The sequence below is a fragment of the Meriones unguiculatus genome, chromosome 1, assembly GCF_030254825.1.
Source record: "Meriones unguiculatus strain TT.TT164.6M chromosome 1, Bangor_MerUng_6.1, whole genome shotgun sequence".
In the NCBI taxonomy this organism is placed as follows: domain Eukaryota; kingdom Metazoa; phylum Chordata; class Mammalia; order Rodentia; family Muridae; genus Meriones; species Meriones unguiculatus.
This window is the reverse complement of record NC_083349.1, coordinates 14,801,379-14,945,557: the sequence shown is the minus strand read 5'-3', so window position 1 is coordinate 14,945,557 and position 144,179 is coordinate 14,801,379. Positions and strand designations below refer to the sequence as shown.

General features: G+C 44.6%; 2 protein-coding genes, 1 non-coding gene and 1 pseudogene across 8 annotated transcripts; 1 reads left to right on the top strand and 3 right to left on the bottom strand.

The window, feature by feature from the left end:
• Window positions 1-48,498: 48,498 nt before the first annotated feature.
• Window positions 48,499-78,793, bottom strand: Glrx3 (glutaredoxin 3). 5 transcript variants are annotated; one of them, XM_060381583.1, is made up of 12 exons: window positions 78,605-78,620; window positions 71,590-71,698; window positions 65,153-65,241; window positions 64,924-64,998; window positions 64,074-64,180; window positions 58,848-59,020; window positions 58,591-58,652; window positions 56,674-56,731; window positions 54,304-54,356; window positions 53,054-53,093; window positions 52,871-52,963; window positions 48,499-48,751 (listed from the first exon to the last, which is right to left on the bottom strand). In XM_060381583.1, exons 3-12 carry the CDS (start codon window positions 65,161-65,163, stop codon window positions 48,701-48,703), a joined length of 723 nt encoding a protein of 240 aa, XP_060237566.1. In that variant the 5' UTR covers window positions 65,164-65,241; window positions 71,590-71,698; window positions 78,605-78,620; the 3' UTR covers window positions 48,499-48,700. The 5 variants fall into 5 exon arrangements, with proteins under 5 accessions (XP_060237566.1, XP_021490757.1, XP_060237584.1 ...); XM_021635082.2 differs by lacking the exon at window positions 65,153-65,241 and having other exon boundaries at window positions 64,074-64,275; window positions 78,605-78,793; XM_060381601.1 differs by lacking the exons at window positions 65,153-65,241; window positions 78,605-78,620 and adding an exon at window positions 78,256-78,312 and having other exon boundaries at window positions 64,074-64,275.
• A 16,468-nt stretch (window positions 78,794-95,261) lies between these two features.
• C1H10orf143 (chromosome 1 C10orf143 homolog) lies at window positions 95,262-126,442 on the top strand. Of its 2 annotated transcripts, XR_009591334.1 has the most exons (5): window positions 95,262-95,611; window positions 116,755-116,916; window positions 117,008-117,070; window positions 124,014-124,138; window positions 125,987-126,442. XR_009591334.1 is itself a non-coding variant. In XM_060381569.1 (4 exons), exons 1-4 carry the CDS (start codon window positions 95,543-95,545, stop codon window positions 126,014-126,016), a joined length of 324 nt encoding a protein of 107 aa, XP_060237552.1. In that variant the 5' UTR covers window positions 95,273-95,542; the 3' UTR covers window positions 126,017-126,442. The 2 variants fall into 2 exon arrangements, 1 of the variants encoding a protein (XP_060237552.1); XM_060381569.1 differs by lacking the exon at window positions 124,014-124,138 and having other exon boundaries at window positions 95,273-95,611.
• LOC132652082 (U6 spliceosomal RNA) lies at window positions 110,942-111,047 on the bottom strand. The gene has a single exon (XR_009589573.1). It is a non-coding gene; the product is annotated as a U6 spliceosomal RNA (small nuclear RNA).
• A 2,890-nt stretch (window positions 126,443-129,332) lies between the features above and the next one.
• On the bottom strand, window positions 129,333-131,304 carry LOC110547491 (nucleolin-like; annotated as a pseudogene).
• Between the last annotated feature and the right edge of the window lie 12,875 nt (window positions 131,305-144,179).

The following is a 144,179-nucleotide window of genomic DNA, read 5'->3' as shown; positions in this document are numbered from 1 at the left end:
CAGCACCCCTCCACGGCCTCTGCATCAGCTCCTGCCTCCAGGTTTCTGCCCTGTTTGAGTTCGGTACTAACTTTCTTCAGTGATGAAAAGTGACATGGAAGTAAGTGTAAGCCACAGAAACCCTTTCCTCCTCAAGTTGCTTTGGTCATGATTGTTTCATCATACCAATAGTAACCCTAACCTAGACACAGAGGAACAGAGGTTACTGATCAAATTGCCCCCAAGATGTCTGGGTAAAAAAAGCCACTACAGGAACTTAAAGACACAGGAGAAGAGGGTTGAAAATAAAGAAAACAGAAGTTCAAGAAGAATTCAGTCCCTCCACAGGGGTCTTTTCTGAGACTGATACTCCAACCAAGGGCCATTCATGGAGATAACCTAGAACCCCTGCACAGATGTAGCCCATGGCAGCTCAGTGTCCAAGTGGGTTCCCTAGTAATGGGAACAGGGACTGTCTCTGACATGAACTGATTGGCCTGCTCTTTGATCACCTCCCCCTGAGGGGGCTGCAGCCTTACCAGGCCACAGAGGAAGACAAGGCAGCCACTCCTGATGAGACCTGATAGACTAGGATCAGAGCCCTCCATCAGTGGACTTGGGGAAGGGTGGAGAAGGGGGAAGGATGGTGGGATTGGGAGGGAACAAGGGAGGAGGCTACAGCTGGGATACAAAATGAATAAAATGAATAAATGAATACAAAATGAATAAACTGTAATTAATAAAAATTAAAATTAAAAAAAGAATACAGTTCCTCATGACAGGCACAGAAAGAACAAGAAAGAAACAAAGACTGGCAGCATCCAATGAGCTTGAAAGAGTGCAATAAATTCCAGGGGGCCAGCAGCCCTGGACAGGCCCTTCATTTCAGCCAAAGAGACCCTGGGCATACCTTGCTGCTAGCTTCTATACAGAAACTAGGGCCATTAGAGTATATTTCCCCAATTGCAGAAGCTGTGGTGACCTGATGAAACATGTTAAGAACACTACTGTCCTTGCACTTGGACACTTCTACTTGTGGGGTCTCACCAAGTTGGAAGACACAGTGCAGTGGTCCGCACCAGCTAGGCAAGCTGAAAGCAAAGCTCTTCTGTAAATGCTGAGATTCGCGCATGATTTGACCTTTTTAGAAGGTGGAATGTGTGACTAAACGGTTGCTCAGGCAGGGGACGGCCACAGCTTCATGGCCAGCTCCACTGCTGCCTAGGAATAGGTGTTGTTGATCAAGAGGCAGGGATGGTGGTACAGACACAAGCCTGGACCTGCCTCTTCTGGCATCCTACAGAAGCAGTGTTCTGTCCGATGCAGCCAGTCACTAGTTCTCTCTCTCTTCCTCTCCCTCTCTCTCTCCCTGTCCCTCCTCTATCTGTATCGGTGCCTTTGTCTCTAGCTCTAGCTCTAGCTCTATCATCTCTACCTCTACCTCTACCTCTATCTCTAACACACACACACTATGGCTCACTCAGTCTACTTGTCTCACCAGCTGTTAGATAACACACATCAGCAGGGTCTGGACCCATGCTGTGTACTCTGAATATTAATCCATACAAACCTACTGGCAGTGGAAACCAGACTCATTTATTCTGTGGCTCGATGGCCTCGCTATGTCAGCCCTTGGGGACCCATCAAAGCAGATGAGATATTAAGTATACAGGAAGCTAACTACTTGTCAGCCAGGTGAGGGAAAGGAGATAGCCAGGACTCTGGATGTCCTGCTTCCCAGCTGAGGACACTCATCATTGCCCTTCACTGTCCTTATTCTCTAAGACCCCACTTCCCAATTTTCCAGGTGCATGCTGTCATGGAAAACCTATAGTATGTATGTGAAGTGTGGAAATCCACTCACTTGTGATCCCCACTCAGAGCTAAGCCCATCTTCAGTGTTGATTCAAGCACTCCAGAATTACATGCTGCAGGCTGACCTCTGTTTTCAAATTGTGCCCTCTGGATCTGCTTTTCTACTCAACATGGCTTTAACTCAGATACCATCCTTTCCCTAACCATATCTCCTTTCTCAAGCACATTTTCTTGCTTCCCAGCAAGGTGCTAGGAAGACCCTAGACTCTCCTTGGTGAGCCCCCTGCTCTACAGAGAACTCAACCCTACAGAGCAACCACTAAACCTAAGATGCAACATCTAGGCTTAGGGAAATCTCCCCTGGCCAATGCTGAAAGTAGATGGGCTCTGTCTGAGGTCACCTTGGGGTGAGACAGAAATGAGCATGACACTCAAAGGAAGAGGTCTTCACCACAGTCCAGCACAAAGATCCCCACCGGAGTTTACCCCCAGAGTCTGATCCGATCCACACACCTGCCCCCCCCCCAAAAAAAAGCATGGCTGTAGCACTCCTATCCTTCTGAGTGGGGTCATGGGATTATTCCCTTTTCAGGATGATCCCATGAGACATTTCACCCTGAGCACGGCTGCATGTGATCCAGGAACCGCTCTCCCAGGAAAGCACACATTCGTACACAACACGCTGTTTCTTCACACTTGATTCCCACGTATCTCAAATGACCTGCAACAAAATGAAATCATTTACCCTTGTGGTGCTTGGGCAGCTATGAATACCCACAAACCTTGTTATCTGAACCCTGTAGCAGGTGCTCAGAGGAAATGCTCATAAAAACAAATGGCACACCATCGGCAGTTATGTGGACTTGGGGTTAAAAGAGGACATCCAGTGACACAGAGAGTGCTTTCCTGAAGTCTGAGTCTTCACACGCTCTGTCTGCAGAGCCTGAAGTTCTCGGGGCTGATGAAGGTTGTCCCTCTTGTCCCTGACCTTGCCCCTTGGCTTTCCCAAAGTCTTGTCACCACACGTGAGCCTTCTGTACAAATCTCCAAACTTCCTGGATAACATCTTTGGCTGTGCTATTTGGCATCCTCCCTTCTGGGTCCTCCTGCCTGGTCCACCTGCTAGCCTTATCTTTTCTCCTCTGTACTCCTAAGAAGCAAGCTCTGCCCAGCCATGTTTCATGGGGATAAGCCTTGTCCCATGAGATCTCATCAAGAACCAACATGGAAAGCATAAGGACTGTTACTGAGCATAGAGACACTCACCAGACATCCTGATTACTGCTGATCTCACTGCTTCAAGCCCAGCCAGCCCTCAGCTGGACTTACCAGAACCGCTACCAGCTTTCCCACCCTGTCTTTCCATGGCTCCATGCTCCCTCCCCAACCCCACCACCAAGCTGTCACTCAGAAGGCCGCTAGCCTGCCTCTGCCTCTCCCTGCAAGGCTCTCGCCATGCTCTAAGACCTGAATCCTAAAACCAACACCTCCACTCTCCCACTGGCTCAGGTTGAAAAGTGAGGCTAGTTTTGAGCAGCCACAGGGAGGTATTTAAAAGACTCCCCAAACCCAGCTGGAGCTGGAGCCAAGGCATTTATTTGCACAGGCTGTACTCTTGGAGAAATTTTTACAACAAACTCAAGTCTCAGATGTCCTGTTAATTTTAAAAGCTCTTCTGTTTATATTTTGGAAGCATGCTGGCTTAGGGAACAGGTTCTTGCTCCAAAGCAAGGTGTTGCAAATGGGGAGGGCGGTGAGACACTAGAAAAAGAAACATGATCATCAAATAAGAGATTTGCTGACACTTTAGATGCAGAACAAAACAGTAAGGGAAAAGGATGGTTTATGTAGAAAAACTAATTCATATCAACCTCGTATTTATAAGGCCCCAAAATGTGTTGGAACCCAAGTGGAATAAGCACAGCCTTCCCTCGCTCCCTGGCTCCACGGCCTGGCCACATTCCCCACATATACAGCAAGAAGGAATAAAAGGTTGTGATAATGAGGGAGTTTTCCACAGCCTCTGATTCCCAGACCCCTCTGCCTCTCTTTCCTCCAATGTCAGTGACTGCCCAGAGCAGAAGAAGCAAAGAAGGGCATGGCCTCAAATACGTGTCTGTGCACTGTGATTGACAGCCTGTGGGCCTCAGGAGCAATCAGCTCCAGATTAACTGAGCAGAGGACCTTAATTAGCAGCTGTGTTTCCCACTCGGTAGAGTTACAGAGCCTGACACTATTCAGGTTGCGGCGTGGATGTACAAGAACTAGGTGGTGGGACTAGAGTCAGTTGATGGGACTAGAGAGATGACTCAGTTGTTAAGAGCACTGGCTGCTCTTGCAGAGGACACAGGCACAAGTCCCAGCACCTACCTGGTGGCTCAGAACTATCTATAACCCCAGTGTCAGGGGATCTGACACCATCTTTTGATCTCCTAGAGCGCTGCATGCATGTAGTTCACAAACATATGGGCAGGTAAAATAGTCATTCTAAATAATAAAAATACTTTACTATTTAAAATAATAAAAATGAGGTTTAATTTTTTAATATTGGTTAAAAAAAAAAAAGAAGAATTAGATGTTGAGAGGGTGGACAGGTATCACAGATCAGCCCCAGGGAAGCCCTCAGCACATTCCCTGCCACAGGACCTTTTACACATCAGTATACCACCAGGTGACACAGGCCAGGGCAGGGCCATCTGTGGTGACCTCCCTGTCCCCTCCCTGCCCTTACCCAGTGCCCGGACTTCAAGTATTTAATTTAAACTCCAGGAAGAAAAAGAGCTGGAAAGAAACTGCAGATTACCCATTCTTCAACAATTCAGAACAGCAAGAGCAGAGAGAGATCAGTGCAAGGGGCTTGCTCCATACGAAATCCACAAAAGCCACAGACAACCAGACATCATAGTTTCGAAAAGCGTTGGGTCATATTTTATCAGATTCACCTCCTCTAGAGTTCTGCAGCCACCATGATTGCACACATAATCGGAGATAGAGACAAAAACATCCAGGGCCAGAGCTTCTGCAAAAAACTGACAGCTGGCCCCATGTCCACCTAAAACAGTGGTTCTCAATCTTCCTAATGCTATGACCCTTTAATACAGTTCCTCATGTTGTGGTGACTCCAATTGTAAATTACTTCTGTTGCTACTTCATAACTGTAATTTTGCTACTGTTATGAATCGTAATGTAAGTATCTGACATACAATCCTTGAAAAGGGTTGTTTGACTCCCAAGGGGGACTCGACCCACAGGTTGAGAACCATTGGTCTAAGACCCCTTCTAAGAAAGGAGTCCATTGGCAGACAGGCCTCCCAAAACATGCTCTGGATCTTTCCCTGAAACACAGATCTGGCAACATATGGCATCAACACATGAACTCAGCACCTAGAGCCCCAGTCCTAGCGATGCTGCTGGTATCTAGCTAAGGGGCTGCCTGTGTGGAGATGCATACAAGTCCAAGGCAGACACGGGATCCAGTCAATGTGGCTGCTACTACACTCACAGTAGAAGGTGGCCACCATCATGGTCTAGGTCCACAGTGCACTTAAGGAGGCCAGGCCTACAGAAGGGCTCAGTTTCAGAGTCCCTAAGAAGGCAAGGTTTAAAGCAGTCCTCCAGTGGGAGGCTGGAGAAGGAAAACCCAGGTAGAGCCAGAGAATTGGGAATGGAGGCAAAAGTCTGTATCCATGATGGGTGGTTCACAGCAGAATGAAACATTTGGATCAGAAGCCCCATGCAGGAGGCTTGGCAGCTGTGACTGGGGAAAAGATCTTCTTGGAGGGCTAGGTGAAGCCAGTAGCATTGCTGAAAGGGAGGCAGATGGAGGGTAGAATTAGGAGAGAAGTGGGGACAAAGGTAGGAGAGAGGCAGCTCTCAAGCCAGTATGGCACATGGAAGGTTCCTAAAGGGAATGCTTGCCCCAGCCTCCAGTGTCAGCACAGCCTGCTCACCTACATGGGCTTCTGATATGATGAAAGAAGGCTGTGGCCTTTGCTCTCAAGGCTTGATGCCTCGACCTCTGTTGCAGCAAGAGGCCAGCATAGTGAATGGCTCTGTCCTTGGCTACTGTAAACTCTTGGCCTTGAAAGGAAGGCTGAGCTTCTCCATGCCCTCAGCAAGGACACAGAGGACATTATCTTCTGTCACCAGGGACGTCTGCTTCTGTCCACGCTTGCAACTTAGCAGAAGGATGTGGTTGAGATTCCAAGGGAAAGGTCTCCCAGGGAAGGCAGTTTCCCAAGGATGGTGACTCAAGACCAAAAGAGACTATAGCCCTGGAGAGGGCTGTCTCCCAGGGAGAAAAGTGAAGGGTTCCTATGGAAGTGATGACCATGTCTCACTTTAGAATGGAGTCACGAGGAGAGCTACCCTCCACAGAGGGATCCCATGCTAGGATTTGACAGTGAACAAATCCTTGTAAGATTCCAAGGGAAAGGATGGCCTCCAGAATTTCCAGGCTTGCCTCAGTCTGCCAAACAGCTGGCTGATTCAAGAACCAGATTTAATTTGGCTAGGTGGCATGCCTCTGTAATCCCCACAGTCCAAAAGTAGAGAACTTGAGTTCAAGACCCAACCTCAAAAAGTTTAACTTAGAGAAACAAAGTACTCTGGCATGGCCTGTGTGTTAGAGCCCTGAGCATTTTTGGTTGTTTCTCTGTATAGAATGCACAGAAAGAAAAAAAAAAGTGCTAGCCTTTAGACTTGTTATCACAGCCTTCAAGAGCTGGGATGTCCAACAGTAATTTGCTTTAGAGGTTTCTGTCAAAACAAGGAGAATGAAATTACTTTCCAAGTGGGAAGTATTAGATGGGCATCAGACAAATGAAAAATCACCATCGGCCTCCAAATAAATGCTTTCAACCCACAGCTGCCTTCCTGGATGGGCCTAAATAAATAACGTTATTTATTTCAGGACATTAATAGAAAACACGGCTACTTGCCTTAAAGAATGGAATTTCAAACACTATAAAACTGTTGATGCTGTTTCAGGCTTTGACGAGAGAATGAGAAGTTTAAACCAAATTGTATTTTCAATATGTTAATTAAACCAATAAACAGTAACTGTATTTGAGTTTCCTGATCTAATAATAAAAAAAGATGTGTTGGCTGACTGTTTGAAGTGCTTGATGGAATATTTTATATGCTGTATTTGCATAATGAATAACTGCAAGACTAACATTTGGGGTTTTAGCTAACTGCTCGGATGGAGGATTTCGCACGGGGGCAAGCACCCTCCCCTGCAATTAACTTCTGTTGTTTAGAAAACCAAAGCCATAAAAGTCCATTTAATCAAACTTCCCTCCACGTGCTTCCTTTAAAATTGCACTTTAGACATCCATATACTGAGAGCCTAGTTCCAACTGTATGTCTGAGATCATCTGACTGATTTCTATTTAAAAAAAAAAAAAATCACACATTGTGAAAACAGTTATCACAAATGAATCTGAAACTCACAGAAACATATTATAGACCATTAGGTTTGATTAACAAGCCTTACTTTTGACAAGTCTGACACTTGAAAACTTGGGCTAGGGCTGGCTCATGCTCCACGGGGTCAATAAACTGACTGAGAATGAAGAGTATCAACCACATGCAGCCACCCTTATATCATGTTCTCCGTGACCCGGGCTAATCACACTTGAATATCACATGCCATGAAACTCGTTTCAGTCTCTGGAGCTTGGAGAAAACAGGGTTCTGCCACTGCACATGGATTCATCTTCAGCATGGGGGGTCGCTACAAACAATGGTGAGGTTTCTTCCAATCAAGGAACGCTGGCTCCCTGTTGGCCCTATCTTGCATCTCTCTTCCAGGATCTCCTTCCTTACCTATCAGGAAGGTGAAGCAAGCTGAGTGGCTGAACCCTCTCCATCCAAACATAACAAAAAGATATGTCTGACTCACCTTTTCAAGTACTTGACTTTTCTGAGGACAGGTCTGCTCACATAGTCCTGGGATCTTCTTCCCAAGTTCTCATGTTCTCTTTCTCTCTCTCTCTCTCTCTCTCTCTCTCTCTCTCTCTCTCTCTCTCTCTCTCCCCCTCCCTCCCTCCCTCCCTCCCTCCCCCCCTCCCTCCCTCCTCACAATCCCATGCTGGAGTTCTCAGGGGCCAGTTTTCTATCAGAACTGGCTCTTCTGCTCTTGAAGGCACTTCCCCTGGAAGCACGATCCTTTCCAGACTTCAATGGGAACAAGACCCACCTCTAAAAGGGAGAATCTAAATTATATTTTAAGGAGGGGCCTAAGCCATTGTGTGGGGACACAGGTTACCTGAAAACTGTAGTCCTTGCTGAGAGCAAACTGCCCACCCCAAGCTCCACTGTGCTTCTGTCCTTCAGATGCCTCCCTATATCATCCAGCTCCTCCAATGCTCTGGGCTCTTCATGAGTGTTGGGAGCTCAGCTATGGCCCACTTATGTTCCTAAATCCTAATGCCCTGTACCTCAGATGTGACTGCATTTGAGGACAGGTCTGTAAAGAAGTGATTCATATCCAAAAAGATAGATCATCATGGATGAGCTGAGTTACTCCTGTCCTTATGACATTAGAGGATTAATACACAGCTACATACAGACAAACAGATGAGGATACAGGCAGAAGACAGCCTGCAAATCACAGGAAGAGACTTCGCCAGAAACCTACCCCAGCAGAACCTTGGTCTTGGGCATTTGCCTCCAGAACAGTGAGAAAAGGAGCTTGTTCAAGCTACCCAATGAATTGTGGCAGTCCACCATCTTAACACACCATCTCAGTTAGGGTTTCTATTGCTGTGAAGAAGCAACATGGCCATTTCAACTCTTATAAACAAAAACATTTAATTAGGGCTGGCTTACAGCTCAGAGGCTTAGTCCATTATCGTCAGAGCACGAAACATGGTGGCATGCAGGCAGACATAGTGCTAAGGAGGTAGCTGAGAGTTCTACGTCTGAATGCATAGGCAGAAGGAAGAGAGGGTGAGCCATTGGGCCAAGCTTGAGCTTCTGTAACCTCGAAGCCAGCCCCCAGTGGCACACTTCCTCTGACAAGGTCACACTTTCTCCGACAAGGCCACACCTCCTAGTAGTGCCACTACCTATGAGCCTATGGAGGCTATTCATTCAAACCTCCACACACACCAAGCTACACTCTTCTGCCTGTAATCTTTAGTCATGAGAGCAGACACTTCCCTTTGCCAGAATCTTGGAGCCATTTCTTCACAACTCCCATCAGAAGTGATGTGTGTACTGAGTGGATCTGTGAATGATGGAGGATGAGTGAAGGTATCCAGGACCTTCTAGGCAAAGAGGATATTCCAGATGAGTAAGAAGGAGGCCAAAAAATACCAATACCACTGGAATAGAGGTAGACACAGCAGTATGGACCCATGATTGGTCTGTTGCTCAGCTAGACAGACCTGAAGAGGGTAGATGGGCAGCAGCAGCACCTTAATAATTCAAAAGCCAGAAAAAAAAATAAAAATAAAAGGTGAGCATGAAGTACCTTAAAGTACCAAGAAGTAACACAGTGTTCAAAACCCCAAGAGATCAGGACACAGTAGGGGACACAGGAAGCCACCGGTAAACATATCCAACTGCTAATACTGGAAGAACTTGAGTGACACAGGGCCCTAGATGACAACACAAAATATAAACTAAATGTGCTTGAGCCTCTAGTGATAGTGATGAGTGCTTGAATAAAAGAGTAAGAGATGAAGAAATAAGATTTATTTTGTTGCAAACGGCATTTTTATCTCTAGTCACTGAGTGAGACTGCTTCCTTGACAAGAAGGAAAGAGACCTGAGCCAGGTTACCTGGCCAAGACTGCCTTAAATGAGTCAGGTTCCCAGGTAAGGTGTGATGAGGCCACCCCCCTCTGCAGTCTTCTCCCTAAAGTTCATCGTGCCAGCATAACAAGAAGCTGAGCAAGATGCGACAAGCACATAACCAGTAATGAGATGCCGGTGAATTCAAGGAAAACAACTCTAAAAAAGGAAAGTCTGAGAAATGATGTGTCAGAGGAGACCAAGGAGACAGAACAATGTCAGGTATTGAATTAAATTCTGGAAGAGGAAGGCACCTGGTGACATGCTGATAAAATCTGGAGTACAGGTGGCAATGGACACAGACAACCACAGAAAGGTTGATGCCAATACAGGGAGAACTAAGAAAGGAGTATTCAGAGACCTCTTACACCATCTTAGCAACTTTCTTCCAAGTCCAAAACTAGTCTAAAGTGGGAGAGCAAGAAGGACAAATCTCCAAGGCCTTGGGTGTCTCCACAGTGGCCCTGTTAAGATCCAATCCTTTCTCTAAAGACCACAGAAGGACTGAGACCGATGCCCACTCCAGCCCTGCCCTCCATGCCCTCTACCTGCAGACGGTTCTCTATGAGCATCACCTTTGTCACTGGCCTTTCATTAAACATTCAGGTTAAGAGGGCTGGCTGGGGTTTTTGTCCAAACTGTGCCAACTGGTGCAAATGGTAGGCTCTGACAATGCACGGTAGTACCCATCTTCTGCATCCTTGTAAGCAGCCAGCCAAGGTGCTGAACCCCAGGGAAACTGAACAGCCGCCTCATGATGCTCAGTGCCTTGTTATAGCACAATGAGAACTTGGCGATTTTGCAGTCACCATGGGATATGAGACCCAGGGGATAGGTAGCACTGGAGCAAAATGGAGACGACTATATAATGGGAGTCTAGTGTGTTTTTAGAAACATAAAGAACAAATTGAAAACCACACTTTAACTACTGACGAAATGTGTGACTTGGAATGAGTCCCTAACTGAACACTGCTTCCCAGGCTATGAAGAAAGGACATGAGCTCTGAGGAAACAGACATAGTGTTTAGTTTAGGGACTGGCCAGGGACAATCCTGCTTGAAGCAGAGAATCCCTAGTTAGTATTGTATTATTATTGTATTTGTGACCCTTTTATTACTAAACGTAGATGTCAGCCAGAGAAAGGCACAGCCTGCCAGAGGCCAACCACCCCAGAAAATGTCTCTAAACACTTGTGCTCTGGTGTGTGTCTTATTAGGGTTTCTTTTACTGTGGCGCAATACCATGACAGTGGCAACTCTTATAAAGGAAAAAATTTAATTGGGGATGGCTTACAATTTCAGAGGTTTAGTCCATTATCATCATGGCGGGAAGCATGGCAGCTTGCAGGCAGACATGGTGCTGGAAAAGGAGCTGAGAGTTCAACGTCTCGACCTGCAGGCATCAGAAGGAAGACTGAGATATGGTGGCTAGACTTGAGCTTATGTGAAACCTCAAAGCCTGCATCCACAGTGACACAACTTCTGCCAACAAGGCCGCATCTACTCCAACACAAGCCACACCTCCTAATAGTGCTACTCCCTCCGGGCCTATGGGGGACATTTTTATTCAAAATACGGCAGTATGTTGGTTACTTTTTCTCACTGCTGTGACGCAATGCCACTTATTTTGGTTCACAGTTTGAGGGTGCAATCTAACTTGGCTGAGAAAGCATGGCAGCAGAAGTAAAAGGCGCTGGTCATATTGTGTTAACAGTGAGGAAGCAGAGAGATGCATACCAGTGCACAGCTCATCTCCTCTTTTTTATTCGGTCCATGACCTCAGAGCACAGAATGATGCCACCCACATTTAGAGTGGATTTTTTCTTCTCAGTTAAGTATGCCGAGAAAATCCCTCATACACATGCCCAGAGATTTGTCTTTTAGGTCATTCTGGATCCTGTCAAGCTGAGATCAGTACTGTTCACTGCATACAATTTTAGCAATCAGCCTGAGCAAACCACTTGAATGGCAGGCAAAGCCAACACAGCCTCCCCTTGAACTTGGCTGTGTGAGCCCTGTCCTGATGTTCATTCCATGTGTGCGCCATAAGGAAGCAGCACAAACATCAAGGACACATCTGTGTGACTGTGTCTCAGGGTGGCCTGAGTCTGGTGAATGGCAGCAAAGTGGGAGCCACAGAGATACACACTTCACCTCAGGAAATGAGGATCCACGGAGCAGCCATCACCACCAATCAGCAATGGAGAACCAATGGCCAAGGGAAGGATGAAGTTGTGGACCAAGGAAATGTAGGTGTGGGGAATGCACCAGCAAGAGGTAGCAAGGAAAAAGCTTCCCTCAACTCTCACTTTTTCCCCTGCTCACTCTCACCCCAAGTGCTGCTGACTCCTTATGGGATAAGGGACTAAAACTATCCATTAAGATGGACAACCCAGACCATGTCATATGTGGTGGTATAAATGAAAATGTCCCCCATAGGCTCATAAGGAGTGGCACTATTAGGAGATGTGACCTTGTTGGAGTAGGTATGACCTTGTTGGAGAAGGTGTTTCCCTGAGGGTGGGCTTTGAAATTTCAGAAGTTCAAGCCAGGCCCAATGTCATTCTCCCTTCCTGCTGCCTATGCATCCGGATGTCAAACTCTCAACTGCATCTTGAGGACCATGTCTGCCTATGCACCACCATGCTGTCCGCCCCGATGATAATGGACTATACCTCTAAACTGTAAGCCAGCCCAAAAGAGAGTTGCCATGGTCATAGTGTCTCCTCACAGCAATTGACACTGTAACTAAGACATTATAGAAGGATATTGGTATGCTGGGCATAATAAAGGGCATCATGAAGGACAAAGTCAGCAGGGGCCTGGAGAACAGAGGTGCAGCATTTCATGTGGAGGGCTGGAAGTCACAGTGCCAATGACGTCTGTCCTAGCCAGGGTCACTATCTCTACAATAAAACACCATGACCAGCTCAACTTGGGGAGGAGGAGGTTTATTCAGCTTCTGCTTTCACGTCACTATTCATTATCGACCAAAGTCAGGACAAGAACTCAGACAGGTCAGAGACCGGAAGCAGAAGCTGATGCAGAGGTCGTGGAGGAATGTGGCTTACTGCCTTGCTCTTCAGTTGTTGCTCAGCTGGCTTTCATGTAGAATCTCAGACCACCAGCCCAGGACTGGGACCACCTACCATGGGCTGAGTCCTCATCAATCACTGATTAAGAAAATACCTTGCAGAGCTGGATCTTGTGGAGGCATTTTCTCAACTGAGGTTCCCTCCTTTTAGATGATTCTGGCATGTGTCAAGCTGACATAAAACTTGTCAGTGCAACTTCAGAGTTAATGTCCTCAGAGGACATAACCACAGGAAAATGTAACACACACTGAGCCGTCAGAAGGGGTCCCAGCAGTGTGTCACAGCTCTGAACTCCTTATTCACTTCCTTCAATTCTTCTCTAGTTTCCAACTCCTGATAAGAATTTTGACATATTATATTCAGACAAAATAAAACTTTTTCTAGAATTTTGTGCACCCACATTTACCCAGATTGGCCCAGGTGAATTCCCATTTTGTAGGTTAGTATGGTTGGATGTTTGTTCAGTTTAACACCCTCACACACATCCCACCCATCAGTATACACTCATAGATATTCATTCTCTCTCTCTCTCTCTCTCTCACACACACACACACACACACACACACACACACACACACCCTAAGCATCTCAAGGTCAAAGAGGCTATGGATTGGCTGGACTCTGTGACTGCACAATCTCCTGACCCTTGACCCTGGCAGTACATTATAGGCATGCACTCCACACACCACCTGCATTTACATTTCTGTACCTGTGATGACTCGTGAAATGAAAGAAAGCCATTACCCTCCTCTGAGGCAGGAATGTATTCTGTGACTGTCATGACCGACCATGGTTCAGAGGTCATGTTTACTTAAGTGTGTACAATGCTCATGGCTGTCTTCCCCACTGGCCATAGCAGGCTCTGGGATAGACACACCTGGGGACACACACACACACACACACACACACACACCCCTAGTGTCTTACTATATGTTCAGGTTGGCCAGGCTAGAGTCACTGGAAATGCCCCGTTATTAAAAAGAGATGGTGAGTCCACAGCAGAGCCATAATTTTGTGGGGAGTTGATACAAGGATACTTTCTATGTGCTAAACAAATGTCTCTCCAGTCACATACTGCCAAAGAGCCAAGTCTTTCTACCTGAAGATCCATGCTTGCTTCAGAAAGTTCTCTACAGAGGAGATGGATGGCGGCCCCTGTCAGACCCAGAGAAAATAAATGTCCCCTAAATCATACCTCCTGCTTGGCCTGCTCTGTATCTCATTTAAAAGACAGACTCACAGAAGCGTTTAGTTCTCCTCCTTGTCTATGATGCCCGCTAATCCTCTTATGCCCAGAAACCCTCTCCCTCTCACCACAGCCAGCTTTGTACCCACAGGCACAGAATCCAAGCCTGAAGCTTGCTCACCCTGTGCTGAAATCCCAAATGTGGACAGGTGGCCTTGTGTCTCAGACCATGGGCCAGTAGCAGTCATAATTCTTTCAGAAAGATGCCTGTCTGTGACCGCTTTTATTTACAAGAGTCCATTCTATAGTTCATGCTAAGTATCATTGTGGTGCTTGCTTCCTCTCCCACATACTTTGTGCAGGGTGAACCCTTGAGAAGCCCCAAGACTGACCTGAGGGCTGCATTTCAAGTGTATTACCTCAAAAACTGGAGCCCATTGTCCCCAACATTGTCCAGCAAAGTGACACTGAATAAGACACCATCCCCCTGAGACTCAGTGTCCCCACCTGTACTGAGCAGTCAGTGCACCAAGCCAGGAACCATGTTTATAGGCTGTCATGAGGCTTAGCAGACATGAAACTTGAAAATGGTCCATCCATACAAAGGAATAGTATTCATTTTTCAAAGGGAAGAGAATTCTAACACATGTTACAATATGGACAGACCTCAAGGGCATCATGCTAAGCGAAACAGCACAAACACAAATGCTTTGTGACTCCATTTACATGAGGTCACTAGAGTTGCCAAGTCACAGAGACAGAAAGTAGGAATGTGGGTGCCAGGGGCTGGGAGGGGGGAATGGGAAGCAGTGTTTTATGGGGACAGTGTCAGAGTGTGAAGATGAAACACTCCAGAGATAGGTAGTTATGATGGCTGCACAACTATGTGAACTTAGAGGAGGGCCAAGCTGTATATTTTATGTTATAGGTATTTTCCACAATAAAAAAAGACAATACAGGAGAGAAGACAGGTGAGAAGGCAGAGGACCAGAGAAGAGAGAGGAGGCAGAATCAGATGGGAATACCAAGTAGTGAAAGTGAGACTCCAGGAAGCCAGGGTCAGGGGACTCCAGGAGCAGACAGTAGACTACAGACCTACAAAGAGAGACTGATGTCAGGTACAACTAGACCTGCCCACCAAGAACTGCTTCTCTCTTCCACAGCTCAAATCAGCAGCCAGTGAGAGCTCCCGCAGAGCACTCATCCAAAGCCTGCCCACTCCTCCTACCTGGGAAGCATCTACAGAGAAAGGGTCCACAAGAGCTCCCAGAGCCAGCATCACCATTCCAATCACATGGACTCCAGAGAACAGCAGCAGCCCATCAGCTGCGTGCAACCGTGGCAAATGCCTGATAAGCATGGAATCAGTGTTTGTTTTATTTATTGCTTATTATAATTATTTGTAAGTTCAGGTTCAGAGGTTTCGGTCTACAAACATTCGATGCTCCACAGCTCTGTTGTTTCGAAGCCCACAGGGAGGCAGGAACTGCTTGCTATCAGGAGGTGTGGGAGAGGAAAGCTGCCCTTTTCATGGTGGCCAGAATGTGGGGAAAGAAAGAGACAGTAGAGAAGTACAGGCAAGCCAGGGATCCGACACCTTTTCAGGGAACACCTCCTCCCGTGATCTACTTTCTCCAAGGCTCCACCAATGTCACCCCCAGCTGGGACCACACCTTAACATTCGAGCACTGGAGAAACATTCCAGATTCCACCCACACACTGTACTGTCTGTTGCTAAGTGTGAATAGAAACGGATGTAACTAGCAACCCTCACCACCCCAGCAATGATCCTCCAGCACGTACTGACACATAAAACACTTTCAGATTTGGACACGCTCCAGACACATCCGAAAGACACACATTCCTGCGCTTACCTCCTGGTAGCTCCAAAAGTGCTAGTTTTTCTCCTTTTATCTTGAACCAAAATGAGGTTTACTGGACCCTCTTTTTTGATGCCTTCTGGAATTTCATCTAAGTTTTTCCCAGATGATGGGATCTTTGTAATTTGTCTCTCTTTTTGATTTTTGGTTTTTGGGTTTGGGTTTGGTTATTTTGTTGTTGTTGTTGTTGTTGTTGTTTTATTTTGGGGGTGATGTTATTTTGAGGTGGGGTCTCACTATGTAATTCTTGGATGCCCTAAAACTTGCTATGTAGACCAGACCCACTTCAAACTCACAGAGATGCACCTTCCTCTGTTCCTGAGTGCTAGGGTTAAAAGTGTGTACCAAACAACAGCAATGTTTTTTTGTTTGTTGTTTGTTTGTTGCTGTGAATCATTTTTAAGGTGTGTGTGTGTGTGTGTAGGGGTGTGTGTGTGTGTGTGGTGTTTCATGTGGTGCAGTGTGTATGCTTGTGTAAATGCATGTTCTACACATGTGAGAACATATATGTGCAAGCGTGCATGCATGTGTGTGTGTGCATATGGAGGCCCAGGGTTGACATTGGGTTTCTTCCTCTTTCGCTATCCACCTTGTATGCTGAAACAGCGTCTGTCACTAGCACCCACAGCACATCACCTGGACTAATGTCTCTTGCCAGCTTGCTCTAAGGATCCACTGTCTCCTCTCCTGAGTACTAAGATCATGACGCATACTGCCATACCTGCCCAACTTTTACATGAGTTCTGGGGATCCGAACTCCAACCCTCACACTTGCATAAGAAGCACTTTTACTCAATAGGCTGTTCCCCAGCCCCTGAATGCTGAACCTTAATGACGGCGGGTCATTGTATGTCTCTGTAGTATTTCATTTGTGCTTACTCATCTCGGAGGATGCTCAGGCTGTTTGCTGGCTTCTAACGAGATGAGCCCAGTGGGGATGTGCAACTTCATAGAGGAACATTGAGGGTGTGCATAAGAAACTCCCAGATAAGAAATTCTGAGCTCAAAGGGTGGTGTCCTCCTCAGCAGATTTTACTAATATACTCCCCCGAAAAGCTAGTCGGGCTCCACTCACCAATAATGTGTGACAGTGCCTGGGAAATCAGCTTCGACTCAATTAAATTTGCTAAACAAACACTTAGCAGACAGGAGCACAGAATGAAGGCAGTACAGATAGAATGTGACAACTCCAAATCTTCAGGATTCCCAGCCTTGTCTGTCTAGAAGCTGTTGGAGTCTGCTGTAAGTATGGCTGACATTTAGTGTCAAGGTGTAGCGGTAGAAGCAATATCTTGAGAGGAGTCTCTACCCCACAAAAATCCCCCTTACTTCACAACCCCAGCCACACCAGGCCAGAAGAACATACCCAGGGTGGCCTAAGCAGTTCTGATGCCCATCTCCTGTGCCCTTCCAGCCCACCGAGGAAGCCAACATTGGTTTGCACGAGCCACCAGAGTGGAGAAGACCACATGATCCTGGCCCATCGGGATACACGGAAGGCCCCACCTCCAGGCTGCTCCCATTGGCATTGATGGCATTGATTTCGTGTTAGAAGTTAGTGGTCTGTTTTAATTGAAGGTCTTGCAGCTGCCCCCTGGGCTGCATCATTAACAAGTGTAAGAGCCTTGCAGAGCTCTGAGCAGGACTAGAAGCCTGGCAGGATCCAGGAAGTGACAATCTCCTACAGCAGTGATCACTGCAGGGCCTGAGTCAGTGCCAGGCCAAAGGCGTTTGATACTATGCCACCTACACCAAAAGGGTGAGTCAGAGGCTAGGTTTGCATGTGAGGAAAACACAGAGCATCTCTGCATAGACATGACTGCCGCCTCCTGGTCTCAGATCCCAGGCCTCACTTTTCATGAGGCCTCACTTTTCTACCACGTGGCCTCTGGGGAGTCAGAACGTGTATCTCTGACAGTCCTGAAATGAACTGAGTAGCCTGAGCTGGGGTTCAAGTACTGGCCACTGTAATTCCTACACCAGGACTGCTCAGCTGTCACTTACCTCTTTTCTAAATTTTTTTAAGTCTAACGGGATAAAACAGAGCCAAGAACTTTAAAACAGTAGAGGGCCAGTAATCATAAGATTGTTAACTGCACATATTCCAGGCCCTCCTCATCTCTCTTAAAACACAGGAGATGGCAGAGCTTAAAAATGAGCATTAGGGTGCTAGAGAGATGGCTCAGGGGTTAAGAGCACTGGTTTTTCTTCCAAAGGTCCTGAGTTCAATATCCAGCAACCACATGGTAGCTCACAACAATCTATAATGAGATCTGGTGCCCTCTTCTGGCGTACTGGCTCACATGCAGGCCGAATACTGTATAAATAATAAATTAATAAAAGTTTTTTTTTAAAGAAATGAGCATTATGAACTATTCAAGGTGATGCATTAGGAGACTGGAGAGTTGGGTGGGTATGAAACTGACAAGGAATAATTAAAAGAAAGTCTTTTAGAAAGATAAAATCCTTCACATGCATGGTGTCACACACTGGTAACCCGGTACTTGTAAAGTAGAGGCAGGAGAATCAAGAATCCAAGCTGGTTTTGGCTATATAATGCGTTCAAAGCCATATCAGGCTATGTTAGAACCTGTCTCAAAAAAAAAAATAGAAAAGAAAAGAAAAAAAAGGAGAAATGAGCTGGTAAGATGGCTCAGCAGGAAAAGGTACTTACCATCAAGCTTAACCACCCGAGTTTTAACCCCAGGACCCACTGGTGGAAAGAGAGAATGGACTTCCACACACTCACCATGGCATGTATGCACCTGTACACTATACACACACACACACCACATTTAATTAATTGATTAAAATTAATAATTAATTAATTAATTAGGCAATAAAGCTCTTCTGGAGATGCTGAGGCTCAGTTGAGTGGGGAAGGACAGAGGATGTGGCATGTGGGATACAGAAGTCAGTCATCCCCAGCATGCCTCAACTCTTTCCTGTTGAAGTCTCACCTGCCACTCGCTGCAACCCAGCCCTCGTTGGAGCCCAGCCTTGGTCAATTTGTCACTGTACAGACAGCTCTGAAACATGACACATTGTCTCAGAAGAGCCAGTGGTCTGCAGTCGAGTGCCTGCCCTGTGGAGGGCTCCTTCCATAGCCACTCTTCCATACCACTCTTGATGCTATACCAGCCCCAACTTTCTCAAACCCCTGGAGAAGGGCTGAAGAACATGGGGGATACTGGCAGGGCAGCCCCAGATTCTGTCCTGAAGGTGTTACTCCGGATTTGTCTTCCTCACTTAGCATAGTTAAGCCAAGGGAAGACTCTACCCAGAAGAAGTGGGGATGCCCTTGTGGCACAGCTGTCACTGGAAGGACCAGAAACAAGTTTTGTTCAGCACTGCAGAACCCAAAAGGATGCTCCTGACAGGCAAGAGAGAATAATTCCTGCAAATGCATAGAGTGTAACCAGAGCAGACATGGCTAAAATGTCCTCTGTGTTTGGTTTTGTTATTATTAGAATTCCTCTGAGATTCCTTTCGGTTAGAGTCAATATGAACTCCTCCAAGGAAACATGGATTTATAGACAGGAAGACCCAGGAGCTACTGTAATCTCACCAGCCGCTCTGGGCAGTTGTGCAGACCCACAGGCACAAAGGCCTACTTATGTAATGTAGTTCTGCATACTGCAGAGGTGCCTTTGCCCCACCCCCCAACACACACACAGACCTCTCCCTCATCCCGCGTGGTAAGGAAGCATTCATGAGAGAGATCACAAAAATAATGAGATGTCTTAGCTAGCTTTCTTGTTATGACAGAAAATCTGTCATGGTTTCTCTTGGTCATGGTGAGCTGGGCATGGTGGCGTTGCTCACATCACGTGGACCACAGAAGTGACCTCAGAGGCCACCACACTAACTGGCTTTCTTCCTTTTCCCCACTCATTTCACTCACTCTCCAACCTTTAGGACAGCGCTGCCCACATTCAGGCTGAGTCTTGCCCACTTGCCTCTCTGGAAAGGCTCACATCATGCCAGATGGAAAGCAGAGAGAAAGCCTGTGGTCCTGGGCTCTCCCTTCACCCTTTGATTTCATCGAAGCCCCATTCAGAGAATGTCTTCCAAGTGTTTTCTCATTGCTGTAACAAAAATGCCAGACAAAAAGCAACTTACAGAGGGATGCGTTTATTCTGGCTCCCCGTTTGAGGGGCTAGGAGGTATGTGGCACTCGCTTGTCACAGCTGGTCACCCTATATCCAATCAGGAACCAGGGGGAGATGAACGCTGGTGCTGAGGCAGTCTGAGATCCCAGGTCACAGAATGGTGCTGCTCACAGTCAGAGTGGATCCTCCCTCTTCTGTTAAGCAATTCTGGAAATGGTCACTTGGGCACAACCAGGTGTTCATTTCCACGGTGATCCCAAGCTAGCCAAGTTGACAGTGATGCTTCCCCATCACAATCTCTCGGATCACCCTCCCTGGAAGCATCCTCACAGTGCACATGCTGTACTGACCTAGGTGTTTCTCTGTCCAGTGGAGTTGATAATGGAGTTGAATCATCGCAACCCAAGCTCACAGAAAAGAACTTTGCTCACACTGCTATGCAGCAGTCAAGACCCCTGGGCACTCAGCAGCCTTCCCTCTGCTGTCCTCATTAGGATGTCATAGGATGAGATCTTGTCTTCAATATGATCTGCCTGGAATGAGCCAGTAATGGGGCCTCAATGTAGTTTCAGCTCCTTCTCCCCTCTTCTCCCACCCTCTCCTCTTTCCAGTTAACCCAAGTCTCACTAACTTTCCCCCAAACACTCAGTCCCACAAGCTTCAAAGTATCTGAGGCCAGGAAACAGGTACCCATGAAGGTGAGGCCTCCTCCCACTTCAGGGCCCTCGTTCTGATAGAAATAGCTGCACCAGATGTCCCAGTAGGCTCCTCCTATCAATCTATTAGTGAATATTTACTGTAAGTTCTTAAGCGCGGGTCCTTAATTTTACCAATTAAGTTCCCAACCGCTATGCTAATAGGCAGTGTAAAATTCCTCAAGTAATAAAAGTCATTAGATTTACAACTGTGTGGAAGCCCCAGACCAGAAAGCTGCAGCACCAGGGTCGGAGTCACCATTTTTCAATGCTCAGACTGGCTACCTCAGTGTCCAGCCTGTGCAGGGCACTGCAGGAGGTGCTGGGTCCCACAGGAACATTTCAATCATCTCCCTAACAGCAACGAGAAACCCAGTTTCTGTGTTCTATTTGTGTTTATCAACATGAACATAAATATATCTTTGTAATTGTTTTAATGAAAAAAAGTTCCAGTTCCCTGGGGAATAGCCAAGAGCAGGAAAGGGTGCCCTTAGACAGCACAAACCTCACACAGTAGAGATGACCCTCAGAGGTGGGTGTACCTTAAAAATGTCCCCTCAGAGGCCAGGGGTAACCTCCCAGGTGGGAAGTACAGCATGAGAGGACATGAGACCACCAGGGCCTGAAGGGCCAAAGGAAGGAACAGTCACAAGCAGCCCCAAAAAGAGGGTGTGTGGCTGATTCTGGACCTGAGAGGCCAACTCTCCCCCAAAACCCACTACAGAGCCCTCTCCCTCAGTACTACATTGCAGGAATCAAGGCTCTTCTGCCAGCAGGCCTCTTGTGTCACCACTTGTAAACCTCATGCCATTCTTCCAGACCCCATATTGGTTCAGTGGTCATGGGGGAAAGGCAGCTTTCTACCTGAGCCAACATCTCTGCAGAAAGGGCCTTACCCAACCCAGTTCAGCCCCTGCAAGCCCGAGGCTGAAGTCAAGGGAATAGAAACACTCCCACAGAGACCTTTGAGGGTAGTCACCTAAATTCAACTTAGCCCCACTGTGGGGGAAAGTCCTGTGGGGAGAAGTCTCTCCAATTGAATCTGACCAAGGGGCAGGGGTAACATGAGTCATAGCCTCGGGACAGGGGCCTCTGATTCCACCACTAATGCTTCCTCGATTGCCCGTGGCTTACAGAGTATCATCCTCCTGTCCAGCATTGGCATTTACTTGCTCAGACACAGTGCTCTTCCAGCTCAGTAGAGCTGGTCAGTTGTCTTCATTCCACTATTACTACTCACAGCTCCCAACTTGGATGTTCACTAGCACCTACAATGTCACAGGCATCTTAGTAGATGTTGAATGGTGCCCTCCCTCAAAAATAAGCCTAGGGTCTATCCCCCCAAACTGGAAATATGACCTCATGTGAAAACAGGGTCTTTGCAGGTTGTCTTAGTTAAGGTTTCTATTGCTGGGAAGAAGGGGCATCATGACCATGGCAACTCTTACACAAGAAAGCACTGACTGGCTTGCAGTTCACATGTTTAGCTCATTGCCGTCATAGCAGGAATCATGGTGGCATGTAGAGAGGTAGCCGAGAGTTCTACATCTGGATCAGTAGCTGGCCAGAAGAGAGAGTGACACTGGGCCTGGCTTGAGCTTCTGAAACCTCAAACCCCACCCCCAGTGACACACTTCTTACAACAAGGTCACACCTCCTCCAACAAGGCCACATCTCCAATAATGTCACTTCCTATTTAGAGTGGGGGGGGGCATTTTCATTCAAACCACTACATAGTATGGTTATTATATATGATTACAGATCTTAAGAGATGTCTTTCTATATTGTCTGGGTGGGCCCTGCCCTGATGTGCTTGTAAGAGGTGAGGTAAGAGAAGATGCAGATAGATGGAGATTGTAGATATCCTGCCAGAACCAAGAGATAGCAGCTACCAACAGAGACAAGGACAGACCCTCCTCTGGACCTCCAGAGGGAGCTGGGCCTGCCTTTTCCTTGACTTTGAACTTCTGGGTTTTAGGACCAGGAAAGAATAGTTTCTGTAACTTCAAACTACCCAACTTCTGGAAAGCTTTTAAGCCAGCTCCACGGAGCTAACAAGTGCATCATCAGCGGAGAACTGGGTACTTGTGTCTACTCCTGCTTCAGGAGGCACATGGTGAGGAGTGGAGGGAACACAAAGGAAGGACATGAAAAAACTGTTCCCTCAGAGCCATGGAGAGATACTAGCAATCCCCCACTAACACAGAGGTAGATACAAAGAAGGAAGTCCGGAATGTGAGAGCTGCAGCATCTGTAATCCCACTGACCACCAGGGCTGATTCAGCTGATCTGGCTGGCTAGGTGGGTATCTCTTTCCTCCCTCACCACTCCATGTGTGTCCCTCCAGAAGCTGCTGGGATAGAGGAGGACCAGTCTTCAGTCATGTGAGTATATGAACGACTGCACTCTCCAACGAGAACCTCCAAACAAGCTCAAGACATATGTCCGGGTAAGAGAAAGGAGTTCAAGAATTTGGGATCTTGGTGGTAATACTCCACAGCCTCCCAGTGATAAGGTTCACAGGCTCTTACAAACAAACTCCTGCCTATGCCCTCTATTACAAAGAAAAAAATTTAAACTCACTGGGATAAAGAGAGAGAGAGACATGAATGTAGAAGGGAAACTATTTGATAAGAGGAAAAGAATGAATATGACTAGGATGGGGATAAGAGTGAATGGGTAAGGGTAAATATGATCAAACTACATTATAGACACATAAGAAAATGTCATAATAAGGCACATTATTGTGTATAGTTGATGTATAACAATAAAAAGCATTTTACAAAACTCTAGTACCTCCTTCCGCAGCCCCAACACTGGACATTCAGAATTGCTTGTCCCAGTAAGGACCTTTCTGTCACTGTGATAGTATTTTGGTTATAGCTGCAGATCTGCAGAGCAAGAAACAAGCTAAGAGACACTGGCCTGGTCTCAGATTCCAGAAGCTTCCAGGAAAAGACCACCAGTATATACCATCTCCAACTGTGTCAGAGAGTTGCTCCTGGGTGGCCTCTGAGCCCTTCCGGTGCACACAGCCCTGTGTGCAAAGTCCACAGGGGAAGCCTGTTGGTTTCACACTGTGTTACTTTTGTTGTTGTTTTTTTCCCCCAGCAACATATTTCTTTTTTCTAATGTGAATAATTCCCAACAAAGCAGTAATGAAATATACATGAACAAGGCTATGCACAGCTTTTAGCTGGAAAAATATCCTCATAGCCAGAAGAGCTGTTTCCAAGGTTGTGTCGCTGGCAGCCATTTGATTAGACTACAATACAAAGAGAAACAACATTTACAGAAAACACAAATCCAATAACCACACAGAACAGGAAATAGCATTGTATTAATCAACTGGGCACAAGGAAACTGGGCCCTTGGCACCTAATGGGAACCACAGCAGTGTCCACACGGGGGAATCAGAGTCACTGTATGAAAACCACTGAGCTCCAAGCCTGGTTGGAGTTAGCTGTCCTGCCCAGGGCCAAATATGTTCCCTGCCTCTCTGGGGGTGAAGGAGTGTTCAACAACTTGGACCTGTGCGGAGAACAGAAACTTAGTGGCCCTTTTAAGAAGGGGTGCTCCCTGGTTCCACGGTTGCCCCCAAGACTTTGCAATGTTCCAATGTTGCTAATGGCCAGCAAGCTAAACCAATGAGGGGGAAAGGGAGGCATGCTAGAAAAGGAAGAGCCCCTTGATGGGGTGGACCTCCACTTCCGGAGCCCTTCCCATAATCCCAATGGGAGCCGTTTGTCCCTTCACACAAGGCTGATTTCTCCCTGTGCCCTTGTTCTCTCTCATCTGTCATCTGCTTCTGAATTCCTCCCACAAGTGACCTGCCTCTCTTCCTCCATCACTTTTGCTTTTGCTGCATGAGTCTTCTTCCCAGGACATGAAGTTCTTTGTTAGTCCCACAGAACGAACTCAGCAGTGCTCCCAGAAACTCACCTATCATCCAAGACCCGTAACATGGACAACTCTGAGCTCCCTGTGGGCTCACCCACTACCCTCATTTTAGCCATACACCTTTCACCTCCTCCCCATGCCTAACTAGTGTGGCATCTCAGTGGTCCTCAGGAAAGATCCTGAGATCTTGACTAGGAGTGGGTTCCTGGCCCTCACTCGGGCCTGAGTAAGCAGTCCCCATCTTAGGAGTCCTGTTCCCACCAAGGCTATTAGGAAAGAAGCCTGAGGTTGAAGCTGCCCTCAGACATGGCATCATATTCCCAGGTGTGTAGTCTCCTGGTGACTTGTAGACTGAATCTCTTCTGGGGAGTTGCCATTTTTGTTTGAAACTCTATGTGGTCGTTGTTTCTCCCCTTCACAGACTTGACTTTGAAATGTTCTTAGTCTGGCCAGGAAGCCTAGGTGATAAAGAACAGTTCCTCCAGGAGGTGTACAGGGCTCCAAAGCCTTGCCATCTGGTCTCAATGCCTTGCACTCATTGATCAATGCCAAGGGCCTCACCCTGCCCTGACCTGGATTTTGTCTCTATCTGAACATGGTTGTGTCCTCTTTGTTTTCAAATGACTTCCTCACAGAAGACAGTGTTAAATACTCCCTCACCCATTTCCCAAGTTTAGGTCCCATTCCAACCTTCACCAGGTCACATTTCAGGTTTCAAAGTCCACCCACCTGTGTAACCAAAGATTCCCTTAATTATGCCCGTACTGGAAGACTTTATGTTATGCAGGGAGACATGAAGAACCCTCTATTCAGCCCAGATAGAGCACCAATGAGAGACCAAAGAGACCATTCTACCAAAGTTCAACTTGATGAGTCAATGAGATGATTGCGGTTTCTCACAGGAATGTGGGTGAGGGGCTACTTGCAAAAGCAGAGACAACTCAAAAACAGCTGCCTCACCAAAAAAGCCCACCAAGCATGGCTGACAGCTCAGGAAAGCTGCAACCCCAGAGTTCTCCGAGGGACTTACAAATAGCTTGACAGGTTAGAGAGTCTCCTTTCTCACTGGGAGTCCTTCCTGCTAATACAACCTTGGGGAGAGAGGAGCCCTGCAAATCTTCTAAGTTTCAGTGACTTCCTGAGACTTGTGAGATATTTGCATACTGAGTCTCAAGGAGCCTGTCTAGGATAGAATATTTCAAGTTGGAAACATCTATGTCCTTTTTAAATCTTTTAAAAGAATTTTTTATACCTGAGTACTGTGTTTACATCATTTATACTCTTCCCTCTCCTCTGCTAACTCCACTCACTTTATATGTTCCCACCTCAAATCAAATCATCGACCTCTTCTTTTCATTATTATTGTTACACACACACACACAACCTGCTAAGTCCATTTAGTGTTGCTCATATGTACATGTTTCAGGGCTGACAACTTGGGACTGAGTAACCTATTAGGTGACTGGTCCATGGAGAAGACTGATTGTCCCTTTCTCAGTAGCCATTGATTACCTGTAACTCTCCATCTAGGGTTGGGACCTTGTGAGATTTTCCCGTCCACACTGGCATGTCAACTGCTGCTGTCATCATTTTATGTCTTCTTTGGGCAACCCTATTGTTGAGATTCCATGGGTGGAGCCTCCCTGTCATAAAGGGAAAACACAGTCTCACAGCAGACAGATGCACATATCAGCCTGTAGACACACAGATACCTGGAAAGGCTGGGAAGGCTTTTTGGTTTCCCTCTGTGAGATGGAGAGAGGCAAGGCTGAGCATGAACAGGCTTGTGGTCTGTTTTATGCATGATCACTTCTGTGTGACTGGAGTAGTGAGTTTGTGTGAGTTTTGTAAGGGCAGAAGCAGCTGTGTATATTAGGGCTGAGGGGGATAGCTCAGTGACTGGGTGGCTGTCTAACATGCACAAATAGGTAGCTTCAATCCCCATGACCAGGAAGGAAAAAAAGAGAAACACACACAGAAAACACCACATACACACACACACACACACACACACACACACACATACACACACACCAGTACATTTCCCATAGCTGTAACTAGCTACCTTCTAAGAAGCAGCTGAAGGGAAGAACTGATTTTAGCTCATACATCACTGGAAGAAGGCATGGCTCTTGGCTGCGGCAGCAGGGTGTGAGGCTGCTTGGTAGCTCACATCCGAGTGGATTAGAAAAGTACAAAGAGAACAGGAAGTCCACCCTGCCAGGTTTTCCTGCAGCCAGGACCCACCTCCCTAAATGTTCCACAGCTTGAGCCCTGACGCTACCTACACGTGGGCCCAGAGGGACATTCACATTCTACCCATGACACCCTGCTCTCCTAGGTAGCACACAGGGTAATGAGAGTTCCGAGCCCAGAGCCTATGCTGTGTTGTCCTGGGCTCTCAGCATTCCCTGAACCTCCAGCAGTTTATGCACTGGACTGCCACTACACCTCCTCAACCCAGAAGAGAAAGGTACGGAGATGCCAAGTAGTTCAGCCAAACCACACACAGGAAAAGGGGTGAGTTGGAGCTAGCATCCAGGGGCTCTAGTGGGGCCCAGACTCCGCTCTATACATCCCAGGGATCCCAACCCATGAGGACCTCTTCAGTCTGGACACAGGGAGCTTTCCACTGAGTACAAAAGACTATCATAGGTCCAGCCAGCTACCCTGCCGTGAGGCCACTTCAGCCCTGCTCCCATGTGCCCTTTGATTGTGGAAGGGCTCTCCACACTCACACTTACTTGCAGTCTCCAGCACGGCACCTGCCGGCAGAAGAGTCTCCATAACTTCATATGTCTGAAGTAAATCCCATACTGGCACAATGAGTTAAGTCTGGTGTTTGTGATTCCTGCTGCTCTCCAGCCGGGACTTATGATTCCTGTGGCTTTGGTCAAGAGTCTAATTCCCTTGCCATCTGTGTTTTCTGCTCCGCTGTGCACGGCTGATTACCCCACCCCAAGAATGTCCTGAAGTCTGATTCCCTAAAGGAATCAGGAAAAGAAAGACCCAGAATACCAGCACCTATGTTTCCAATTGTGAGGGCTTGTAGTTGTTGTTATAATCACACCGATGGCCAGGGAAGCTATGGTGGTGCTCGGAGGCACTGTCGTTTAGAGAAGATACGAAGCTGTAGCTCACTTCCCCAGTGTAGCACCCAGGACAGGCTTCTGGGACTGAGAACGCCCTGAACATCTGCGCATGGCAAGCCATCAGAACTCCAGACCAAGAGACCTGGAGCCATCTAGAAGCGTCTTCCTACCACCAAACTGTTTCCAAATAAATGCCAGCCTCGGAAAGGATGCTCCTGTGGGCAGACTGAGGAACCCTGAGCTCTTCCTGGAGGAAGGAAGGGTCTAGGGCATGATAGCCCTGGATCCGCTCCTTTCTCAGCTGTCCCTCCTACACATCCCAGCCCAGGTGCCTTCCTAGGTAGATGGGAATGCCCTGAACAGAACACTCCCATGCTTTTATAAATGCCACATTTGCCTTGAGTTAATTAACAGAATAAAAATGGTAAATAATAATAATAATTAAATGAGCTAATATCAATCACCATAGCAGCAACAAGCAGAAAATAAAACTATTCCAGCTTCTGAGGAGGAGTGAACCCATTTACTGATGTCTAATTAAATACCCCCATTTTATCAGAAAATAAATTTCCATAATTCTTCCCTCAATTAGACCAATAAAGTGCTACTCAAGCGTTTGTTTTTTGTTTTTTGTGTTTTTTTTTTTTTTCTTAAAAGTTTTCCTGATTCCTCACTGTCAGATCTAGAAACCAAATGCTCTGAGCCACTTGGGGAGGCAAACAAAGGCTATCAGTACCATCCATCTGTGTGTCTTCCATGCCTTCCATCTCCTCTCCATCCTTCCTGGCCCTTGTCTCTCCCCCACTGGCACAGGGGTAAGTGTATCTGCACCTTGAAGTTTGAAGTGGCCTGGAGAAAGGCCTGAGTGCCAGGCACTGTCTCTCCACTGACAACTGACACTGCAAAGCCTGATCCTTGCAGGAAAACAGTACAGTGTGCCCTGGGTCCTCTGAGAGGACCCAGAGGCATGGAATGCCTAAAAATGCCTAGAATATTTTGCAACCTAAGCCTGTCTTACAAGCACCCAAGTTGTTCTTGGATCAGGTACTCCATATCTTGTACCTCCACTCATCACCCTGAACCGAGATGTCTGGGCACTAAAGGAAAATAGTTGACACTTTGGCTCAGATCCCACATACCTGTGCTCTCAGAATCATTACTTCCTTCTGTATGTCTGCAAGGCTAACAAACCCATGTACTGATAGTTTAACACCTGGGTCACCCAATCCCTGAAACAGCCCTGTGACTGCCTCTACCTTTAAATACATGAGCTGGCAACCTCCGTTCTCACAGAGAAGGAGAGCCAGCAGGCAGGCTGGTCTCCTGAAGCCTCTCCCCGTCAACTGCCAGCCACGAAAGACCTAGGAACCCATATTGATGCAGATCCTTTAATTGCCAACTTTGATGCATCTTTCCAATATTCTAAAACCCTAATGAAGATGTGTGCAAGATTAACAGAAGCAATTAGAAAGAAAGGCCTTTTGTTTCATTCTGTGCAGAATCTGCTTCTTATTGCACTTATTTATAATACCTTCACATTCTCAAAGTCGGGAAACATGGAGAAGGAACACAGCACACTCAAGCACATCCCAAGTAATTATCTTTGCAGGAAAATGAGGACAAGCTTGCAGGATAAATCTCAGTGCCCATGAATGATGTAAAACCACAAGGAACAGAAAATTGCCTCTGGGTTTGTCTTCACAGCCACTACTCTTCACGTTGGCTTCATGAACCCTTTGTGACCCTCAGGAAGGGGTTGTGTCTCCTGACCAGCATTTCTGAAATGAAAGAGCGGTGTTTGCAGACAGATACCAGATTCTCAGGATGTTTCCACAGCCTTGCTGTCCAGGTCAGAAGATGGGGGCACACAGAAGACGAGCACCGGGCACCTGCATCAATGAAGAGGATGGGCATGAATGATGTAAAACCACAAGAAACAGAAAAATGCCTCTGGGTTTGTCCTCACAGCCACCGTCCTTTGGGTTCTTTCTCCCAGGAATTATAATAAGCAGCCCATACTGGGCTTGGGTGCTGGCCACCTAGAGCAACTGTGATGACTCCCTCCAGCCAGAACCTCAGGACTGGTCGATAAACTACGTCCCTCAAACTCACTCAGCCTTGTGGAAGAGGCTTTTGTCCCCTGTGCTGCCCACTCTGAACAGAAGCACTGGGGGAGGAGGTACTGTTCCCTGAACATGGATGAGGCAACAGTCCAAAGACTCATAGAAAGACAAAGAATACTAGACTTCAGGTCCCTGTAACTAGTCAAGGATTGGGTAGATAACTACCATTCCTGACAAACCTAAAGGTACAGAACACAGCCTTATCCCTCCCAAGGAGGACATTCCAGGACCAAGGATCACTAACTGAACAAACCCAGAGGTGACCCTGACCTGGGTACAGGTAGACAACTGGGCACCTACCACCCTGATGCACAGATCACAGAGGGTAGTTGGTGGTCATACGCTGTTCAGAGAACTGGGCATGAGACAAGCATGTTGGCAAGTGCTGCCATGTTACCAGCCTGCAGCCTACAAGGCCCCAAGGCCTGAGCCATTAGAGAAGGAGGAGCTGCATGAAGGGAAGAAGGAGAGGCAGAAAGAGGAAAAGTGGAACAGAAGGAGGGAAGGAAGGACAGATGGCTACAGAGAGAAAAGGAGGAAGAGGCAAGAAGAAGGAAAGAGGAAAGATCAAGAGACAGAGGGAATACAGGAGGAAAAGGGAGGGAAGGACAGAAGGAGAGATGGGGAGAAAATGAAAGGAAAGGGGAAGGAGAGACGGAGGCAGGCAAACCCATGATCTGTCTTTGAAACAGCTAGGCAAAAAGAAAATCAGCATGAAGCATGGGGTCTCTGCCAAGACTGAGGGGAAAACCTTAAAAAGCCCTGGCAGCTCATCTGCTTCCCCAGGCTGCCCAGGTAGACAAACCAAAGGCTCACCCACATCACCCAAGAAAGCAGGTTACCACCAGGGAATAGGGACATTTACCACCCCCTGCTGGCTGTGGGCTGGGGGCAGGAGGACAGCAACCCTCCTGTCTGAAAGCTCCCTGCAATCTTTGAGTGCGGATGCTGTCATCCAGAGGCTCATAAAGACCATGAACTCCTGCAGATCAGCAGCTGCCAGAGTCCTGGCCCTCCACCCACCAGCTCCAGGCCTCTAGTTCCTCATTTTGGAAGCAGAAAGACAAGTAGGCCTAAGTTCTGTGATGTGTAATGAGACAACACAGAAAATGCCTAGCTAAGCAACCAAGGTTGGTGAAGCCTAGCGGCATGTTGGAGCCGAAAACAAACGTGCCAGCTCTGCAGACCAAATCTTCTAGAAAAATCTTCCAATGGGATGTACGGGAAATGCAGAGTGGGGTATGAAAACGATCCCTAAATATGCATCTGCATTCACAAGAAATTAACAGACATATGAAGAGGCAAAAACAGAAGGGCGCCGAATCTGAAATGGGCACTGACTGGTGACTTGAAGATCCACATCTCTGTGGCGATAAGCGAGCTGTCACAACCTCAGTGCACCTTATGGCTGCTCAGCACAGGGTATGAGGTGGGAAATCCTACAGGTGGGAAATGCTCCCAACCTAGGCTGTAGACAAGGGAAGTGTTCCCTGTAGATACTCAGAACTCTGGCCCCACAGTGGGTCTGGGACTCAAATGAAGACTCCGTGGAGTCTGGAAAAACTCCCTCAGAAAGCTGACTAGAGTTGCCCCATGTAGGAGCAGACCTCCCTGAAAAGCCAATTTCCAATCAAAAACTCTTACCAATAAAGCCGCCAAAAAGCATGAGGAAACAAGCCACAGTGAGCAAGGGTTCAAACTGTGGAGTCTGTCGCCCAGAAATTCAAATGGTGGCGATTGTCAATACAGAGGTAAAAATCACTACGGGGAAGATGGTCAAACCAGTAAGAGATATGCTGGAGGAAGGGCTTGGGCAGCAGGCCAGCTGGCACCACAGGAAGGGGCAGCAGATGGTTTATGTCCTCTTGGCCCCCAGAGCCTCATCCTCGTGGGGTCAGGAGAGAGCTGGCTCTCTTGCTCTCCTCCTGGTCCCCAGGTCTGTGGTGACAATACTTATTGGCAGCCCAGCCTGAGAAGAGTCATGTAGCCCCTACATGAAAGTTCAAATTCCAACCTATGCTGTGAGTTCATCTACCTTGTTTGAAAAGTGTACAGATAAAGTAACCCTGAAGCTTACAGGAAAACAAGAACATTCGAATAGTGAATATTCTTTGTGTAAATCATGTAGCAAGAACATTGAACAGAACCTGAGGGAACTCCTTAGACTTTCAAGAATCCCTCTTAAAAGGCTGCTGAGTGGGAACTACCCCACGGGAGGTTAACAGTAGGAGTTTCTTGTATATTAAGAACCTATGAAGGATTGGGAATGAGCGGTGGGTCTCAGTTCTCAGCTGCAAAGAGGTTAATTGGGGAATTGGGAGAAGGTCAGGCTTGTTTTGTGCTGAGGCCCTCGGCATGTCAAAGGGCACTGGTGGCTAGTCATGAGAAACGGAGGTTTCAGGGAGCTCTTGAAGGAGCTCACAAGACAAAACAGTATGAGTGCAGGTAACACTAAAATTAGTGAGTTCAATACTGTCTGTATTTTATCAAATATTAAAGATTCATTTTTAAAATAGTTAGGTTTGGGCAGCGGCCAAGCCGAGCCTCCTCACTACCACCTCCCAGCACCACCTCAAGCCAAGCCTCCACTTCAGATCTGCCCACCCCTCCTCAGATTCACCCTTCTCAGATCAACCAGCTTCCTCATATCACCCTCTCTGCTTAGATCCATTCTTCCTCTTCGAATTACCCTCCTCTCCTCAGCTCTCCACTCTTCCAAATCTGCCTTCCCTCCTCAGATCCATTCTCCTGCTCAGAGCCACCTTTTCTCCTCAGATCTCTCCTCCCCTCCTCAGATTCACGCTCTTCTGATCTGTCTTTATTTCATCACATTCACTTCCTTCCCCCACCCACAGCTTTCCGTTTGTCCCAGTTTACTCATGACTCTCCTAGCACTAAAAGTCCTAGGAGCTCCCCTAATCCTCAGAAAACGTAGGTTCCTCTCTTTCAAAAATGGGGCTTCTTTCTTCAAAACCACCCATCCTCAGGTTCCAATTCCTATCAACCCCCCAACTATACACCCCCAAGTCCCTGGGGCACACACTTCCTGTTGTGGTCCATATCTTAGCCACTGCCCATGTGTTCAAGTTTGGGCTCTGTGACAGTTGCTTTAATTGTCAATTTTCACAAAATCTAGAGTCTCAGTGAGGGACTGTCTAGATTAGGATGACCTGCAAGCATTCTGTAGAGGATTATCTTGATTACATTAATTGAGATAGGAAGAGCTGCTGGCTGTGTGAAGTATCACTTTCTTTTTTTTCTTTTTTTTTTTTTTTAGCTTTTATTAGTTACACTTTATTCACTTTGTATCCCCCCATAAACCCCTCCCTCCTCCCCTCCTAATCCTACCTTCCCTCCCCCTTCTTCACGCATCCCCCTCCCCAAGTCCACTGATAGGGGGAGGTCCCCCTCTCCTTCCTTCTGATCTTAGAGGTATCATTTTCTAGAAAGGGAATTCTGACCTGTGTAAGAGTGGAGAAGGCAAACTGGCAAACTGAACATGAGCATACCTGAATTTATTCATTGCTCTATGCTCTTGGCTAGATATAATGTGACCAGCATCTTCAAGTTTCCCCTGCCTTGACTTTCTGGGAATGATGGACTATAACCTAGAATTGTGATTCAAATAAACCCTTTCTCCCTTAGGTAGCTTTTATCAGGGAATTTGATCACAGCAACAGGAAATGAAAACAAGGCTTCTCTCAAGTGCAATAACAGTGCCTTTACCTTCTCAAGTCTTTGTGTTCCTGGCTAAAAAGAAGGGGAATCTGTTCGCCTGAGTATGAAGCCTTGTCCTCCTTCTCTAAGACTCTGGATGTGCTGCTTAGTGACAGAGCCAGCTCACAGGGTACTGGAGCTGCACTAACCTTCACGGGCTGCTCTGCAAATACACCAGCTCATTTAGGAGGCTGCCTGAGATCACATCTGCTTTCCAGGTCCCTTCTCCACTCTGAGTCCAGAATGAGACAGGCTTGGGAGGTGGGGAGTAATCACCCCATTATCCAGAAAAAGAGAGGCTAATCCTGGTCAAGGCTCAACTAGGATGGCCTGAGAAAGAGCAGCATTTGCCTGTGCTGACCACTCTATACACATCCACATTTGTAAGGAGAAAGGGGTATGGAGAAGCAGCTTCCAGTCCCAACCCCCAGCATGGGGCGGTCTCAGCACACAGCATGGAGGACCACACACATCATTGCCAAACTTTTCCCTCATAGCTTTGTGGGCTCTGAGGCATGGTGGATTTGAAATGTCCCTCTCACATGAAGCCAGGTTGGAGGAGGAAGCCAGGTTGGAGGAGTCCCTTGGCATCAGAGTACCCACTTCAAGCATCCCCACCCTGCACCATAGAAGTCTTTGTGACTAGCGTCCAACAGCTGTGGTCTCCCTCTACCCACAGAGCTGGCCTCCCTTTTCGGTCCTTCCATAATCTCTGAAGATCCCACTGGGAAAAGCATTCCTGGGGTTCTTCTCTCCATTCCTCTCTTCCTCCTCCATGCCACTTATCCTCCTGAGGGCCCTAACCCCAAAGATCAGGACCACAGATCAAGGTGGCCCTCCTGTATTAAGTTTCAAACCTGGCTGAGGTGCCCATTTAACATATCAAAGTAGACCTGACCTCTGGGTTCTCCCAGCATCCCTCAGTGCCTTCTTGTTACAGCGTATAGGTATGGCTGGCATACCCTGCTCTGTGCCCTGAACACTCCAATGCAGGGATTGGGCCACCTTTCCCCCAGAGGCTCTTCCCTCTATAATGCAGACATTTTGGCTACCTGCATCTTTTGTACCTTTGACCTTCCGACTGCTGCATCTGGTTCCCTTCTCTCCCCTCTCCCTTTCTCTCCTACCTATCCTAGAAACATGGTCTTGAGGCAGTCCCACTTCATCAGAACCAGGGCTTTAGGAACTGGTGACTAAATACGAAAGGGTGTTGCAGGAGCATTAAGATTTTTATATTTGTGTTTATGAAAACGCATTCTAGAAGGTCCCACAGTAAAAGAGTGTTTCCATTAGCCCACTTGGGGCCTCTGGGTTCCACCTATATCTGTAATGCACCGGAAACTTAAAGGTAATGAAACCAAATTACCTCCTCAACATTCTACAAATCCAACTTTTCACTGAGAACCGGTGAGCTTTTTATTGGAGCCTTCTCTTCCCAGACACCTCTTTAAAGGCTGCTCCAATAAATCCAGTGTTCCATGAACCCTCTAAACGTAACAGCCCTTTCCTATTGCCTGGGGTTGTCAGCACCCCACAGAAAGCACAAAGGCTGCTGGAGAATTGCACACAATTCTGAGACTCTGTGTCTTTCCCACAGTTTCTATTTTGAGCTGTATCTGAAATCAATGGCTCAGATTTTTGCAAGGTAACCGAAGATGTACCAAGCTCAATTTTCAATGAGCAGTTGGCCCTACTCACTGTTGACTCTGGTGCCTGGGTGAGGGATATTCCACCAGACTTGATTTTAAAAGACAGCCAAGGATGGGTGTGGTTGCAGTGGCATTTGCCTGCTATCATAGTGCTTGGGATGTGGCCAGAAGGACTGAGAGAGAGAGATTGAGGCCAGCCTGAATTACCAAAAAGCAACAAAAAAGAAGAAAAAAAAAAACAAAACAACCCTGCCCCCCCAAAAAAAAAACCAAACAAACAAAAACAGTCCTAGAATCTTTACTAAGTGATGCTATTCTACAAGATAGCATGGTTCCCTAACACCATACCCCACAGAATCCCTGGTGCCATCTCAGAAGAGGAATGTCAGGGAATAGGATGCAGATTCAAGGGGCAGCCACTGTCCCTTGGACTGTGGCCTCTGTTCAGTGATATGGGAGTGTTCAGAAAGAAGGAAGAGAGGGAGCTGAAATACAGGATGGACATGGAGAAAGAAAGACAGGGATAAAGATAGATGCTGGGGGATTAAAAAGACAAAAAGGAAGCGAGGCAGAGAAAGACAAAGACAGTTAGATGCTTATGAGCTAAGGGGCAAGAATGTGAGGGGAAAGAGGAGGAAGGAGTGGGCCATGCAGAAGCAGGCCAGAGGGCTAGCAATGACTCAGAGCCACATTTGCCACTATCATGAACAGTCCTGTGGATGGAGCCTGAGAGGGGCAAGGAGGGTAGGGGAAATAGGTCCTGACCTGTGGAGTTGAGGAGAGGCTTCAGTGCCAAGGGCCAAAGCTAGGAGCTTGTGGAAACAGGCTGCTCTGTAACTGACTGTGAAGGCAGAGGAATGAGCTACACACTCAGTCCACACATCCAGAACTAAACATTATACACAACAAATGACGGTACAGAGAACTGCCAAGTTTGAGTGAGGTTTGTAAGTCCCATCTAAGTGGGTGTCATGGCTATGTTGCTGTGTTATGGAGTTTTCATTTGCAGGGCTGGGAGTCAAGTCCAGGGCCTTTGTATTGCCAAGCAAATGCTCTACCACTGAGCTATACCTTCAATTTTGCAAGATGCTTCTTCTGGGGGAAACTTACTGAAAGTCACCATTTCTTTCTGTTCTCTGGGGACCAACAACCATCTCAGAATGTAACTCATGCTAGAGTGCTTTTCTGGCATGCATAAAGCTGTGGGTTTAATTTCCAGCGTAAGGGGATTGGGTTCAAAAGTTCCCCCAAGTCCCCTTAGCTGGCACATGGAGTGTACATGCCTTTCTGTTGCTGCTGGGATAAACCTCATGACCCAAAGCAACTTGGGGAGAAAAGGGCTTATTACATCTTATAGTCCTTCATCGTGGGCAGCCAGGGTAGGAGCTCAAGACAGGAACTGAGGTGGAGACCACAGAGGAATACTGCTTACTGGCTTGCTTACCCTACCTTACTCAGCCTGAGTAGTTTTAGTTGCACAGAGCAGGCCCACCTGGCTAGAGCTAGCACCACTCACAGTGGGCGGGGCCCTTCCACATCAATTAGGAATCAAGAAAATACCTCTTGTAAGTGAGTATATGCCACATGTATCTTTCTGTTTCTGGGATACCTCACTCAAGATGATCTTTTCTAGATCCCACCATTTGCCCGAAAATTTCATGATTTCCTTGTTTTTAATTGCTGAGTAGTATTCCATTTTGTAAACGTATCACAATTTCTGTTGACACACATGGTATATACTCACTTATAAGTGGATATTAGACATATAATAGAGGCTAATCACACTAGAATCTGTACACCTAAAGAAGCTAAACAAGAAGGAGGGCCCTGGGTAAGATAATCAATCCTCATTCAGAAAGGCAAATGGGATAGACATCAGAAGAGGGTAAAAACAAGGAACAAGACAGGAGCCTACCACGGACGGCCTCTGAAAGACTCTACCCAATAGAGTATTAAAGCAAATGCTGAGACTCATAGGCAAACTTTGGGCAGAGTGAAGGGAACCTTATGAAAGAAGGGGGAGATAGAAAGACCTGGAGGGGACAGGAGCTACTCAAGGAGAAAAACAGAACAAAAAATCTGGGCCCAGGGGTCTTTTCTGAGACTGTATCTCCAACCAAGGCCCATGCATGGAGATAACCTAAAACCCTTGCACAGATGTAGCCCATGGCAGCTTAATCTCCAAATGGGCTCCATAGTAAAGGGAACAGGGACTATCTCTGACATGAACTCAATGGCTGGCTCTTTGATCACTTCCCCCTGAGGGGGGGGAGGGAGCAGCCTTTCCAGGCCACAGAGGAAGACAGTGCAGCCAGTCCTTATGAGACCTGATAGGCTAAGGTCAGAAGGAAGGGGAAGAAGACTTCCCTTATCAGTGGAGGGGAAGAGGCATGGTAAGAGAAGAAGGAGGGAGGTCAGGATTGAGAGGGGATGAAGGAGGGAGTTACAGCTTGGATACAAAGTGAATAAATTGTAATAAATAAATAAATAAATTTTAAAAATAAAAAAAGAAAGATTATAAGAAGAAAGAAAGAAAATACCTCACAGGCATACTCACAAGCCAATCTGGCAGAGGCAATTCCTCTGTTGAGATTCCCTCTTGCCAGGTATGTGGAGATTTGTGTCAAACTGACAAAAAGTACCCAGCACATGCAGAAAGCACAAAGCAGCTGAGAGCAGCTGTGTGTGACAGGCTGGGCGAGGGTGAAAAGGACAACTGTCTGGAGAAGGGGTCAAGGCAAGCTCAGGACCTATCGGCAGCCTGGGAGGGGGAGTGAAGTAGAGATGGACCTAGCTTTGTGGGATTCCACAGGGGAGGAGAGAAATGAGAAGAGCTGGTCCCAGGACTCTATCTCCCGCAGACTCTATGGTAAATTCCCTGCCCCACCCCAAACAGTGAGGCTTATGTGAAATTAACCAAACTTATAACATTGACAGGTCATTTGAGTTTAGGAGCAAAGCTAGTTTGTCAAAGTGATTCTTTTCTCTTTAATTAAAATCCTTTGTTAACTGCCAAGCTAACACCTTCCTCCAAGACAGACAAGATTAGTTTACATCCATAACCCCAGGCAGATGGCCATCCAAGAGAGAGCTCCCAACAAGGACGCTCACTGGCACCATGGGCACGGCTCCAAGCACCTGGCAGATCAGAAGAAAAGGTCTCTACAGGACACCCAGCAGCCCCTGTCCATGTGAGTGCCACTGGGGCCAGTGAAAGCCATTGATAGTACAACCAGTGTGGACATCACCCAGGAAGGCAAAGCTGGTGTCTTAGCCTGAGTCAGCTGAGCAAGGGCACTGGCTATGGCTGAGAGGGGATGCCGACAAGAACCACACCTGTATCCCAGGAACTCTTGACATGACCACAGCCAGTAGAACAGAGAGCAGAGTCAGGTCCAGGGACAGATAAAGCCAGAGCAGCCTCACCACCCAGACCTTACTGCAGTGGCCAGTCTATGGTGAGTGACCATCCCCAGCTTGTTTGGGCCACAGTATACATCCTAAACTTGCCTTGGTTTTACCTCATCTGAAACCTTCCATTTCAAACAGACAAGAACCACAAACAGATGCTCCTGTGCCTACCACCAGCCACCCACCCCTTCCTCTCTCCTGTGACCACACCCCTCCTTCCCTCCAGCACTGTCGCTAGACTTTTCCTAGGGAGATGTGAACAAACATGGCACTCCAGAAAGGGCATCGACAACAGACCAAAAACCTGATGCCACCAAAGTCTACTTGACTAATCCTTACATTTAATTGGAGTTACATATGGGGACATGGGCAGCTTACAAGGCAGCAACACCTCTGAAGAGGGGTACCTCCTACCTGTTAATCAATTAAATCCCGCTCACAAGCACAGCCTCCTGAGCTGGGTCTTATCAGCCCCAGCTGCCTTGAGGGAATGTTAGTGGCCAAGGGTCTCGTGCAGATAATTGCAGCTGCTAATGATTTTGAGGTGGCAATGGTCATGTCATGGCCAGAGAACAGAACTCCACAACCAGTAAAAAATCCCAGTAAACACTCTGTGAGGTGAACAAACGGCCAGACAAATGAATAAGCAGGAGAAAGAGACAAATATCCAACAATTCCAAACAGAATCCCAGGTAAGATGCATGCCCCTCGGGTGTGAAGTGTCTCTATGACTTTTAAACAATACAGCGTGGAAAGGGGTCGTGTCACCTTGGAGACACCTGACAGACGTCTTTAGGCCGTGACAGATCAGAGGGACAGTAGTTCTGGTCTCATGATGCAATGAAACAGTGACACCTTTACTCTGTGGTGCATCCTCTGTGAGGTGGAGCCGGGGTATGGGAGTCGGGTGTTCCAGGGGTACTCCTGAAAGCCTAGGCTAGACTTACGGCTACCCAGCACGTAGGCGACACTCCACAGGGCTGATGCTGGCACCCGCAGCAGACACAGTCAGCAGCGCCATCTAGAGGTCTTCCAAGGACCAGGAGATGGAGGTCACAGGGCTCAGCTCTCATTCTCTAAGCTGTTACAGGGCAACAGCCACACAAGTCTATGAATTCTGCTTCCCAGCTAGTCATCTGCAGTCTTCCACATGCTGTATCTGTAAAGGGAAAAGGGAAGTAGAGTTTCGGACAGGCGGCTCTAACGTACCGGCAGAGAGGATGGCGGGGGGCGGGGTGGGGGAGACACACGACAGCGCCGCACTTGTCAGTGTGGCTCTTGCCTTAGTCATCGCGCGCCCCCTGGTGCTCAAAAGCCGCCCCTGCAGACATAGCGGCTGTGAGGCCTGCGGTGCGCAGCGCCCTCTCGTGGACACGCAGAAAGTCACAAGAGGCCTCAGCTGGACCTTGGAGGCAGAGAGGCTGAATTAGCACAAGAAACTCATTATCACCTACCGTTGTCTGTCTTGGGGTTGGGGAGTGACCCTCTCCCACAAGCCATGACTGGACACTGAGGGCCTCCAGCAGTCAAGAACAGGGGTCGTAGCCAGCCAGGCCAGAGTTCAGTCTTGTCCTGACGCTGACATCTCAGAACTGGGCTAGAACTAGAGCTGGGCAGCCACACAGGGAGCCAGGAGCCAGCCCTGGACCATCAGGGATCCAACAGTCCAGGGAGGACCCCTCCAGAGAGGTAGCATTCCCCAACTTAATTGCTCCAGGAGCAAAAAGTTGTTAAGGAGGCCTACACTCTTCTCCAAAGACCTCCAAAGCCACAGACAATTCTGGATTCTTCAGGCTGTACATCCACCCCTGTGCACACCAAGGCCCTTGAAAAAGAGGACAGTAAGGTGTACAAGGAGGTGGCAATCTGTCCTGGGGCAGACTAGCACCCAAAGGCTTTGGTAGCTGTTTCTCAGGGTGACCACACAGGGAACATCTGTTTTGCTCCTGTGTTTGGGAACTCGAGCCTGCTCCCTGGCTGCTCCCCGCCCTCTGTAGACAGAGCTTCATCTTTGGCTTCTCTTACTACAGTGAAGAGGATCCCGCCCCTCTCATCCTCTACCGTCCATTGGCCCTGACCCTTGAGGACTGCAACTGTCTTCCCTCCCAAGCTACACACCTGGACCCCACGTCCTTCTGGGGATAAGAGCACAATTGGTGGCATGGCTTGAGACCTGGGGTCAAGTCCCAGCTACACCAAGTACTATGACCTTGAGCAATTTGCTTACCCCGCTTCCTCCTCTCAGTGACTTCTGCTGCATTTGCGTCACTGCCTGACAACACCATGTGAGGGTTGGCTGTTGTATGGCAGCCGTAAGTGTAACGTGTGCTCTGGCAGGAATGATCCCTGAACAAGGCTTCCCCTCATGGCAAGTGGCACTATGACAGTCAAGCACGGACTCCTCCTGATCAAACTTAGGGAGAAGAGTACAGTTAGAAGAGCCGTGCAGGCTGGACCATCCTCCAGCAGGACACATGATGGAAAGAAGCAGGACTACATCTTTGCCTATGGCCTGGACAGCCTCAGGCTGTGTACTCAGAGGGTTCTGCAAGCTCGTGAACAGAACTTCCCTGACGGCAGCAGACACACATCCCAGCACAGAATCCTAGTGGATCATGATGGGTTTGGCACAGAAGCTCAAATCCAGAAGACCCACAGAACATGGTATCGCTGGGATTTGGCCCTGGGTCCCCTAGCTCAAAATGCCCTCTCAACCACCCTATCTCCCCACCCCTACGATGTGAGGAGACCACTTGTATCTTGGGAGAGAGTACAGCTGCAGTTCTTCAGGGTCAGGGCCAATGGTGGTCAAAGGATGTGAGAGGACAGCATGCCACACACCTGTGATGAAGAGAGGTGTCAGCCTAGCAACCACACCTCCGTATCAAGTCATAGTGAAACTGCACAGAAGAAGAACAACCTGAACACAGCAGCCCAGAAGCTTATGACATCAGTGGGATGCATACCTTGTCTGGACCAACCTTCCCCCTTCACATAGAAGCCAGAAGCAACCCACCCACTTGTAGTCCGTGTTCTATTCATCCCATACCAAAGAAGGAGTGTGAAGGGAGCATGAAGAGCAAGTGAAAACCCACTCTGCACTATGCGAGACAAATGTGCCACACACAAGTGAAACATTCTTGTGCTGTCTTTAAAACTGACTGTGTACTACAGAAGGAAAGAAAACACCTATGCTAGGGTTTTTTTTTTCCTTGTTCATGACACTATACAGCAGATCAAAACCTTCAACCCACAGATTGCCCCGCCTGTGGAGTATGCTGGGATCAGAGCCTAGCAGACTTGGCATCAAAGAGACCAGAGAGACTTCTTCATCCAGCAACTGATGGGAGCAGATGCAGAGTCCTACAACCAAACATTAGGTGGAGCTGTGGGGGCCCTGCTGAGGAGGGGAAAGGAAGGATTGGAGGAACCAGAAGGGTCAGGGATGTACCATGAGAACATCACCCACAGAACCCACTGACAGCAACTCATGAGAACTTGAGAGATCAGAGGACCTGTGGGGATCTGACCTAGGTCCTCTACATACATGTTATGACTAGTAGCCTGGTGTTCTTGTGAAAATCCTAACAGTGGGAATGGGGAGGGGGGCCCTGTTCCTGACTCTTTTGGCTGCTTTGGGGACTCCTTTCCCCCTACTGGATTGCCTTGTCCTGCCTTGATCTGACGGTGTGTGCCGGGTCTTATTCTATATCTCGTTATACCGTATTTGGTTGATGTCCCTGGGAGCCCTGCTCTGGTTAGAAGGGAGGTGGGGGAGGGGTGGATCTGGGGGGGATGGGCAGCTGGGGGCAGGGAGAAAAGCTGGTGGAGGGGAGGGAGAGGAAACTGTAGTTGGGATGTAATATATGAGAGAATTTTTATTTTAAATCCAGAAGTGAAGAGTTTTGCCAGGAGAAAACTTTATTTCCATTCTACCTCTGGAGACATTTCCTTCCTTTTCTGAACAAGAGAGCACAGCGCACACAGCGGACACTGCATGCAGACCCCACAGGAATCAGAGGCTCCTTCCCAGGAAGTGGACAAGAACAGCCCGAAAGAGTAACTCCAGGGAACTCCAGGCATTAGTTTTCTGCTGGAAGTACCAGGAGGGGATATACCTTCCATCACTCCCTAGAGAGTCATTCAGGGTCCTCTTCCTCATGTGCATTCTTAAGTCCAAGAGCATTTACTGCCTGTGCCGTGGAGTACACACTGGGACACAACACTGGTGCAAGGCTGCTCTGGAAACTGTGGCCACCACCTCCAAGTTCAGGCTTTCATCTGGGACCAGCCTGGACCTCACTGTCCTCGGCTGTGTGGTGTACAGCTTGTGTACCAGGAGCTCATGATTCCTGGACAAGACCCTTCTGACATGACTAGCAGGCATGGCTACAGAGGGAGACACGCCTCAATAAAACAAACAAAAAAAAAAAAAGAAAGAAAGAAAGAAAGAAAAGAAAATTTTAAACTGGGGGTGGGGTTCTGAAGACATCCAAATTCCCTGTAGTTTGTTCAGAAAGCTATGCTGTGGCCATTGCTTTGGGGGAGGAAACTTGGCCTGGTATCATAAAAACTAGTTTAATGCCCACAATTACCAACCCTCTCTTCTTCCCAGGCAAGCATCTCCCACACCCAGGTCAGGAGCCTGGACCTTGGCTCCATGGCCGTCATCCAGGCAAACTCCCCCTCTAGTGTTTATGTGGGAAAACTGCAACTTCTTCAGAAGAAGTATAATGTTTTAGGGAACTATTAACTGTATTTAATAATTAATTGCTGGTAGCCATTTAGATGAAAGTGGGGCAGCACAGAAGATGACAGTTACAGTCAGAATATGCCATGTCATGGAGCTTTAGAAAAGCTACCCTACTCATAACGCAAGGGGCACACACACACACACACACATACACACACACAAACACACACCACTCAGAAACCAGAGGCTTTCCCATGTCCACTAGATGGCACAGCTCTCCTGCAGAATGCACACAGTGCTTCAAGCATAGCCCAGAGATGGACACCATGTGCCTGGCTTGAATGGCAGCTCCTGCCAGACCTGATGGCACACACAGAGGGCAGAGGCAGAAGAAAGCCACCAGTCAGGCTATCCCGCCCCAGCCTGGGATCCCTGTATTAAAAAAACACAATAAATAGTGTGGTGGGGAGATGGCTCTGCAGCGAAGAATGCTTGTTGCTCTTGCAGAAGCCATGAGTTTGGTTCCAGGGAATCTGACACACTCTTCTGACCTCCACAGGCACCAAGCACACACGTGGTACCCAGATGTATATAGGCAGACAAAACACACATGCACATACAGTAAACAAATCTAAATGCAAAAAAAAAAAAAAAAAGTCACAGCTCTCACAGCAGAGGAACTTTGCACAACAGTATTCCTCCTGCAGTTACCAGGCTTGGGACAAGGGTGCATGATGTCCTGGTCTATGTCTAGCCCTTTATAAAGTCCCCAAACCAGAACTCTTCAAATCTGACCATTGTGACTATGCAACAGAGCTGTGTACGCAGGGATAACAGCCCGTTGTGGAGACACACAGCGGCAAATGAAGCCTCCCTGAGCCACTTCAGCTGGAGCCTTTCCTACAACTTAACCTCAGAGATGGGTCACAAGAGGGGCACTATATTTGCAAAGAATGAAGTTGTTTTTATTCAGAAATGTTTGAATTTGGTAACAAGTCCCAGTGGTCATTTTTAAGAAGAAGAATTTTAAAATTCAATCAGAAAATGAAATCTACATTGTTGTAATCTTAAGCATATTTGTTTTCGCTATTTTAGAATTTCATTTTCAGTTTTGTGCGTATGTCTGTCTGGGCGTAGGTATGTGCACGTGTTTATGTATAGTTCTGTGCAACTGCCCTCAGAGGATAGACATGCAGTTGTGAGACACCTGGCATGGGTCCTGGGAATCAAACCAGGGTCCTCTACAAGAGCATTGTGTGCTGTTAAGCCCTCCTCCCAGCCTTTGCTTGGTGCCTTTTGGGACAGTCTCATGTATCTCAAGCTAATTCCTCCATCCCCCTCCTGATCCTCCTGCCTACACCCAGACTGCACGTGTGTCAACAAGCCCAGCCAATCTTAAGCTTTAAGTTTCAATTGTCTACATGGGTGTTCTGTGTGAACCTCTGCATAAACCACGAACTTTGAACATGTTCCGCTATTTCGGAGATGACTTCTGAGAATATCATTTCATGTTTGACATTGTTCTTGCATATAAGTCATTCCCTTCCTCCTCCCAATCCTTCTTCCCATCTAGCCCCGACACTCTAGACTGTAGTATCTTTTAGTCAGTTCCTAGTAATTTCACTCCCTCTTCTGGAATGTTCCCTGGGCCTTTAGAGAGGTGACAGATGTCACCTTTGGGGCCACGTACTGGGCAGTCACTTATATAACTTAGTTATTAAAATGAATATATACATATGTTTGCCGTTAAAAAAAAAAAAAGAAAAATCTAAACTTCAAAGTGCTCGGTAGGATTAAATAAGCACTTTTGTCAAGACTGAATATGCCAGTTGAGTCTGGCCTCTGGAGAAGCCAAAGCTGTGGGACTTGGTGAGGAAGACAGTGGATGGTGAGGGGCTGTAGCCTGGAGCTCAGGGGCAGTTCTGAAGGTCCACTGTACCACACAGCTCAGATCCTCCAGGTTGGCACCTCCAGTTATTTCAGCAGGGGGCCTACGGGGTTCATCTCATCAGCTTAACTGGATTTCCAATAGCCTAAGAGATACAACTCTGAGTGCATCTGTAAAAGTGTTTCCAGCTTTAGCCCTGAATGTGGACACCATGCTTTGGGCTGAGCTCTCAAACTGTTACAAACAGGAGAATCCTGACCAGGTGGGTAGCGGCATGCGTCTCTCCCTGCTTCCTAGCTGCAGATGCCCTGCCTTTCCCACCCTGGTGGAAGCACCTGTCAGGTGCACAGTCACAGTTGCACTGTTACAGCCACTGTCCACAGTCAACTATAGGCAGAACAAGATTGAGTCAACCCTGACTTTAGGAGTTCACTATTAAGTCCTAAGAGCCACTTGGTTGTGTGCAACAAATGTCTCTGAAGGCTGGGAAAGCAACAAGGGCAAGAACCTTGATGGCCATGAGTAACTTAACACACATCTCTGCCAGAGAGTATGCTTCAAGTTTGTGAGTCACACGCATGGGAAGTTGAACCCTATCCATAAGGCTGTACACTGCAGCAGATTAGTGTCTCCCAATGTCCCAACTACAAAGGAAAATCTCACCCACTGCCTTGACCCCTCCCACCTGAGCTCCACCCTCCACTTACTACAAAAAGCAGTTTGAGGAGGAAAGCCCATTCCTACAGGCTTATCTCCCAAAGCAAAGAGCAATCCTTAAGATGCCTTCTGTCAGTAAGTTATTCTAAGACATAAACATGCTAACAAACCAGTAGTGTGAGCCCTACAAGTCCTACCTAGCCAATAGTCCCTTCTAGGAGAATCCTGCTTGTAGGAGAACTGGTTTCCCTGGTGACAGGTAAATTAAGGCACAGTAGCTTAAGTCTCTGTTGTGTCACACTAGTGCTGGCAGTCCTCAAGCCTTACCTCTCAACCCCTGGAGGCTGCAGGAGCCATTCATACCAGATCCACCTAGGAACACCCCCGAGGGACCTTCCTGTCTACAAAAACATGTCCAAACTTGCCCAGATCCACACAGCACACACTTTGAAGTCTCCTCCAACAGGCACCCAGTAAAACACCCAAACAACACTGCAGCCTTTCCTCAGAAAGTGATGTCGCAGATGCTGGAAACGGAGCCTCTAGAACCTAAGTGGACTTCAACTTTGACAAAAGGTTTCTACAAAAGTAGGCTTGTCTACAACCCATTCACAAAACTCTCTTCTGTTAGAAAGTCTGACAATGAAAATTGAACTGGACCCCAGATTCTTCCATATCTAATAACAATCAGTCAAGATCTCTTGGCCACCCCAATGTCTCCCTGTCTGTTATCCCCACTTACCTTAGGTCAAGAGAGCAAATAAGAGACTAAAAGAATAAGTTAGGGAAGTAGGAAAGGAGGGAGGGAGGGAGGGAGGGAGGGAGGGAGGGAGGGAGGGAGGGAGGGAGGGAGGGAGGAAGGAAGGAAGGAAGGAAGGAAGGAAGGAAGGAAGGAAGGAAGGAAGGAAGGAAGGAAGGAAGGAAGGAAGGAAGGAAATAATAGGACACAAAGGGACTAGGAAGGATAGGTGATCCTGGGAGGAGCTGGGGAGAAGAGTAGAGGGCAAACATTGTCAGAATCTGTTCTAGGAATTTTGCAAATAAAAATATATTTAAGGTGGAAGTGGCTACTTGTGTTAAAAGTTACACATCTTATTTCAATGTGGGCAAACACTGCTTTATAAATCTGTAGTCACAAAGGTATGTGTTGGTTAGTCTTGTCAACTTAACATAACCTATAACCACCTAAAAATCTCAATGAAGGACTTTCCAGACCAGGTTGGCCTGTGAGCATGTCTGTGAGAGAGGATCTTAATTAGGGTCACTGAGGTGGAAAGAGCACCATGGGTGGCACCTTCCCATAAACTGGGCCCTGAACTGTAAAGAGCCACTAGGTATGCATGCATTCATTCTCACCCTGTTCTTGCCAAATAAGCCAAATAAGCCATTTCTTTTCCAAGTTACTTTTGTCTGGTGTTCTATCACAACAACAGAAATGAAACTAGGTCATTTAGCATAAGGTGAGGATGAATGTTGTACTGGAATAAAACGGGAGGCACTGGTAGATTTAAAAACAATCACAAAGGCCATGTACAAGTAACTGCAGTTTGGGAGACTAAGAAAACCAGTCTTCTGCAGATGGTTTGAGTTGATAGTACTGTTAGGGAGGTTCCTAATCTGAGGGAATCAGGTCTGGGGATCAGAGTTTAAGGCTTGCACCATGTAAGTCCTTCTCTCTGCTTCATGCTTAAGGTTCAAGTTGTGAGTGCTCAGCCTCTGCACAAGACACCACATCTACAGCTTACTACCGTGTATCTCCCTGACCAAATAAATCCTTTCTTCTAGAAACTACCTTGGTCACATTGTTTTATCTCAGCAACAGGAAAGTACTCAATACAGCCATGAGGCACACAGGAAGGCAAACCTTGACTAAGTACTCAACATATTTACATCTGCATTTAAAAGTTTTACTTACACAATGATTTTCATCTCAGTGGGAATGAAGAGTCTTGTTTTCCATAAAATCCCGCATAGGCATCTTAAGCCTAGAAAACCAGGACCCAAACACCTCTAACCCCTGTGCTGCTTTGATCCTTCCACCTTGCGCATCACAGCACAAGGGGACCCAGGTTAAGAGGCAGCCTTGCAGGATGCTGGAGAGCCTGGGTCCTCGCTCCCTGCTTGGCTGCCTTTATCCCACTGACTGGCACACCCTTTCTTTTCTGCTACACAGTGCCTCAGACCAGCCGGCCATGATCATTTAAGACCAACATCCCACAGGCAGCAAGTACCCAGACCCACAGCTGTGAAGTTAGAAATGCTATGTAACGTTTATGCAGGAAGCTTAATGGGACAGTGTTTCTCACATATTCAAAAGTCAGGGTAGAAAAATACATTAAAATTTTTCATGGCTCTGTCTATCAGAAGGCAAAATTAGCACATTCACTGCAATGGTCAAAATAATTTACAATCTTTTAAGACTGCATGGTGCTGCCTCAGTCTTGGTCACTACTGCTCCCTCTTCTGGATGTTAGGGCAGGGTGTCCAGCTTCTCTGCAGTTAGTGTGGACAAACAGCATCCAGTGCAGAACTCATCACCGCCAGCAGGATAAGCTTTTTGGTTGCATTTTCCAAGGCTGTGAAGAGCTCTTTGGCCAGTGAGGGGAGCCATTGGACTGGCACAAGAGTTCTCTAAGCTCTAAAGAACACTGATTTGAGAGACCTTCACTTCCTGACAGTCTTTCCTAATTGCTACAAAAGGCCCATGTGTTAAAGAAAGGGATTTAAAGGAATTAGTGACAGTGACCAGTTAGAGACATTCTACACCCAAACATCACTACAAAGACACATTAAACACACAATCATTTTTAGCTGAATCTGAAGTTTATTGCCTTCTATGTTTCATGTTAAATGTAACGTATGTTTCTTCAGCACAACTTTGTGAAGCACACAGAGCAAAGCTGAGTGAGTCCCATTTCTACTCCTAGTCCACTTTTCAGGAATCATCAACTGTTCCACTATAATTAAATACTTCTTGCAGTCCTTGGACACCATGCGTAACATTTACTAATTTTCTCCTTTCAGTATAGGCAGCAATTCGCCGTTGTCTTTCAGTTCCTAAAAATTAAAAAAAAAAAGCATATATGCATATGAGTATATAGTCATACAAAAAAAAAAATCTAAACAACAAGATTTACCGGTATCTGACACTAAAAGGACACCTACTGAGCTTACCCTACAAGCTTTCAACATGCCAACATTCTTGCACCATAAAATAGAATACAAGTCTCAACAATAGAACAGTGGTCTTACATGCAAAAGCCCTGGATTCAAGTCTTCTCCTCCCCTCCTCTCTCTATGTAAGTAAAACTGAATACAAACTATAAGTTAGAATTTATTTTAAAGCTAAAAAGAGTCATCTTTTTGTATTCATGGAGACTGACTGTGGGCTCACTCCTTATAGAAAATAGCATGTAGAAGACACAGCCAGCTGGGCATGGTAATATACACCTTTAATGCCAGCACTTAGGAAACAGAGGCAACCAGATCTCCATGAGTTCGAGGCCAACCTGTTCTACAAAGCAAGTTCCAGGACAGCCAAGGATATTACATAGAGAAACCTTGTCTTGAAAAGCAAAACAAAACAACAAAGACACAGCCCACACCACTCCCATACTGAACTTGGTCTTCAAGTTATGATGTAAATGTCACTGTGCTGTGTTGCTTGAGAAATAATGACATGGAAAACACTGATACATTGTTGGGAGCATGAAGGTCCTTGCACATACAGATCTCCAGGGAAACTGGGAATGTTAAGCATGCAAGACTCTTTTCAAAGGAAAATACGTAAAATCTGTTCTTCCATCTGGAAACTAGGAGCTAGATGCTATTAATAGTCCAGTGATCTGCAATATTTGTTGAGCCGGGCCATGTCAAGCCTCTACAAGACTGAAGACACCTAATAGTTTAAATGACCCTTGCATTATCTATATAGTCAGAGGCTCCCCAGGCTCCCCCAACCAGGACCAGAGGTGTCTAATAGACCAAATAACTGTTCTACATTATCTATATGAATGAGACCAAGACAGATCCTTCCTTAGGCTCTATCTTCTTGGAAGTAATGACAAGTACTTTGAGTTCTTTCAATGTAATTATGCTTTCTTGTGTACTGGGAACTATACTGTACCAGGAAACCTTTTTCCATATTATCCTAGGTTTAAATTTGTTGTCAATAAACTGCCTGGCATCAGACTCTCCAAAGTTTGATCCAGATTAAAAAAGATCACACTGAAAAGAAAGTTTTCATTCTCCCTCTTCATGGTTTGTTTCTCTTCCTGAAATGACACCTGAAAGGACCCCTCAGTACATGCTCACTACAGACTTCAAAAAAAAAAAAAAAAAAAATTGAGTCAGAGTTTCATTATGTAGCTCTGGCTGTTCCAGAACTCACTAAGTAGCCAACTAACAGAAATCTGCCTTCCTTTGCAAGTCAAGTGCTGGGATTAAAGGCATGTACACACCACGAGGTATGACCTCTACAGGTTAAATTAAAAATAAAAATATAAAAATAAATAAATAAACCTCTTATCTTAAGTGGTTGAATCTGTACATGTTGAACTCACAAGATGGGAGGCTGGCAAACAATCTCAGATTATAAAGTTAAAAGGGTATCCTAGACCAACAGATTAGTGAGCACAAAGCCACTGAGCCAAGGTAGCCACAGGTCAGACAGAACAGATCAGGTAGTCTTCAGTAGTATCTGGTCTTCTCACACAAACTAACACCCTGCTACATCAGTCCATTTTTCTGATTTTCAGGTTTGTATCTAAGCTATGGTGGAAAGTGGATGAACTCTACATAATAGGAAGAATCTTTCCTTCCAAGCCTGCACAGGAGAGCTTCTCTCTCCTGAGAAGAGGCAGCTCACACATCTTTGCTAGGCATTTTAAGTCATTCAACCAAGGGTCCAAGTTCAAGCACTCCACAGTTTGTCTAGTGCCTGTTAGTAGCTAGCTGCCTCTTTCAGGACACCAGACTGAACAAGTCACTTGAGTTACTGACTCAGTCCACAAAAAGTACCAATGCTCTAACAGAGGCTAATCAAAATTACCATATGGAATGTGATTAATGAACAGATAACAACTTTACTCTTCAGGAAACACAAAGTTATAGCTCCACAAACTTTCAAGAAAAAAATAGCATCAGAAGCATCAACTTGTAAGTGTTCTAAACAGAGATCATAAAGTCATACAGTATTCAAAAGGTTTAATCTACTTCCTAGTCTCCCAATACCTCTTGCCTAAGGCATGGGCGGTGAGACATTCAGACAAGAATAGGCTCAAAAACATCTGAGATCTAAAGACAGTTTGTGTCTTATTAAAATATCTACTTACAAAAAAACAAAAAACAAAAAAAACATCTACTTACATATGATGTGTGTGCACCTAGATATTAAAGTAACAAATGCATACTTGCCTTGTTGTTTCATGGCTAGTAAAAGCTAGTTTTCTTTTCCTCCACATTTACTATAAAAACTGCATCTCTACCTTATTTTTTTTCCTACCTTATTTTCACATCAAACTCTGCACTTGGTAGAAAACAAAGCCTGCCCTATAAGAGCAAGACAAAACGGCCCTGCAGCTTCCTCCAGTCCTGATGTCATAGATATGTTGGCTGCTCCAGATACTGAGTTTCTCCACATTATAAAAGCCTGTTTTAAAAGTTTTTACTTCATAATGCTAACTACTTTTACATAATTGTTTTCCACTTACAACTCTGAGAAACTTTCCTGAACAATCAGAAGGCCTAAGGGCAGTCTCTAGGCCTGGAGAAGGAGCTAAGCTGTCCCACAATTAGCTAGTTCACACCCTCAACACACTGACCAAGGTGGATGGCAGTGGGATAGAGTGGGGCTATCAAAGCTGCCTTTATAAGTTTGCATTAACAAACAGACCTAGTAAGTACAGTTACTAGTAGATAAGAAATCCCATTGCTGGGTGGTGGTAGCACATGCCTTTAATCTCAGCACTTAGGAAGAAGTAGGCAATCTCTGAGTTTGAGGTCAGCATGGTCTACACAGTGGGTTCCAGGACATCTAAGGGCTGCACAGACCAACAATGTCTCAGAGTGAGTTCCAGGATATCTAGGGCTGTACAGAGCAACAACAAAACAAAGGAATATAAGGACAGGTGTAGTGGCTCACACCTGTAATCTCAGCACTAGGAGGGCTGAGACAGACAGACTCCTATGAGCCCAACGTAATCTACAAAAGGAACTCAAAGCCAGCCCAGACTACAGAATAAGACCTTGTCTCAACAGAAAAATAAGAAGTGTGTAATATGCAGTACCCACTTTAAACATGATTATACTATAACAGCTAACAGAGTCCTAGCACTTGGCAGAGGTGACCTATAGCCACTATGGCATGGGGGCCAAGAAACTCTGGCCCATGATCTCCTAGTCTTCATCATCACTCCTGCACCTGAGCACCATCAAGAGAAAAGGAAAATGGCCCAGAGAAACATTTATGATTAAAAAGAAGAAAAAAAGAAAAGAGAGGGAGAGGGAGAGGGGGAGGGGGAGGGGGAGGGGGAGGGGGAGGGGAGGGGGAGAGGGGGAGGGGGAGGGGGAGGGGGAGGGGGGAGGGGGGAGGGGGAGGGGGAGGGGGAGGGGGAGGGGGAGGGGGAGGGGGAGGGGGAGGGGGAGGGGGAGGGGGAGGGGGAGGGGGAGAGGGAGAGGGAGAGGGAGAGGGAGAGGGAGAGGGAGAGGGAGAGGGAGAGGGAGAGGGAGAGGGAGAGGGAGAGGAGAGAAAAGAAAAAAGAATTTTGGAGCAGAGAGCTGTTTTTGGCAGGAAAAATGCACACATTTACAAAGAAGTTGAGCCCTGAAAGATAAAGATTTAATCATGGATGACACAAGAAAACCTAAAGTTAAGGGAACCAGGTAAAGATGAACTGATAGGCAAAAAAATAGGGAAGGAAGCTATGTTGCAATTAGCATAGCAGGGTCCTCTGAGTTCATTTGGACACTCAGCTACAAAGTTTAACTCTCACTGGCAGCTAGCATTTGAAGGATGTGAAGAAAGCTCAGAGCAGGAGAAAGCATGAGACACTAAGACACATACACAGAGGATGCTAGAGTGAAGATAAAGAAAAGAGGACCCAGACATTACTAAAGTTGGATGTTTAATCATGTCAAATACTTCAGTTCTTGAGAATGGCAATGAAAAGCTCTCACCTTGACAATATCCAGTCCTCCAACAAGATCCCCTTTCACATACAGCTGCGGGTAGGTTGGCCAATTTGAGAAGGTTTTTAATCCCTGACGCACCTAAAGAAACAACAGCGATAATGAAGCCTTCCCACCAGACCCTGTAAGCAAAACTAAAACACGGGATGAAACAGAAAACCCAGAACTTACTTCTTCATCTTCCAGTATATCAAAAGTTTCATATTCAACCCTGCAAAAGAAGGCATTAACAGTGTTCATTTTAAACAAACAAAATAAAATAAAACCTATGTAGTGTTTTTAATACAGTCGAAGAGATCCACTGCTAACAAAACTCAATCTATAGAGAAAGCCTACTATGAAGCAATGGGAATGACTTTTATTGTTGGGCTTCATTCTAAGACAAAATTACTAGATTTTGGGGGGGACACTAGCTACAGCATGACCTGACAAAATTCTTATGAGAATTTATGGTATATATGTTAGTATAATATATACATATATATAATTACATATTATATACAACTTATATATATTATGTGTAATACATAAATACACATAACATTACCCATAATATATAAACTATATATATTAGAAGGCTAAGGCATCTGTGTAGCAATCACAGGACAACTTGTAGAAAGAGTCAGTTCTCTCACTCTACTATGTGGGTTCCAGGGATCAAACTCAGGGCATCAGTCTTGGGAACTGATTTACCCTCTATGGCATCTTGATGGCCCCAACATTTCTTTAAAAAAGAAGAGCCATTTTTTAAAAGTCATATTTAGACTGTGCTGCTGAACTGCCTTACATCCTGCTCCAGTTCTACAACTTCAGAGAACAGGCTATCTATTCAAAGTATGATCAGAACACATATTGTAATTTGAAAGCAGCAACCATGAAACGAGAGAAATAAAACATTTGAAAATCCAAAAGAACATGTGTTAACATCTCCACATTGATGAATTTAGTTTTAACCACAAAAATCAACCAAGGAGTCCCCAGCTGACAGCTCCATCCCAGCAGCTCCACCACAGGAAGAGACTACAACAGCTCACCTTACTCTAGGCAAAGTACACCAGAGGCCTCATATCCCCTAGGACCTGAGTTATAGGCAGCTGAGAGATACCAGCTGTGGGTGCTGGGAACCCAATTCTCATCTTTTTAAAGAGCAGTGCACACTCAATCAGTGAGCCATCTTTCCAGCTCTGAAAGCACAAGCTTCTAAATAACACTTAGAATTTATGATAGAATCCACTTATTTCTTTATGCATGATGAGAACAAAGGCCAGAAAATTCCATTTTGGTGTCAGTTAAAGCACTCAAAAAAATATTATAAAAATTGGACAACGTATGTCAATAAATAAATATTACACAAATAGGCTTAAACATTAAAACTGTGAAAGTATTAGTGGTAGAACTGAACACAAGAAAGATTTACATACCCGGTACTATTCAGTATTTCCAGAATTTGTTTGCTGAATCCACATTTTGCTTCCTAAATTATTAAAAAAAAAAAAAAAAAAAAGTACAGTGTACATTTTTTTTTTCTCACAGACCTAGTGTGTGTCCACTGACAATGATCAAGTCAGCACCCCAGCCACTCTGCTGACCCAGCTCCTACGTTTCCTCCATCCCCTCTGAAGTACTGGTTTGGGCTGGCATTATCCCAAACAATCTACAAACGGACTCTGGCTTTAACCTCTTAAGTTAAGGGACATGTAGCAGCTTAAAATCCTTGTGGTAAGAAGTTCCTCTAAATCAAACCCAGATCACCTACACAGAATTACTTTTCTCTTGCTCTATGCAACATAGTGATAGACCATAGTTAAGGCAGATAATTGTTCTCCCATGCCCATGGACCTTTAGTCACTTTTAAATTTATCTTTGTCCTGTGGTATCAGCTATTTGAAATGACTGAAATCCTATGCTTTACTTCAGGCCACACATTCCCCAAGCCCCAGCTACCTTGGGAAAGAAGCCTGACAATAGACAACTTAAAAGCTCCCAGGACACCATTTTCTAGACACACAAATTCTTCCTAGACAGCCATAAGAAATGTGCAGAACGAAAGTCTGTGTTGAACAGTCAAGGAGCAAAGGACTGTTAGTTCATCATTACTACAAGTTTTTAATATGTTTATTTTTAATATGTATATTGTCCCAGTCACAGAGTCTGCGTTTTAACAGTGTAACCAATGTGCTAAAATTATTATATTATTGTCATCCTTATTACTTCCAACTAGTTAGTTGTTTTAACTAATGGGATTCACTATGTTGGTACCACGGCAACCCTTATGACAATCTGATGTTGAAACAGTCCTATGGTATCATTAGATCCATTCACAAAAAGGCAAAGGGAGATAAGGGCTTCTGTGGTATCATCTGCCCAAGGTGGCTTGTCCAGAGCCTGAGCAGCTTCCTCCCACACCTCCTCACCTTTCTGAGCTTTCATCTCCTTATCCTGAGAGGAAAGCAAACAGCACAGCTTTACCTGCCTGAAGCTGAACAGCTGAAACTCAACAGCTAACTGCTTTTCGAAATTACCAATCTAACCCCAATCCAGAGAAGAGCCGCTTTCACCAATTAATGAGTGCAAGGGGACCTATCGAACTAATTCAGTATGTACTTTCATCAAACTACAAGAACCATCATATTTCATGATTTACTTGTTTTTAATTGCTGAGTATTCCATTGTGTAAATATACCACAATTTCTGCATCCATTCCTCAGTTGAGGGACATCTAGGTTGTTTCCAGATTCTGGCTATTATGAATAAAGCTATGAACATAGTTGAGTAAATGTCCTTGTTGTATGGTTAAACATCTTTCAGATATATGCCCAGGGATGGTATAGCCGGATCTTGACGTAGCACTATTCCTAATTTTCTGAGAAAGAACCAGATTGACTTGCAAAGTGGCTGCACAAGTTTACATTCCCACCAGCAGTGGAGGAGGGTTCCCCTTTCTCCACATCATCTCCAGCATATGTTGTCACTTGAGTTTTTGATCTTAGCCATTCTGAGTATAAGGTGGAATCTCAGGGTTGTTTTGATTTGCATTTCCCTGATGACTTTAAGCATTTCTTTAAGTGTTTCTCTACCACAGTCTCTGGTATGAACTTGGTTTCCTGCTCTTTAATCACCTTCCCCTGGTGAGGTGGCCTTACTAGGCCACAGAGAAAGAGGATCCAGACAGCCCTGATGAGACCTGATCGCCTAGGGTCACATAGTAGGGGAGGAGGAGCTCTCTATCAGTGGACTAAGGGAAGGGCATGGGACCAGGAGGAGATGAGGAAGGGGGCTATAGCCGGGATACAAAGTGAATAAATTGTAATTAATAATAATAGAACCATTATATTACGAATGAGAATTGTGGTAGTTTTACTCTCTCATAAACCAGGTATCACAGAGCACAAGGGCCACTGATTATCAGTGTTTATTTTCTACTCTGTGGACCTAAAGACAAGAACCTCAGGACTAACAGTGTTGTACATTTGCCCACAGTCCACACCCTCAAACAAAGGGTATGGGACAGCAATTCAGATAATCAGCTAAGTGCTAGCAGTGTTGACCACTTCAGCTGACAAAGTTTGGCAGCAGAAAGAAATGCACCCTGCTGAGACGCTGATGATAAAGTCAAGCAAAATGGAGATTACTTTGTTTGATCTCCATAAGCACCAATTAAGGCCTGGATAACTTCCTGATACCACTACAGCTTCATTAGCTAAACCAGAAAAAAAAGACTTAACTGTCCCCTTGCTGCAGATGTTAACATCAAAAGAAATTACAAATAAAACCATTTCTGAGTTCTTTACCTGTTTGTTTCCTTTCATAAAGAGCATCACAGAAGCTTTATTGGTCAGCACTTTGAGCCTGAAGAGAGAAAATTGATATAAAATGGCTCAGCTCAATTATTAAACACCACTTCTGCTCTGCTTCAAGAGTAGCAGGCATATTTGAGGGATAGCAGGATGGCGGCTCACAGCTTTGAGTGGCACTAAACAAGCAAAAGCACTGACACTTTCCTTTATTTCATTCTCTCCCTAAGCCACTGTAAAACATAATATGGCTTTTTAAGGCAACGAATGTTCCTTCAAGTTGCAATTTAAGCCCATCAACTTGTAGTACTAAAAAAATAATAATAACCAATTCAGTAAGGAATTATTCGATGGGGGGCCTATGTATCCAGCCATCTAAAGTTCTCAAAATGAATCAGTGAGAGTTTTCCCATCACGAAGCTGTATAATGCTCTTCACACCAGAGCAGGGTCGACAGGGTAAGAAGGCAAAATCTTAGCCCTCTAACCACTAACAGCTAAAAATCAACAGTTCTCATTTTAAGTTGATACTTCATATTTTATATGCTACCTTTCAAAAAGCACAATATAACCTGCTGTCAGGAATGTTAATCACCCAAATTTGAAACAAAGTTTAGTTACAAATCTTTAAGAAAATCAGTGTAGAGACAATGAGTCACATCATTTTCTCTTCAGTCTTCTAATATTGCGGAAGCAGCATGGGTCCAAATCTTGCAGAATAAAGCTGATGCCAGTCAATTACACAGATCACCCAGGCCATGACACTTATACTTGTGGCTCCTCAACAGACATAAACCTAACCCAGCCCACTCACCAGATGATCTAACCACCTAGATCCATGCACAACAGCTCACTCTACTGTCTAGATAGGACCCTTTTAAATTACTACCCACAAATATGCCAAATACTGCTTTCTCTACGGCTCTAGCCAGTATCTGTGCAAGCCTACAGCACAGGAGAGCTACAGGCAGCACTTTAGGAAAGATGTGATGAAGACAAGGCAACAGTAGCAAGAACAATCTACAGAGGAAAGCACAGTGCCCAGCCAATCCCGGGATATGAAATGCAGAGCCACTCTCTGGGAGCAGCACAGCCTTAGGGAGCAAGGACATCAAAGGGCCACAATAAAGACCACAAAGGGACCTCATGTAGTATCCATAAACACCACTATCTTCTTATCACAGAGCAGTGGCATTGGGCCAGCATGGCATACTTATAATACTGTTCCTACAGACGAATGTCTTTTATTAAATATTTGTAGAAATTCTCAAAATATAAGATAGCAAGAAAATTACAAACTCAAGCCCCAACTAACAGTTGATGGGCTCTGTTGAATTTCAAGATAAATTCTTTTCAACTGTTAATATAAAAATGTGAATTAATAAATTCACATTTATTATAACAGAGTCCTCTTCACAGGTCCCTCCATACCAAAACCCAACAATTCTATAAGACTTCTGAAGCAGGCTGTGATCCCTCATAAAAAGAAAGATGGTTTCACAGCTCCAGAGTCAGCCTGAGTTTTGTGACTGGCTTAGAGGAGACACTCAAAACCTTAGCTTTTCCCACTAAACTCTTACCACACTTAGGGACTAAACATGGCACTTTAGCGGCCCATGAAAACACAGGGGTGCTATGCTCACACGGAAGAGCAGGAACCAAATAGGGCCCTAGATCCAATGAAAGTGACATTTCTGCAGTAGCAAGCATACTCTTCATATTAGCTAAACCAAGCTAAAACATCTCCAGTCCAAATGAGAACAACCCGAGTCTGCAAGACTAGGTGCTAAGAAACACCACCAAGTTATGACCCCAACAAGGCAAACTCTGAATGCTGGGTCTCTACTCAAAAAGAACAATGCGACAACAGAATTTATAGACTAAGATATGCAAAGCATATGCTGCCAGCACTTACCTTTCCTCTAATTTGGGAGCTTTGGGACAAATTGTATCTAGCTCTTCTGATGCTTCTAGCTCCTGAAAGAAGCACATTATTACAACGTTAAACCACCTTGACCACCCCCAATGTGGAACACCAACAAACGCCTATCAGAAAACTGAATTCTCATTAGTAAATCTTGTGGTGCAATAAGAAGTAAGTCTTATGGTGCTTTCAATTTATTACACTTTAGAAAAGTGTGCTCTAAACAAAATGTCTACAAAGAATCTAACCTTAATTATGTCAAGTCCTCCGATGAGCTCTCCAGAAACATAGAGCTGAGGATAGGTGGGCCAATTAGAATATGTTTTGAGCCCCTGCCGAACTTCCTCATCTGAGAAGATATCAAAACTGCTGAACTGAATATTGTGTTTGTGAAGGATTTCCACCATCTGCTTGCTGAAACCTACAACAGAACAAGGAAATAGAGAATTCAGCATCTCTCACATACCACAGTGTCCAAGGGACAAAAATGCCCACCTTGCCTACACAATGACTGAATCAGCATAACTGGATAATAGAAGAGAAAAATAAATGCTAAAATGTATTTGGCCTAGAGTCTCACACAGCTAGAATTAACATATATTAGCATAGTAACAGTGAAGAGTGGGGTGTGTACTTATTAAAACTGATCTTTAACTGAAGACACAGCACTGGTCAAAGAGCAGAACCATGAAAGCCTGGCACAGGCTCCACCCTGACATGGGACAGAGCTAGCTATAGCCGCTCTCTCTCCTTCAAGGACTGACCAGGTCACCTACAACAGTTATTTTAACCACTGCTTGACCACAAAGAGACCCAAGTACAGTCTTCACTACCACTCTTGTGAGACTGTACACACACTTGTGCAGGTGCTTCTCATCGTCACCTCTGAGCAGGAAGAACGGAATCAAAATCAGAAATGTTCTCTTTGGGTCTGAAGTGGAAACAGCACAATAAATGTTAAAGCCATCACCGTTGTTCTCAACTTATTTTATAAGTTGATAGATTCTTTCCTAAAACTATTTACATTCCTTATAGTGTGTAGTATAATGATTTTTTTTAAACTACACTATACTGACAAATTTATGTCCCAGGAATTTATTAGACTTTGGTGAAGCCATCTTCTTATAGTGTTTATCATGAAAAAAGGTGTGAGCATCAGTCTCATGGAACCTATCAGTCCAGGCTGAAAAGAGGTCACTTTTCTTCCCAGATGCTAATTCTCACCAATTAGATCTCCAAATCTGAGCTTCCTTCTTTCTCATATCACCATTCTTTGAAACATTCTTAATTCACTGAAATATAACCTATTCTTCCAACTAAAAATTCCTTTAGGATTTCCCCATATCAAATTAAAAAAAAAAATCATGAAATCAGCATAAGATTAACTGCAGTGGTTTTACCTGACATCACCTAAACGTGCATTTACTATTTAAAACATGGCTCTGAAGCTGAGCTTCAAGCGTTTCCCAGATCTGCAGTTTGTTGAGATGAAGAACCAGGATGAGTGAGTAGCACATAAGCTGCTTCTCCTACAACTGAAGTGTGGCGTTCATGCACAGCCTCAAGTCAAACACTGTTTCTGAATGTTTTCACTCATCTGGGAGTTCATTAGTAAACAGCTAACGGCTGACTGCTGATGGTTATTCTGTTCCCAATATATTAGCTCGTTTCTACTGTAACTGGCTGAGAAAAGGCTTTATTTTGGCTTTAGGCAATTACATGCAGACTAGAAAGATTGATTGGTAGGGTTTCATTTTTAAGGGTTAAAGTGGCAGACTGGAAATGTTATGCTTAAGGATAAAGTAGTAATAAGGCTTTATTCTAATAACAAAATATTTATACACTCCTGAAGAAAAATGCATGCATGCAACAGAAGCACTTAAAAGTTAAAAAAAAAAAATCACATTTACCACAAAAATCACCATTTCTATTTGCAGTCATTTCCACTTGTGACATGAGTAATAAGCCTAACTGCCACATTTAATAACTACCTAAAACAGACCCTTAAGAGTATTTCTGCACTTGTGCTTTGTTTGCATCTGACTCTCACTGCTGGAGCTCCCACAGCCAGACACCTAGCAGCTTTAACTGCAATAGCTACAGGAGTCCCCTCATCACCTCATTACCCTGCTGAAGGACCTTGGTGCTTTAGAAAACTTCCCCGAAGGTAAGCGAGTTCTCCTCCTATCCTGACGAGCAGCCAGGAGAGAGGCAACTCAGGTCTGTAGACTGAGACTCTCTCAACACCAGCTTGTAAGTCACCGTAAATTCTGCAGATGGAGCCTAGCAGTAAAGCAGAAGGTGGAGCTGTGGCTGTCCTGGTCCTAGGACAGCCAGGTTCTGGAAACAGCTTTCCCACCTTCCTGGATATGAAGCATAAGTATTATTCAAGTTTTTCTGGGTAACACAAAGCAAGGTCAGGGCCACTGGTTCAAATACAAGTTCAACTCCACAACAGATGCTGAACCAGGAGCAAAGCAATGATGGCATTGCATTAATGGGAGATTGCTCTCAAAAGCAACTCTGCTACATGAGAGAAACCTCTTTAGTTCACAGAGATGACCTCAAGACGCTAGCCTATACTCTTCACTGGACTATCAACATGGAGCACAAACAGTTCTAGAGTAGGCAGGCTCAGAAAGCAAGAAGAGAAGTGAAGCTACTGTTTCCCAAAGACAGGAGATGAAAGATGAAAAGAGTGCACACCATTATGCACAAAAAACAGAAAAGGAGGTAGCCAGGCCGTCCCCATGTAAAAGCTTTCCAGCTAACCCAACGTGGACACTTTATTAAATACTCTCCAATAATCTGCTTGCTGTACGTGGGCATAAAAGAAACCAAAATATCAGAAAGAGAGGCCTACTAGAACTGTTAGAAAAGTTATGAAGATGGCATCCAAACAGAAGACAGTTAAACTTTTATGCATCTAACAATCTCTTTACCTTTTTTCTTTCATTATCTAAATGCCTATAAATCTTGTTTTCAGATTAATCTAAAATGTTAAATTTTCTCTTTCTTCTACTTGTAGTCTGAATGTCACAACATTAAAAAAAAAACCTCAATAAAATACAACATAAATTCAGTTTAGTGAAATAGAAAGGACTATTTCTAGATAAGCCAAATTCAGAAAGACAAATAATATATTTCCCCTTGTATACAGAACTAAATTTAAAATTGTGTTGTGTACCTTTGTATCAGTATACATGGACCTATGTGTTTGTGTGTGTGCACGCCCGCATGTGTGCGTGTATGCGTGTGTGTGTGTGTGTGTGTGTGTGTGTGTGTGTGTGCGTGCGTGCGTACACATGTGTGCATAGATGGGAGATGTCACAATACTGGAAAGAAAAGGAGGGAAAGAGATGGTAGCTCTAGCAGACAAGTGAAATGCATGCAACAAGAGAACAGCGGGGAACTAACAAAGGAAGGAAGAGAACCAGCTGGAACTGGAAGGGGTTTGAGATTGTATGGGGTGGGGGCAAGATGGTATCACAGTCTAACGTATGCTAACCTAAAAGTTAATTTTTTTAAAATTACTATTTTTATGTTTGCCACTAATATGCTTGAAAAATCTGAGAGCCCCTACACTGACAGACCTTCAGACAAGCCCCACCCTAATCACCCTCCAGTGTAGCTGAAAGACAAAGTGGTATCTGACTTGTACCCAGTTCCTGAGCAGGGCCAACTTCAGTGGCAAGACTGAAGCACAGCAAGTGACATACAACCCACGTCTGCTGCCTGGAAACACTTTCCCAGTTAATTTTCCTCCTGCCAACTTCACTAGATTATAAGAAAAGATTCAGAGAGTGCTACTGTTAGGTTTCAAAACAAGAGCAAATTGGATAAACGGTTTGCTATGTAAAACCTGCTACAGAGGTTTGCCCACATTTTACAGGCCTTCCTACTGTAAGTCCTTAACTAGAGGACATGAAGCATCAGAGAGAGCAACAGTTTAAACCCTATTAAAAATAAAGTAACAAGAAAGCACTGTGAAGACTCCTTGTTCCGTGTAGAGGGCAGACCCAGGAAGCTTTGCAATTCTGACTCAAAAAGACACTGCAAGGGAAACCTTTCAGGCAGAACTAAGAGAAAGGAATCACTTCATCTTTCTAAAAGAACATACAGTGATGCTTTACTGGTAGAGAAGTAGACTGCTTCCTGACCACAGAGGAACAGTCTAGAATGGAACACACTCAGAATGGCAGCATGGCTCTTTCCAGTCACACTGGACACATAGTAATCCTATCAACAGCATACCCAACTTTACTGCCACCTATCTTAATAAATCCCCTCCAGCGCAGTTAAAACAAATACCCTTAGAGTCTCAACAGACTCTAAGGCATCATCAAAAGGCATTAAAAACTCAATTATGCAGCATAATAATGTTGTAGTAGGCACAGTAAAAAGAAAACAACATAAGCTCAATACCAGAGGGGTCAAATAATTACAAAACTTATTTAAGAGTAAAACTACAAACACACTTATGTACAAAAAGTACATGTCTCTATAAGCCAAGACTCTGTGATCTTTAATCTATTAACAGCTATCAGCTAGGAGTGACAGCAGTGAGTGGAAAACGCCATCATAAAAGCACAAGAGAGAAAGCAAGAAGACACAGGGCAGACCCAGGTCCTAATGAAAAGCCCAACCTTTTAAATTACTAAATCTGAACACAAAGATAAGGCTGCCAAGAAAGAAACCTGTTCCGAGCAAAACTATACAGGCTCAAGAGCTAAGAGTGTTTCTGCACAATCATCAGGACTGGAGTTGTATTCCAGCACCCACATAACAAGCCACGAGGTACCACATGATTTCTAACTACAGCTCTCAGAGGATAGAGACAGGATTATGCATGGGACTTGCTAGCCTAACAGTTTCCAGACACTGCCTCAAAGAAGCACATGGAAACTGAAAAAGAACCACCCAATGTCCTCTCCTGGCATGCACACACATTCACAGACAGACAGACAATTAATTATCTTAAAAGGGCTAGACGGATGACTCAGAGTGCTTGTTCTTGCAGAAGACCCAAGTTTCAGTCTCAGCAACCATGCTGGGAAGCTCACAACTGCCTCTACTTGCAGCTCTAGAGAATCTAGCACCCTCTTCCGCCCTGTTTTGCCTATATGTTATGCTCATACACAAAGACAGACAGACAGAGAGATAATATCTGCACACACAGAAGACTCATTAAGAGATAGCAATATGGCAGATGGCTGGAACCTAATCCCTCTCAGGTCTGCCACCAGGTGAACAAGTTACCTTCATAGCTGAGGACTCAGATATAAAGAGCCTGAACCTGGTGATTTCCAAAGAGCCTCCTCCAGCTCCCATGCCCTCCAAGTATATAGTATACGCTGGCAACTAACACTGATCTGTATGACGACACCAGGAAATGGAACCCACCAAACACTACACACAACAGCACCCATGCAGGCAAGGACATTCTGTTCCAATCATCAGGATCAGCTTCTTACCACAACGTGGTTCTTGAGGTGTTCCCTTCATGAACAGCATGCAGGGGGCAGCATGAGTCAGCTTTTTCAGGCGAAGGTTGAGATCTTCTTTAAGATGCTCATTAGCACTAGGAGGAAAGGATCCACTAGACACGTGTCGCTGGACTTTTTTGGTCAACTCTGGGGCATTTGCACCATCTAACCGGTCGACTTTCTGAGAATTCTGAAGTTTGAAATGTCATTTAGAATAAAGTGGCATTCCTTCATCATCATCAATATTTTAGACTCCAAGGTTATAGCAAGTACCTATAGCTCTAGCCAATTTTTAAAGTAACAATTTTCAATTGTTACTGAAGTGGGTGTCTGCTTACCAACTGTCTGCTTCTCACCTAGAAACATGTTGGTGAAGCACTAACATCTCAAAATAAGACCAGCTTGAATGGACCTACTACACACAAATGAAGTTTTGCAGAGCTGTGGTAAGTGGCAATACCCATGGGTGTCCTGAAGCACAGATTTGTACTCGCTTTCCAAGGAGTCATTAATCAACTAGAACCAGCGAGATGTCTCCTCACATCCAGGAATATGCCCTCAATAACCAACTGCAAACCTGGGTCAGGGAGCACTAGTCTGCAAGAGAAGTCTGGATTCTGGTCAGGACGCTCCAGTTCTTGCTGCGGGCTGCCCACTGCCCATGGCAAGCAACCAGCATGGTCCCCATCAGTGCAAAAAAAAAAAAAAAAAAGAGAGTACCAGAAAAAGGTACAAGGCCAGGAGCAACCAAGGAGATCAGGAGAGGATAAAAGAATCAAAACATCCAGTCCCAGGAGCCACTCAGATGAACCATCTCTGGTGCCTCTTTCATCCTTACCTTGAAGAACAGGAAGGTGGGAACAGAACTAATTTCATATTTTTCAGATACTTCAGGAACAGCTTCGGCTTCCAGCTTTAAAATAAAAGAATCCAAGCTTCATTATTACTGGTCCTTTTTCTATTTTGATATGTAAATCAGTTTCACATGCACTGTCCCTTCAAGTCCATGGTATTTTAAGACTATAGGACAAAAGTTTATGACACATTTACATTTAAATGAGACTCACTGGGCTGGCATGTCATCCACGGAGTCTGCAGTGTCAAAACAGGTTCAGAGGTTTTTATTTTGTTGCACATTTCAAAAGATGCCTGGAGGCTGTGAATAAAATTTTTGGTGCACTAGTGACCTAGTAAATTTTCAATCATATGCAGCTACTACTATATTGAAATCCATAAATCACTGACCCCAGTTATGTCATGATTACAGTGCTTATTTTCTGCCCACAGCAATTCTTGCTGTTTGCTCTATTGACTAATTTCAAGAGGCAGTACATCATGACTGACAGTTGCAGCTTTCTGCAAATTATGAAGCAAAAAGGAGTATTTCTTCAATAAACTATTGATGTCTGATAAATTTTACTTTTAACCCCTGCATGACTGCTAGACACTATGCAAACAGCCTACTACATTGCTTACACTCCAGTCTATTCAAACAGGTAAACTCATTTTAACTAGATGACTACATTCGGTCTGATCTTTCTTTGGGGTCCCTCATCAAACATGGTATGATGAAGTATCTCGCACATGGGTTTCAAATAGATTTAGAAACACAATTTCTGGATAATTAGAACACAATTGCTATAAGATATTTACGTAGGTCTTTATAAACATACTTTGAGGGAAAACCAAGATATATTATATTTTTCTCTCACAGGACTGTCAATTTAATATAAACTTTTTAAAACCAATAAAAACCTATATTCACATTATACCTATAGGAAATAAAATTTATTGATAAATTATATTGTTAAATGTGTTTAAAATATATATACTGAATTTTTCCAAGAGTGAAAGATTTCCACTGGGCTTGAAATATGATTTTTGTCTCTGCGGTAGCCAGTCAGGCTACTTGTGTTTGAATAATGCCTAGGCAGCAAAGGCACTGTCTCACCTGCCCTAGTTCATGTTACCTCACCATCTCACTTTTCACAGGCTTTGTAAGGAATACTTTTAGTGTCTTCTGCAAAAATTTTGTAATTGTTTCCATTTTTTCAAATGTACTTAATAATGATAAGGCTTTAAATCTTCAATTAGTTAACAGCCACCTTCTCATGTGATAAAAGGGCAGAAGGAGAAAGCACAATGTTTGCCTGACACAAACATTTAGAGCTGACTAGTTCTAGAAATGTGTGTGCTGTTTTCCTTCTTGGGTGCAGTTCCATACTCAGACCAATGGTGCCCACAATGTCACCCAGCAGCTCACTCTTTTCTTTAACTCTCTGATCAGCTGAGCATTGCTCAGAAAGAGACCCTATTTCCCGTGCACCTGAGCAACACTAAGAGGACACATGTTCTTAGACCAGAACTCTAAACATGGGCCTATATGTTTAAAGTAATCTCTGCTGCCATTCCTGCCTAAGGAGCACTAAAAGTGCCTCCCCTCAAATTCTGGCCTCCAGAAGACTAGCTATTCTCAGAGACAATGGGACAGACAAACACACAAGAGGGGATAGGATTTCCGCTACAGCTGCAACAGTTTTTCAAAACATCAGTACCATCTGATTTCCAAACACCTTTGTACAGCTAGGGTAGAGGCTGCCAGGATTTGTGTAGTATGTCCATAGCCCTGGGTATGATCCCCAACACCACTGAAAAGAACCTTTGCAGTACTCAAAATTATTGGAAAATATGGCTCTAATACAGTATAATGGTCTTAGTAATGAAAATAGAAAATGTTTTTAAATGACCTGCATTTCCAAGAGTTCAAAGCTACCTTTCATAAACAGCCAACTCCATACCATGAGCCCTTCTACAAACTAGATGAATAATCCTAATAACCATCATTTTTAGACATGCCAATAAGGATGTATCACCCAGCAAGAGGCATCTATAAGGAAGACTCATCTATCCTCAAACCCTAAGAGCACCACCCAACAGGGTAAGGCCTCAACAGAACAAAAACAACAAAGGAAAGATAAGTTCACACTCTCTTCTTAGACTGGACCATCATCTCCTCCCATGGAGGAGAGTAAGAAGAAGTCAGGAGGATGGGTAGACGCACAGGAGTGGAAAGGAGGGACACTGAGTTCAAGGGATTTTTGGAGGGTTTTGAGAAGTTTTCTTCTGGGTTGTTGGCTGAGTAGGAAGGTCAGCTGGGTGCTTTCTCTGCCTCTCTAGCAGGCTTTCACCCCAGCATCTGGCTCCTGACTTTTCACTGGTAAAATCAAACAATTGAAATTTAGTTAAAAAAAAACAAGTTACTGTAAGCTAGATAATACCTGGTATTTAGCAAACTAATTCATATACTTCTGGCAATAGCCAGCACTGTCATCTCAATTATTTTATACAGAACAATTATGCAGACATCTGGAAACTAAGTAGCACAAACTGTATCTTTAAGACACTTGCCTATTTCAGAGCAGGAATAAATCAGATGTTAAAGAAACCTTTTTTTTTTAAGATTTATGTTTTTGTTTTTTAATCATATGTGTATGAGTCCTTGCCTGCATATATTTATGAACACTGTGTGTTTGCCTGGTGCCCACAGGTCAGAGGAAGGAGTCAGATGCACTGGAACTGGAATTACAGGCAGTTATGAGCCACAATATGGGTGCTGGGAACTGGATACAGGTCCCTGGCAAGAGTACCCAGTGCTCTTAACTGCTGAGCCATCTCTCTAGCCCTGAAGGTTCCTACATTAGAGCTTAATGTAACTTAGTAGAACCCACACAATAAGGGATAGTGAAGAGAGTGCAGAGTACAGTGACTTGGTAACTCTTCCATATCCTGACTCTAACACTGTGATCATTTAATACAGTTTCTCATGTTGTAGTGGCCCCCAACCATAAAATTATGTTTGCTGATACTTCATATAATTTTGCTACTGTTATGAATCATAATGTAAATATCTATGTTTCCCAACAGTCTTAGGCGAATCCTGTTGGCCATTCGCAAGGAAAGGGCTTGGGACCCACAGGGTGAGAACTGCTACACTATACAACGAAATAATACTGACTAGAGCAACATCATAAAACTCCCCATAAATAATTGACAGTAATCTTATAGAGAGTTTAAACTGAAATGAAATTGTTAGTAATGGTCAGTATCAACTCTCAGCTTGACAAAACTATGAAACAAATGAGAGATTGGCTTCTGAGCATGACTGTGAGGGGACTATTCTAATTACCTTAATTACACAAAGATGGAAAGGCCTACCCAATGTTGGGGCCATCAATCCCTAGGCAGGGGATCCTGGGCTATGTAAGTGAAAAAGAGAGCCAAACATTAGCATGCATCATTCTTGTTCTATTTTGAATATGAATGTAATGTAAGCAGCTGCTTCAAGTTTCTCCAGCAGACTCCCTGCTACGATAGACCTGAAATTGCAAGCTAAATAAACCTTTCTCTCTTAAGTCGTTTCTGTCAGAGTATTTTATCAAAGCAACAAGAAAGCAACTATATGACACGCGGCAAATGAGAAATGTAGAAGGGGTTCTACAAACTGGATCTGATTTTTTCCCAACCTTTTCATCACTGACAAAGCCTTGGGCCTTCTTTCTCCTTTCTCTCCCTTCCAAACATCATATTCTGAAAGATTCTACCAAACTGACAAATATGTATTCCCAATGGCGTGGTAACAGCACCCAGGAAGCTGAGGAAGAAGATCATAAATTCATTCTTCCACCCACCCATCCACATCCACAGATCAACGAAGTGTACTTCCATTTTAGGTAAAGATCTGACTATACTTTGAAAGGAAAAAGCACCTAATAATTTAATTAACTAGTTCACTCTATTCTGAGTAAGCATGACTCTTTTTGGAAGGCATTAGACAACAGAAGTAACTCAAGTGTTTCCTCAATATTCTCAGAGATGTGAGAGCTTACAGAAGGACCCAAGTGTCAGTATCCAACTAGATAAGGCAGCAATTGAGGCAGGGAAGAACCTAGCCCATTAGAGAGGTAGCACTAGTACATCTTACAGTCCTGTCACAAGTCAGGGAACAAGGAAGGACCTCAGTAGAGAATGTGAAAGCTCAGCTTTCAGTCCTGATGGGAACAAGCTTCAAAACTCTTAACAGAAATGTGTGGTTTTGATTTATCTGAGCCAGTATCTTATAAATTAGAAAACTAAGTTCTTGGTAGTTACAACCCATTTAAAACAACTTACTCAATTATCACCTACTAGGCTGGGGGTGTAGCTCAGTTGGTAGAGTGCTGGCCTAGCATGCAAGAAGCCCTGGCTTGGTCCCCAGCAGCATATACATAGGGCATGATGACACCCACTGTGATCTCATCACTCATGAGCTAGAAGCAGGAGGATCAAAATCTCAGTCATCCATAGCTACGTAGTAAATTCCAACCTAGTCTAGGATATATAAGTCTCTGCTTCAAAATATTATTACTACTAATAATAATAATTTACTTTGCATCAACCAAAAAAATAGATTTTTTAAAAGATCACTTATTTAAATGACTCTGTGAATCTATCACCAAAGAAAGGAACAATCACTTCGCTTCACAGGTCAAAAATGCCAGGCAGTGATGGCACATACCTAACCCCAGCACTTGGGAGGCAAGAGGCAGGCCAATCTGAGTTTAAGGCCAGCCTGGTCTACAGAGTTGTTCCAGAACAGCCAGGGCTACACAGAAAAACCCTATCTTGGAAAAACAAAACAAAACAAAACAAAAAAAAGACAAACTAAAAACATCTTTTTAAGAAAGCAAATAAAAGGAAAGTAGGTGTAGTAGGACATGCTTGAGGTCCCACCTACAAAAGAAGGCTGGTTTGAGTCCAAGAGTTGAGACCAGCCTGGGCAACACAATGAGACTCCCAGCTCAAAAAGAAAAAGATAAAAAAGGCACTGATGGGGTAGAACATTAGCCTTACTCCAAAAGTTTTCAGAAGTCCTAATTAACAAAAGCACTGCACTCATCCCTTTAAACAGCAGGTGCAGTCAGGCTCAGCTATCCCTGACAATCCAAGTAACACCACACACCTCCAAGTCTTGGCTCACTGCAACACTTAAGCACTTGAACAACTTAAAATCTCACTGCCAAGTCTGGTACCAATGTGAGAAGCAATTCTATAGTCGCTTTAAATAAATCATTCAGATGGCAGCTAAGAACAGCGTGTTACCTAAACCAGTAACACTATACGTATGAAAGCAGACATGAGACAATTACCATCATCCTGACTAATTCTATGATTGAAGTGTTTAATCATTCATTTCACTTGTAGTCATTATCTTTTATCACTGACCAAACATGCAGTTTTAATGCCCCCTTTTATTATTTATATTGGACATTTTAGGGTTACCTTCTAAGGTTACATTATGCATTTCATCAGAATTTTAAATAAGTCCTTAAATTTTAAAAAGCTACCTATTATATTCATATTTGCTCTATCTGCATAAAGAAACACTGCGAGAATTCATACAAAATTAATATAACTGGTTACTTATGGAGAAGGACAAAGGGTTGGCAGGGAAGATAAGGAGTGAACCTTCTCAATGTCCGCCCTGCTATACTGCTTGGCATTTTAAGCCATCGGAACACGATACCTATTCAAAGCACAAACATGCTGTCTATACAAATGGAAACCTACTGTGCAAAGAAATGAAGAAATTAAGTGTCAGAAATATGACCTACAAACACCCAGCACTTTATATGGTTTCTAAACCCATATATGGGTATATTTGTCAACATGTATTTTGAACTCATAATTTGTAGTTTTATAAACAAGGTTTTGAGTTTGGTTTTAAATCCTAAAGATTCAGCATTGGAACACAGTGGCACAAGCCTCTAATCCCAGTACTTGGGAGGCAAGAAAACTGAGATCTTGAGATTGGCCTGTGCTTTGAGACCCTGTCTCAAAGTAAATAAATAAACTCCAAGAATTAAGACTTGTGAATACAGAGTATCCCTTCTTTCCCAATAATTCATTGTTCTCAATATATATTTTACTCCTTTTTTAAGCCTCAATCAATATTACCTCCTGAATGACTAAGATTACAAGTGTAAAAGCAAATCTGCTAACCTCTAGGCACAGTCAGCAGCTTCCTCTCAGAGCCCAGTCTCTCAAAAGACATCAGGAAATGTAGGAACCAATTGAGGGTGGGGAGCAGCTCAGTATATAGAGGAAGGGCAGAGTTAACCACTGACCCTTGCAACCCTGTTTATATATATACTTTCTAGAATCATTTTCCACAACATAGCTACCTTCTCAATGAAGTCTTAATTAACTACTATCAAGCCAAAATTATCCAGGAAGTTCTCTGGTCTGCTTTTGCTATCAAACATTTCTGTCCTTTGCACATTCTGTAGCGATTTTTATACTATGTGAGAAATGCAATATTAAAAGATCTGTCAAAATAACTTGCTGCCAATATAACAATTCAACACAAAGTTCATTTAGAATTTCACAGCTTCTTCCTTTACATTATAAAATCTAGTCTATCTTATAAGTCAGAAATAAAAGACATAGGACTGAAAATTTATAGTACCTTTGCAAATGAAACTTGAGGGTGTTCTTTAGCTAACTCTGCCATGACATCATTCATCTGAACACACTGTGGAGCCCATGGTGCCCAGAAATGGACCACGAGGAGCGACCTGTAAATCAATAAACATTGTTATTATAATAATCCTGGAAGCAAATATTGGTGTAGATCAAATTCTCCTATCTAGGAAACCTCACTTGTACTGGGCAGAATCACTTCCAGTCTTCAGACTCTTTTTGATGAATATTCAAGTAAATGGAATTTCTTAAATCAAGATTAAGCCCCAGTAAGTGGTTCTAAATGTCCATCCATCTTAACTAACACACGTCAATTATATTTTTCAGACCCATGATGAAAGTGAAGACTGAATTTCTTACAAGCAAGTTACTGCTGAGAAATGGTTGTAGACACATTACTACTAACCTCACATAGTACCGTGGCTAAGGGGTACAAATGTGACCTTTGAAGAACAAAAGTCTTCACAGTAAAGGCAAGCCAGAAGAAAGCAGGGCTGAGCTCATGGCTCACAGATGCCCTTTGCAGTTATGTTGCCAGAGGACCCTCTGAGCATCTCCAAAGGAACTGACAGTGGAGCCATTAGACTGGTAACTTCCTAGACAGCTTAATGTTACCAATCTTAGTTATTGTCATACAAAACTACCTTCACAAAGACCTTTGAAACCACCTCAAATTAAACTGAAACTTGAATTTACAGAATTCTAAATTAAAATAAAAGCCTCCTCCAAGGTGGAGGGAAAAAACACGTAACAATGTGTTCTGTGGAGAAAAGACTCAAAACGTATTTACCTATAAGCAAGGAATGTAATAAGAAATGATAAAGGGGCCGGAGAGGTGGCTTAGTGTGAGGAGTGCTGCTGCTCTATCTCAAGAACCAAAGTTCAGATCCCATCACTCATGAATGTCACAGTTCACAAACGTCTCAAACCAATTCTAAAGTGCTGGCCTACATGTACTCACATAGATACCCACATAAATTAAAATAAATCTTTAAAAAAAATGAGAAGTGGGACCCTACTCACCACAAAAGCTCTCACAACACACACAAAGGCATGAGGAAGGTTACAGCAGAAGGGGCAGGAAAGATGACACACCACAATCTAAGGTTGACTACAAGTTCTGGAAGTTCTGGCTTAGGCACTGATGGCAAGAAAGGAAGTCTACTAGAATGTTAGTACCAGTGCTCAAGCACAGAGAGAACCCTGGTTCTCTACAGATCTAGGAACAAGAAATACAGAGCCAACCATGTCACAGTGGAGACAAAGGGGATTGGGGGTCAGTGTCTCTGGTCTCATCAACATCAAGTCAGACCAGATGGTGGAAAAGAAAGAAGAGGCATGGCTTCAGGAGTTTTATAACCAGAGCCTGGCAGAAGTCAAGGGAATGGCAAGAAGGAAGGAGTTACAACCATTAAAGGTAGCAACAAACAATAAATGATGCCAATTGCTAAAAGAAGCAGGAGCCCCCAGCAGCACAGGGAGCTATCTGGGAGTGGCCACCGTAGCAATCCACTTTAAGAAATATGGACTGCACAGAGCAGTCCAAAGGCATGGGGCCCAGCTTAACTCCAGTCCAAGAAATCAATCCCCAGATGCTTATATGGTGCAGGGACAATGGCAGTGCAGATGGAGAGTTGAAAATCTGAGGTAGCTATAAGGTTTCTAAGGAGTTAGGAAAGGAAGCTAGAGGAAAGAGAACAGTCTCTCTTCCAGTCCAAAGCCAAAGAATTAAGAACAGATTAAGTGATATACAAGAAGTAGGTGTGCAAGTGTACATGCAAACAGAACATTGTATACAAAATAAACAAATATTAAAAAAAAAAAAAAGAAGAAGCAGGAATGGGGAGGGCTTATGTACTGGAAGTCCTGGTTTTGCTCAAGTATAAAGCTAGGTCATACACTGAAACAAAAATGGATGCCCAGTGTGATGCTTCAACCCCAGCATTCCAGAGGCTGAGACACAAGAATGATCAAGCATTCAGAGCCAGAATGGATACACAGTGAGTTCAAGGCCATCCTGGGCCACCTCAAAAATGGGGGTTGGGGAAGCACAAAGACAAGGACTAACTAGTTAGAAATGATGAAGAGAAAGCCATCTAAGAGGATACAAAAGGTGAATAGGAGGCTCCACCTAAGATCTTTAAGAGTGGGTACTTGGGCCTCAGCTGATAGCAACTGCTCTATCAAGCAATGTTGCCTCTCCCTCAGGTATTCAGCTAGACAACATTTTTCAGTCCTCCTTAAAGTTATCTGGGAACTGAACTGAACTGAGTTCTAGCCTAGAGAACACAGAAACCATCCCTCATAACCCTGTGCAATGCTTTGGCCACACACCCCAGCCCTGCAGAGAATCAAAGAGATGCCCCAAGGTTTAACTGTGGCAAGAAGAAAAGCAAATCAACAAGACTTTGTCAAGGAACACCCAAATGCTCCAACAATGAAACACAACTCAACTATTAAAGGGGGATGGAGGGGCCGGGAGCCAGGCAGTGGTGGTGCATGCCTTTATCCCAGCACTTGGGAGGCAGAGGCAGAGTTCCAGGACAGCCAAGGCTACACAGAGAAACCTTGTCCCCAAAAAACGTAACAGAAAAAAAAAAATCCAAAAACATAATAATAACTTCTCTAGCGATATACATACAACCACATCGACAAGTCTGGAAAACAAGCCAAAAATGCTAGATTAAAAGAATATCATAATACCTAAGACAGTTCATAGTGATGAGGGCAGCAGAAGCACAAGAGAAAAGACCTGGCTACACTCACTTAATACTATCATGAAATTTTCATTCTAGCATGATTAAATCAAGGTAGCTGTATCTTATATTGAGAACATGTCTAGATTGAAAGTATTGAACATTACCACACACCCGCACTCTTCCATGAGCATGACAGCCTATGAACAAATACAACCTAATTCATTTGTTTAGAGAATGTGACAGAAACTGACAACAGGCATGGTCATGATCATCTCCTACAGAGAGACCTTAGATAAACTGTTTGAAAACATAATATCCCAAAAACTGTGAAACTGGCATCACTTCATTCATGACTCAAAAAGTGAGGAAAGTTGTAGCAGGGCCTCAATGAGGTAAATTCTATCTTGGCTTCACAGAACTAAGGTGATATTGATGGGCAGTGGAAGAAATCACACAGCACAGATAAAATCCTCGAAAGGAAATGGGGAGGCATTATCAGCAACTGGTCCAGGTGTGAAGTGGCTGAACACCTGACAAAGCAACTTAAAGGGCTTATTCTGAAAAGGAAAACAAAACAAAAAACTTAGCCGGCATGGTAGTGCACTTCTTTAATCCCAGAACTTGGGAAGCAGAGGCAGGTGGAAGGGTACCACAAACATTAATTAGATGAGTCTTCCATCTAATTAACCCAGTCTAGACCCCTCTCAGAAAAGCTCATAGACAGATCTAGTGAATGTAGCTCCTGCCAAAGTAAAAATCACTGTTGACCATCAAAGAAGGGAAAAGGGAGCCAAAGAAAGGAATGCATGCAGGGTAGGCACTGTGCAAATGCATACACAAAAAGTCTAAGAACAAGGCTGAGCCATACTGACTTATCAGCAGTTGGAGGAGCTCCAGGACTTCAAGAGCCTGCTTCCAAGACAACTAAAACCACTGCTCTTTTGCTGCACATGAACAATACTATAGCTCTGAAAGGTGGGGTGCACTTTTCAGTTAGAAAGAATTTCTAAAGGAAGTGAAAGTATGTTCTTACCCTGCTGGCAGAAACTAAAACCAAGACCTTTCAGAAAGTCCATACCCATGGGTATTTATTCTAAAAATTATAAAAATACACAGACCAGCCAGGCATATTGGCATACGCCTTTTACCCCTGCGCTTAGGAGACAGAGGAAGGTGGATCTTTGTGAGTTCAAGGCCAGACTGGTCTACGAAGAGAGTCCAGGACAGCAGGGCTTTACACAGAGAAAGCCTGGAGAAACCATAAAGATTTAGGAAGGTGGGTATCTTCCAACTACTACAGAAAAATAACAAACAAACAAAAAACCTATTATCTAACAATAGCTTTTAAGTGGCTACAACAAAATACTTTAGAATATTTTTTAAATTTTAAAAATACATTAAAAATCTAATTTGCAAAGAATTTTTAATGACATAAGTAAATTGTCAATTACAATTGTTGACAACTGTAGTTCATAATATTGGGTTGTTTTTAAAAATTACAATAGGTGGATAAAGATGTAGGTCAGTGGTAGAGTCTGGTATGCTTGAGGCCCTGGGCTCAATCCCAGCAAAGTTAAAGAAAATAAATAAAACACATTACCAGGCTTTGTTACCAGTAGGAGCCCAAGTGTGAAAAAACGAGAGGAAAGCTAGATGTGATGATGCCTGCCTGCAGTCTCAGCACTCAGACAGCAGAGGCAGAAGGATCAGGAGCTCAAGGTCATCCTCAGCTACATCTTGGGTTCCAGGAAAACCTCCATTACATGAGTCCTGGCTTCAAAAAGAAGACAAGGAGGAAAAAGCAACTGCACACAGAGATGAGTTTTGTTCTAGTGGCATTAACATGGCTTTGAATTCTTTGAACACACATCTATAAACAATAAGAAGTTACATCCTGGGATGTTAGAAAGATCAAACAAAAAAAATGTGTTCCAATAATATCACTGCATAAGTTTAATGTGTTACTTTTATTGCCCAAGATAGTCTTATACTTACATGACTAGCTCTTATTTTCCATTTAAGATGTGATGCCAATTATAAGCATATAATAACGGATGTCATTATATGACATCTGTTTTGTATGTAACCAGTCTCTCCCTCATAATGGACAGGCCAATATGCTCAATGCATTAAGGACACCATTTACAGAAAGATCAGGTTGAAAAGCAAACTAACATGACTCCCTTACCTCCTGCACTGGTGTTCAAACCTAGAGCCTTGAACATGCACCCTACCACTGAGCAGCACTGCATCCCAAAATATCTGAATATTTTAGCAGACATAATGAGTCTCAGTTCTCCATCAGTGAAACAATTAGAGCACAAAAACCATTTGTTGTTCTGTTAGTGTTCCACTACTCAGTTATTCATCTGCAAATTTTACTAGCACTTACTAAGCACTATCATATTCTGGGCTCTAAGAGGTTTACAAATGGGCCAAAACTCTGAGACCAGTACCCATCTCCCACCACTACTACAGAGGCAGGAGCTAAGATTTCAGTAACTTACATACACATCAGATTAGATGACTTTATATAAGAAGTAAATTTCTGGGCTGGAAAAATGACTCAATGATTAAGAGCACTAACTGGTCTTCCAGAAAACCTGGGTTCCATTCTTAGCTCACAACAGGCCCAGAGCCAATGCCCTCTTCTGGCTTCTGAGGGCACTGCATGCATATGGTGCACAGACACATGCCAGCAAAACAGTAATACACATAAAATTAAAAAAAAATTAAAAATAAAAAACATAAAACAAAAAAGCATATTTCAACCCACAACAAGTTTTAAAACTGAATACCATTGGTGTGGAAATGTGTGCTATTATTTCCTACAAGTGCTATTTAGTATTTACTGGCTTCTGTATCCACCACACAAAACAGCTCTCTCCCTGGGTGTTGGACAGCAATGTCCAAGATGCCCATTCAGACCAGTCAGTCACTTACCACAGAAGGGAACATTGTCACCTGAGTCATCTCAGGCACACACCAGTGACAAGAATACATGCAAATGAGTGTGGGTTTGTTGCTGTTCTTGTTTTGGGCTCTCCCCCTCCCCCACCCCTGGGGAGGAATGAATGTTTCTTGGTCTTTTGAAACAGGGTCTTCCTATATACCTCTGGCTAGCCTGAAACTCAATATGAAGACCAAGCTGGCCTTGAACTTGCAGAACAAATGGCACGTTAACTTTTGCCCACTAAGGCCTATTTAAAACAATGAAACACAAAAGCAAGCTAAGTATGTGAAAAAACACACATAAAAGAATCTTCTCAGCTGACATATTTTAAGTTCAAACTTTCCAGGACATGTCCACACAAGCCTTCATCATTCCATGAGGCCATCTGCGGTGTCCTCCACAATGCCTCGGCCTCTGGCTGGATCAATAAGAACCCCAGCTTCTACCAATGAGTAAATGTCATTCTCCCTTTTCCTCTCCTTTGAAAAGAACAGAAACAAACAAAAAAACAGTTCCAGGTAAACCTGAAATGCGAAAGAACTGAAAGGGTTTGGTTTTGTTTTATTTTCGGTACTAAAGCTTAAACTAAGGGCTTCTTGTATATTAAGGGCTAGATACATCGCCTGCCTCTGAAAGAGCTATTTTAATTCTCCTCCATGCCGTTATCAGCCACTCACTCTCCCACCTGCCCACTCTGCTCGGTGAAGACGGCAAGGCCGCACATTAGGGGAGAGAGCTCCCGGCACGCCAACCACTGCAGCACTTTAACCGAACCATCACAAGCCTGGGGACACCAGCCCATTCGCCCAGGAGGAAGCCGAGGGTGAGTTACGAATCCTGCCCCAGGGTTACTGGCAGATAAGGGGCTGAGGAGAGGTTGGGGGATCCCAGCCAGCCAGCCGACCCTGGGAGCCCCTCAGTCCTCTGCAGCCCCAGGCCGGGCAGCATCTCAAGGAGCCACGCGCACGCCTTCTCCGAAGCAGTCGTTTCCTGAGCATACCCGGGATGGCCTCTGGATGTCTCGTCCAAATCCGAGACGCTCGTGCGCTGGGCCGCAGCGGACCCTCCCTAGGCCAACTGGCGATTCAGGAAAGCCCCGGACTCCAGCTTGGGCCTGCGGGCCGGTCGCCAGCCCAGGCTTCCTTCAGGAGGCGCCATGTGCGGGTCTCCAGGGCCGCCACGCTGCGCTTCCCCACCCTCCCCGTTGAGGGTCCCGCCAAGGCCCAAGCAGAGCCACCGTTGGGCCGCGAGCTCGGCTCCGGACGTGCCGCGTTCGGGGACCGCCTCCGGATCCCCAGGCCCCTGCCCGACGCCCTCCGGCCGCCCGACCCTCTCGCCGCCCCGCGTACTTGTCTTTGAGGCGTAGTTGTTCTTCAAACTGCTGGGCCGAGCCGACCTCCGCCACTACCGAGGTCCCCTCGACTGCCTCAGCCGCCCCCGCCGCCATGCTGCCGCCGCCAGACACTAGGAATCGAGCGCCGGAGGCTCGATAGGGCGGAATGGACTCGCGAGGAGGCTGCGCACGGGAAGCCACGCCCTTGTGGTCGGGCCACACCCCCTGGTACACTATACCACGCCCTCGGGCCGGGGGCTGGGGGAGCCGGGAGGCCCTGAGTCACTACCTAGGGCGCTACGTTGGGTAGGGGTGGAGCCTCCCTCTTTAGTGTTGGTGTGCTAACTAGCTCTTGGCCCCTGGCTGTTGTAGCTCGGGACCTTCCCTGGAGCTCATAAGCCTACACTAGCAAGGGATGTAAGTGTGTGTCTGTTTTAAATCAAGGTGAAGTCAGATTAGAACATTTGCAAGCTGAACTCTCCCATGAAACTGCGTAAAGAACTACTAAGTCTAAGAGTAAGAGGCAGCAGTGACTGACAACCCTCACTTTGTACCTCAGTCTTGGAGGACCCAGGAACACCTCTGGAGGTGCCCTCTGAACCCCAGAATCAACCCTTCAGTACAGCCCTGTGACACCTGTTACCCATTGCAACACTGGCATAGCAAGGCCTAAATGGCTGCCCCCGTTGCCTCTAAGTACCATTAGGCTCCTTTTTAGAGTTCCTGCACCTTCCCACGCAGGCCCAGCCTCCACTCTTACTTGAAGCCTTCCCTGGCTGGGCAGCGACTCTCCGGTATCTTCTCCACACCCTTTCCCACGCTAAGACAGAAAGAGTTCCCTAAGTTTGAGTCCAGCCTGGGCTGTGCAGTAAGCTCCAGGTAGCCAGAGTAACAGTAGCAGATTACAAGGTGAAGTATTTTCTTTTGGATATACTGAAAATTCAATTTTCTTCTAAAAGGAAAATTTTGTTCGCTGGCCATTTCGAATTACACGGGAGAGTCCCTGTTTCCTCACTCCTGTTTCCTATTGGCAGCCCTGCTCCTGTGATTACAAACAGCACACCTTGAGAAATACAGCTGCTGAAAATGTAAATCACAGTACTCCAAATGCAACAGGGCAAATTGTTTTGCTTCTCGGCTGGGATGGTAGAAACCCAAACCTGAGACTGTAAAGAAACAAACATACCCAAGTACCAGTAAAGCCACAGAAACCTCAGAAAGACAGCAGAGTCACACGGAGACATTAACACTCTGGTTGTAATATTGTATTACAGGTTTACAAGGTTTTACCATTGAGAGACAATGCACACAGTATCCCTGTATCCTGCCCCCCTGCTTTATTTTGAAACAAGTTCTCATGTAGCCCATGATGATCTAGAGCTCACTACGAAGCCAAGGCTGGTCTTGAACTGATAATCCTCTTTTTTTCTACCTTCCAAACTTTAGGGTTGTATAATAATAAAAATTTATTATATTCATAAACATATCAAACTATTATTGTTGTTATTGAAATACATTCTCAAGTAGACCAGGCTGACCTCCAATTTGCTGTGTAGCCAAGGTTTGCTGTGATCTCCTGATCCTCCTTCCTTCACCTCCTAAGTACTAGGATTACAGGCATGTGTCCCCAGACCCAGCATTTCTCTTTTCATACTAAATGTGTACGTGTACGAATCTGCATATTTTCAATAAAAGATTGATCGACTGAAAACAAAAACCTTAGAGAACTCTCTGTAAGTAAAACATTCTAGAAAGGAGAAAACCATGTTGTAGAAACAGGATGGGGAGGGGGGGCTAAAGCTTCAGTGAGGAGGAGGCCAAGGAACTCCATCTCATGTCTGCAAGTCAACTGTGTGATGTGTGTGTGTGCATGTATGTACACATTCATGTGGCGGACAGCCTTGTCTGTAGTCCCTCAGGAGCTGTCCACCTTGTGTTTTGAGACGTATTCTCACTGACCTACGGCTCTCCAGGCTGGGCAAGTCAGTGAGCCAGAGGCATCTAGATGGCTGTCTCCCCATCTCTGACCCCAGCACTGGGATTACAAGCCCACCACCACAGCCAGCTTTTTTCAAGTGGCTTCTGGGCGTGAAACGTAGGTCCTCATGCTCACAAGGCAAGCACTAAGCCCCGTAACCACTAACCTATATCCCAGCCCTCAACTCTGTTGTAAACTTGGGGGAGGGGAGGGCAGGAAGGGATAATTTCGCTGGGCTGGACAGTGACAGCTGATACTTAATGCTCCTAAACAGCCAAGGTAATATTTTAACCACAAGCTTTTAACGATTTGTCATGCATTCCTACGGCCAAGTCTTACTCAGCATGTACAGTGCCAGGACTGTGAGGCCACAAACAAGCCATTCTGCAGAGGACCGTATCTAGACGGCTGCAATAAGCCTGAAAGCCAAACTCTCTCCTATGGGTAGAAATCTGTAAAGCCTACCTAGAGAAGGGAGAAACATGGAGGAACAGAAAGCATGGCGCTGAAAAGGGCTGCCGTTCAAGTAAAATGGCCAAGGTTTCCCTTCTTTTAAGAGAGACTCTTAAATTCCAATTACTCCGCCCCCAAAGACCAGTTGAGAATAACCCCAACTGGAGGGAATTAATTTCCTTAGGAATTTCACTGGTGCGAGATTAATGGGGCCCCCCGCAGAGCTGCGGTAAAGCTGTTAGTACAGGCTTTCACCTGAAGGATACATATTTTAATTTCAGTTCTCAAGCTGCGATAACATCTTCTGCACTACCATAAAAGCATAAATGAGCCCCAATGAGCCCTGCAAGTCTGCTGAGGGCTTGCAACACACAGCTCTCCAGGAGGAGCCTAGAGCGCACTTGGCCCAGCAGGGTTTTGCCATCCCCTCCCACCCCTGCTTTCCCTCCTCCCCCAATGCGGCCCACACAGTTTGGGCACAATGAGAGCAGTCTGGGCTCTTAGCCGGGAAGGGCCTGAATAAATCTCCCTCTTCCAGAGTCCTGGAGAGGGAAAGACCAGGTTGACCTAGCCCTGAACAGAAAGAATCCTGAGGTGGAAGTCTCCTAAAGGAGGCTGTCCTTGTTCCGTGCACAGGTATAGCCATCTATACCTTGGGTGACAACTAGCCTGAACTAGTAATGAGGGTGGCCAAAGACTGAGGTCCTCCTACCCCACAAGGCACTGAAAAGAGCTGCCCACAATGGACCTTGAGAAGCAGGCTTCACCAAAGCACGTAGATACGTTGGACACTGGTCCAACCATGAGGCCAGACTCCTCCTTAACCCACAGGCACTCGGGCAGTCGGACTGTCTGCCTGCCACTCTGATAGACATTTCTGTAGCGCAGAAGTGGAAAGTGACTGTGAGCAGTCTTTGTACCCTCAGGAGGAGGAGCTCCATCTGGGGACAAGACAGCCAATTTCCTCGCTCCCTTCTTACCAGAGGTGCTTTTATTGGCGCGCTCAATGTATGGGCTTGCTATAAAGGTTGTTTATGCTGTCATAGCCAGATGTTTATTGGTTATATTTCTGCTGCACTTGCTTGAAAAATAATTATTTCCAAAGAAAAGAAGAATTACATATCCAGTAAACTAAATAAGACTCAGTGTTTATTAGGGACCTCTGACAGCTCCTCAACCGCAAACAGGAAAAAAAAAAAAAGGTTTCTGAGCAGCGAATGGACAATTTATGTGCGAGTTTATTTGTAAAACAGATTTCAAGACATACTTCATCTTGGCTGTGCCAATAAAATGTGTTCCATTTCTTTTCAGGAGCGGGTGCTGTCTGATGGCTCTACATAATCTGGTTTCCCCTAAGAAGGTAAGACAGGCTGGATGAGCGGGCGTATCCTCCAGGAGCGTGTGTTGAACATTGGGGTTGGTACGGAGAGAGTGGAATGATCAGATCCCAGAAGGCCAGCTCAGGAAGAATCCATTAGCGAGAACGCAGCTCAGCAAACTTAACCCAGCGGCTGCAGTTCCCGAAGATTCTTCGGTTAAAACCACTTTAAGCTTGTTTTGAATGTGTCTACAATTCTTCCATCCACAGCCTGAACACTCATCTTTTCTCTCTACCCAGGCCCAGAAGGAGCTAGGTGGTATCAGCCTCCTCCCCAGACTGGAGAGTGCCTTTGTTGAGTGGGTTCTTTTTTTTAGAAATTTATTTATTTTATGTATACACCTGCCAGAAGAGGGAATTAGTTCACATTATAGATGGTTGTGAGCTACCATGTGGTTGCTGGGAATTGAACTCATGACCTTTGGAAGGGCAAGACAGTTCTCTTAACCACTCTCTCCAGCTCCCGTTGAGTGGGTTCTTTAGTCAACCTAGACAGCCCAGGAAGAAGCACCACAAATGGCTCCAGGGCCCTGCTGGTTCTTGTGGTACTTCCTGCCTTTTCTTGACCTATGAAGTTTTAATATCTTCCCCAGCCCTTCTCATTGCAATCAGCTAAGTACTTGTGATCTTATGAATGTTAACAGGTCTGGGCTATGCATTTGAAGGCATTGCCAGCACAGGGTTGGGAGGGGTGAGGGAAGGAAGAACTCTTTGCATCGTCACTGACATGAACATTTCCACACACATAATTACTTTCCATACCCAAGTGACCATCCCAGACACGTAGTTTAGGACACTACATTGGTCTGAGCATATAGAATCACCAATGCATTTATATGTGGCTGTGTATTCTGCCTTTTCTGAGTCAAAATATTTTACATATAAACAATATGAACAGACATATTGTTCTCCAAGTCTATTAAGGGTTTATGTTCTGTTCTTATTTGTAAGTCTTGTTTCTTTTTTATGATCTGTCTATCTATCTATCTATTTTGGTTTTGAAAGACAGGATTTCTCTACATAGACCTGGCTATTCTGGAACTCACTTTGTTCCAGACCAGGCTGGCCTCAGACTCAGAGATCTATGTGCCTCTGCCTCATAAGTTCTGGAATTAAAGGTGTGTGCCAGCTTTAATTTTTGTTTCTTATCTAAGGAACAAGGAGTTCCCAAAAGCTCTGTTTCTGGAGACTTGATTGCCTGTTTGAGAATTGGCTTTGAGAGTTGGTTGATATTTCAATTCCCTTCGTGGATTCCAAATACGATGTATTACTGAGAGGTAGAGGCTGGAAGGGGGGTGTTCAGTGGGTCACACCCTGGAAAGTCGTACCCTATCCCTGTTCCTTTTTTGCTGGTTGCTACAAGGCGAGCTGTTCCGCTCTGTAGTGACCCTACCTCTACCACAATTCACTGCCTCACCACAGGCCTTACAGCACTGGCCCCAGTGAACCACATACTCCATCCTGAAGCCAAAAGCCAAAATCAATCTTTTCTACATGGATTCTCTCTCTCTCTCTCTCTCTCTCTCTCTCTCTCTCTCTCTCTCTCTCTCTCGTGTATTTATCATAACAGCAAACTCAAACTAACACAGCCTGTGGAGCTGGAAATAATATCTTACAAAGCTAAGAAGCTCTAATCAGCCAGACTCAGGCTAGCTAGCTCAAAAAGTTCACATCTCTATCAGACTTCCAGATAAGATCCTAGACAGCTACCTGAGCACACAGGCTCTCTTCCCTTTACAAGGAAGATATCCTGTATCTTCAGGCCAACCAGTGAGTCACTGACTGATTCTCTATGCAGCAGACACCATCATAGCCTGGTAATCAGATCCACTGAGACTGAACTAAGTCCATGAGCTCAGCCATATTCTTCAAACACCCACTACACTCACAAGGGCTTACTCCCTAATAAACAAGAGACGTTTCTCTTGGGTGCAAGAAAAGAAACAATGACTTTTTTTTTTCTTTCTTTCTTTCTACTTTTCAGTCCTAGGGCTGGAATCCACGGCTTCAGGATTCTAGGCAAATACCCCATCACAGAGCTACAAATCCAGCCATCTCACCTTGTGAGAAAGGCCTTACCAAGTTGCTCAGGGTGACACTGAATCCACAATCCCCTTGCCTCTGCCTCCTGGGTACCTAGCATTTCAGCCTGGTGCCACCAGGCCCAAAGAGTACTGATCATTTAATTGTTGTCATCTGAATCCGTATCCATCCTGAGCTCCCTGGGAGTCTGGTGGGCAGAGTGGGCAGGAATGTGTGGTTCTTAGCCCTCATTCCATGGCCTCTGCAGCAGGGCAGCCTTGGCTGAAGGACGTGTGGAAGCTCAGGGAGGCAGTGTCATCAGATGACCTGAGCAATCAGAAGGTGTTTGGACCTGCTTCACCCACAGAGCGTTCCCACGGGAAGCTCTCCAACCTGGAACCCCACCCTGGACTTAAACAGCCAGGAGGTTTTCTGTGGTTTTGTTCCATAAAACCACTATTGACAGAGTTCCTTCTTCAACAAAACAAAAAACAAGTACCAGGCAAGAGAGCCCTGGCCTGTGGTGGCAGCTGTCAGGTACGAGGATCAGCAGTTTGAGGCCAGGGTGAGTAACAGGAGACCTTTTCTCAAAAAAAAAAAAAAAAAAAAAAAAAAGCAAACAGGATAAGGGCTGGAGAGAGGCATAGGTGGTTAAGAACTCCTGCTGCTCTTTTGGAGGTTCTGCATTCATTTCCCAGCACTCATATAGCAGCTTACAACTGTCTGCAACTCCAGTTCCAGAAAATCTGAGACTTTCTTCTGGCCTCCTCAGGTAGCAGGCTCCCACATAGTGTACATACACACATGCCAGCAAAACACCCGTACACATAATAATACAAATCACTTTTTCTTCTTCTTTTCTTAGTAATTAATTCAATTTACATCTCTGTCATAGACCCCTCCCTCATCTCCTCCCAGTCCCACCCACCCGAATCCCCCCTCCCCACTCCTTAGAATAGGGGAGCCCCCCTATCCACACACCCTGGCCTTTCTAGTCAACCGAGAACAGAGTTATCTTCCTCCCGTGTGGCCTGGTAGGGCAGTCCCATCTGGGAAGTGATAAAAAAGCAGGTTCTACCCAGCAATGGTTCGAAGCAGATACTGAGACTCACAGCCAAACACTGTGAAGCAGAGGGAGTCTACTGTGAAAGATGGGGGGAGGATAAATGGACCTAGAGATGACAAAAGCTCCACAAGACCAACAGAGCCAATCAACCAAGGCCAAAGGGGCCTATGGAGACTGAAACACCAACCAAGGTCAAATCAGACTGGATCTAGGTCCTCTCCATATAAGCAGCTGATGGGCAGCTTAGATCTCATGTGGGCCCACTATGTTAGGGGAGTCGGGGATATCTCTGACAAAGACTATGTTGCCTGCTTTTTGATCACTTCCTCCTGATGGGACTGCTCTACAATTTTTTTTTTCTTTTTAATGAGCAGAAACGCATTTGGTATCAAACACTTATAATCCTACTCATGGGGAAGAGGCAGGAATTCAAGGCAAACTTCCATTATATAGTGAATTTGAAAAAATGCCAGAGAGGAAGAAAGGAGATTGGAAATTTGAGAATGCAGTCGCTGGAGAGATGACTCATCAGTTTAAGAGCACTGGTTGCTCTTCTAGAGGACCTGGGTTAAATTCCCAGAACTCAAATGGAGGCTCACAACTGCCTATAGTCTATAGCTCCAATTCCAGGGGTTCTAGCAGATATACATACATGCAGGAAAACCACCAATGGGGCTGGGGAGATGGCTTAGTTGTTAAGAGCACATACTGCTCTTCCTGAGGACCTGAGTTCAATTCCCAGAACCCACATCAGGAGATTTAAAACAACCTGTAATCTCAGCTCCAGGTAAATCTAACACCTCTGACCTCTGGGCACTTGCATTCTTGAGCATATATGCCCCCCACATACACAAAACACATAATTAAAATAACAAAAGTAAATCTTGAAAAAAAAGAATGCACAGTGTCCAATAGGCCTGGAGTGTGTCTAAATAAATGAATTGCTATGTAATATTCTCACATTCTCAAGATGAAGTTGCTTACTTCCTGACAGTTACACACTCAGAGGAGCTCTGAGATGCACCTGAGTGAAGCTGAGGGAGAGAGCAGTGCCCAGCCCTCTCTGCTGTGTCTAGTCAACCAAATAAAGCCAGGACAGTGACTGATCTTCTGGCCTCCAAGTCCATCAGCAGTCTGGCTTTGAGCAAGAGCAAGCAGCAATTGCCCTTGCATGAATAGCAAGAGGCCTAGAGCTACCTACAGCCTTGAGGGCCTTCAGGTCTAATCTCTCTCTCTCTCTCTCTCTCTCTCTCTCCCTCTCCCTCTCCTCTCTCTCTCTCTCTCTCTCTCTCTCTCTCTCTCTCTCTGTGTGTGTGTGTGTGTCACAGCCCTGGCTGTCTCAGAACTCTCTTTGTAGAGCAGGCCTCTAATTTACAGAGATCCAGCTGCCTCTGCCTTGGGATTAAAGGTGTATACCACCATGCCTGGCTCAGGTCCTATCTTCTAAGCCAGTTTTGTTTTATTTTTTTTAATGCAATGCTGGAGATTGAACCCAGGGCCTTTTATGTGCAAAGGCAAGCACTCTACCATCAAGCCATACCCTCAATCCTGTAAATTTGCATCATTTAAATTTGAATAGTGACTATGTCTTTTGTGTTTTTAACTTTTATTTTGTGTATGTGTGTGTGTTTTCATGCATTGCCTGTGCACCAGATGGCTGCCTGGTGCCCTCAGAAACTAGAGCTGGGTTATCTGGGATTGGAATTACAGAGGATTGTGAGGCTCTGTTAGGATGTTAGGGAATCAAAACTAGATCCTCTGGAAGAACAGCCAGTCTTCTAAACCACTGAGCCAACTCTCCAGCCCAATGTGTTTAAATTGTGTGTATATGTGTGGTTATGTGCACATGAGTGCAGTGCCCTCAGAGGCCAGAAGCATCAGATTCCCCTGGAGCTAGAGTTACAGGCAGTTGTAGCCTATTTGCTGTGGATGCTGGGAGCTGAAGTCAGATACTCTGTAAGAGCAGTACAGGTTCCTGACACTGACCCCCTCACCCTCAGTTTTATATCTATTTTCCCCAATTCTTCTCTGACCATCTTCCTAGACAAGTGGAGATCAAAAGAAATCTTCTGACCAATTGAATGGAAATCTTCATTTTCTGATTTCTGTACATTGTAAATCACTGTGCATAGTGACACTACAAATGACCAGACCCTCTCTTGGGGAAGTGAACACAGATGTATCCCTCATCACCCAAGTTTCCCTCTTTGAGACCTGGGTTGTTATATCATCATTCCTTATCCAGCACCGTTATCATTGGGTATAACTGTATTTACCCTACAGAAATACATCCTTTTATGATGGGATATAAATATTAACTAACAATGTCTGGCATACCTGGTCACTGGCACAGCTGGGAGATGTGAGGGTCCCACACAGTCTTGAGAGCCCAGTCTTATCCTTTAATGAAATGTTCTGTTTTAAAAGATGCTGGTAATCTTTAACATTATTTAGCAATCTCTCCAAGAAAGGTTGGTCTCTTACTTACCAGAGATGTGGAATGTGGCTTTGCATGTCTTTGATTTTGTTTTATAATTTCAAACAGTCAGGAAATATTGCATTCTCCAGCAATCAATTTATTTTGATTGATAAAAAGGGGTTAGTAAAAACTCCCTTAGAAATAAAAGGAAGGTGAATAGCAATATATCTTTCATGGTGCCGTCTCTCAGCTGTGCATAAAGAGAGCAAGCTCTTTACTTCTCTTCAATAAGTCTTCTCCCCTTATTTTCTATACCTAGTGAGTCATTTATAATCCTTATTATTTCTAACCCACACGCGAACACAGCATCAGTCATATTTCCACATGCTGGAGATTTTCCTTTCCTACGTTGAGAAAGCCGAAAGGCAAAAACACCCCATAATTTATATGAAAATGCATGCCCAAAATGGATTATCCGACATAACTAATGTGACTGCATATCCTTACAAGTGAAAAAAATTTAGGACAAAATATAAAACCTTGTGCTAAAGTTCCCATCTATTCCTGAAACAAAGTATAACCCAGAAAGTGCAAGGGCATATGGCATTTGACAAATGTTATCCAGTGATTAAAGGCAGGGCTAGGTTTAAAATGGGAGGTAATTAATGCAGTCCACTCAGATATGAAGGTAGCGATTTTGGAAGGCACGTTTGCGACTGATTAATACTCTTATTTATTGACAGCAACTGTGAAGACAAGGCAAGGTGACAACAGCCTGCGGCGGGGGTTGCCCTCTGTGTGCAGTCGGTGTCAACTGGGATGCTGTGGGATGGATACAGGAACACACCTCACACACCGTATACACTCCTCTACATCGCCAATTAGCACTGGTCATATAGTTTCTCAAGTGTTAAATCTGATCTGTTGGGGGCCACTTTGCCAAGCACATCTGCAATGACAGAGAATCTTTCAGGGAATTAGCAAAACTCACAAAGGTCTTTGGGGAAGCTGAAACACCATGGGCTGCTTGCTATGCTGAGGTCTGCCATAACGGAGTGCTCCCAAGTCGTCAGGAGTACGTTTAGAACAATCTTGTGTGGAGCCTCGACAGAAGTGAAAACAGTTTAAAATCTGTGCTGGCTAGTTTTTGTTTGGTTGGCTTTTTGTCAGCCTGACACAAGCTAGAATTGTCTTGGAGGGGGAACCTAGGTTAAGAAATTGCCTCCACCGTATTGGTCTGTAGGCAAGTGTGTGTGGGCAATTTCTTCATTAAAGATTGATGTGGGACTTGAAAAACAAAACAAAAAAACCTCAATGAGGATAGATGTGGGGGGCCCAGTCCACTGCGAATGGTGCTGGCACTGGACAGGTGGTCCTGGGTTGTATGGCCAAACAGGCTGAGGGACCCATGGAGAAGAAGCCAGTGAGCAATATTCCGCCACGGTCTCTGCTTCAGTTCCTGCTTCCAGGTTTTTGCCTTGAGAACATGCCCTGGCTTCCTGGGAGGGGAGAGTTTTAACATGAAATAAACCCGTTCTTCCCCCAAGTTGATTTTGGTTATGGTGCTTTATCACACAGCAATAGGAAGGCAAACTAGAACAAAAGCCAAGACTGAAGGCTCACAGCTAGAGGTCTAACACTTGAGGGGCTGAGGCAGGCGGTAATCATCAATTCAAGCCAAGCTGCAGTGTAAGACATTGTCTGAAGGGGGGAAAAAAAACCTAATCTAAAATGGCATAGGAAGAAAGCCATGCATGTCCTTCAGAAGGAGAGCACTTGGCTGACTTAGGGAGGATGGCTTCAGATCTGACACTCCCGGAAGGCATGAACTTCCTCCTGTCTGAAGTGAGAGGACAGAGCCAAAGTTTAGGCTAGACATGAGCACAAAATATGAGGCCAGAGTGCACCCCAATAGTCTCCGCTTAGCAACGTTTGACTGTGTGCACATAAGAGGCAGAGATAAAGACCAGCCCGGGCATGCCACGGCGTCTCATGCCAGCAGCATCTGAGCCACGTGAATGCATATGGTACAGAGAGCTAGCCACACTGATAGGACCAAAAAGAGAAGTGGAGCCTGGCACACAAAGGGCTGCTGGTCGCTGAAACTGGCTCCAGGCTTGTGAAGGAGCATGGCAGCCGTGACCCAGCAGACCCAGAGAGGAAAGCTCTCAGTAGAGAGGCTACGCCTGCTCTGAGACAGTTCTTGCTGGGCCCCAGAGACAAAGGAGGGAAGTAGAGGTATTTTAAGTTTTCTTCAGTCCACTTGTTTTCAGAAAGATCTGCAGCTCAGGAGAGAGGCTTCACATCTGACCGGAAGCCCACGGAACAGCAGTAGAATGGTTTATGGTCAGGTGTGCTACTTGAGCCTTTGGCGGGGTTAGGCACCTCGGTGCTTCACCTTCTCCCTTTTTTCCTTCCCACCCCTTCTTCCTTTAAAAAAAAAAATCTTGTGAATCCCAGATCCCAGCAGGCTGGTCTCAGGCTCACTATGTAGCAGAAGATGACTTTGGATTGCTGACCCCTACCCCTCACTCCCAGCCTCCACTTCCTAGTGCTGGAATTGCGGGTGTGGCACCATGGCTGGGGTTTGTTTGGTTGGTTTGGGATTTGTTGTTTTGATCTAAACATGAGGATAGTCCTGAAAGTGTTATGTGCGAATATAGTGAAGTCAAAGATGTCAAAATGAATAGCGAAATGTGCAGTTGGGAGAGTCTTCCTGAGTGCCTCTGTGTACCTGGCCTCTGCCAATGAGAAACAATCAGCTTGTGAAGTGGGAATGGGATTAAGGACACAGGACCTCAATCAGCAAACAAGAAAAGTACTGCACAGCGACCCGAGCCAGAGTGCTGAGGTGGGGCCGCTCAAAGGACCAAGGCCACTGCTTTAGGTCAGGTAGTCAGAGCTCCTCTGAGGAAGGACATTTAGTTAAAAACCTGAGAAATGAGAGGACCAGGTGCCGTGTAGAAAAGGGAGGCATCCTGAGAAAAGATGATGTCACCATCATATCTCAAGCAACCGTGAGCTCCAAAGGTAAAATAAGCTTAGACTAGGGACCAAAGAAGAGCTGAGACAGAGAGGAGGAGAACATTATTAAAAAGCCCACTGCAAGCAAGACTCCATGCTAGCAGATACTGGATGCCAAGATGGCAGCTTTTTGCCCAAAAATGTCGTTGGAGTTTGAAGGGCAGGGTGGTGGTGGAAGTAATGACTTTGCAAGAATTGCATCCAAATGTTCACACACACACAATGCACATACTCACATACTCACATACACAATATACAAGCCACTGAGATGGCTCAGTGGTAAAAGCAGTCGTTGTCCATGTCTGATGACCTGAATTGAATTTCCAGAACCTATGGTGAAAGTAGAGAACTGACTGCTGAAGGTTGTCCTCTGACCTTCACACATTGTGGAAAAACTTACTTGCCTGAATTCACATATCATACATACACAATAATACATACATACAAACATACATAAATACATACACACAAACATGAAATTTTAAATTAAAAAACAAAGACCTTGGTGTGCTGGCTAATTTTATGTCAACTTAACACAAGCTAAGGTCATTTGAGAGGAGGAGCCTCAAAAAATGCTTCCATAAGATCAGGCTAATAGGCAAGCCTGTCTGGCAGTTTCTAAGCTAGTGATTGATAGAAGAGGCAGAGCTCCCTGTGGGTGGTGCCATCCCTGGGCTGATGATCTTGGGTTCTATGAGAAAGCAGGCAGAAGAGCAAGCCAGGATGAGCAAGCCAGTAAGCAGCACCCTCTATGGACTCTGCATCAGCTCCTGCCTCCAGGTTCCTGTCCTGTTTGATTCCCGATCCTGACTTTCTTCAACAATAAACAATAATTTGGACGTGTAAGCCTAATAACTCCCCCCCCCCAATTGACAACACTTTTGGCATGGTGTTTCATCATAGAAATAGTAACTCTAACTAAAACACGTGGATAAATATTTTTTTCAAAAAAGATATTCAGACAGCCGATAAGCACATGAGATGATCAGCTTCATTAGTTATTAAGAAATATAAGTCAAAACCCATTTTGACATAGCATAACATCCATTAGAGTGGCTGTCAGCAAGAATACCAAGTGTCGGATGACAAATGAAGAAATGGAAATTCCTGTGCTTTGTCGATGGGATTGGAAAACATTGCGACCACAACAGAAAACTGTGTCTCCAAAAGAAAGAAAGATCAGTTAGTTACCGACTGTCTAGCAATTCCTTTTCTAGACACATAGATCAGGTAACAAAGCAGGGAGCACCTAAGTTTCTATTGACGTCTTTTCCATGGCATGGAAAAAATGGAAGCAAGCCAGGCACACAGTGACAGATGAAGACATATACATCCATCAGGTTATCAACCCATAGAATGAATGTGGTTCTGCCTCGGGAAGGAGAAAATCTCAACATGTGCTACAGTGTTGATGAACTTGAAGGTGTTCATATTCAGCAGAGCCACTACAAAGATCCATTTACATCAAGTACGGAGGCTGGTCAGATTTCCAGACAGCCTAGCATGGCGGTACATACTGTAATTTCTACATTTAATGAGACAAGAGGATCACTCTGAGTTTGTGGATAGGCAGGACTACATTTTTTTTCTTTCTTTCTGAGACAGGGTTTCTTTGTGTATCCCTGCCTCTCCAGGAACTTGCTTTATAGACCAGACTGGCCTCAAACAGAGAAATCCAGCTGCATATACCTCTGCTAAGTGTTGGGATTAAAGGCATGAGCCACCAACTGGCTTCACCTTTTTGTTGTTGTTTTTTGTTCTTTGTTTTTGAGATCAGTTCAAACCAAGCAAACATGCACAAACTTACAAAGACAGTAGAGAGGTAGATAGGAATGGGAGTCAGTTTTTGCAGGGACATTTTTGACTGGGGAGCTGAGTTATTATGGAGATGGGCAGAGGTTGTATTTGCCCCACACTGTGAATGTGTTTAACTAGTGTGTGCTTCAAAGTGGCTAAAATGAACCAAGTTTGATGGCAGACCCAGAATTAGGAGGTTGAGCCAGGAGGATCTCTGTGATTTCCAGGCAAGCCTAGTCTACACAGAGAGTTCCAGGGCAGGTAGGGCTATGGAGGGAGACCCTGTCTCAAACAACGTCAACAACAAAAGTTCAAGGTAGAGTTTAAACAAGTAACAGGAGAGGTCTAACACACATCTTGCAGTCAGTTCTAAAATGACTAGTGTTTGGTAAATATCATTTGAGCTAACATCTTCTTTTTTTTTTTACAGCACTGGGGATCAACCTTGGGCTATCACTGAGCTACATCTCTAACCCAAATAGCACCTTCCTACATGTGCCCACTTCTGTACCTAGCTCATGGGCTAATGATGTGAAGAAATGGTTCTGGAGTTGGCTCAAGCATCTTTTAGAGAAAAGAGAGCAGGCTCAAAATGCAGCCACTTCTGAAAGGGTCCAGGATTTCAGACACTTAAGTTACTTATCTGAAAAGATCTGACCCTCTGAGGGACAGCAGAGAGTCAAACTGCACTGAGCTGACAATGTTTCACTTACACTACAGGAAAGGGATCTTGATCAATCTGGTATTCTCTCATTGCTGCTGCTTTCTTCCTTTTTTATAAAAAGGTTTATTTTTAACTCTAAATTTTTTGAGGGGTGTGCATGTGAGTGCCAGCCCAAGATGTTGGATCCCTAAGACCTGGAATTATGGGTAATTGTGAGTCAGGTGACATAGGTCCTGGGAACTGAACATATGCCCTCTGCAAGAGCAATAAATGCTCTTAACCAATAAGCCATCCCTCCAGTCCATGCTTTTTGTTTTGTTTTTTGAAATAGTGCCTTTCTATATAATCCTAGACGGCTGGCTGAAACTCCCTATGCTGACCTGGAACTCACAGAGATCCGCCTGCCTATACATACCAAATGCTGGGATTAACGGTGTACACCAACAAATCCAGCCCTGTTTTGTTTGTTCTAATTTGAGATAGTTTCTATGAGCTCAGACTAGCCTCCAACTCACTACGATGCTGACTGTTGAACTCCTTCCACCACCTACAGTTTTTTAAGCATCCCTTCTCACTGTTTTGTTCCTCCAGACAATATTGATTAATACACTAGGCAAGCACTCCTACACCTAGGCACATTGTCCAGCCTTTTTAAAAAATTCAAAAGAGCCTGAATTCTAAAAACACACCTGCTAGGAGGGGTACATGACACGAGACGGTAGACAACCAGTGGTAGCGGCAGTCCAGGAATCCTGAAGAGTGACATTCCATCTAGTGAGTAGCTGGCTTAAGATAGAGTTCTTGGCTTGACCAGGCCAAGTGCCTTATTTATTATTATTATTATTATTATTTTTAATTTTTTAAGGTAGGGTCTCTTTATTGTATCCCTAGCTATCCTGAAACTCTCGATGTAGTTTAGGCTGCCCTTGAACTCTGAGATCTGCCCGCCTCTGTCTTCCGAGTTCTGGGATTAAAGGCGTATGCCATCATGCCCAGCCTGAGAGATTATAGGTAAATATCTCTCAGTCTTCTATTAGTGGCCAATGTTATCTCTTACAGGAACTGGGGTAGGAGAGCCGCCTGGAGATCTTGCAGCAGCCACCTAAGGACAGCTTCACGCATCTCACCACAATGTTTTTTTTTTTGTGTGTGTGTGGTAAGCTCAGAGTGACTCAATAATGAACTTCGGAATACAGCCAGAAGCCACGTGGTTCAGGAGAACGTGTTGTTAAAAGCCGCTTTCCACAAGCATTGCCACCAACGGTCTTCCTGATGTGAAGGCTGCCTGCCACCTTTCCAGGAAGCTAACACTGCATTAGAACTGGAAAAAGGCATCTGCTCCAAGCAAGCTTCTCTACTTCTCACTGGTTCAAGCCAGTTCACATGCCCACTGTTTGCCAATCACTGCCTAAGGACTGGCTCTATTTTAATTCGTCAATAAAGCATAAGGTCTGGGAGCTTTGGTACAGAACAGTTCAGGGCTTTGCGGTGTGGCTGGACAGGCTGCAGCAGAAACCCTGGCCTAGTCTCCCAGAAAGTCAGTGCGCAGCCTTCCGCAAAGCCGGGACCGAGAGCGGCTCCCCCCTCGACCCCGGCGCCTGTGGCTGTCCCTGCCCCAGGTGCTGCTGCCGTGCCAGCTCACGATCAGCCAGCACAAAATGGCAGGGTACTGCCCACTAGGCCGGGGTGAGAATTCGCGTCCTTTTGTACAGTCCAGCAAAACTAGCGACTGACTTACGGCAACTCCCGGAGACAACGCCCAGGGCAGCTCTAAGCATGCCAATTGGTTGGCGGCTCCATCTATCAGGAATCAGTAACCAATCACAAGGGAGAAAAGGTGGGCGCGCCTCCTGCGAATCAAGGGTTGCAGAAGCTGGCCAAATCCTAAACCAACGACCTTTGGGACTGACTTTGTGAACCGGGAAGCGACGAGCCAGTTCACAGACTGCAAGGCTTCGCCCTGAGGCGGGTGGAAGTCTCTCCGGACCCGGGGCCGTAGGAGACTCGGGTTTCGGCTACTCCTGCCTGCAGCCCTCTGTGGGGAGCAGTCCGTGTACTTCAGGCTACGCCCCGCGCCTCCTCATTGGCTCCTCCAGGCACGTGGTCGGGTGGTCCCGCCTCCGGGTGGCCTGAGAGGCGGCACGAGGGGCCGCATGGACTGCTTGGCGCCGGGCCGATGGAGGCGACGGAGGATGGAGGAGCTGCCAGCGGCGGGGGACGCGGTAAGCTCCGAGCAGGCCGCGGGCAGAGGGAGGCGGCGCCAGTCTGGCACGCGGGCGGCTGAGGCGTGGCTTCTTCCGGCTGGCGGGCAGGCTGGGCGGTGGAAGCCCGCGGCAAGGGCGGGGCCGGAGGCGGGGCCTGACAGGACAGACCTGCCCCTCCAGCTGCGCTTGCGCATAGATTCGGAGCCCTGTGCTTCCTTGCCTAAGCCGCAATATCTTGAGGATTATGGAATTTATGGATCCCAACCTGTGCCACAATTCTGACTTGGCCACCTATCCTCAACAAGCAGATTGAAAGAGCCAAGTTAAAGGTGGGAATCAGAAAAAAAGTTTTACTGCAGCTACGTTGGAAAAGGGACAGAGGGATCCAGGGAACCACTCTCGAGTCTGACTTTGGGATCCTGGAGTCTAACGCTGAAGTAGAGAAGAGTATCTAAGCAGTCCGTGACAAAAGCGTGGTCCGGCTAACCTTGGCCCTTCGTTGTCTGAGCTCATTGTCATCTTGTGAGGAGGTCTGACAGGCTAGAACTGTGTGAAATCTCTGTCACTGAGACAAGTTACCCCTTCTGCCGGGACATTTTTCTTCTTCCAGCATGAGAAGCCTGGGGAAATTCCCATTTATTTGGGGTCCATTGTTGGAATAGTCTGATAGTCGATTAAGGGACAGGTCTGTTTAGAATGTCTCCATTATTGCCAGCCCTCTAAATGGAGGAGCAGTATGAGAGCCTAGCTACTCAGGCCCCAAACCTGGAGAGAAGGAAAGGGGAAATGAAGCATCGAAGAATTTAGGCTTTATATAGATATCACTCTATACCCAATGTTACACACAGTTTCCTTCTGCTGCCTGCACATCAAGATGTAGGACTCTCAGCTCCAACGCCATCTCTGCCTGCACACTGCCATGCTTCCCGCCATGATGATAATGGACTAAACCTCTGAAACTGTAAGCCAGCCCCAACTGTTTTACCTTTATCAGAGTTGCCTTGGTCATGGCATCTCACCGTAGCAGTAGAAACCCTAACTAAAGACACCGTCTGTGCCATATGCTGCCCAGGAGCCGAGCCTGCAAGGCATCTGCTGTTACAACAACCTCTACAGAGTTCTCATTAGGTACCTGCACGATTGAATTACAAAAATGTTACAGATAGATAAACAAATAAAACCAAAACCAAAAAGGTCAGTCAGTTTATGGTTTTGTGTTGAGCCTCATTCTGGGAACAGGTTTGGAGTAGGCAGTTTCTTAACTGTTTGCCTGTGCTTTTATTGACCAGTTCTTCCTTGGGTCTCACCTTCATTTACTACCTCTTAGTTTTTTGAGGCAGAGTCTTCTATAGTTCAGACTGGCCTTAAATTATCTTTTAGCCTAGAATGTCCTTTCCTGATCCTGCTGCTTTCTCCCAGAGCTGGGACTACAGGTATGCACCTTTAAACCTGGCTCCAGCGTTTAATTTTCCTTGCTGCCCCCAGGGCTATAGACATGATGCTTGCTGATGTGTCTTTCCAGTTAGCACAGCAGTGTTACTTTTACTTTAGGATTCGTTTTTAGACTGGACCTCTCTGAGTATCCTACAGTGGCCTGAAACTTCCTTTGTAGGCCAGGCTGGTTTTGTATTCCTGATTTTCCTATCTTAGTTTCCCCAGTGCTGGGATTATAGACATGAACACCATTTAATGTCAGGTAACTCTGAGAGGTGTTTTTTTTTTTTTTTTTTTTTTTTTTTTTGTCTTCAATAAGAGTGACTTGGGTAGGGGTGGCTCAGTAGTACACACAAGGCCCTGGGCTCAAAAGCACCACACAAAAGAGAAAAGGTTGAACTCGGGAGAGAGCATAGTCATTGAAGTTCTTGTGGTACAAGTGTGAGGACCTGAGATCAATCCCCAGAGGTCAAATGAGAAAGCCGCAGTTGTGATCACTGTGCTGGGCATACAGAGACAGGCATATCCCTGGGACCAGCTGGCCAGTCAGCCTAGTTTACCTGGTAAGCTCCAGGCCAGAGAGACTCTGTCTCATAAACAAGAAATGATGCTCATGATACCCTGGCTTCTTCTTAGCCTGTGATCTAATAATCCAGAGTGATTGTAGTCAAGTAGCTTCTTGTACCCAGGCTTTCCGTCCACTCTCACTCACATGCTACGGACACACATACACACGTTTGGTTCCTGTAGAGCTGAGACTGGTTTCCAGCTTCCGGCCGCAGCGCAGTAGCTCTGTGCACCGTGCAGCTCTGCACTTTGTGTATAGCTGTGCTGGCTAGTTTAATGTCATCTTGACACAAGCTAAAGTCATCTGAAAGGAGGGAACGTCAGGCGAGAAAATACCTCCATAAGACCGAGCTGTAGGCAACCTTGTGGGGCCATTTTCTTAATTAGTGATTGATGGGGTAGACCCAGCTCACTGGATGGTGCCATACCTCCTATAAGCTCATAAAACTATGATTCCATTAGTAAGGTTAATACCCTCAGTGCCCATCTGTTGGAACAAGGTCCAGTGATGGATTTGTGTGAGGAGAATTCTGAGTCCATGTGAGAAAACTCCAAGAAGACAAGACAAGAGTATTGTGACTTGAGTTTCTTCAAAACGTGGCATTGTTTTTAGAATGTGTTTTTGTGTTCCTCCCAGATGGAGCATGTTTTTGCCACGTGTGGCTTGTCTTTGTCTTTGTATACAGCTTAAACTCATGAGAGCTTTACTCATGTGGTAATTCTTAACCCTCAGAGTATAAACTGTCAGCTGCTCTGAATAAAATTGGCTATTGCATGAGGCTTTAGTCCACCTCAATTATGGGCTCCGTTCTCCCAGGTCCCACTACTGGTACACTTATAAACACCCATCACTCCTGGGATCTCACCTCAGAATATTGCTGCATTGGGATCAAGCCTTTAGTTCATGAGACTCTGGGGTACACTTAATATCCAAACCATTACAAATCATTACACCTAGTAATTTTTTACTAGTCAGACTTTATCAGAGATGTGGTGGTCTGAATAAGAATGGCCCCCATAGGCTCATATATCTGAACACTTAGTTACCAGGGAGTAGCACTATTTGAAAGGATTAGAAGTATTAGGAGGTGTGGCCTTGTTGGAGGAAGTGTATCATTGGGCATGCACTTTGAGGTTTCAAAAGCCCATGCCAAATCCAGTATCTCTCTTTCTCTCTCAGTTTGTAGATCAGGATGTAGCTCTCAGCTACAGGACTAATCCTCTGAAAATGAAACTAAGCCCCTATTTAATGCTTTTTTTAAAATATGACTTTTCTTGGCCATGGTGTCTCCTTACAGCAATACAACAGTGACTAGGATAAGAAGCATGGGGTGACATCTGCATCAGAAAGAGTTCATCCCAGCATGATGGTGACTCTTGAAAGCTGCATTCCTGTAGCTTCTTAAACAGCAAGCAGGCTGTCTGCAGAGTGTTCTGTCCACAGCAATTGTTGGCTACTTGTAGAAACTCGGGGAGAGGACCTTGTGTGTCTTGTAACTTTCTGAGCTTTCCAAGTCTTATAAAATTGAGCTTCCTGTTTGCTTAGTTTTCTAAAAGGAGCTTCTCTCCAGGAGATGTGTTTCACTTAATAGGAAATGGCTACACAATGGAAGTACCCACTAAAGTTTAGTTTGAAGCACTTTTTAAAAGCTGTGCTAGGGAGAGAGATTGCAGTGGTTAAGAGTACTGGCTGCTCTTCCAGAAGATCCCCAGTGCCCACTTGTCAGTTCATAACTGCCTGTAACTCCAGTTCCTTCTTCTGGCCTTACTTGCCACTGGGCAAGCAAGTGGTACACAGACACATAAGTATGCAAAAACACTCATATACATGAAATAAAACATAAAAAATGTAAGAGCTCTAGGCTCTATAACTTTCCTCTTTAGAACTCTTGAGCCATGGAGTGCAGGTGGATGAAGAAGCCAGTGTGTAGATTGAAGTGCAAAGCGAAAGATGAATTGTAGGTCCAAGTCTGCTGTGTGTACCCATAGAGGCTGAAGGAACAGATATAAGGGATGCCAGGGCTGTTGTGAATTGTTGGGCTACATGCTGCTGTCAACAGCTTGTCATCAGTACATCTGGAACTTCTGTCACCATCTGATCACCAAGACCACCAGTGAGACACTTGCTTCACTCATAACCAGAGTAGCCCCTGCCCACCTTTGCCTGAATTAGTGTTCCGACTTTCTCTGCTCTCGGGTGTGCTTAATTGTAATAGAGATAAGAGAAATCACCTCTTCTGCTGAAAACACAAAAGGTTTAAGACTGCCAATTTTAAGTGGTTTCTACCTTGTTTTGACTGGAAATATTTTAAAGATTGTCTTAGACAGAACTTCAGCAACAGCTACTTTACAGCCAGCCAAAAGCACCAGGGACCCAACTTGCTCCCCGGTCTGGCCTAGTCAGCCTTAGTGACCTTTTACCCTTGCTGTGGTCTCCCCTCTGCAAATTTTTCTGCAGACAAGGGCAGCATTGTGGTGTGTCGTGTCCTGGCAGATTAGCTTTTCCTTTCATGGACACCCCCAGGCATGTCAGACTCTCAGTCCAGAGATAGCAGGCTTAAGGGTGTGTAGAGGACAGGTAATTTTGAGTTCCAAACTGGAGTAATTTTAATGCAGGTTCGTGGACTTTGATATGAATGAACCAGAAGGCATCAGTCTGCTACATTTACCAATTCTTACTATTATGAACTGGTTTTAAAGGGGGAGGGGCTAGGTGGGTGAGAAAGTGTGACTGTTTTTTTATCCATCCATTCAATTTGTGGGTAACTTCAAGTTCTACCTTTGCTAACACTTGGGAAATTATCCAATAAAGCCAGTAGTCCTTGTCAGCAAAACCACTTAAATGTATTGATGGCTTTAACACCATCCCAGAAACCCTAAGGGGTCTAACTTAAAAGTGTGAAGATGGAGAGCTGAATCTGCCCGTTTCACTCCGTCGAATGCAGATTTGATAGCTCATCTGCTGAGTGCCATCCCCAGTGGAAGCCTAATGAGCACTCGCTGATGAGGCAGAGCCCCCGGCCCCCAACAAAACCCTTTGCTTTGCCCTTTGGTGGTTATTAAGATTTTCTTTCTCAGTCATTATAGCCCACTCCTCAAGAAACAAGCTACTGAGCCATCACCTCCACTTTTTCTCTTAGAAAGAATCTGCTGAGCTGAATAGCGAGCTTTACTCGCTTTAGTTATGTTTGGTAAAAGAAACGCAGCAGTGGTTCATCTATGGTTGTGACCCTGACCTAAGTTAAGTATGTTCCTACAGCTACACTGAGCATCAGTCCTTTCCAACTGAGGTCAGAGTTTTTTATGGATGCACAGAAAAGCAGAGGAAAGGTAAGGGCCCACAGGAAGACAATTTTTCTCTGCTAAAGGGCCTCCTGCATGGACTCTGTGTTCACTAACCACCCTGGAAGGACTGTGGGTTTCTTTGATTATCAGGTACTCGGCACCAAGAGAGGTACATAGTAGGTATTCTGGAAACACCACTTGTCTGCCTGACTTGAAGGAATATGTATTTAACTGGAAAAAAAAATGGAGGACACCTAGATAAATGTGTCAAATTGCTGATATTTTCAAAACATCATCTGTTTAGGAAAAACTAGAATTCAGTTGTGTTATAACAAAATGCAGTATTTTGAACAATTACTGCTAACTAGTGAAAAAGGAAAAAAAAAGCAGTCTGTGATTTCCAACAGTTGGGAGACTGAGGCAGAAGGATTACTATGAGTTCAAGGTCAGCCTGTGCTATGTAATAAGTGTAGTCTAGGCTGCAGAGTAATAGTGTGTCTCAAAAAATCCAAACCAATAGAGGGAGGGGCCTACGACTGGTATGTAAAACAGATTCTTCCACTCCCAGAAGCCATCATGTGTCCTCAGGTAGGGATAGGGATTCATGAAACCCTTCCTCCTCCATGCTAAAGGGTTGACTGGCTGGAACGTGTATAGCAATCACAGCTGCTGTGAATTCATGAGTACAGTGGTTCTGTCATATGCAGAAGACACTGTTTTGCTCTGGTCTTGCTGGACCTTTGGCTCTTACAGTCTTTCTGCCCTTTTCCCACAGTGACCCTTAAGCCTTGGTGGGAGGGTGTGTCTCATCTGCCGCTGAGCTTTGACTAGCTATGAGTTAACCAGCATCTACTGCACAAAGACATTTCTCTGCTGAGGTCTGCGAGGTGCACTGATCTATGAATGTCAGGGGGGGCTTGCACCAACCAAGGACCATGCATGGAGAGAACACAGGCCCCCTGCTCAAATGTAGCCGTGTGGAATACCTATTAAGGGGACCAGGGCCTGTCTCTGACACAAACTCTATTGTCTGCTCTATGATCACTTCCCCGGGTGGAGGCAGCCTTGTCAGGACACAGCGGAAGAGGATGCAGGCAGGCAGTTCTAAAGAGACTTGATAGTTAGTCTGCGGTCAGTTGGTAAGGGAGGAGGGCTCTTTCTGAGGACTAGGGGACAGGGATAAGGGGGAAGAGGGAGGAAGGGTGGGACTGGAAAGAGATAAAGGAAGAGGATATGATTGGGATATTAAAATGAATAAATTAATTAAAAAAAGAATTTAGAGAGATTTGATATTGTGTCCTCAAGTCTTTTTTTAAGTCTATTTAAGCCTTTTGCCCATTAAAAGAACTTAATTTATATAACATAAAATTAAAAAAAAAAGATTTGTTTTTATTTTATATTCATGAGTGTTCTACCTGCATGTATGTCTGTGTATCATGTACATGCCTGGTGTCTGCTGAGGTCAGAAGAGTACATTGGTGGTTGTGAGCCTCAAAGTAGGTGTTGGGAAACAAAACTGATATCTTAGTCAATGTTCTGTGAAGAGACCCATGACCACGGCAACTCATGTAAAGAAAAGCATTGAATTGGGGCTGGCTTACAGTGTCAGAGGTTGAGTTCATTACCAGCATTGCAGGGAGCATGGCATGCAGGCAGATCAACAGGCAGCAGGGAGAGAGGGAGCCCCTGCGCCTGGCTTCGGCCCTTGAAACCTCAAAGCTCACCGTTAGTGAGCAGTGACATACTTTCTCCAACAAGGCCACACCCACCACAACAAGGACACACCTAATAGTGGCATTCCCTGATGATCCAGCATTCAACTATATGAGCCAATAGGGACCATTCTTATTTAAACCACCACATCCTGGTACTCTACAAGAACAGCAAGTGCTCTTAACTTCTGATAGAAAGTCTTTCAATGCAGCCTCAGCAGGCTTTGGACTCAGGATCTTCTTCCTCAGCCTTATGGTTTCTGGGATTACCTGTACATGCTACATGCCTGGCTTTACTATGTATTCTTATATGTAGCATCTGATCTATATTGGATTGACTTCTGTGTGTAATAAATAGCTGGTCCTCAGTCTTTACATTTGAAAGTGAATCCTCTTAGAATCCTTCTCTCCTAAAGATTGTGTTTCTCTCCCCTGAATTTTCTTGACTCCATTGTCAGACAGCACTTAACTGTGATGGTTATTTCTCAGCTGTCAGTACCCTTCCATCAATTGCTTGTTTGTTCTTATGCCAAAAGTGTCTTCTCACGATAGGGATAATTGTATGTTAAGGTTCCATTTGGTCTTGCCATCTCCTCCATACAGTGTTTAATTTTTAGGGCTCCATCAGTTGTATTTTTAGTTCTGTCTCCAGCTAATTTAAAAGCACAGGGATAGCCTATGTCTGTCAATTCAGAGCCACAGGCTTCAGGAAAGTCAGCCTTTGTGCTTCATTTTTCTCATTCCAAGCAAGACACAAGTGAACTCCTTACCTTCCGTTGTGATGTGAGGATGAAATGAAGTGCCATTTCCTTTAAATACAGGGGTGTTTATTAGGTTCCGCTTGCTGTCAGTAGATGTGCATAATTGCTTTCTTTGAGATCTTTAGAGTTGGGGCTGGAGATGTACTCAGTGGTACAGTGTTTGTTCTGTCACTAACTAAATGACCTTTAATGTCGTAATCCAAAATGTGACTTAGGATTCTTGTGTGCTGGGTAAACTCAAAAGCCTAAACCCAATCACCAGCAAGTCCACAGAGTGTTTGTCCTTCCTACTCCTACCCCCAAGTTCAGCTTTTTATTGAACATGTGACAAAAGGGGTCTGAGCTGTGCCTGACTCATCACCTGACTCCTCAGACCCTTCATTTGTTTCTGGTCTCCTTTCAGCTGGGGCAGCAGTGGCAAGGCTGTAGGATCTCCCTCCAGTGCTACACAGCTTGTTGGACCAGGGCTCTAGGCCCTGACTGTAGGCCAAGCTCTCAGTGTCTGCAGTAGCCCAGGTTTTTGCCAACAGGTCAGGGTCAAAGGTTCAAATTCATAACACAACTTTAATGAGGACTCCATTGTTGTCCTGCACAGTCCTTTATCATCCATGCAGATAAAGGCAGAATAGTTCAGGCAAACTCAGAGATGGTGTGATATGGACTCCCAAGCAAGGGGCTCTTACTGTATGAGAGGAGAGCCTCACCACAGTATATTCTCAATCCCTGCAAGGATGGAGCACCTTGGCGTGTGTCCTTCCTTCCTTTTTTTTTTTTTTCCTCTCTTTTTCTGTTTTGAGTTAATGTCTTCTTATGTAGTCCAGGCTGACCTCAAAAGTGACGCTCCTGCTTCTGCCTACTCTCTTTCTGAAGAAAAAAATTTACATTTATTATTTTTAATTATGTCTAGATGAGTGGGAGTGTGTTTATGTGCATGCAGGTGCTCAAGGAGGCCAGAGGCTTTGTATCTCTAGGAACTACAGTTGAATGGCTTGACGTGGGTCCTCTAAAGAACAGCTGGCACTCTTGATTGCTGGGACATCTCTTCAGTCCCCTCCCCACACTTTTCTATTAGAAGTGAAAGAATGAATTTTCCTCTTACTCTTCTCCATTGCTTCCTCAAGGTAACCATGTATCTCAGCATTGGTTGGTCTGTTATTTTGACCTTGCCTTGCTGGTGTTACAACTCACCATCTCTTTGCCAAGCTGACTTGGCTGGGAAGTACTGGAAGGTCTTGCCTACTCAGTTGAGAGTCTTTTGAATATTGCACATGGCTGAACGGGACTGCAGCATCAAGATGCCACAGTTTATCTGGTGAGAGCCCTTTACATCCTTGTAAGGTAGAGGCCAAGAGTGAGAGTAAGAGTCCTAACTTCTGGCCCCTTTCTGCTTGACATTCAGCCAGATTTTAATGTGCTGTAGGAAGCAAACCTCTGAAGAGTGCAAGGTCATTTTCCAAATGAAAATGTCATCAGGAAGGAGTCTTTGCTTGATGGAAACTATGCTTTCGCTCTAAATGGCAATCTGTGGGGCCTTATTAATCTTGACTCCGCAGCAGTCCCTGCTCCCTGTGCAGACTGATGGCCATCCAACTGCAGCACAAGGAAACCTCTTTATTATGGCAGATGGAATGGAGTGAAGCTTGGGAAACCTTCCGCTATGTTTCCTGTAGCAGGAACCAGTGGTTTACGTGCAGAGTGTATGTCGGTTTCAGGAAAAGGCTCTTAGTAAAGCTTCTCAAAATGCCTTCAAAATGAAGGATTAGATCATTAATTATTACTATTATTTATTATCATCATTCTTATTTTGAGAACATGTCACTGTATAGCCCAGACTGGTCTCAGACTTGCCATCTTCCTGCCTTGCCTTCCCAAGTGTTGGGATTACATGTGTATACCCCATGCCTGGAGAATTAGTTTATTTCTTTTATGTTCATTTTTATATAAAATGGCTTGCTATTGTTTTCTTGCAGACTTGGTATCTGTGCATTACTAATCTCTAATGACTATTTCTGGTTTTCTAATTTTTTAATTTTAAATTTTTTTTTTCCTTGAGACAGTGCCTCATTATGTAGCCCAGGCTGTCCTTGAACTCACAGAAGTCCACCTGGCTCTGCCTCTGAGGTACCAGGATTATTAGAACAGTCTTTTAGAACAGTGGTTTCAACCTTCCTAATGCTGTGACCCTTTAGTACAGTTCCACATGTTGTGGTGACCCCCAACCACAAAATTATTTTTGTTGCTACTTTATAAGTGTAATTTTACTAATCATAACATAAATGTCTGATATTACAGGATGGCCTTAAGTGTCCCCTATGAAAGGGTTGTTCAACCTCCAAAGGGGTCGCGATCCACAGATTGAGAACCACTGTTTTATTAAGAGTTTAGTGTAGGAAGGTGGGCTTTGGAAGGTGCTTCAGAATCCAGAGCCATGCCCACAGAGGAGCTGTTGTGTGGTCTCCTGGATCCTTAGTCCCTTGTGCATTTCCAGGAGCCCCAGGGTCATGCATATCCTGTCTGGTTTCAGCACAGAAGCTATGCCTTTGAATCTCATTTCTGGCAAATGGCTCAGTCTCAACCCCCTCTTCCCTTTGGACTCTTCATTCATTAAGGTCATTTGGGTCCATCACTTCCAATAAAGGAAGCATCCACATCAACAAAGAGGTGACCCCCTTCCTCCTCAGGGAGGGCAGCTGGACATTTTGAAGCCTGTCCCAACTTTGTCCCATCATTGAGGCAGCAAGATCATGGCTCTTATTTTAATTCACGCCTTGTCTGAAGAGGTGTCTGCTCAGCTCAGCCCCTGCTTCAGCTGTGCTCAGATGAGGCTGCTGTTCACCTCATCTGCTTCAATTACTGTTAAGTAATGGTGTCTTCGTGTCTAGTTGGGATTTTAATTTTGTTTATATAGTGAAGTGTCTTTTTAGTTTGGCGGTAAATCTTCATCTGCCTTTATGAGGGCCGACAGATCCTCTGTGGAAGGGAACAGAGAGAAGGAAGCATGCAGCACAGGCAGCCCCAGTATCAATGCTTCAGCAGCAGTCGGTTTCCTACAGTCGAGGGCAGGCCGTCACAACTGAACTATTGGCCACATGAATGTGTGGATCAGTGTCACTGATGATAAGCTGTCCAGAAACAGCAGACATGAGAGTCATTTAATCCACTCTGATGACTGAGGGTCACCACGTACATAATGTCTTCCAGAGGTTACCTGCTTAGTATGGTATCAGGGTAGGCCTTTCCTTTCCTCCTGTATCAAGGGGTCAAGGACTTGGACCTGCACCTAAGCCACCTAAAGAATGTTGGCTCAGCACCACAAGAGATTACAAGTCTGCTGCCTTCCTGTAACAGATGCTTCACTGCACACACTGTAGAAGTATCTTGGATTTCACTGGTAAAATAAAAATTCTATTCGTGTTTGTTTCTGTGTGCCTTTCTAGCAAATCCAGTTTTATTGAAAGAAGAACAAGAGAGATGCTTTTGCTGCTGACTGACTGTGTTACTTAGGGGGAATGAAAACATGTATGCAAATAGTTCATGTTAGCCTACGTTATTGAGAGTTGACAACAACCCAATTTTAATACAGCAAATTAGCTAATTTTCTGTTGGTGTGGTAAAATACCATGACCTTGGAAACTGAAGGAAAAGAGAGCTTTTTTTTTAAATTTTATTTTATGTTTTTGAGCTTATATAGTTCTAGAGGAATAAGGATCCAAGTGGCAGGCATGGTGGCAGAAACAGGAAGCTAAGAGCTTATATCCTGAATGGCAAGCATGACTCAGTGGGTGAACAGGAAGTGATTGAGTCTTTAAACTCTCAAAGCCCACCCTCCCCCATGACATACCTCCTCCAGCAAGGCTGGACCTTCTAAACCTGTCCAAAAAGCACCACCACCAAGGGACCAGTAGCCAAATATCTGAACCTATGGGGAACATTGTCATTCTAACCACCATAAACATGTTACATCTTTCTCCCTGTAAAAACTGAGCAGAGCCCAAGTAACCAGAGTTGTAGGAATTTTAATTCAGAACATGGCCATCTGGCAAGAGATCACATCCAAAGACCTTCTAAGTCTGTGATCACAAACATGCCTTTAATCCAGGAGACAGAGGCAAGCAGATCTGTGTTCAGGGCCAGCCTGGTATAGAAAAGAAAAGGTAAAGAAAAGCTGAGATCTAGATGTGATGGCACATGCCTTTAATCCCAAACAAGGCAGGTAAAGTTAGTTTGTAGGAAGCACTTGTGCTTAAAAGTGGTGTCTAATTGAGTGGCAGAGGAAGTGACGAATCAGAGAGGATTTGATAGAATAGGATACGCCCAGCTCTCATGAGAAGAGAGAGGAAAGAGAAGCTACTTAAGGGGCAGTGCATAGAGAAAGAGGAGGCAATTTTACCAGAGATGGGTTGCAGAGAGAGAACTCAGGTGAAGACCGAAGGAGCCAGGATGTTAGAATAGATTGCTTGAGTTAGTTGGAGGCCAAGCAGAGCAATTCAGGGGCGGAGAGAAAAGCCAGATTGAATAAGATAGCTGGGAGAGGAGTTTGAGTAAGAACAGCTGAGTTGAACTAGGCAGCCTAGAGCTCAGTAACGACAAGAAAGAGTAAGCTAATTCAGCTAAGTCTGAGAGACCAAAAACAGTCTAGGCTCTGGTTAGATTGTATAGATGCTAGAAGCTTCTAGGACTAGGCCTAGGTTAGCAGACAGAGGCAGTAATTCTCCGAGAAAACAACTGAACCAGGTGAATAAAAGGTTTTACACATGTCAACAGGGCACAGGTGTCAACCTGAAGGAATCCTCATGGCTGGAGCAACTTAAGCTATAAAGTAAATGAGAGCATTAGGTTACAATTCAGAGAGCAGCAACGCCATGCACCTGCCCATACTGAAAATAACCTGATAATAAATGTGAGGAGGGAAAGGGACTTCCTTTAGTAACAAATTCTAATTAATAAATGCCAAAGGCGTGAAAGAAACACAGAATTAACAACAAGTAAATACCATGGTGCCAATTAGGCAAGATCTGTCAATAGAAGTGGGGGGTGGGGAGGGTAATTCAATATGTAGCCCAGTTAGGCTGGCTCAGACAATGATGTTCCTGCTTCAGTCTCCTAGAGTATTGAGAGTACATGTGTGCCACCAGGCCTAGCTGCAAAAGGGCTTTCTAATGAAAACCCTCCCTCACATTTCCAGTGGCACACATCCATCAATCTAGAGACTCTGACTTAACCCAAATTGTCTTCTCATAACTGCAAGGCATCAAATCTATTCCTTTCTGACCAACCTAAAATGGACATAGCCCTTCCTGTCAATGTTCCAGGGTTATTCTGCACTTCCTTACCCTTCTGCTTTTAGGCTATTCCTTGCAGGGTTTCCACATGGTCTGTGTTCCATTTGACACAATCCCCACAAAATACTTTGACTGCCATGCAAGCACCGAGGGAGAAGGAGCAGAGCCCATATGCTGTGATGTGCCCTTGAGTCCCTACAGAAGGAACTGTCAGCGCCCACATTACACAGTGGGTCCAGGCCAAACGTGCCTTCTTTGTGTCTCCACATGAAACAACTCTGCTACTCCTGGGTCTTACTAAGTCTCATCTTTGTTATCTTCCTCTCTTAATTTGACTACAGGCTTTAATGAGTACTACATACTCATTAAATCTGATTTCCATTTAGTCTTCTATTTTTCCATTTTTATGTACATGCCTCTGGGATGTCTGTAAAGATGTAATGCAACATGTTGGTGGAAGCCAGAGGCCAACACTGGGTATTATTTCTCAGGAACACTCTCCACATTTTTTTTTTTTTTTTGAGACAGGATCTCTCAACTGACTTGGAGTTTATCCATTAGCCTAGACTGAGTGAGCCCTGGGACTATCTCTGCCATTCCAACACTGGGACTGCAAGCACATACCAGCACACCCAGCTTTTTTATAAGAATTCTAGGAACTGTACTCAGTTCTCATGTTCGCAAGAGAAGTGCTTTGCCAACTGAGACATCTCCTACCGCCTCCAGTAATGGCATTATGAGTCAGTTGGTGTTAGGTCAGGATCCGGTTAGCCCCTCAAGTCCTTTAGTTGGAAACCTGTGCATACGCTGTGCAGGCATTTCCTATTTAAACTATTACTTTGCTTCTTTTGCACACGTGGATGTATGCGTATGCTGGCTTTTTTTCTTTTCATAATTCTTAGGGTCCAGCTAGGACCTCACACAGAGCAACCTCTCCACATTGTTGTAGGTGGTGATTAATATATACTATTGATATATCTTCTGGCAAAGCTGCTGTTAATCCTAAACAGCTGTATAACCAAATCACCACACAGAGACTATGATTTATTTAGTTAACCTAGAACACAATGCTGGGCAATATTTACTCCATCCTAAACCTCCAAGCCCTCATAGTTTTCTTTTTTTTTTTTTTTAGATTAATTTATCATTTATACAGCACACCAGAAGAGGGCACCAGATCTCACTATAGATGGTTGTGAGTCACCATGTGGTTGCTAGGAATTGAACTCAGGACCTTTGGAAGAACAGCCAATGTTCTTAACCTCTGAGCCATCTCTCTAGCCCCCCCTCATAGTTTTCTAACAATTAGATTTTACTCATTATACTTGCTTTCTGTGAAATCTTAGGTCTGGTTCATTCTCCGTGTTGTTCCAAGATCTGTCCTCTAGCTCTGCTCTCCTAGCTCTTTTGCCTCCCACTCTTTTCCTGTCCTCTGGCTCCTCCCCTCTCTTGCTCAACATTGTGGCTGGTTGTTTTATTTTGGAAGTTTACGCAAAGTTGAGACAGGTGACTTAGAATAAGTATCACAATGCAATATCCGGACTGAAACCAGAGGGGGGGAGGGAGAAATCAGCATTTGAATGAACAAGGGTAAGGTGTATACATTTCAAAAGAACATTATACCAACACCACATGAATGTTATCCCAGTTTGTAGTGATCTCTTTTCTCTATGGGAGAGATAGCTCTGCATATTCTTTTCTCTTTTGCATTTAGCAGTATATTCTAGAAATCACTATAGACTCTTCCATAGAAATCTTCCTCCTTTGTTGTTGTGGTGGTTTGGGGGTTTGTTGTTTGAGATAGGATCTAGCTCAGGCTACTCCATAATATGATTTCCCTCATCTCAGCCTCCAACTGCTGTGATTACAGTGTGTATCAGAGGCGCAGCACCTCTTCCTGTCTGTCTCAGCATAGGACCCCAGGCCTGATGCACCACAGGTTATCCAATGGCTCTCTTGTGCAGGGCGTTGAACACTATGGCAGCTGTGCTGCCATTTCAGCAGAGCAGCAGTGAGTGGCTGCATACAGGTGTCGCCTCCTGTCTAGGCGAACAGGAGTTGTTCGTTGGTGTCGTTGGAGTTGTGCCCTTGGGTAGATACCTAGAGGTAGAATCTCTGGATTCTCCTGACTACCATGGGAATCTCTTCCTTTCCAGCACTGTGGGAGATGCTTGTTTTCTACAGGGCTGTGTCACATTTGAAAAGTTGTGCCAAGCTGATGGACGACAGATGATAGTCTTCTAAATACAAATATATCAGTAACTGTTCTTTTTTTTTTTTTTTTTTTACACATAAGCTTTTTAGTTTAAAAATATGGAACGCTTCACGAATTTGCATGTCATCCTTGCTCAGGGGCCATGCTAAATACTCTGTATTGTTCCAATTTTAGTATATGTGCTGCTGAAGCGAGCACCAGTAACTGTTCTTATTGCTGTGTTCACAGGAAGCAGAGATGAGTTCGCTTTTTCCTTTTTTTCTTTTCCTTTAGTCCAGGACGCCAGCCTTGGAATGGTACCACCCACCTTCAGGCCCCTCAGCTAATCCTCTCTGGGAACACCATCACAGACACCTCCAAAGACATGCCCCAGGCCTTTGTCATCTAAGCAACCTGACAAATCATTGAAATGAGTATTTATTTGAGCTCTCTCCCTCACTGATAGCTTTTCAACAGCTTGCTTGTAAATTGTCTGTCTTTTGTTTATGAGGTGGTACCATTAGTTTCTTTTTTTCTTTCAGGTTTTTGGTTTTTTTGAGACTAGCCAGGCTGGCCTTCAGTCCTGATGCTCCTGTCTGTACCTCCCAAAAGCTGGGATTACACGTATGCACCACTATACACATAGCTTGCTCCTCAGCTTTTATGAGTTTCGCAAGTGAGGGTCGTTAGCCTTCTGTAGCATGTGCTCCAAATAGTTTATTTCTGTTTTTGTCAGGCATCTTCAACTTATTGAAATAATTGTTTTAGTTTTCCCCTTAAGATTTATTATTATTTTATGTGTATGGATGTTTTGCCTACATGTATGTCTGTGTACCACATGTGTGAAGTGCCTGTGGAGGTCAGAGGAGGACATTGGATCCACTGGAACTGAAGTTACAGAGTCAAACCCATCTCTCCATCCCTTGTTTTAATTTTTTGAGACAGGGTCTTGCTCTGTGGTCGAGGCTGTACTCAGAAGTTGAACTTCCTTTGATCCTCCTGCCTCAGCATCCTAATGCTGGCATGACAGGGCTTTGTGACCTAAATGTAGGCTTGTTTTGCTTTGTCCTAAAGAGCTTCTTGTTAATATGTAGTCTGATGTATCAGTATTGCTTTTGTTGCCTTCTGGTTTTGAGTCACAGTTAGAAAGTATTTCCTTGTATTGTGGTTAGGGAGCAAGTCTTTAAAGTTTTAAAATGTATTTACGTAATGCATATGGATGTTTTGCCTGCATGTACTTACATCACATACATATCCGGTACAAAGGTCAGAAAGGGTGTAGGAACCCATGGAGCTGAAGGTGGTTGTGAGCTTCCTTGTGGGTGCTGGGAATTGAACTTGAGTCCTCTAGAAGAGCAGCCAGTGCTGTTATCCAGTGATCTATCTTTCTAGCACCATTGGTTTATTTTTAAGTATGATATCAAAGCCAAGTATCATAGTTACATACCTTTAATCCCAGCATGGAGGCAGACACTTGTGGATCTATGTGAGGTAGAGGCCAGCCTGGTGTACTTAGTGAGTTCCAGGACAGCCAGAGATACATAGTAAAACCCTGTCTGCAAAAAACAAGCAAAAAGGTATCAGGTAAAGGTTTAGTTAGGTTTTCTTTGTTGTTGTTGTTGTTATTTTTCTTTTTTCAAATGACTACCCAGTTATTCAAATAACTTACACTGTATTTAAAAAAGTTAGTCAGGTGTGATGGCATGTATCTATAGCCCAGCACTTGAGAGGATAAGGCAGGAGGTTTGCTGTGAGTTAAGGCCAGCCTAGGATGCATAGCAAAACCTTGTCTTTAAGAAGGGAGTAGCTTGAAAGATGGCTCAGTGGTTTTGGCACTTGTTCTTGCAGAGGAGCGGATTCAGTTCCCATCACCCACATAGCAGCTTACAAACATCATAACTGTAGTTCCAGGGGATCCAAAGGCCCCCTCTGTACTCTACAGGCAATAGGAATGTAAATGGTGCACATATACACACACACACAGAACACTTACACTCATGAAATAAAATAAATGCATTTTTTTAAAAGCCCATTCATAACCCAGTGATATGGGTGACAACTGTCTATATAATTTGGGAATTTTTCTGGACTTTGAATCCTGTCTCTTTGATCTACTTGCCTATTTTTTGCACAAGGTCCCATCCATAATCATTATACAGTCATGTTGTGTTTTAATGTCCAGAGTGTTTTCCCCAGAGTGCTTCGGGCAGTTTTTTTTTCCTTTGCCCTTTAGTACCTATTCATGTTACTCATGAAATATTTATAGCTTGTTGGTATTTTTGCTGGGATTTAAGTAGAATTTTCAAAATAACTTAGGGAGAATACTCATCTTTGTAGTCTCAGGTCATCCTATCTAAGAATAGGGGACTTTCAGAATTAGTTCTTATGTACTTCATGCCTTGAAGAATGGTTTAAGTTGTCACAGGGTACTTAACCTGTATTCTCAGCATTGCTGAGGCAAAAGTAGGAAGATCAGTTCAGAGTCATCCTTTGCTACTTAGCAAGTTCAAGGCCAGCCACTTAAGACTTTAATTAAAAAAACAAACAACCTTATCCCCGACTCCAAAAAAAATTCTCTAAGCCAGATAAGATAGTGAACACCTATAATCCCACCCTAGGTAGCTTCAACTCCCTGTGGCCCTTGCTTCAGGGGCTCTACTGGCACCTGCAGGCATGTGGTACACATAAACTCACACAGGCATACACATGGACATATGAATAAATACATTAAAAGAAAAAGAAAAACCCAAAGCAAGTACTTTTTTTGCTTCCTGTTTTAGTTTAGTTGTTTGCTTGTTTTAATTTTTAATTTACTCTTCTCTCACATATCCAAGAGCAGTTTCCCCTCTCAGCCTCTCCCCCTCCCCCATCTTCTTTCTTTGTTTTCGGAAAAGGGCAGGCCTCCCATGAATATCATGGCATATCAAGTTGCTGTACCACTAGGCACCTCCCCTCATACTAAGGCTGGAAGAGGTAACCCAGTTAGGAGGGAAAGGGTTCCCAAAGCAGGCAAAAAAGTCAAAGACAGCCCCTGCTCCCACTATTAGGAGTCCCACAAGAAGACAATGCTACACAGCTGTAACATATATGCAGACGACCTACGTCAGTCCCATGCATGTTCCCTGGTTGTCAGTTCAGTCTCTGTGAGGCCCTATGAACCCAGGTTGGTTGATTCTGTGGGTTTTCTTGTGGTGTCCTTGACCCCTCTGACTCCTATAATCATTTCCTCCCCCTCTTCCATAGGATTCCCCAAGCTCCGCCTAATATTTGGCTGTGGCCTCTGCATCTGTTCCCATCAGTTGCTGAGTGAAGCCTCTCTGATGACAATTGGGCTAGACACCAATCTATTAGTATAGCAGAATATCATTAGGGATCATATCATTGCCTCTTTGTTGTTGTTGTTGCCAGTCCTGTTTGGTTCTATCCTAGGTCTCTGGATTATCTAGCCTCTGGGTCCTGGTCCTCCAGAGATGTCAGGGGTGGGCTCCCTCTCGTGGCATGGCTCTCAAGTTGGACCAGTCATTGGTTGGTCACTCCCACAATTTCTGTACCACCTTTACCCCAGCACATCTTGTAGGCAGGACAAATTGTAGTTGAAGGTTTTGTGGCTGGGTTGGTGTTCAATCCTGGTTTTCGGCAAGAATGTGTTTTTGTTTTGAAATAAATGGGCTTACATTTCAAATGATGTTTAGTAACTCTGGAGGTAATTGTGCCATTGTTTTCCTCATGAGGACTAACATGAACGGTGTTCTTGGATCTCCTAGCATTGAGCCTGTCTTTCATTTCCTTCCTCGTCATAGTGTGTGCTTTCCTTAATGTGATGGTAGAGATCCTGTCTCCTTATAAACTTGACAGGGTGTGGAATTAGACAAACCTCCCAGGCACACCTGTGAGGGGTTGTTTAGATTAGGTTAGCCCCTGGTGTGCCTGTGGTAAATCTAGTACTCAATCCCATGTACTGTGGTGAAATGTCTCCTCATTGAATAAGCTTATTATGTTTCCAAAAAACCCAGGCCTGAGCCATCTAAACCCTTTGACATCAGACATGAAACTACAGCATTTGGAGTTTCCTCTGTAGGTTTCCATCTTGCTTTCATCCAGGAGTTCCTCACTAGGTCCATATTCCTTCCTTTTCACAATGCCGCCAGTCCTGATAAGACCTGACAGGCTAGGGTCACATGGAAGGGGAGGTCCTTCTCCCCTTATCAGTAGTCTGGGGGAGGGGCATGGGAGGAGACAAGGGAGGGGGCTACATACAAAGTGAATAAACTGTAATTAATATAAAGATAAATAAAAATTTAAAAAGACTAAGATCTCCTTAGCAGGGTGGGGTATTTCTGGGAATTCCTAAATGCTTGCTGGAATGGTTTTCTTATCAGGAAAGGATCTGGCCTGTAATCTGCCCTGAGAGCCAGGTGACACTCCTTACAAGACCTGGGGTTACCCAGATCATGGGTGGAGGGGATTTTTAAGGCTTCGATGAGAAAAAAGGAGTCCACCATCATAGACCGAGCACAAATAAATGTCTTTGCAGGTGTCAGACTTTAACCTAATCCAGCAAAAAACCCCCCATCTTTTTTTTTTTTTTTTTTTTTTTTTTTTTGTGCTGCACCATTATGGCCTCTAACCATCTGGAACTATAAACTCAAATAAACTCTTTTCTGTGAGTTGCCATAATTGTAGTGTTTATATTGTTAGTATTTATTTGAAAATGATGCCACTCACACAACATATTATGAAAGATTTATTGGAGGTGAAAAGATAGAGAGGAAAAGGAAGAGAGAGACATGGTGGGGCCCCCAGAAAAGAAAGGGAAAGGAAGAGAGCACAAGAGCAAGAGAAACAAAGTGGCGGGTTGGTCCTTTTATAGCTTGTGCAGGCGCAGCTGAACTGCGTCTGCCACACACCTGGTGGGTGACACATGATGACATCATAGGTTCCTAGGCAACCCAGAAGCAGGCTGCCTAAATACTATCTTATATAGCAATAGAAAAACAACTAATACAGATGGTAATGACTAAAACTTACTATATAGGTTTGAAACTTTCAATGAATAAATTTTAAGAGCTACTAGGAATTATTAAATAAATGATACTATAGATAATAAACACAGCTGGGGAAACTCAATCTTGGCAAGGAACAGTGGTTTACAACTGAGTGTAGGTGTTGGAGAGCAGCGAACCATACTAGGAAATGTTTTCTTACTTGGGAGGTGTCCAGAAATAGGCCTTTCTGGGTGGCCACCACAGGGACGTTCTGGCCCTGGCCTGAGGGTGATTTGGTGAGTGTTTACAGAGTTCCCCCTGACTCTGTCCCCTAGAACAGGATTGGTCTAGGGGTGTGTCTTGGGGTATTAGGACATGATACTTCTCAAGTGTGGAAGGCCTGACTACCTTTGTAATTAACCTTCTTTAGTTCGTGTGGATGGGAAAACCAGATGTTAACTCTCCCCAAGATTACCTGGTTACGGGCTGTGTGTGCAGACTGAGATCAATAAAAGTAATTTGTTCTTCCGTGCCAGTAAGAGAATTATTCACAAGTGAGCCATGCGTCCTGCAGTAAGAAAGAATGCAACTCGATGCTAAGCAAGATGTGTTGAGGCATATAAGTAGTTCCCTGAACAGAATTTATAGGTTTGGTACATTTTCAATAAACCAGTCACAATAGTTTATTATAAGAGTTTCAGCCAAAATTGTTTAAAATGACTATTTTAAATCTATCAAGCCAAGTAACTACAGACAGCGCTTGAGCTAACAAGGTTAAATGTAAGTGATGGCTGTTAGTCCTGAAAGTCATCTCCACACATGGTCTATAAAGTTTTCCAGCTTCACAGGGGTCTGTAGTTGGAGCTGAAGTTTTCTGAAAGTAAATTCAGTCAGTGCTGGATGTTGTCTGAGGTTATCTAAAGTGAAATTTTGTGTTTCAGAAACGGGCGTGCAGGAGGTCAGAAGCTGGTGGGCATGAGTGCACTGGCCACATGCTAAGCACCTGTGCCCTGGTGTCCTGGAGTACAGAGGACCAGGAGCCACGGTCACGAGGCCCACCTGCACCACGACCAGACTGTAGCCAGGAGAGTCTGAGCTCAGTGGTATGTTCCCCTTGCCACCAGACCCACTGTGAGCCCATTGAGTTCATCCAATAGATCGCTGATGCACCGATGCCTGTGATTCGTTTACCAGACGCTGCACAACGGTGGAAGGAGTTCGGCCCAGCCTTGCCTGAGATGTCTTGCGGGGGAATCTGTAAGTGTGTTTTGTGACCTCACTGACACATAAATGATAGAGTTCTTAAACATCAGATCTGTAAAACAGTCAATAAAATCTACAGTTACATGCATAAAGAATGAGATGTGTTAGAAAAACTAAAGGTTAGTTTGAGGTATTTTTTAGCATTCTGTTGAGGAAAAAAATGTTTCAGCTTCATTTTCAGAAACAAAAATTATAAATCAATTTAAAATTCCCACTGAAAACCAGTTTTTGTATATGTGTGAAGGTGTTGATAACTAGAAAGCAACCTTGAGGAAAAGAAGTTGACCCTTTACTTGGCTAAAATACAGAACTTGAAAGTCATCTAAATTTAAATTTAAATCATTTCAATTATCTCAACAGGAATCAGGATTGGGTTTTTCCTCATCTGCTTAAAGTTTTCTAGTGTGTGTCTATAAACTTTAACATAAATGGTAGATTTCTGAAGGAAACAGTGTTCGCATCATCAGTTCAAAGTAAAGGGGAGGTCAAAGACCGCCAGTCAATTCTCAGCCTCTGCTGTAGGGTAGAATATCATAAAGTATATATTAGCATAATAATGCCTTTGTTATTAATTTTGAACTTACTCTAAGAACAAGTTAATATGTTTTTGATAACCTCTGTAATTCTTGGGTTTTTTATTTTAAATTTGAAACCTCAATATTGTAATAAAATAGAACTGTAGTTAAATTCCACATAGAAACCAGGAGAGTAAGCATGTGTCTGAGTATGAGTGTCGGAGATTGGCCCCTGAAGATCTTCAGAGAAGTGAATTGCTGTTCCTGATGAGCAAGAGATTGGTCCGTAACTTACAAGCATCTTCAGCTGACACAGGTCTGCCTACTACAATGACAGGCATCATTTTTGCACCTAGACAGACCTGGCACCTTGGTAGCTTCCATTCACATGAACCAGAGTTGCTGAAGTCATCGGAGCAATACAAAAGCAAACTTCATTTCCGTGCTTTCTCCATGGAGGCGTGTTTTGCTACTCCCTGTTGTCTGTCTGCAGAGCATCATGCTGCATGTGCACCGTAGTTCTGAACAGTGGTAGAATTCAAGATGCAGTCATTTGGATTTAGTATATTTAGGTTGGGTCCCGTGGCTTCCAAGTATATCCTAGGATGCAGATAAGTCATACTTTGCTTGAGCATTGTCCCTGACTGAGGTCAACTCACCTCTCTGCCTGTGACTGGTGGGTTCTCTTTCTTGTCCCCACCCCCATATTCATGGAATATAGTCTCCTCCTGTCTGTCTGAGGCACATTTGGAAGTTGTGTGAATTCTTAACAGTCTAAGAGCTTGTGTTCCGGCATGAATGGCTTAAAGGAGAAAAAATTAGCTCAAGTACCTGATTGGATCATTTTGGCTAATATTCTGTTTGAACAACAGTACCTGTTTGCTTAGGGTTTTCTGTTTCTTTGTAGTTCCCCACGCTTGCTTCCTTTACTTTCATAGGAAATGAATCTATGAACAGAAAACCTACATTGATATGTAAATATCATATTTTTGGTTAATGCTCAATATTCTTTTCATCTAAATTTCAGAAACTGACTTTAAAAAATCAGTTTCCTTTTATTTGTAGTTATTCTCAATAAAATTTTACTCAGGCTTGGGCGGTTTAATATTTACACCCACTATTTCTAAAAGTCTTATGTAAATAAAGATTGAAATGTGAATTTGAAAAGTCACACCTCCTGATATTTGAACAGACTATGCTGCATATATCTTCTTTTTCTAATAATACGGCTAGTTTCTCTCCTAAGCTTTTAAAATAATAAGACACTTACTATTTTTATATTCTAAAACATCAAAAGGTTCAGTGTTAAATAAAAAGCAAATAGTGTTTTTAGAGATGCAGGGTCCCAGGGAGCAGCACTTAGGAGCAAATCACCGGTGGGCAGCGACTGTAAACTTTGGAGGACTTTATTAAACCCAGGCTCATCCATAGCTGCTTGCTGCATGCACAGTGCTTCCCCGCCCGCTCACTGCTCCTCACCTGACTCAGGATGGCTCCCCTGTCTGACGGAAGCGGAGTCTATATCAGTGTAGTACGTGGATTCCCTAAGAGCAGCCTCACGAGTGCCTCACAGCTTGTTTAGTGGCTTTCCCCGAAAGCTGCTGTAGAACCCGAGCCTCTCCCGTGTTTCCGTAATGCACTAAGCCAACTCGTACTACCTGCTCCGAATCCTAGGCGGAGCAAAGCTGTCTCTGTGTCTCTGAGCTCCCTGCTCTTTAACTGTCTTTTATCTGTTTATTTGCAGGTGTATATATTTGTATGTGTGCTTGCCTGAGTATAGACACACATGTGTGTTTGGACATGTGTGGAAACTCAAATTTGACCTGGGGTATTTTTTCATGATCCCTTTCCACTTATTCATTGAGGCAAGGCCTCCCACTGAAAATGGAGCCCACTAATTCTGGCTATTCTAGCTGGCCAGTTTGCCCCAGGGATCTCCTGTCTCTGCCTTCCATGTACTGGGATTATGGATGGGCCTCCTTGACTGCTCATCTTTTCCATGGTCTCAAGGAAGGGTTACAAAGGGGAAGTTATAAGAGAGAGATTCATGATGTGGGTGGGGTTATAAGGGAGAGGCATTAAGTGGGGGTTATGAGGGAGATCCATGACCAAGCTGATTTTGGACATTGTCTTATTAATTAATATTACCAAATTTCTCTCCTCCTTCCCTCCCCTCCTCTCTCATCTAAGTGAAAATAATAAATCTCTATACTACTGTTCATCATGTGTTGACATAGAAATCTGATAGGGGTTAGTGGTGTGTGTGATGTCTGTACATCATATATGATATATGTACATGTAATGAATGAGTGTAATATATGCATGTATGTGGTATATTTGGTATATATCGATGTGTTTGTATGTCGAATGCATATTCATTATATTTATGTATGTGTCTGTGCTTATGAATGTGTGGTGTGTGTGGAATGCATTATATATATCATACGCATGCATGTATGTGTGTGTGTGTATGTGGTATGTGCATCTGTAATGCATAGGTGTGTGTGGTATATATTTGTGTGTGTGCTATATGTGTGCAGAATGCATGACTATGGTGTATTTGTGTAATGCATGAATATGGTATATGTGGGTTTAATACATGGGTGTAGTGTGTGTGTGTGTGTGTGTGTGTGTGTGTGTGTGTGTAAGCATGCATTCTTGTGTGACAAGTTATGCAGAGATAGAGTTTAGGGGTGTTTAGGAGGTGTTTAGTGTAACCTGCAGCTGGCTTGGAGCCCCTAAACAGACAGCAAGAGACAATGTTTGACATTTCTGTTTTTAGTATAGCCCCTTTTTGTACTTCTCTTATGTGTATGAGTGTTCTGTCTGCGTGTCTGTGTACACTACATACAGTACTTACGGGGGCCATAAGAGGACACCAGAGTCCTGAAACTGGAGTTACAGACAGTTTGAGCCACTTTGTAGGTGCTTGGAATCCACCTGGGTCCTCTGGAGGAACAGCCAGTGCTTTTAACCACTGAAGCATCTCTTCAGCACCCTCTGTACTTTTTCCTGCAAACGAATGACCCTTAAAACACTTGGGTTCTTTAACTCTGCAGGTTGCTGATAGTTTTTTCCTATTTCTGTGTCCTCTTTGAGTGCTATGCAGAAGCAGGACTGTCTAGGTGGCAGCCATTCCTCCCTTTTTTTGTGCCACAAAGAAATGGTGTCACACTTGGTGTGTCAGTCTGAAGGTCAGGCTGCACGAGAGGACAGAAATGAGATGTTGGTTCTGACAGTAGATAGACTGGGGTACAGCACTTTACCCTGTATGTTTCAGAGACAACCTATTCTGTCAGCCTTTTATATTCATGTCCTGAGAATAGAAAGTCCTGTGTCTTAGGTGTGTCAGTAGAGGTAAACGATTGGACAGCATGCCTCTGGTCTGGGAGAAGGGGTCAAGCTCTACATTTGACTAACTTGTGGTCTACAGGCAGCGCGCCAGTACCACAAGCCGCACTAATGGTGCTGCAGCTGCCTCACTCCCTCTGAGAAGAGCAGCAATGGTGCCCTGCTGCTCTGGACTTCATTCATAATGCAAGAAGAATCTTGGTTAAGATCTCAGCTGGTTCATTTATGCTGTGAGGGGGAAAAAGATGGCCAAGGAAAGAGCCCAGGCTGAGCTGGAGTAGACCAATGGCAGTTCTCAAATGTCACTCTGACAGCACCTGGCCATTCATGTTTTCTCTGGAATATAGTAACCAGATGACAACTAAAATTGTAGTTGTGTTATTTGGACCATTTCAAGGTTCTAAGGGTACTAGGGGTTTGGAGTGACTAAAATGAAAACAAGCGATCATTGCATTTCATTGTTAGATCTAGGCCCTGTTCATAATGAATTCAGAGCTGTGTGTGATGGCTTATGCCTTTAATAATACTCCTTAGTGCTCAGTAGTTTGAGCCAAAGAGGATTGTGGTGAATTGGAGTCCATGGAACCATAGGAGTTCCAGGCCAGCTAGGACTGTATAGCAAGACTCTGATTAAAAAAAAAAAACAAAAAACAAAAAACCAAAATAGCAGCAACAATAACAACAACAACAACAACAAAAAACAACTAATTACTTAATCTCATGAACCATGGACAGAATTTATCCTGTTAAAAGTTGAGCATAATACTTCGTGGAAGTGTTCCCATTGTTAAAGAAGAAGACAGGGACACTTGCTGCAGCTGTTCCTTGTAGGTTTAGATTTTTTACCAAACCCTTTATTTAGGGTTCTTAAGCACCTTTACCTCCTTTCCAACCTCCTACAACTGTAGGTAGGAGATTAGTAGAGAAAAGGGCTGTAGTCCTCTTTTATCCATTTTCTGCTAATTAGGATTGATGGATTGTTATCGGATTACCAGACTCACTCGTCAGCATACTAGCAGTCCAGGTCCAAAGACCAACACCAAGCAGCAACACGAAGTCAGCAAAAGCCACTAGACTCAGTTGGATTGCCCAGAGAAGCTCTATGGAATGTTTCTCTCTACAAAGTTAAGTGTGGAAGCATGAAAGATCAGCGTAGCAATATTGATCCAAAAATCGATGTCTCACTGTATGTGGGCCTCTATATATGTCCTCTCCTTAGAGTTCACCCACGGATGTTCTCAGCTGGTCAAAGTCATGCCCCTACCACATGAGATCTCACAGCAAAACATCACATGCCCTTTCACAAGCCAACCAGGGCAAAACACATGCTCACCTTGCAGCAGAACATCTGACAAAACTGAATCCAGAAATTTCCACTTCAGTTCCCGCTCTATGTTTGAGTTTCCAGCTGGCAAAGTAAGACAAGAACAAAGAAGCAATGAGTAGAAGAATTGACGAGGAAAAATAGAAACACTTAAAGTGTTGTTTCTAAATTATATAGCTGTCTACATAAAATATCCAAGAAAGCCTACAGATAAACTACTAAGCAAGATGGCTGAGTACGTGACTAGGCAAAACCATAGCGTATGTTCACTAATAATAATCTAGAAAGTAAGTCCCATTTATGTTCTTCCTACTTATGCAGGTGTTTACTGTCAACTATTCTTTGTGGATTTCATTATTTTAGTAGGTCCGACACAGGGCATTATCTATGTTGGTTTGTCTAAGAATGTCTTAATCTCTAAATCAGTTTTGAAAGATAGTTTTGTTGGAACTAGAGTTCTTGATTGATAAGTTTGCCCTGAGGAAGCTCTAGGAAGGTATCTAGCAGCGAGCACAGCTAAAAGCCACTGGGCACGAGTCCATTTCCATCCCAGTATTAGATGCAAATAAGAACTTGAGGCCTGTGAGATGGGTCAGTGGTTAGGGTGCTTGCTGTCAATCCTGATGACCTGATTTCCATCCCCAAGACCCACATAGGAGAGAGAGAGAACCAAGTCCTCAAAGTTGTCCTCTGATTTCCATATATATGTTGTGGCTTGTGCATATTTCTATACAACATACACACAAAATAAACAAATATCATCCTTCAAAACAGTCTGTCTTGCTTAGTGAGAAAAGACTGGAATTTTGGTTTATTTTCCATTGTAGCTTTAGATTCCCTATGGTCTTACCAACAGAAGCAGGCTTTCTATTCATCTGTGGTGAGACATATTGCCAGAAACAACGAGACCTGCTCTTTGCCCTTGACTTCACCAAAGCTTAGACCCAGGGAGCAAACCATCCCTATCAGACATGATTTTGGTTTTGGGTGTATGTTATCTCTGAGTCCCAGAACCTCAGGGCTTCAGCCCCTTCCCACCCCAGTCTATCATGTGTAGATCAGGCCTCTCTTCGGTGTCACTGTGTGCCTTGTAACCTAAAAGACAAAGACAAAGTGGGCAAAGTGTGAAAAACTGGGGGGGCAAAACTGGACATGATAACACCTACCCATAATTAAAGCACTGGGGTTGTGGAGACAGAAGGGCCAGGAGTTTAAGAGCAGCCTTGGCTACATTGGAGTTGGAGGCCAGGTTGGTTTACATAAAACCCTGTTTCAAAAAAGCAAAAATATTTAAAAGAAGGAAAAAGAAATCAGGAATGAGTTGTGGTAAGTGGGGATTTAGGGATGGAACAAGTGAGGTCTAAATGGGCAGTTTCTGAGGACTGCAGGTCACTGTGCTCATCTTGATGTGACCTGTCTTGGTCCTGAGTCTCTATGTTCCACATTCAGCCTATCTTCCAAGTGTAAGCAGGTGCAGAACTGAGCTATCTCAATGAGTACCTTTTTAATTCAAAAGAAAACCAATTTGTTTTGCAAGCTTTGTGGTGGTGATGGCGTAATTAGAATGGAATTGATTAAGGAGTGTTTACCCAGTCTCACCCCCAGATCCTAGACTTTCCTTTAGGGGAAGCTCTGCCTACTTCAGTATCTTCCCAAACTTCCCTGACCTAGTCCCATACCACACAGGAGCCTAAGGGGGAAGAGTCCTGTGGAGAAATTGGGGACATGCTGCATTCTTTTTCTGTAGAACTGTTGTCCTGGACTATGAAAGACCTTGAGGACCACAGGACCTTATTTCTAAATGGATACTTCTCCTGCTCATCATTCTTCCAGGATTGTGGGACCATGACCTGTGTTTTCTTCCGTAATAGTGTATGTTCTAATATGATGATCTTCTATGATCCTGGATGCTCTTATAGGATATTCTTCTGTGGTGTTGTATGTGTTTGTATGACTTTAGATTTTCTTTTATGATCGTGTATATTTATATATGAAATTTAAAAATTCTGTGATTTCATGTTTGGGTATGTTCTTATATGTTTACCTGCGATCTTGTATATTCTTATATGTGCTTATATGATTGTGTGTTCTTATATGATATTCTTTTATGATCTTACATGATATTGATCTATGATCTTGTATAGTCTGTGCTCTTCTGGCTTTATTTATAATGCTGTATGTTCTATGGTGTTCTGAGATTTTTCTATGTCTTGTGTGTTCTTATGTGTGCTTACATGATTATCTTTTATGATGATGCATATTCTTATATAATATTCTTATATGGATGGTCTTTTGTGGTTTTTAAATTTGCTTATATTATGATCTTCCATGTTCTTATGATGATATTAGATGTTCTTCTATGATCTTTTATCTTGTGTGTTCTTAAATGATGATCATCTGTGATCTTGTGTGTTATATGTTTGTACATGTTCTTTATATCATGGTTTCATAAATTTTCACATGTCCTCACAATGCTCTCACATGTTCTGAGTAAACTCTCCTCTTTTCTCCATCATGGTATGTAGTGTTCTCTTGAGCTCCAGAGCTTGAGCTTCCAGACAGATACTTTAATTTTGCCTGTGTCCCACATGCACACCAGCCTCCTATTGTCACTGGTTCTAGATCATTCTGACCTCAACGTTGTTTTCATCATCTAAGATGCTTTCTATCTCATAAGGTAGACACACAAGTGCTTATCCTGGCATTCATGCCACTTTTTTCTCATGGCCCAGGTGAACCACAGAGCCACCAGTATAAAATGGGTACACGGCCACCTGTCAGTCTTCTCCAGGCAAGGCCTAAATCTCTCCCCCTGGCAGCACCTGCTTTCTGGAGAATGATGAGACCCTTGACTGGATGGTCATCTCCTCATTTCCTGGCCACACAAACATTTGTAGGCCTCAGCTCCCTCAGTGAATCCATTAGAGTCCTGGGTGGGCCTTGTAGGCAGGGATGCCCAGTCTTCCTTTGCTTGTGGCCAAGAGTCCTTTGAGGGGACCTCTTAGTACAGTGCCTGGCCAGCTGTCATCCCCAGTCATCTGACTCTGCCATCTTCTTCTGTGGGGCCATGAGAGGCCTGCTCTATGAGGATGGGTAAAGTGCCCTGGTGGGGACCATTATGATCCTGGGCTACTTCCAGATGGCCTCGTGAGGTCAAGCCACACTGCTATTGTTTTGAATCCTGATTTAGTGTTTTGACAGCACATTTAAAATTTTTATTTTACCATTAGCTGAATGATGTTTTCATTCTTTTTCTTCAATAAAGTATATAATATTTGTTTAGAATGTTATTTGGAATAAGTACCTTAGTTACAGTATAACGCATTTTAATACGTCTATAAATTATGACTTAGAAGTCATTATTTACAAGTGCAAGCTGGTCCAGGTGTCATATTCCTGTAATCCCACTACTTGAAAGGTGACACACAATAGCTAGCCCAGTGTGTGTTTTTATATCCCTCTCTCCTATTGATATACTAATTTCTTTGAGACAGGGTTTCACTCTGATGTCCAGGCTGTACTATAGCTACTTATTATGTAGCACAGACTGGCAGTGGTCCTGTGATAGCTTCACATGGCTGGGATTACAGGCATGTGCCACCACACCCACCTTAGCCCAGTTCCTATAAATGGTGTTCTCTGTGTTAGTGAATATGTAACTGAAGCCCGTTAATGAGTATGGAGCAAATTAATACTCACAGTGTTCTTTCACCATTGCAGGGCCATTTTAACCATACCGGAAATCATTAGAAGATGCAAATGGGAAGATGGAAGATTCCAGTTCTGAATCCTTGTGTGATTGATGGCCAGTGCAAATCCCTTACAGCTGGCCTGGGTGCCCATGTGTTCAGATGGCAGCCAGGGCTCCCTGCAGGGGCTGTTTGCCTCTCAGGTAATCCCACTCTCCTCTGCAGAAGGCCAGGAACATCCTAAGTATGTTGGCTCATTGCAGCCTATTGTCTAATGTCCTCTGCTGGACAGGAAATTTTCTAGAAGTCAACAAATTTTGTGTCAGACTTCCTAGATGTTCCAGAGCCTCATAACTCATGTAATCAAAAGGCTCAGCCAGAGATCTCACTGCCTGTAGACTTTGGGGTTGTTTCTGGACATAACCAGGGCTGCTCACACACTCTTTTTAATTAAAAGACTTATTTCTATATTTAAAATGCTCTATAACCTTGAAGTGATTTTTTTTCTAAATATTTGATGTCCAATCAAGCTTTAGGTAATTTTCTAAGTAACTAGGGACAGAACCCCATTTATATTAAAAAGGAACTTGTAGGCAGCTGCTGGGCTTTGAGTTTGTGTGTAACTCTGGAGACTGCCTTGTTTTCACCAGATCAGGAAGCTTCCTGAGCGGAAGTCCTAAAGAAATGACTGGATTAGAGAACTGATTTCACGTTCTTTAACTGGAAGCTGGAGGTGGGCCTCAACCCTATCTTCCATCTGTCCATCATGGTCTTTACAGGGCTTGTGTTCCCTACTAGGAACATACGGAAGTGCCCAGTACATACTAGCACTAATGTGTGGTCATGTTGCTGCTCACACTGCAGAATTGGGACGGGGGACACCAGGCTGCTGGAACTAGTGTGATGCTATTTGTGAGGGAGATGTTCCCACATCACAGGACAATGGCTGTTAAAGCAAGGAAGAAGCCAGTACTGCAGCTGGCTTAGAGGTGACAGTCCATGCCCAAACAAGACTGTGAGAAGACATGATGGTTTGTAGCCTTAAAATGTTGAAGCTGAGTTGTTGTTGTTTGTTTTGTTTTGTTTTCAAAGAGCTTTAGTTTCATTTTGTGTTTCTTAAAAATGACGTTAATTTTTACAAACAAATACAAATCACCTAAACTCCCATTTCTTTTCATCTGTGAACTCTGCTCCTAGATTCATGGAAAGGGATGTCCATGTTTTTGTGCTAGGTGTTTAGTGCTTACAGAAGCACACAGTTCACTTGGGCTGTTTCTGTGAACCTAGCAGTCCCTCTGACTGCCATCCACCCGATGAGAAACATCCCTGCTCTGTGTTGGACCCAGTAGACTCTGATTCTGTCTTCTCTCTACTGGAAGTATCATGAGTGACCTTGAAGAACCACCTTAAAACTTAAAAAAAGAAAAAAAAATTACATTCAGTGTGGTGTGTGTTTGTGTGTGCATGTGTGTGCACATGCATTCTCCTGAGAGACCAAAGATTTAAAAATCAGTGGGTATTGTTTTAAAGTTTAAAGCACAAGCCTGAACAGAGGCCAGTAAATGGAGATATGTCCAGCCATCTTCAGGGAAAAACTAGCCTTAATGCCCTGAGGTGAAGAATACTAGCCTTACTGTATTCTTTCCTGCCCACTAGAGATAGAGTTGGTAGGAAACCGGCCCCTCTCCCCTAGGAAGGGAAGCCAGGCCATTAATGGTTTGGTGGCCTTCCTATAGCCAATCAATTCAAAATGCAACATCCTTTATTGGTTTCAACTAGTAGATGTTTGCCAGGCAGGAATCCCCCTGCTTTGGGCATGCTGGGAGGGACTGGACTCTTTAAGTCACCCAGCTAACCTGAGCATGGGGCTCTCGGCTCTCACGACTTCAGTGATGAGGGTGTGAGCCCAAGCTGTAGCTTTTAATAAAAGATACTCGTGTTTTGCAACAGATTTGTCTCCTGGTGGTCTTTTGGGGTTTCACAAATTGGGCACAACACCCCCGTTCAGAGTATATGTGGAAGTCAGAGGACAACCTGCTGGAGCCAGTTCTCTTCTTCCACCACATGGGATCTGGAGATGAAACTCAGGTATCAGGCTTGTTTGGCAGCAAGCACCCTTACCCATGAACCATCTCTCTAACCTAAGAAGTTCTTCAAGCTTCTTTCTCCTCCTCTGTGTTGGATTGTGGTAGCACATGGGATTGTCCATCAGCACTGAAGGCCTAGGGTGTCTTCTGCAACAGCCTTTTTCCCTGCCGTGTAGTCCCTTCAGGTCCCTTTTCTTTTGAGAAGCCAAGGTTGGAGGAGATTACCAAGGGAAAAGGACAATAGGGTGAGGTGAGGCTGGCCATCTTTTGGAACAAGTAGTTTCATCTCTGGCGCCTGGAATTGTCAGACTCTACAGAGCAAGAACAACAAGGAGATGACATTGGGCAGCATATGTGCTTTCTCGGCATCTTCCCTCTAGAAAACAAGTGGGGCTCTGAAACTCCAACCTTGCAGCCTTCCCCACTGACAGCTTACTGTCTCGGCAGGAATCAGCCTGTGTCTGTGGTATCCTCAGGAGAGTGGTATAGCTTGGCAGTGCATCGTCCAGCTAACCCTGCCACATTCTACATCCTCACTTTCACCTTGACCACACTTGCTTAGTTCTGTAGTACCATTGGTCCTTGAACCCAACCTCTCTCCTGTAGACCATGTAGTTTTGAGGGGGTGGGGACAGGGAAAATTTGGGTAACATCTTGTTTTATGATTATAAAACAAAACTATTCATCACAGAAGAATGGAATAACAAGCCCACCCCCGGGGGATTGCAGTCAGTGGCCTGAAGCAACTCTTTGGTTCTAAAAAAAATGTTATCTGATGAGTGTCTTTCACATCATCATAGGTCATTGTAAAAAAAAAAATTTTTTTTTTTGCAGGAAAAAGATGGTTTTACATGGGATGAAAATGTAAATTAAAAATGTGCTGATAAGGGTTAGCTCTATCACTCATCTTTTAAAGGTTATATGACTGGGCGGTGGTGGTCCATGCCTTTAATTTCAGTACTTGGAGGCAGAGGCAGGTGAATCTGAGTTTGAGATCAACCTGGTGTACAGATTGACAGATCAAGTTCTAGGACAACCAGGGCTACACAGAAACCCCTGTCTGGAAAAATCAGTAGGGTGTCTGTCTTGAGATGTTAATCTGCTGAGTGTGGTGGTACAGGCCTGTAATCCCAGCACAGGCAGAGGCAGGTGGATTGCTGTGAATTCAAGGCCAGCCTAGTCTACAAAGTGAGTCCACGACAGCCAAGGCTACACAGAGAAACCCTGTCTCAGAAAGAGAGAGAGGCATTAATGTATATAGATTCCAAGTTAGACTACATGGCTGTGCCCTTACTGTCTTGGGATGTCCTCAGAGTGTTCTGTTATTGAACAGGAAACAGTAAGCACCCCAGTGTCCAATCTTTCAAGGGGGAAAGGCGGGAATGGAAGAAAGTTTTCAAACTTTGTCCTTTGTTCTTGTGGCTTGAACTCTGTTCTCCTCTAGCACCTTGGAAGCCTCCTCCACCTCCAAAGCCTCCTTGACTTCTTCCACCAAATCTACCTCTTCCTCAGCCACCTTCACCTGTAGGCTTGGCCTTGTCCAAGGTAGCTTTTTTTTTTTTCCAATGTCACAATCTTCCATGGCCTCCTTGGCAATTTTGGCATCTTCCTCACTGTTGAAGTCTACAAAACCAAACCCTTTGGAAGGCCCAGTCTCCTGATTAGTGACTATTCTTGCATGAATAGAGCCCTAAACTGATTCTTTTAAGGTCTCTTCTGTGGTTTCCTCCAACGGACCTTTGACAGAGTTTTGGATGGCTGACTTCTTGTATTAGGTGATCCCCTGGGTCCTTGTAACTCCAGCCTGATTATTCTACCCTCAATCTCCATTTTCTTACAGGAGTTTAAAGCTTTAGCATCTTCAAATGAAACAGATTCTATAACTGCATGCCCTTTAGATTTGCCATTTGGATTCTGGGCACTTTGATGAAAGTTGCTTTCTCAAATACTTCCTGAAGAGTTTCTTTGGTTGTACTATAGGAAGGTTACTTAAAACCAAAGTTTTTGCTTCACCAATCCAAGAGCTTTTCCTTCCAGCTTTCTCTTGCTTCTGTCCTTTCTCCAGTGTAGCAGAGTGAAAACAGATTGCCCTCATGCTCTGCCTCTCCTTTTCTTCAGTTTCTGCCTCTTCGTCTGCCTTAAACTCACGAATGATCCCTTTACTTGCCCCACCCTTGCTGACCACTGTCATCTCCATGCATTTTTAGACACTTCATTCTTTCTCTGTGATTTTGAAAGATGGGGTTTTGGCTAAAGGTGTTCTTGCAGCCCCAACGTTCTTACTGTCTCTTTTGTTTGTTTGTTTGTTTTCTAGTTTATTTTTATTACCAAACATTTTTTTTTAAACCAATGAGTTCCAAAACCTTTCCTGGGTCTTTAGCAGACTTAATATCCACATAACCAAATTTCCTATTTGTACCAGTTGGGACAGCAAGATCAGTTTTAGCAGAACGTCTGTTGGCAATTTTAATTCAACAGCAGATTTGCTGGGGTTAAGGGTTCCAGCAAACAGGCCGAAGGTGTGCTTGTTTTGAGCCTTCTGCTTTCTGTTTGTGGCACCTAGAGCATCTTTCTGTTTCATTTCTTTCTTTCTTTTTCCAGGTGCTACTTTAACAGGCTTCTCATCTTCCTCTTCCTCCTCTTCATCATCATCCTTTTCATCCTCTTGGTCACACTCTTGGCTTTCACAGGAACAACCTTTACAAGACTCTTCTCTCCTTTGGCCAGAGTTATCTTTGAAGCATCTTCAGAGTAATATTTCTCTTAAGTTATTATTCTCTTCCTCACCATCATCTTCCTCATCCTACATCCTCTGAAGCAGGAGCAGCAACCACTGCTTTCTCTGGTTTCACTGCTTTCACAACTGGCAGCTCAGATGACTCTTCCTCATCTTCATCTTCATCACTGTCATCTTTATCTTCTTCGTTAATCCTCATCACTTTCTTCCTTTTTGGCATCCTTACTGGTCTTGGCCCCTTGGCTGGAGCGATAGCTCCCCTTTTTAACAGGGGATGATAAAAATGCTTTTGCGTGTGTGGCAACTTTAACCTTTCTTGTTTGTTTCTTTAACCAACTATTACCTTTGCTGGGGCTGTGGTAGCCTTCTTGTCTTTTTTCTGAGGGATGAGTACTTCTTCCCCACTGCTATCATCTTCATCTTCTGACACTTCTTCACCTTCACTGTCTTCCACCTCCTTTGGGGGAGAGGAGCCATTTTCTTGGAATCACTGTGATTTTTACTAGCCTTTGCAAGTTTCACCATGATGGCAGGTTATGGCATGTGTGGTGAGAGAGCAGTACAGAAGAGCTGAGGAAAACTCAAGCGACTCCTATGGCAAGCTCAGCTGAGGACAATGAAAATACTGGTGCACATACAGCTGAAAGCCAGCTACAGCCAGCACTGGAGGCAAAAGATACAATGTCACCTTAAAAGACAGCAGAAAGTTCTCTCTTAAATAGTGTCCTGGGCAGCCCTGGGGTTTGCCCTGCTACCTGTAGGCATATGTGGTGCCATCAGAGAAGTGTGTGGATGCTGCTTCAGCTTTGGAAGACCCTGGGGGTGGGGCTTGCAGCCTGCTGGCTAGGTCATCTGTTCTCACACAAAGCTTGCTCTCCCTGCCAGGTCACTCATCCGAACTACAGGTACTAAGCACAGCCCATTAGCCAATAGGCAGAACCTGCCCAGATTTCAGTAGACTGGGTTTCTAGGCACCCCACGAGGAGTGTGAAATACAAATATCCCTTCCCAGCGCTTCTTCATCATTTCCTTGTCAAGAAGAGGAAATAGACATTTCCTTCCACCAAAAGAAACACTAAGCATGCCTCTGTGTGTCCTTAGATAGGTTCTCATTTGTCTCTAATTTAACTTGTCACTTTTGGGTTTTACATTAGTGTAAAAGCATCGAAGTATACAAATCTTTAAACATGTCTTAAAGTAAATTGATGGCAAGTTCTAAACCAACAATTTGAAAAACATTCACCCCAGAAAGTTTTGAGCATGTTAAATCCTTAGCAGAGAAGGGCTATTAACACCATTCCAGGTGCTTCAGCGTCTCAGCACCATTGTTTCCACTTCTTAAATGCGCCTGTGTGTGTACCTGCTTGCATGTAGTGCCTGGAGGTCAAGCTCAGGTGTCATTCCTCAGGAGGCCACTGAGCCCAGAGCTGACAGAGAGCCCTGAGATCCATCTGTCCTCACTCCCTACACACTGGGGTTACAGACATGCTGCAACACCCAGCCTTTACATGGAAGCTGGAGATAGGCACTAGGGTCCTCGTGCCTGCTTAGTGAGCCCTTGGCACACTGGGCCATCTCCCCACTTCTAACAGTCATTTTCAAAGACTCAAGTTGATGATGCTGTTGACTTCCTGAATTTCCCAATACTATTGACAAACCCTTTAATAATTAACTTGAATTGGCAGAAAGAATTTAATCTCAAGGATTGGGAATATCTTCCCCAATGTCTAAAAGTTAGTGATGACCGCTGATGACCCGTGGCACTTAAAGACATCTGGGAAAATAGCTATTTAACCTTTTAAATAGCATACATGGCATGGCACGTGTGTGAGGTCACAGGACAGCTTTGGGAGGCATCTTCTTTCACATATCCATGGGCCCTCAAGGTTAAACTCAAGTTCTTAGGCTTGCTGAGCAAGACTCTTTACCGTCTGAATCACTTTGCTGGTCCTGTTTAAGTCTTTGACCCCATTTTTAATCAGGCTATTGTGTTTTTGGTATGAAGTTCTGTGGATTTCTTGCATATTCTGGGCAACAATCCTGCCATATCTGTTTGCAATATCATCTCTGCATCTGGGTGTCCTCGACACTCCTTGTTTCTGTTACTGGTGGAAGCTTTTCACTTGTCTGATTTGCTCTTGTTGCTTGTACTTTGAGGCATCATGTGTCTCTGGTGTCATTGCCAAGAGCCACATCCTGAATCCAGCCCCTCTGTGAGGGGGTATTCAGGTCCTTCATTTAAGTCTACAGCCTATCTCCGTTCGTTCGTTCGTTCGTTCGTTCTTTCTCTTTCTTTCTTTCTTTCTTTCTTTCTTTCTTTCTTTCTTTCTTTCTTTCTTTCTTCCTTCCTTCCTTCCTTCCTTCCTTCCTTCCTTCCTTCCTTCCTTTATTTCTCTCTCTCTTCTCTCTTTCTTTCTTTTCCTTCCTTCCTTCCTTCCTTCCTTCCTTCCTTCCTTCCTTCCTTCCTTCCTTCTTTCTTTCTCTCTCTCTCTCTCTCTCTTCCCTCCCCATCTCTCTCCTCATCATAGGGCGATCAGGACCCCTGCCAGTCCCAATCCTACTTCCTGATGACAGCAGGAAGCTGCAGGATGCACACCTTGCCCTCTAAGATCACATGTATGTAGTATGGGTGGCAGCTCCCAGGATCCACATGAGCATCAGAAGGAGACTAGGTGAACTTCAGAACCATGGCATGACAGCCAGGTGACATGGTTGATGGAAGACATCAGTTCTGTGCAGGTGCCTGGCTAAAATGTGCACACCTTTCCTTGCAATGGTTAGGCCATACAGTACCACAAAGTGACTGTCTGCAAGTGTGCACACATGCCTAAAAAGGATTCAGACTTCCCCCTGGTAAGAAGGGTAAACTGTCTTCTCTGGGTATTTCCCTGGCAGGCTGTTCCTCGCAGGTACCTGGGACTGTGTGAAACAGGTGAGGGACTGCAGCAGGCACAGCTTGGGGTGTGGGGGTACCACTGTTCAGAGACTGGGAGCCCAGCTGCCGTGCAGGGTGGCTGGCAGAGGCGTCATCGCCTTTGTGACTCACAGGGAGATGGCAGCTTTACATATTTAAGAGGAGCGTGGCCGGTTTCTTATCTGAAGTATGCTTCCCCGGAGAGACCACCACCATTTGATCTATTTTTGATTAAAATGTAAAAATTAAAAATTAAATCAAATGGTGGTATAACTCCTTGGGGAGAACACACTTCAGTTATGAAGTATTCCCCACAGCAACCTTGGGACTCTTACGGCAGCATTGTCTCATCTGTAGGTGGTCTTTTTATGCCACACGTAATTAAAATGAATCGCAATGAGATCCACCGATGACTGCTTTCTGTGTGACGACCTGCGGCTGGTGCTTCCCAAGCAGGTCCCCAAGGGTGTAGCCTCAGAGGTGAGCTTTGTGGTAGTGGCAGGGAATCCAAGGGTGCCGGCCTGAGGGAGGATGGGATGCCCTTAGCACACCCCCGTACCTTCCCTTGTGAGTGATTCTGCCAGAGATGGTGTGGTCAGATCTGGGAAAGGTGCTGCCAGAATCTAATCTGTAGCTGCTCTATGTCTAAACACTTGGCTGCCTCGGTATGGGGAAAGGGTGATTGACAGTATTGGGGGCGGGGTTGCAGCTCCACCCCAGTACAGCATTTGCATTGGTTTCATACATAGTGGACTGGGTCTAGATGGGGTTTCTGAGCCACATGTCCAGTTGTGTGACTGGTCAGGCTGCAGCCACCTGACACTTTCTTGTCTGCATTTGTGTTTTGAAATCTGCTTTGAATGAACTGCTAGAGAATCAAACACTTCTGGGACACAGAGTCCTCACTCTGCCTTCACACACCACTAAAGCATTTCTTTAAAAAACAAAGTGTGTATGTGTGTGTGTGTGTGTGTGTGTGTGTGAGAGAGAGAGAGAGAGAGAGAGAGAGAGAGAGAGAGACCTGTGCATGGATGTGTGTGTGTGTGTGTGCGTGTGTGCGCGCGCGCGCTCGCCACGGCAAGCATGTTGAGGTCAGAAGACAACTTTGTGGAGTTGGTTCTCTCCTTACATATGTGTGGGATCTGGAGATTGAACTCAGGTCATGAGGCTTCCACAGCAAGCACTTTTACCCACTGAACCTTCTTGCTAACGACTGCTAAGGCATTTCTGTTGGCAGCACTGGCCTCCACATTGGCACACGGAAGCCCTCCCTGGAATGTAGAGCTGGCCAAGACACACCTCCAGAAGAGCCTGTGATTTCTCAGGCAGCCAGTGGTTGGCAGTAGGGCTAGATCTGACCTGGTTCTCTGCATTAGGACCCTGCGGTTGATCTGGCAGCAAGGACATGTCCTTCTGTTCACAGCCAAGTTAGATTTTTAGGAGCCAAAGAATTCACTTCCCTGCCTTTGTGATTCTGCAGCTGGGTATAATTTGAAGCCCTGAGCAGGGCTTTGCCCAGACTTAGCAGGAGCCGGGCATGCAGCTGAGCTCAGGGAAGCCCCTCCCTTCTCCTGTGCTGAGCTTCATCTTCAGGTCCTGGTCCAGCTACCTGGCAGGTAGAAGTGAAAGGGAGGAAAGGGGAGGGGAAGGGAATGGGGATTGCTCAGCATCAGGTGTGTCATTGTGGGTTCCAATTTTCTTTCCAGCCCCAGAAATCACTGCACTATCTCTCCAGTCCCTGTGGTAATCTTGTTGCACTCCTGTAATGGGTGGCCTGGTTTTGAGCTCATGACAGCTCAGTCACTCCACATAGGACAGCCCATCTGCTCTCTCAGGCTCCTCTTCACCAAGCCTCCTTCTGCTATATCTCTGTGGAGACTTCTCAGCCATGGCCTCCTTCAAGGTGCCATGCAGGCCAGTTGTGGGCTCTATCTCAGGCTGGAGTTCTCCCTGTTTTTCATTCTCCCCCTGGCCAGCTTCCCCATCTTTCCTGTCTCCACATTGCTCCTCTCTGTTTTTTTTCCCTCTCCCTGCCTCTCTCAGTGCACAGACTGACAAGACCTGTGAGTTCTGTCAAGATCACATAGAAATTAGAAAGTCACCCAGCTCTACCCTAGGTTGGACAGATGCCCTTGTTCTGCAGAGAAGAGCTATGAACACCTCAAGGACATAACATATGGAGATACACAGCAACTTCTGGAAGAGCAAGCCATGTTCAGGTTTTGGGCTTCAGGGGGCTGCCTATCTCAGGTCATGGTGTGGTATATAGGAGCACTATTGTGGGTGCATCTCATCCTTTTCTTAATCTAGGCATGTGCTAGGTTTAAGGTGAAAGAGTGGTAGGCCCTAAGCCATCAGGACTGCTTGGAGAGACTGAGTCTTGTCTTAGGGTAGCACTGAGGAACTTCAGAGCTAAGTGATACAGGTGGTAGGGTGCCCACTGCCTCAGAGGAAGCTTGCCAGTCTTAATAGAGAGGGAGTTTAAAGGTTCTCTGTTTCAGTGGCTTATGAGTGCCTTGGGAGGAGTTTTAGGATTTTTTTTTATAACTCCTCCGATTAGCTTTAAGATTTTAACAATTTTCTTAGAGCTCCGAAAACTATCAATATATTATAAACGTTAATAATCTGTCTGAAATATCTCAAAACCTAAACATCACTATCTTGAAAAAAATATTCGCAATCAGTAGATTCTTTGAAAATCCAAATCCACTCAAAACCAGGGGCCAACAAGATGGCCCAGCAAGTAAAGGCCAAGGCTGGGGACCTGAGCTTCATTTTCAGGACCCACATGGTAGAAGGAGAGAGCCATCTTCTGCAAGTTGTCCTTTGACATCCATATGAACACTGTGGCATGCACATACCTGCTCGCATCCCTTTTCATCCCCCATAGATAAATTGTGTGTGTGTGTGTGTGTGTTGAACAACTAGGAAAGTTAGCTATGGCCACCTTGCCCAGCCTCATGTGGGTCTTTTCCTGGTCTCTTCCCTCTCATTCCTAATTTTTCTGGACTATGTAAACAAAATATTGTTTTGATCATTTTTTTTTTTTTATTTTCAGTTTTTCAAGATAGGGTTTCTCTGTGTAGCCTTGGCTGTCCTGGTCTCACTTTGTAGACCAGGTTGACTTTGAACTCACAGCAATCTGCCTCCCTAAGTGCTGGGATTATAGGCATGCGTCATTGCATCCATCAACCTTTTGATCCATTCTTAAAGACTTCAGTATGTGGTTCCAACAAATAAAAGATATTTGACACACCTTACTCATTATTACATGTAACAACTACAACAACAACAAAATCCATGATTTCTTAGCACCATCCCATACCCAGTTCATTTCCATTCTCAAGCTGTGCCACCCACCCCCTTCAGGAGCTGCTGTACTGCTCCAGCTGAATTTTGAGCATGGTTTCTTCTGGAAAAGCAAGTTGAAAACTTGTATAGATCTACCCATAAACTCTTCTGGGAATATGAGTGTAATCAGATTAGCAGGGTTTTGTTACCTAATGTGTTTTCCTAACCAGGTAATTTAACTGTGCCTGTATTGTACCAAAGCATTTAACATTTGCAAAATTATCTTTCTATCTACATGACAACACACACATGCTATCTGTGGTGGTTTGAAAGAAAATGGGCCCCATAGGAGTGGCACAATTAGGAGGTGTAGCCTTGTTGGAGGAAGTGGTCACTGGGGGCAGGCTTTGAGGTCTCAGATGCTCAAGCCACACCCAGCATGATTCAGTCTTTTCTTGCTTTCTGTGGATCCAGATGTAGAACTCTCAGCTCCTTCTTCAGCACCATGTCTGCCTGCACGCTGCCATGCTTCCTGCTGTGATGATAAGGAACTAAACCTCTGAAACTGTAAGCCAGCCCTAATTAAATGTTTTCCTTTATAAGGTTGCTGTGGTCATGGTATCTATACATAGCAATGAACCTAACTAAGACACTGTCTTATTGCAGACTATAATTCAGTCCTGAAAGCCAGACAACACGAGCCACCTCCACAAAGAAAGGCACAGTCCACATCTTCCTGCTGTATACCTGTGTACATAGTGTATACAGATACACACTGTATATCTGTGGCACTCAGCCTACAGATGTATGCATGAATGTACACTTAACTATGTGCATATGCGTATACACACATGTATACATGCATATATCTGTCTTTATATTTATTATTTGAGTCCATTTATGAGTGTGTATATATAATTTCATGTGTGTTATGTAAAAGTAACTTTTATTCACCTGATGTTTGTTGTCTTGTAGGCTTACTGCCTCTGTCTGCTAACCTAGGCCTAGTCTCACAATCTAATCTAGGCGTAGAATGTCTTCAGTCTCTGAGACTTATTGCTGAATAAGCTTACTCTTTCTAGCTCTTTCTGAAGTCTGGCTGGCTGGTTCAACTTAGCTGTTCTGGCTCAAATTCCTCTCCAAGCTGACTGATTCAAATTGGTTTCTCTCACTTCTGACCGACTTGTTCTACTTTGTCTCAAATTAATTCTAGCAATCTGTTCTAATCTTCTGGCTCCTTTTCATTCTCTGGTTCATTCTGTCATTACCTGTGTCTAGCTTGTTCTCTCTTTGACCTGTCTGTGTAAAGCTCTCCAGGTAAAACTGCCTCCTTTCTCTGTCCCTCTGTGCTACTCTTTCTTAGGTTGCCTCCCTTTTCTCTCTGTTCCTCTGAGAGTTAGGCATATTCTATGCCAGAGCCAGCCAGGCAGAGTCGAATGGTTCTTGAGTTGGGAGTGAGGATTAAAATTAATAAAATAAACACACAGCACACAGGAAACTTTTTAAAGGTCCAGACTCGACAGCCACAGCTAAAGGCAGGATGCTGCAGCAAGCAGTGCCAGTAGCAAGTCTCCCGTCTCTGCCTCCTCCTCTGCCTCCAGCCCTCTGTCTCCTAACATTTAGATTTCCCACATTATACTTGCTTTTTGTGAAATCTTAAGTCTGGTTCATGCTTCACGTCCTCCAAGCTCTCTCCTCCAGCTCTGCTCTCCTGGCTTCTCTGCTTCTCGTGCTCTGCTCCTCCCACTCACCTCCTGCTCTCTAGCTCCTCCCCTCTTTCCTGTCCTCTGGCTCCTCCCATTGCACAACCTTGTATCTAGTTGCTTTATTTGTGTCCTGTTTACACAAGAGTTGAGACAGGATGCTTGGAGCATCATCTTCAGCCTTCTTCTGCAGTAACTGTCAGCCTGTCTTTTTATTGTAGAGTTTCTAAGCCAGAGTAGAAACATCTCAGAACAATGGTTAATTTGCACAAGGAGCCTGAGGAAGAAGTGTAACCCTCACAAGCTATCCAACCTGCTGTCACAAACAAAAGGAGATGGACTTGCAAATTCTACCCTGCCTTTAGAGAAGGTCCGGTAAAAGCAGTCTCTCCGCTGAGATTTAAATATCAAAGCAGGCCACTGGAGTCATGGCTCCCGACAATCCTATTTTGTTAAATCTTTCTCTGGTTAGTCCCTTTGTCTGTCTCAATTAGATATCACTTTCAAACATTGGTGCTTCCTTCTACAAACTAACTTTACCTTTATTGTTTGGGATTAAAGGTGAATACTAAGGGCCTGTCAATATTGCACACAGACCTAGAATGTCTTTGGTTGTGATTAGAGCAGGTGTGTTGCTAGATTAAAATTTCTCTCCATCTTTACCCCGTTTAAGCTAAAAATTGTACACAGTTTAACTATCATATTAGAAACAATTATCAATTTGAAAAACTTAACAGGCTGAATGTCTTTATGCATTGATGCGATGATTCTTCATAACTGCAGTCCTGATTATCTGTCTTCAGCAACAGTCCTCTTCAGCATCAAGGTTTTCCAGTCTGTCCTTTAGCTAGTTTGTTCAGCTGTCTCCATGCAGGGAGGAAGTAGCTTTCTGCATCATTTCCTTCCTTGGATCATGCCTTCCATGTGGAAGCTTCTTTTACTCAGATCGGATCTTTATCAATTTTGATGGAATGCATAGTCTTTTATCACCTGTGGAAACACAGGCAAAATCTCTTCCCCAATGTAACACATTTCCTGATTTCCATAGAGGTTGATCTAATTCAGTTTTTTTTCTATAGTGTTACATTTCTGTGATTGTACGTATACATGTGTGTACAGCTATGGGTATGAAAGTGAGTGCATGGATGTTTGTGCATGTGTATGCACAGAACCTGCTAAAATTATGAACAATGTCATGCATTTTTCCACTTCTACCCTAGAGGTAGTTTGTTATCATGAGCCATGTATTATTACACTGAACAGATGTACTATAGTCCATGTGACTGGCATCTTACTAAGAGATTTTTGTATTGCCCTCCGGTTTTTGTTTCTTTTCTTTTTTTTTCCTTTTTTTTTTTTTCTAAATCAAAAGGTGTTAAATGTAGGCATAAGATTATTGTGTAACTCAAATGCTGATCTCTGTAACCTGATATTTGGTTTTGCAATCCTTGTTCTGAGAAACTCCTGACTCAATGTGTATAAACACTCCTCCCCAGTTGTCCCCTGATATGCCAATAAAGCAGCTTATAGCCAGTAGCTGAGTAGGGGAGAAACTAAGTCTGGACTTCCTGCCAACCAGAGGAGGAGTTAGCAGGGGAAGTAGAGAATTCAGCCACAGGCAGAGATCTGGGAGACAGACACATCATACCTGAGCACAGGTAACCAGCCACATGCTAAAAATGTAGATTAGTATGAGTTATTTTAAGCTATGAGCTAGTCAGAGAAGAGCCTAGATATTTGTAAAATAATAATTGAGTCTCATGAGTCATTATTCTGAGAGCTAAGGGCAGGAGGAAAAACCTTCCCTACAAGAGTTAAACCTTTTGTGTGTGTGTCCATGACCCTTTAAAAGAACCTATGATCTTCAGTGTCAGTTGGCTCTTGGACTTCTGGAAAATTCAGGAGAGTATATAAAAAAGTTGAAGTGAGTTGGGCTAGCAGAGTGAGAATACAGTTGGTGACAGTTGAACCAAGAGAAGCTGAGCTGAGCCAGAGAAGATATTGTTAGGAGACAGAAGAACCCAGGAAGAACCCACACAAAGAAGAGAGAGAAAAAGCTACATGTTAAACCTCTTAGGCTAAAATTCAAATAAAATCTACAGTTTTTTTTTTTAACAGCAAATTTTTGAAAAGCATAGTAGTAAGATGGTGAAGATGTTAGCAAATAGATTATCTGCTGCCACTCATCAACATGAAACAAACAGACTGGTAAAATCCCCACTCTTTTTTTTTTTTTTAATACAGGGTTTCACTATATAGCCTTACAAGCTGTTATATAGTTCAGGCTGGAATTCAAAGTGTGTGCTACCATCCCTGACAAAATTCCTCCCTTTGAAATATCCTGCTGTCTGGTCCATCTCCTGCCATACCTAAGCATTGATCCTGAGCTCAGGCTTAAGCTCAGATCTACCTCCTGAAACTTATTCCCCAGGCATACCCAAGTGACTACTGACTTCTCTTTTGGGGGACAAATTGGTATTTGCATAAGGTTCCTCAATTTAGACCTAGAGTGTCAAAAGTGAGGTGCTTGCCACTGTGCAGTTCATCTTTGGAGAGAAGCCAGTCTGGCCTCTATAAAAGCAAAGATAATTTCATGGAGTCTTGAGTACAAGGACAATAACCCTATGATGGTACACCCCATCAAGGCTTGCAGGGGTTCAGGACAGCAGTGGAAACCTCAGCACAATCCAAGCTTCCCTTTGCAGGATGGCTCATGCCCAGGACTGACCCTGAACAAAAAAGCCAATATAATTTTATGAACCCATCCGTGACTGTTGGTATCCTTCTCAACTGGTCCTGTGGCCCACATTTCTGCTAGTTCATTCTAGTCTGCTGAACAAGATGGTTGGGCAACCAGAGACAGGCAGGTGTCTTAGTTACTTTATTATTGCTGTGCTAAAACATTATGACCAAAGCAACTTATAGAGAAAAGAGATCTATTAGGCCTATAGATCCAGAGGGTTAGAGTCCATAATGGCAGAGTGAAGGTTTGGTGTCAGGCAGCTGGAGCAGTAGCTGAGGGCTCATATCTCAATCCATGAGCAAGAGGCAGAAAGCGCGAAATCAAAATGACAAGTCTCTTGAAAGCTCAAAGCCTGTCCCCAGTAATGCATTTCCAATAAGGCCACATCTCCTCGTCCTTCCCAAACAGATCTACTAACTGGAGACCAAGAATTAATATATATGAGCCTGTGAAGGGCATTCTCATTCAAACCATCACACAGAGTATGGTGGAACAGGGGACAGCCACTAAATATTTGTTCAACCTGAAGGAAGGCACTAGTGCAAACCCAAATGACCCACTTTCTAGACAAGAGTTCACAGTAAGAGAAGCTTTGCTGTGAACTCTTTCTTGGAAAGATCCAAATAACACTAAGCCCTGTTCCCCAGCTTTCCAGGCAAGCTTGGGGGATGGGGCTGTTCTGTATAGAGATTAGCAGGTTCTATAGCATAATCCTATGGCTCTTTGCAGACTGTTTATTCACAGGCCCCCTAGGACAGAGGTCTTCAGCCCAGTGAGGACTGGGGATGGGACCACAGGCCTCAGGCTACCTGATGCTGTGTTCCCTTAAAGAAGCAGGAGCACTAAGCGTAGCTTGCCTGGTCCAGCTCTGTTGTTTCCCTTGAGCTCACCCCATGAGAGGGAGACTGCGAGGTAATGAGGACCCTATCCTGGGTCCTCACAAACTAAAAAGCAAAAGACTGGAGTTTCCCAGGCAAAATGGCTTCTCATCCCCAATCTTGTGCTGTGATGTGCAGTTTACCATACCTCCAAATGTAGCACCCTTGACTCCTAGGCAAGAAACATCACTGGTCACCCATTAGCCCCCCTGCCCCCCCTTTTTTAAAGAAATCTCCAAAGTGTCATGGGGAGGATAAAGTTTTTCAGGAGTGGGGATTCATCCTTATCATCTGTGGCATAGAAGAGGAGATAGAGCCAGGAGCTAAGAAGAATCATGATAGTGAAGTTTCTATTAGCTAAGGGCTGTCCAGGTAGATTGGGAAATGTTCAGCAGGTGGCAGGGGTCAGGGGTGGTCACACAGTGATGTTTCTTGAAGAGATATTTGAATCGTTAGTCTAAGTGGGTCCAGCTTCTGATGAAGACAGGCACCATCCAGATTGCTAAGACCCTGTTTACCTCATTAGTACTGGGATGCCCATCACTCTGGGCTCTTTCACTGATGTTCCTGTCCTTCCACATTTTGATTCAGACTTAGACCTCCCCGTTGGCTCCCCACGTCTCAGGCCTTATGACATGAGCAGGATTAACCTTATACCAGTGTGGTGGTTTGAATAGGAATGACCCTCATAGACTCATGTGTTTGAGTGCGTGACCCATAGGGAGTGGCACTATTAGGTGTGGCCTTGTTGGAGGAAGTGTGTCACCGTAGGAGTGGGCTTTGAGCTCTCCTATGCTCTAGCTATGCCCAGTGTGGCACATAGTCTCCTGCTGCTGCCTGTGGATCTAGATGTGGAGCTCTCAGCTGCTTCTCCAGAACCATGTCTGCCCGCACGCTGCCATGCTTCCTGCCATGACGATAATGGACTAAACCTCTGAAACTGTAAGCCAGCCCCAATTAAATGTTTTCCTTTATAAAGGTGGTTATGGTGTCTCTTCACAGCAATAAAACCCAAACTAAGACAACCAGTGCTAGGGCCTCTAGCTAAGAGGCCTGGGGGCCTTCTCAGCCATAAACTCAGACCAACTCCTTATGATAAGCCTCTTGCTTGGGGTCTGTACATCTCTTCTTGGTACAGTTTGCTGGGGCACAGGCACCTAGAACATCATGATGCCAGGTCCATGCCAACTTTTGGTTGCTGTAGAGGTTACCCATTCCAGTTTGTCTGAAATGGAGTTTTATTTTTTGTTGTTTTTTTTTGTTTGTTTGTTTGTTTGTTTGTTTTAGGGGGGATATGGGCGGTTGAGTTGGCCACATTGCATAGCATCTCCATTGACCCTGTTTCCCTGGAGCTAGGACCCTTCCCAGGGACCTATGCTCTTGCTCCAGGTTCAGAGCCCACAGCTTCTTTATTTATAGCTAGTTGTTCTTTCTGCTTTATCCTCTTCTAGAATAGCAAGGAAGAGTATACACAGTCAGCACTTACTGCGTGCTCCCTATATAACACTGAAGAGGCCCACAGGAGGGCCTGTTACAGCCCTAAATTCATTAGCTGCATAGTTCAAGGCCAAGGCTGGTACCATATATTTCTTGGCCAAGGTGGAGGTCAGCAAGACCTGGGCACAACTGGGCACCCTGCAAGCAGCCCTGCCCATACCTCTCCATCAATCCTACTGGTGCCTTTGCAGCCCATCCTTTCAAATGAACAAATAGCAATTAAGAAAATGATCTCCAAAATCATTCCCTCCAAAGCAGGGCTGTGAGCCTGCACCTCTAGGTAAAGCCTGGAGTAAATGTCAGCACAGGCTTGTGAAGCCCATATTGAGGGGCCAGAGCCACCCTGGACCAGAACAGCACACAATGGCACGATG

Bases quoted from the DNA above. Each gene is read 5' to 3' on its own strand.
- C1H10orf143 (XM_060381569.1), top strand. From the start codon at position 95,543: ATGGACTGCTTGGCGCCGGGCCGATGGAGGCGACGGAGGATGGAGGAG. The intron at 95,612-116,754 runs GTAAGCTCCGAG...TTTGTGTTTCAG, and splicing joins TGCCAGCGGCGGGGGACGCG to AAACGGGCGTGCAGGAGGTC. The intron at 116,917-117,007 runs GTATGTTCCCCT...TTCGTTTACCAG, and splicing joins AGGAGAGTCTGAGCTCAGTG to ACGCTGCACAACGGTGGAAG.
- Glrx3 (XM_021635082.2), bottom strand. From the start codon at position 78,702: ATGGCGGCGGGGGCGGCTGAGGCAGTCGAGGGGACCTCGGTAGTGGCG. The intron at 64,999-71,589 runs GTACTATAAATT...TTTATTTTAAAG, and splicing joins CTCAAGTTTCATTTGCAAAG to CTGGAAGCCGAAGCTGTTCC. The intron at 56,732-58,590 runs GTAAGTGCTGGC...TTCTCTCTTCAG, and splicing joins GCTCCCAAATTAGAGGAAAG to GCTCAAAGTGCTGACCAATA.